This window comes from Pongo pygmaeus, chromosome 18, assembly GCF_028885625.2.
Source record: "Pongo pygmaeus isolate AG05252 chromosome 18, NHGRI_mPonPyg2-v2.0_pri, whole genome shotgun sequence".
In the NCBI taxonomy this organism is placed as follows: domain Eukaryota; kingdom Metazoa; phylum Chordata; class Mammalia; order Primates; family Hominidae; genus Pongo; species Pongo pygmaeus.
The window spans coordinates 77,727,070-77,871,248 of record NC_072391.2 but is presented as its reverse complement, the minus strand read 5'-3'; the positions used below and the strand labels follow the sequence as shown (position 1 = coordinate 77,871,248).

General features: G+C 41.5%; 1 protein-coding gene and 2 long non-coding RNA genes across 4 annotated transcripts; 2 read left to right on the top strand and 1 right to left on the bottom strand.

The window, feature by feature from the left end:
• Nucleotides 1-8,703: 8,703 nt before the first annotated feature.
• On the top strand, nt 8,704-10,734 carry LOC129015354 (uncharacterized). Its single transcript, XR_008494541.1, has 3 exons — nt 8,704-9,001; nt 10,180-10,346; nt 10,535-10,734. It is a non-coding gene; the product is annotated as an uncharacterized LOC129015354 (long non-coding RNA).
• Nucleotides 10,735-27,573: 16,839 nt separating this feature from the next.
• Nucleotides 27,574-37,557, bottom strand: DYNLRB2 (dynein light chain roadblock-type 2). 2 transcript variants are annotated; one of them, XM_054453178.2, is made up of 4 exons: nt 37,376-37,557; nt 34,871-34,946; nt 28,563-28,730; nt 27,574-27,703 (listed from the first exon to the last, which is right to left on the bottom strand). In XM_054453178.2, exons 1-4 carry the CDS (start codon nt 37,463-37,465, stop codon nt 27,660-27,662), a joined length of 378 nt encoding a protein of 125 aa, XP_054309153.1. In that variant the 5' UTR covers nt 37,466-37,557; the 3' UTR covers nt 27,574-27,659. The 2 variants fall into 2 exon arrangements, with proteins under 2 accessions (XP_054309153.1, XP_054309156.1); XM_054453181.2 differs by lacking the exon at nt 37,376-37,557 and adding an exon at nt 37,151-37,285.
• On the top strand, nt 37,281-137,848 carry LOC134738517 (uncharacterized). Its single transcript, XR_010124248.1, has 3 exons — nt 37,281-37,380; nt 49,422-49,566; nt 137,674-137,848. It is a non-coding gene; the product is annotated as an uncharacterized LOC134738517 (long non-coding RNA).
• Nucleotides 137,849-144,179: the final 6,331 nt, after the last annotated feature.

The window sequence follows — 144,179 nt, the reverse complement described above, 5'->3', positions numbered from 1 at the left end:
AACTTATCTGAGCCTCTCTAACTTATCCAAGGTAGAGTCAATGTGAAGACTAATTGAGATTAAGACATTGAGAAATAGTATGCCCCGAATAAATAGTAGTGAATAATAATAATAAAGCTAATATTTATTCATTCCTTCATGTGTCAGGTTATGCTTTACATGTTTTATTTAATGATCTTAGCCATCTTGGGCAGACATGCTTTTATTAATTTTATTTTTCAAAAGAGAAATCTGAGGGTCAAAGAGGGTAAATGACTTGCCCATGGCTTCATAGCTAGTAAGTGGTGGAATGTGGATTTGAATCCAGAGAGTGATTCCAAGTCCCTGTTCTTATTTCATCGATAGTGCTTTTATCATCAACACTATCATTGTTCATCATTAGCTGCATCATTGTCTGTCATCATCACCATCACCATCATCACCACCATCACCATTGTTATTATCACCATCATCATCACCACTGTTACCATCATCAACATCATCACCATCACTATAGTCATCACCATCTTCATCACCATTATCATCACCATCATCATCATCACCATCACTATAGTCATCACTGTCTTCATCACCATCATCACCATCACTATAGTCATCACCATCTTCATCACCATCATCATCACCACTACAGTCATCTCCATCTTCATCACCATTATCATCACCATCATCAACATCATCACCATCATCATCATCACCATCACTATAGTCATCACCATCTTCATCACCATCATCACCATCACTTTAGTCATCACCGTCTTCATCACCATCTTCGTCACCATCATCACCATCACTATAGTTATCACCATCTTCATCACCATCATCACCATCACTATAGTCATCACCATCTTCATCACCATCATCATCATCACTATAGTCATCACCATCTTCATCACCATCATCATCATCACTATAGTCATCACCATCTTCATCACCATCATCACCATCACTATAGTCATCACCATCTTCATCACCATCACTATAGTCATCACCATCTTCATCACCATCACTATAGTCATCACCACCACTATAGTCATCACCATCTTCAGCACTATCATCATCATCACCATCATCAACATCATCACCATCTTTATCATTACTACCACCATGTTTATCACTATCATCACCACCACCATCACTACTGTCATTATTGCCATTTTCACTATCTTCATCATCACTGGCACCACCACCATCACTATCATCATCATCATTGCTATCATTATATGATTATTGCTATTCTTTAACTTGCCCTATTAGCCCAGGACCTCCTCCAGGGTAGGGATGGTGCCCACACCTGGCTTGGGCTTGGCTCACAATAGGGTCTCAGCATATGTCTGTGGGTGGGCTGACTGACCTGTGACTGACTGGAAACAAGAAAGCGGGATCCTCTGTGAACTCAGCTCATCCAAGAGGCTTCCTCACCCCTTAGCCCAGAGAAATAGAGGGCTGCTTGACCTGAAGGAATCATTGCAAAGACATGGTTAGCAAAAAGCCCACAGACTGAGTCCTATGTTTTCTCTGCATTGTCCAATGTGGAAGCCACTAGCCACATGTGACTTTAAATATATAAATTCAATTGATTAAAATTAAATAAAATTGAACATCCTGTTCTGAAATAGTACTAGCTCACACCTCTAGTGGCCACTATATTGGATAGCATGAATACAGAACATTTGCATTGTCCAAAAGTTCTGTGGGACAGTGCTGTTCTAGGAGGTCCTGATTTTAGTCCCATTGTGCCTGCTGAGTACACTCAATCTTTTCAGACCAAGAGGCTGGTCTGGGGCTTGGGACATATGCTTACTGTGGCCAACAGTCCCTAGTGGGGTAGAGAAAGGAGGCAGAGAGAAGCCCCCAGTGGGCCCACCAGTCTTAGCACCATATTGCTGTCACACTGGGCCTGAGGTGAAGTGGTTAAAGGCATCAGCACTGAATCAGGGCTCAGAGCTGCCATTTCCCAGCTGTACAACTGTGACCACATTAACAAACCTCCCTGGGCCTCAATTTTCCCAGTTGTGAGATGGGTGTAATATGACTTTGCAGGGATTTCTGGGAAAATTGGATGAGCTGTATATAAAGTACCTTTGCAGAACAGGTGGTGAAGATATGTCAATTCTCCTCCCTTCATATGGGAAGAAGCCTGGGTATGTGTGTTGTGTGGGGGTGATCCTAGCCCCTGCCCCACCTCCAACAGGCTCAAAGACAGAGTGGCCCTATGCTCTGCAGTGGAATCCCCCTACCCTCCCTGCAGCCCACTCTTTTATGTTTACAGGTTTGATTATTTCTGTGAGACAGAGGATCATGGGCCTTCACCAGCAAACCAAACACAGCACTTTCCCCAAAGGAGAGAGGACAAAGGGACATTGGGTGCAACAGTTCTGGCAGCTACAGGAATGGATTGCCTCCTGTCCCTCTCCCCTTCTTGCCCCCCACCCTCAGTCTTCCTTGCTTGTGCTATATGGCCGTTTCCCTAATAAAAATCAGCACCTCTGTGGCTCTAAATTTCAAACTCAGTAGTAACAATCACAGTCATAGCTACTGTTCACTGAGGTCAGTGTGTAGGCCCTGTTGGAAGGCATTTACATACAATACTGCATAAACCCTTTGGCGGGTCACACTATTGGCCCATTTCACAGATAAAGAAACAAGAGAGTTTCACTGACATGCCCAAGATTTCGTGGCAAATAAAAATGGCAGAGCAGGTCATAGAATTCATGTCCATAGGAAGCCAAAGGCTGTGTTTTCCTGACCATTCCACATTTCCCATGGAGTCTAGAAGGTGGTATATGTGAGTGACTGGCACAAAGTAAGAGCTTTATAACTGTGAGCACTGGTTATGCTTGGGGCCAAAAGCCAGGCTTTGGGGTTAATTTGGCTTCGAAGGCTGGCTGTGTGTGGACTAGCAGTGCGATCTTGAAGAAGTTGCTTAACATCTTCTAGAAGCTCCTTTGCATTTCAGTTTCATTCATTATCTGTGAAACGAAGGTGGTAATTAAACCTCATAATGCTGTTATGAGGATTCAGTGATGGAGCCTTATGTTTGACAGTGTTTGGCCCATGGTGGGTGTTCCGAGTCAATTAGCAACTTCTGCCTTTGTAGATGTTTAGGAAGCTCCTCTCTCTAAACCAGGGCTTCTCAACTGCAGCACTGCAGATAACTTTGGGCTGTACAATTCTCTATTGTGGGAGCTTATCCTGGGCATTGCAGGGCATTTAGCAGCATCTTTGGCCTCCACCCATTAAATGCCAGATGGAGCAACAAAAATTGTTTCCAGACATTGCCAAACTTACCTTGGGGACTAAAATCACCCACCCCTGTGAGAACCCCTGCCTTGGCCACACTCACTGCCAGATTCACTGAACATGGTGCCCGCACTGTTCATACTCTGGGTGTCCCTTCACTGAGCAGCAGACAAAAGCAGGGAGGCTTGCATGGCTGGGGGTGCTGCAATCAGCCTGTGGTGGCCAGTGTTGTTGCCTTTGGAGGATTGGCACCCAGCTCACCATCTCAACCGGCAATTATCTGAACAGAAGTGCTCTAATTGCCTGAGGATCGGGTTTCCTCTGGGGGTCATTTTTTCATGTCTCCTGTTGTTGTTTATTTATACTCATCCCAATAAAAAGCATGTGCTCAGCTGCATAGAGTGTTAATGATGGGAGGGTCACTCCAGACAGCGCCTTGGGAGGCATCTGCAAATTCATCCTCCAGTTTCTCATCTGCTGGATCTGTCTGGCAGGGCCCTGGTGGGTCTGAGGTGGGGTGTGTGTGTGTGTGTGTGTGTGTGTGTGTGTGTGCGCATACACTGAGAAATAGGCATTTGTTGCCTCTCTAAGTTTGCACTTGTAATAACACAAGCGTCTCCTCCAAGGAAGTTTCTTTCTTCTTGTCTGGTCACTAGACTGGGTCTCTGCCAGCTCAGGCTTCCTGCAACCCATGCCAGGCCCCTGAGTCTTTGAACTTGATTCTTGGGGTGCTGAGACCCAAGGCAGTCCCAGCTGGCTCTCCCCGAGCAGGGGAGCTAACACAGTTAATGAGGAAGCCACACATGTGTGTAGGACTTCATGGTGAGCAAGCCGCTTTCTCATTGGTGATCATCATGATAAGGATATTAAATAAGTCATATTTATTCAACACTGACTCTGCATCAGCCACTATACAGGGCTGCGTTCCTCCTTTCATTCATTCATGCATGCATGCATTCCTTCATCCAAACTGATAAATATCGAGTGCTGCCATAGCCCAGCCATCATTCAAGTGCTGGGGGACTGAGAAACAATTGCCTAACTCCCTGCATCGACTACACAATTGTAGGCAAATAAATAAATAAATGAATAAGATCATTTCAGTTACTGATAAATGGTAGAGATTAAATAAAGCAGGGGAACATGATAGAGATTTGCCAAGGAGAGAGAGGCTTTTTTTTTTTAACATGCAGATGTCATCAGAGAAGACCTCAGACCAAGCCCTTAAAGACAAATGACAAGAAAATTCCTAGAAGAGAAACAGCCCAGAAAAATGCCTGGAGGTGGCAACATGGGTGAATTTCTCAAGGAACAGAAAGGCATCCAGGGTGTCTAGAGTCTAGAGAAGCAGGGGCAAGAGGGGGACATCAGAAGGAGGGTATACTCAGAGAGACCAGGAACTGGACTTCTTCAGCCATGTTGAAGAGTTGGAATTTTGTTCTAAGGACGATAGAAGCCATTGGAAGGTTTTCTTTGCCAAAGTGATGTGATCTGATAGAAGCTTTTATGAAGCCCACGTTGTCTACTGTGCAGAGAATGGAGTAACAGGCCGAGAGGAACCCTAGGGAGACCAGTTAAGAGGCAGAGACAGTGAAGAGGTGGGTGAGTTTCCCATTGCTGCTGTAACAAGCTTACCACAAATCTCATGTGGCTTAAAAAAAACACACACACACACATTTATTATCCCATGGTTTTGTAGGTCAGAAATCTGACATGGGTCTCACTGGGTTAAAATCAAGGTGTCAGCAGGACTGTGTTCCTTCTGGAAGCTCCAAGGGAGAATCCATTCCTTGCCTTTCCCAGCTTCTAGAGGCTGCCTGCAGATGCAGTTTGTGGCTTCTCACCCATCTTAAAAAACAGAAATATAGCATTTTCAAATCTCCCTCCTCCTTCTCTCTCTGTCTCTCCCTCATCATCACCTCTCCAGTAACTCTGACCCTCCTGCCTCCCTTTGCTAAGGACCCCTCTGATTACATTGGACTTAATATAGTTTGGATCTGTGAGCCTGCCCAAATCTCATATTGAAATGTAGTCCTGAGTGTTGGAGGTGGGGCCTAGTGGGAGGTGACTGGATCATGGGGGTGGATTTCTCATGAATGGGGACAGTACCCTCCCCCTTGGTACTGTCCTCTTGATAGTGAGTGAATTCTCATGAGATCAGGTCATTTAAAAATAGGGAGCGTCTCCCCCTGCCTCTCTTGCTCCTGCTTTCGCCATGTGGGGCGCCTGCTCTCGATTTGCCTTCCACCATGAAGAGAAGCTTCCAGAAGCCTCCCCAGAAAGAGATGCTACCATGCTTCATGTACAGCCTGCAGAACTGTGAGCCGATTAAACCTCTTTTTTTACAAATGACCCAGTCTCAGATGTTTCTTTATAGCAGTTCAAGAATGGACTACCACCGGGCTCATCTAGACAACAAGGATAATCTCACTCTCTCAAGGTCCTTAGCTTAATCACATCTCGAAAGTCCCTGTTGCCATGTGAGGTCACCCAGTCACAAGTTTTGGAGATTTGGGGTAGTGGGCACCTTTGGGGCCTATTATTCTGCCGATCCTGGGAAATGAGCCACGATGGAGGCTTGGATGGTGCCAGTGGGACTGGAGAGCGTCCATTGGGGATTTATTTTGAGGTAGAACCACAAAGACTTGCTGATGGAGGATGTGGGGCTGTGAAGGAAAGCCCAGAATGAAGAAGGTGCCCTTTACTGAGATGGGGAGAGAGGGCAGGCTTGAGTGGGGAGGAGAGGCTGGTCAAGGGGTTTTGTGGCCATGATCATTTTGAGTTGCCCGCTGGAGAGTTGAGGGGACATGTCCAGCAGGCAGCTGGATGAACGAGCCTGGAGTCAAGGACAGAAGCTGGGCTAGTGATATGAGTGTGGGGGTCTCCAGCCCAGAGGCGGGATGTAGCCACGGGATAGGACGAGAGCACCCATGACGTCAGGAAGAACAGAAGGTCATGGGCTTTCAAAGATGGAACCAAAGAGCAGAAGCCAGCAAAAGTATACACCACTCCTAAAACACAGATCTGACCTCATCACCCAATGCCTAGACACTTCTCTCCTCTCAGCAATTAGTTTCAACATCAGCACTTGGGGATAGAGATGGTCCCCACCTTGAGTGAGTGCTCACTCTATGCCAAAAATAGTGCTAAATTCCTTACATACATTATTGCATTTCAGACCCCCTTTCTTCCCTTCCTCCTTCCCCATTTTGGGGGAAGTGTGGGAGTGATGGAAGTAGGTTGAGTGTGGAGGGTGGGAGTGGTGGGGGTGGGGTTGAGTGTGGAGGGAGGGAGAGGTGGGGTGGGGTTGAATGGGGAGAGTGGGAGTGGTGAGGGTGGGGTTGAGTGTGGAGGGTGGAAGTGGTGAGGGTGGGATTGAGTGTGGAGGGTCGGAGTGGTGGGGGTGGGGTTGAGTGTGGAGGGTGGGAGTGGTGGGAGTGGGGTTGAGTGGGGAGGGTGGGAGTGGTAGGGGTGGGGTTGAATGTGGAAGATGGAGTGGTGGGGGTGAGACTGAGTGGGGTGGGTGGGAGTGATGGGGTGCAGTTGAGTGGGGAGGATGGAGTGGTGGGGGTGAGAATGAGTGGGGAGGGTGGGAGTGGTGGGGGTGAGATTGAGGGTGGGAGTGTTGGGGGTGAGATTGAGTGTGGAGGGTGGGAATGGTGGGGTGGAGTTGAGTGTGGAGGGTGGAAGTGGTGAGGGTGGGGTTGAATGGGGAGGGTGGAGTCATGGGGGTGGGGTTGAGTGGGGAGGGTGGAGTCATGGGGGTGAGGTTGAGTGTGGAGGATGGGAGTGGTAGGGGTGGGGTTGAGTGTGGAGGATGGAGTGGTGGAGTGGGGCTGAGTGTGGAGGATGGAAGTGGTGAGGGTGAGGTTGAGTGGGGAGGGTGGGAGTGGTGAGGGTGGGGTTGCGTGTGGAGGGTGGAGTCGTGGGGTGGGGTTGAGTGGGGAGGGTGGAGTGGTGGGGTGGGGTTGAGTAGGGGGGCGGGAGTGGTGGTGGTGGTGTTGAGTTGGGAGGGTGGGAGGGTGGAGTAGTGGGGGTGGACTTGAGTGGGGAGAGTGGGAAACCACTTAGCCTTTGTTGATTTTTCCAGCCAAGGCAGGAACTTTGTCTTTTTATTAAGATCAAAAGGAATGCATGAGGGGTGTGGACAAGGGCTGGTGGGCTGCAGGTGGAAAGTGCATGCAGTGGGAATGTGCAGCCACGAGGTCCAGGGTGCATTTTAGAGAGGACGGGTTGGAGGTCATGGTATGGTCCAGAAGAAAGGTCAGGAACTGGAATCATGGTGTTAGTGGTTTAGAAAAGTGGTCCGATGCCAGAGACTAAGTTACTTGGCTTGGTTCACACATCAGCAAGTTCAAACCGAGTTCAGTTGTGCTGCAAAGCCAATATGATAAGTCACCATAATTTAACAACAGGTTTCCCCTCAAGGTATCATGACATTATTTTTTTGGGTCTCAACCAACCAGCATTTGTCAAAGAGAGATGGAGAGAGAGAGAGAACAGAAAGAAGGAAGGAAGGAAGGAAGGAAAGAAGGAAGGAAGGAAGGAAGGAAGGAAGGAAGGAAGGAAATAGAATAGAATAAAATCACAGTTTATTTCACGGAGTGAAGGAAGGGTTGCTGCTGCAAATGTGTTTCTGTGCTGTATGCTTATCTGCAGTGGATGTACCAGGCTGTGATATGAAACCTATTTTTATGGCTGGTTGTGGCTCCTCTGAGCTGCTATTGGGTTTGCCCTCCACCCCCTCTCACGCTGACTCTGGGCCCTTCAAAATGAGTCATAGAGAGTCATTACCACTCCCCCCAACCCAACCCAGACTCTGCTGTACACCTCTTGGTTTCTGATAATACAGCATTGTGAAGTCGGGGGAAGGCTGGCAGAGGGGCCCAGTCTAGTCTGTGACCTGAGCCATCATGGCAGGGTGTCCAGGGTGAGGGGAGGGTGGTGTGAATCCCCAGTAATGCAGGTCCTTTCCAGGCCAGGCCCCTGGTCCCCAGGAGTGCGGGGCTGCCCGAGGTCTACTGCTGCCTTATCCAGAGCTGCCACCCCCCGGCGATGACTCAGAGTACCTGTGGCCCCAGCATCATCCCTCCATCCCTGGCTTCGAGGCAGGAGCAGAGTTGCAGACCTGAGAGGCCTTTAATTTGTTTGATATAAGACTTTGCCGCCAGACAAAGTGCTTTGCCTGTGAGGTCTGGCTTGGCCTGGCCTCTGAGAAAGAACAAACACAGACCTCACTGGAAGGAACCTGGAGAACGGGAGAGGAGAGGCTGCTGCTGTCTGCTCTCCCAGCAGCTGGTATAAAGACAATGGGCTTCTAAGTCCCCTAGAGTCCCAGCTGTGTAATTTAAGGCAAGTTCATCTCTCACAGCCTCAGTTTCCTCATTTGCTGGCACCTGTCTTTCTCCTTCATAGCCATTGTCACTCTTGCAATGATATCAACAATGCTTACATTTCAGATAGATCCCCAGCTGGGTTGAAAGGAACGTCAAGACCCTTCCTTTCTTACGACCTATGTATCAACTCCCTTCTACCTTGCCTCCCTCCACTTGGAGCCAGTTCTAGCTGGTGAAATGTAGCCAGAGGTTCCTGGAAAGCCTTTCCTTCTCAAGTAAAGCCTGGCTCAGAGAAAACCACTGGTCTCTTTCCTTTTCTTCCTCCTGACATGAACATGCGGCAGGAAGGAGCATGGAGAAGACGAGAACAAGGCTCTCAGAAGGAACTGGTGTGGCTGGAGCCATAAGAACTCGTTGTGGAGGAGGTGAGGAGGGTGGGAGAGATGGGGGTGTGGTTGAGTGGGGAGGGTGGGAGAGGTGGGGGTGTGGTTGAGTGGGGAGGGTGGGAATGGTGGGGGTGTGTTTGAGTGGGGAGTGTGGGAGAGGTGGGGGTGTGGTTGAGTGGGGAGGGTGGGAATGGTGGGGATGTGGTTGAGTGGGGAGGGTGGGAATGGTGGGGGTGTGTTTGAGTGGGGAGGGTGGGAATGGTGGGGGTGTGGTTGAGTGGGGAGGGTGGGAGAGGTGGGGGTGTGGTTGAGTGGGGAGAATGGGAGAGGTCAGGGTGTGGTTGAGTGGGGAGGGTGGGAGTGGTGGGGATGTGGTTGAGTGGGGAGGGTGGGAATGGTGGGGGTGTGTTTGAGTGGGGAGGGTGGGAATGGTGGGGGTGTGTTTGAGTGGGGAGGGTGGGAATGGTGGGGGTGTGGTTGAGTGGGGAGGGTGGGAGAGGTGGGGGTGTGGTTGAGTGGGGAGAATGGGAGAGGTGGGGGTGTGGTTGAGTGGGGAGGGTGGGAGTGGTGGGGATGTGGTTGAGTGGGGAGGGTGGGAATGGTGGGGGTGTGTTTGAGTGGGGAGGGTGGGAATGGTGGGGGTGTGGTTGAGTGGGGAGGGTGGGAGAGGTGGGGGTGTGGTTGAGTGGGGAGGGTGGGAATGGTGGGGATGTGGTTGAGTGGGGAGGGTGGGAATGGTGGGGGTGTGTTTGAGTGGGGAGGGTGGGAATGGTGGGGGTGTGGTTGAGTGGGGAGGGTGGGAGAGGTGGGGGTGTGGTTGAGTGGGGAGAATAGGAGAGGTGGGGGTGTGGTTGAGTGGGGAGGATGGGAGTGGTGGGGATGTGGTTGAGTGGGGAGAATGGGAGTGGTGGGGGTGTGTTTGAGTAGGGAGGGTGGGAGAAGTTGGGGTGTGGTTGAGTGGGGAGAACAAGAGCGGTGGGGGTGTGGTTGAGTGGGGAGGGTGGGAGAGGTGGGGATGTGGTTGAGTGGGGAGGGTGGGAGTGGTGGGGTGTGGCCTGGAGACACAGCAGCCACTTTGGGATCATGAGGATATTTGAAAGACATGAAGAACACAATGATAGAAGCACATTTGTGACATTGTGACATACAGCAGAATTTATGCTCACCTTTCGATTTCTTACCTGTTTAAACACTGAAATCTGGTCTTTTACTTGTAGGCAAATACAATTTCTGACTTACATAATGATGTATGCACAAGAAGCCTCTCCTTGAATGTATTAATTCAGCAAACAGTTATGGAGTCCTTACAATGTGCTAGTGGAACTTTGAAGATGAACCCAAATTTGGATCCTGGCCTGAAAAGGCTCAAAGCCTAATATGGGGGGTAAGAAATGCAGAATCCATATAACGATGCGGTCTCCCCACCCCTTAAGATCTAGTTATGAGTAGCTGCAATTCCTGTGAATTCCAAGGTGGTTTTACCACCTCAAGTTCACCTTTAGATCTGACTTCTGGCTTCTTTTAGGAAGTTCCCATCTCTAAATCTCATCTCTGTTCCTTTGTTTCTGCCAGCCTGGATCCAAATGTGAAACTTATCTTCTTTTATTAACCAGTCAACCACCTCCTGCCAAAACAACAACAGCAACAACAACAGAAAAAACAAAAACAAAAACAAAAAAAAAACTCTGCATACACAAGACCTTTGTTTCTACAAGAGACTTGGCTAAAGGTTTGGGCACGCATAGCCCCAAAATTAAAAATGGAAAATTGAACACTTCTGTCCTTCAAAGTTATTCGGTCTCTTCTACAGGGTCTCGCCCTTATCTCCGTTCTTCTCCCTGCACTCCCACCACCTTACTTACTCCCATGGCATGCTACATCCTTGCATAAATATGCCCAAGGCAGATGTGGTAATGAAGATTGGTTGAGAATTCTGAAGGCAGACATCCCAGACACCAATGACACCATTTCTCTGTGGCTCACTTTTCTTATCTGTGAAAAGGGAGCTAGTTACCACCAGCCCCAACCCCAATCCTCTCCCCACCTCACAGAATGGGGAGAGGATTCAGTGGGCAGTCCCTGGCATAGGGGCCACAGGCTCTACGACACCAAATATCGTTCATATTCTAGTTCTGTATTCTGTGTCCCCTATTGCCCCAATATAAGTTCATTTAAAACAAAAAGCTTCTATCTCAGGTAGAAAACCCATCATCACTGGGCATTCTCTTCCAGTGATTCTGAGCAGAAACAACGGGGAACGTTTGTCTTCATTGTGACTCAGCGAGCAAAGAGATGGAGTCTTTTCCAAGAAGAAAGTGGGAGATTTGGGACCACTGACGTATTTGGCCCACTGATTCCATTCCTCTAGACCAACACATGTTCATCAAATTGAATCACTCTTATGGGGAACTTAACGGAACTCCGGTGCCCATTGCATTAGTTTTTGATGATGGAATTCTGTTTCTTTGCGAACTTGAACTTGAGGGGTCTGGCTACCCCTCTGAAACTTTTTTTTTGAGGTAAAATCATATAACATAAAATTCACCCTTTTAATGTGTACAATTCAGTGGTTTTTAGTATATTTACAATGTCATGCCGCCATCACCACAATCTAATTCCAGAACATTTTTATCTCCTTAAAAAGCAGCCACTCCCCATTCCCCCATCTGCAGCCCAGGGCAATCCCTAATCTATGTTCTGTCTCTGTGGCCTCTCAGAGACTTCTGGCACCAATCTCTCCAGTCCATGAGCTGTGAACTCCCTTTTTAGCAGATTTGGCCCTGACACCTGCCATCTTACCTTTGCTCCTGGACACCCAGATTGAATCTTCCCTAAAAACCAACTTTGCATTGTTTGCCCAACATTTGAACCTCCTTCCTATATTTGTGTAACTGCTCAGGGTATGACTCATTGTAGGAGGAGTCAGTGGCCATCTTTCTCTATTAAGGCTCAAGAAGATAAATTCATGCTTTCCCAGACTTCCTTGCAACAAGTCCTTAGATGGGTGTGCTAGGATCAAGCTCATCCAATGACTATGAGTCTGGAGCCAGTGGCCTAAAAAGTCAGGGGTAGTGAAGAATCTTTGCTGTTAGTGTGGTGGTAGCAGTGGTAATGTCAAAGGCCTACCGGCAGCAGGGCTGTGGGCCCATGGCAGCGGGACCATGCTCAGTGGCACTAATGTCTGCATTGGGCTGGCTGGTTCTGATTTTGGCTGTCTCTTAGACTCCCTTGCTCCTGGCCACTGTTTAAGTTGGTCCTCCAGCCTTCTTGGCTATTGAGTGAGCTAGATCCTATCTTTAAAATAGATTTCCTTTCCATTAAAATCATCCAGAGTTGGTTTCCATGCTTGCAGTCAAGGACCCCATCTGGAAGAAGTATTTTATGAGTAGAGTCTTAACTAGAACGGGTCATAGGGTTTTGCCCCAGAATACTGCAATTAAGAGGGCACCATATTATGAAGCTTGAACTCCCTCCCCCATGCTCTTCCTTTTTCCTGTTGCAGTGCTGAGCTGGCCTCTTCTTCTGAGACCAGTACCTCAGCAGCAGGTGAACAAAGACAGAGATGGAGACTTAAGATCAAAGGCGCTGAGTGCCTGACCAGGGGTCCCTCTGTGAGGGAAGAGAAAAAGCCCTTCCTCTGTTTCTTTGAATTTCCTTGTTTAGAAACTGAATTTCTGGGCCAGGTGTGGTGGCTTATGCCTGTAACCCCAGCACTTTGGGAAGCTGAGGCGGGTGGATCACCTGAGGTCAGGTGTTTGAGACCAGCCTGGCCAACATGGCAAAACCCCATCTTTAATAAAAATAGAAAAAGCAGCTGGGCATGGTGGTGGGCGCCTGTAATCCCAGCTACTCAGGAGGCTGAGACAGGATAATCGCTTGAACTTGGGAGGTGGAGGTTGCAGTGAGCTGAGGAGCTGAGATCGCACTGTTGCATTCCAGCCTGGGCGACAAGAGCAAAACTCCATCAAAAAAAAAAAAAAAGAAAGAAAGAAAGAGAAAGAAGGAAGGAAGGCAGGAAGGAAGAAAGAAAGAAAGAAAAGGAAAGAAAGAAAGAAGGAAGGAAAGAAAGAAAGAAAGAAAGAAATTGAGTTTCTGGCTGCTTGTTGTGAGTTGAATCATGTCTCCACAAAAGACATGCTGAAGTCACAACCCCAGTATCTAAGAATCTGACCTTCTTTGGAAATAGGGTTGGTGCAGATGTAATTAGTTAGAATGAGGTCACACTGGAGTAGGGTGGGCTCTTAATCCAATAGGGCTGGTGTCCTAGTAAGAAGAAGGAGGATGACACAAAGACAGACACACAGGGATAATGCCTTGTGACCATAAGAGCGGAAGTTGGAGTGGTGCCGCTACAAGCCTGGAATTGCCGGCCACCACCAGAGCTAGAAAGATACAAGGAGGGATTTTAGCTTCAGGAACTATGAGGAGCATTTATGTTATTTTAAGCCACCCAGTTTGCAGTAAAACTAAAGGAAACTAAAACATCTTTTGAATCCAAATTCCTGGCCATAGCTCTGCTTAACAAGACAGCCTTGGAAGCAGACAGAATGGGGTTTGAGTCTCAGCTCTGTTACCACCTGCTGCACGGGTTCAGAGGTAAGCTGTTTACCTCCTTGACATCTCCATTTCCTCATCTGCAAATCAAAGATGAACATAGCTTCTTCAAAGACTGTTAAACATTTAGAGGAGTGCACGGCACATAAACGGCAACTATTAATATGAAAGAACTGCTTCCTGTCGGTATCTGGCCCCGATGGTCGCTTCCTGTTGAGGGAAACAAGTCTAAAGCCTGCTCTTAGAATACAGATCAGTGCCACGGATTATTCAGATACAATGAATTTTCTTTTTTTAAGAAAAGAGATAATTCCGCGTTTGCTATGTTTTTCCTTCCTATTTTTAACATCTTTCTGTACTTTTAGATTATGGTGCAGGTAGCCCTCTTTCCCAGGAAAAGTGGGTGCTTCACAAAGGGTGCCCACTGTTGCCCAGGGACAGAGCCTCCTGCAGCCAGCTGGGGTAGAATGGAGAGGGTGCAGGTGCTGCCCAGGCCAGTAATCTAGCTGCCAATCTGGGGACACTCAGAGCAGCCGGTGGCTTTAATATCCGCTCTTCACAGCTTCATCTCCACTCGAGATGGCTGTGCTGATTGTAATGCAATAAAGCTGGAGTTTTGTGGGGAGACTGCTCTCCCTGGTTATTTCATTTAGAAGCCATCGTAATACTCTTCAGGGAGAGATAAGAGTGATTTAAGTAATTCAGGACTCCAGGAGTCCAGGACATTTATGGTTCCTTCTAACCCTGGGGAATTTTATGATTTGAGGCCTATGGCCACAGAGCAAAGCCAGCCTGCTGTTGATATGGGGAACAGATTTAACAGGTGCGAGCACCTGTCGGTGCCAGGTGATTTATACACAACTATCCATGTTTACCTTGCAACAACCTTTAGGGAACATCAGGCCAGGTTCCTGTGGACCACATATAAAGATTCCTGTGGCCGGGCGTGGTGGCTCATGCCTGTAATCCCAGCACTTTGGGAGGCTGAGGCGGGCGGATCACCTGAAGTCAGGAGTTTGAGACCAGCCTGGCCAACCTGGTGAAACCCTGTCTCTACTAAAAATACAAAAAGTAGCTGGGCACGGTGGCAGGTGTCTGTAATCCCAGCTACTTGGGAGGCTGAGATAGGAGAATTGCTTGAACCTGGGAAGTGGAGGTTGCCATGAGCCGAGATCACGCCACTGCATTCCAGCCTGGGCAACAGAGACAGACGCTGTCTCAAAAAAACAAAAAACAAAACAAAACAAAACAAAAAAATCCTGTGCACGTGACTTATTAAGGAGGAACTCCCAGGGAAAACTGGCAGAGGAGAAGGGGAGAGGGGTGAAAAGAGAGAGAAGCCCAGGAAGAGTGTGATTTCAGGCCGATGCCTGTGGAGGGGAGCTTGAGTTTGCTCCTGCAGGGGAACCCTGGAGTGTATAGTGCACCTGTCCTAGATGCCAGAAAGCTGGAGTTCCATACCCCTGCACCCACATATGCTGGGTGTTGAGGCTCAGCATAAATAAACTCCCAGGCACCTGTGGTTCCCATCTGTGCCTATAAAAGGCTTTAGCAACCCAAGGGCAGTTGGATACAAAAATACCCAAGGCCAGCAGATGAACATTGAGCAGGAATAAACAGAATGCAAGGACGTCTGGGTGGAAGTCACCAGTGCCTGCACATGGAACTGTGACGATTACCATTTTTCAGATTAAGAAACTGAGGCTCACATTGTGAAATAACAGTCTCTGGAAAGGTGAGTGGCCAGGTCTGGATTTGAACCTATGATTCCAGAGTGTTTGTTCTTTCCACTGAGATTGCTGGATTGCTAGTGTCTGGGGACCAGTGGCTGAAAGCATTGACTTCTCTTGTTTCTTTTTTCTGTTAAAAATATTTATGTTACAGTTTTCATGCCTAAAAAAGTAATAAATAGCTATGAGAACAAGTGATTTATGGCTCACGCATAATACGGACAAATCTCACTAGAGTTCTGATGATTGAAAGAAGCCAGACACAAAAGAGTGAGATTCTCTTTATACAAAGTACACACAGAGAGATAGAAAACATTCTTCTCTGGTGATAAAAGTCAGGCTCTTGGTGACTCTTGGGGGTGGGCATTAGGGACTGAAAGGGAGCCCCAAATGTACCTTTTGGGAGCTGGTCATGTGTGGGGTCTTGATTTGGGTGTTGGGTTCACGAATAGGTTCAGTTTGTTAAAATTACTCAAGCTAGGTACTTAAGTGATGTGTGCTCTTTATATGCATGTCATGCCTCAATACAAATTTAAATTGAAGAAAAAAAGTGTAAAGGTGGAAAGGGAGAAAATAAAATTGGGCATAATCCCACTCACTCAGAAATCACTGTGATTAGCCGGGCTTGATGGTGGGTGTCTGTAATCCCAGCTACTTGGGAGGCTGAGGCGGGAGAATCGCTTAAACCTGGGAGGTGGAGATTGCAGTGAGCTGAGATCGTGCCATTGCACTCACTTCAGCCTGGGTGACAGAGCGAGACTCTGCCTACCCCCCCACCCCCCCAAAAAAGAAATCACTATGATTAATGTTGTCTTGATGTATATCTTGTAAAATGTTTTCATGTGCACACACACACACAAAGACGCCCGCAAACACACACAAACACACCCACAAACACACGTGAGGGAGTTTCTGGCTGTGCTGGAGGTGATTATCCTAACCTTGAGGGTGGGCCATCTTGTCCTCTGTATTGACAGGAATAGAAAGTACACCAGGGTCAGTGGTCTGGGAAGAGCTGGAAAGGGATAGGTCCAAGAGAACCCAGATGTCCCAAGGATCTGGAAGGTGGAGCTCCCAGTGATGAGTGTTTTCATTTAAAGCATGTGTCCCTATTTGCATCCCCACCACTGCTGACGTGGATTGTGCCCACATTAACAATTCATTTACTCTTTTATTCAACAGACATTTGCGAGCACAGACGAAGTGCAGATACTGAACAATGCACAGGATCTGGGGAGACAGATACTGAGAAATAAGACGTAGTTTCTGAACTCAAGAAGCTTTGAGTAAAACAGTGTAGCTCTGAGCAAGATACTGCCCTCATAGGAACCTCGTTTTCCTTATCAGAAACATGGGATTAATAAGGCCTGCCAGGCTAGGTAATTTTGAAATCAAGTGGGGTGACATTCGTAAATAACTAGAACAAAGCATGGACTCCTTTACTCTACACTGCATTGCACGCATGCTCTAGGAACCTGGTTTGAGCCCAGGTTGTGTTCACACTGGGATCCAGGCACATCTAACCGATGAATAAGCTGGCTCTATCAGAAATATGTTTGCATGCATGTTTAGGAGCTCCCAGGAAAGAACTCACCCTAAGTGAAGAGGAAGTCACGACAAGCAGGCATAACTCGGTAAGGCTAACTTCTCTGAGTGAAAGAATCATTCTGATTAGATGAATGAGGTCTATACCTAGGAAAGTTTCTGGAATGTGAAAACTCAAAGAGTAGACTTCCTAAGGTGCCCAAACAGGACTCCCGTCTTCTAATTCCAGACGGACCTTGCAGGTGGCAATCGTGCTTGGGAGGACATGGTGGTGGCAGGTGAGTGGGGTTGTATCCTCTACTTCAGTGGTTCCTGTAGGAAGTGTCTGTGATGTTCGGAACTCAGTAGTTCTGGGAGGAATGGCATTGTCCTGTGGACATGTGAGTGCCAAGGGAAGAGGGTTGGAGGAGGTGTAGGGGAAGGTCATGGAGATGCCACATGGAAAATGGCTGCACTGGCTCACTGGCAGCCTGAGGCTCCCCTGGGAACTCACAAATGCTTGGGACATGAAACCTGGCTGGGGAATCAGGATTCCCTACTTTGGGTGGATTTTGCAGGGGTCTGCTTTCTCTTTCTTTTAGTCAGGATGGGGGCGTACCTTGACTTATATACAATAGTCCTTTTCTTCTCTCAGGGTTCCTGACTGTGGCTGTGGGTGGCCTGGACTTGGCCCTGGAGGGAGATTCATTCAGAGAAGAGGGATGGAGCTGCTATGTTCACCCACTTTCCCAATTATTGCCCCTCTCCTCCAGGGCATTTGCTGGGGGTGGGGGGTGGCGGAATAAAGTTCCCTGACTTGGAGTAGTGCTTCTCAAACTTTAATGGGAATGAGAAAATCCTGGGAATCTGGTTAAATGCAGATTCTGACTCAGTAGGTCTGGGATAGGGCCTAGGATTCTGCATTTCTGACAAGCTCCCAAGTGGTGCTGGTGCTGCTCTTGCCTGACCACGCTTGGAAAAGAAAGACACGAGAAGTGATCATCAGAATCCTGCGAATCTGGATTCTTAAGTACCAGCATTTTTAAGTATCATAACTTGCTGTTATGATCAGGCAAGTGTGGAAAATCCTGGAATAGATCATCTTGAAAAATAAGCTGAGATTTGAAAGGGTGTTTTTAATTCATGTTTTGATGAAGTATCTACTTGGTGCTGGTTAGATCTGGGAGGGGCTTGGAACACTGTCCAGGTATATTGAGTGCTATGTGACTTTTCATTAAATAAAATTTGTGGGTTTTGGTGGGAGAAAATGCAGGGAGAAGATAGATCCTTGTTTGTAAGTCATTTCCAGACGTGAAGAGAGATGGGAACCCACACACCTAACTGATTTTGCAGGAGGTGACCATGGTGGTAATTTCAGACACCTCCAAAGAAAGAATGGAGTCATCAGACTTGATGAGGGGAGTAAAGCTGGAAGGATCTAGGGTGGCCTGACAGTATCAAAACTTTCAAAAGGCCATCCGAGTTCTACTTGAACCATTGCAAATGCAGAATTTGTATTGCTTAGTTCAGTGGTTTCCTAAGTCTGCTTGTATAGCCCTGGGGTTCCATGCGACTCTGGTGAGGACCATGAAGTGTGGAGTGGCCAAGGCAGGATGAGAGAATGGCATGGAAAAGGAGCCCCGTCCTGCTTCATGGAGAGTAGCTTTGCTGGCCTTTGATCAAGGTTCTGTGTTAGCAAAGGCTACTCTTTCCTAAAGCAAGGTTTGAAAAACCATTTGCCTAGAGTGTGCCCTCCTTTGGGGTTCCTTATGTCCAGATAGTGCTTTCTCTCTTCTTTCCACCGTAAACTCCTATTCCCCCTTTATAGTCCAGCTCAGGTGTGTCTGTCCTAATGCAGCTTTCCTCAAACACCATGCACACCAGCAGTCCTTTTTCTGCGTTTCCACTGTCCCTCACTCATACTTCATGTGCTGCTATTAACTTACTGTATTAAACATGTATGTCTCTGCATGCCTATTTCCCTTATTACACCAGGAGCTCCTTTAGGCAGACATGATGTCACCCATCTCTGTTCATGGGCATAAACTGTGCCTGGCTTAAAGTAATTATGGTTAAATGCTTGCAGAATGGGATGCCACCTGGTTAATAGTTCCCTGATTAAGAAGCACACCTTCTTTCCGTTAGAGCCTTAGATGAAGCCAGCGTTTTTATTAATTCAAGATTTCATAAATGGTTAATAATCTCTCTTTGCCTCTCCTGGAATTTGCCAGGTTTGGCAAGAACAGGTAAACATGTCCGATAATATCCCCTTTCCTGTCCTCCTGCCCTCACTGACGGTGTTGTGCTTTTAAATTTTTTTCTTGGAGAGACTAGACGTTTACTTTCCTCCACTTCCCCTGAGATATGATCGAATGCCCAATGCAAAGGTTCAGAGTTGGTGAACAACTTAAAGCTCATATTGAATAAAAGATCTGGCTGCCGTCACCATTTGGGGCATTGCAGTCTGATGATTCTTTTCCCAGAGATGTGGGACTTGCTGATACAGGCCTCCCATTTACGCTCCACAAAGGGTGCAGCTGAGATGGCTGGAGCTTATTCTAAGAAGCTGGGCCTTCTGCTCTCCTGGCATTGATCAGGAGGCTCCAGATATTTCCTTGAGGCTATTCAAGAAGCAGAAAGTTGTGCAGGAGCAGATACAGAAGGAGGCCTGTGAGAGTCAGTGACCTGCCTTGATTCATTTTGCAGTGTGAATTGAGAACTTCAAGTTTTGAAGCTGCTAATTAATTGGTCAGGATCCTGTCTTGAGAATTTTTAGGAGATTTTGCTAACTCTGTCTTCTTCAAAGGCACTGATTACCTTGGTGGACCTTTTTTGCAAACAATCTTGTGATCCAGGGAGCAGTGTTTCTAAAATAGGAAAACAGGATGCGGATAAACATTGATCATTTAACCCTCAGACACTGGGAACCCACCGTGTGCTAGATTTTTCTGCCAGGTACTGGAGTAAGAATAAGGCAATGCAGAAGATTAATGGACTGTCAAAAGCACAACCAGGCCGGGCGTGGTCGCTCACGCCTGTAATCCCAGCACTTTGGGAGGCCCAGGCAGGTGGATCACGAGGTCAGGAGATCGAGACCATCTTGGCTAACACGGTGAAACCCCATCTCTACTAAAAATACAAAAAATTGGCTGAGTGTGGTGGTGGGCGCCTGTAGTCCCAGCTACTCAGAAGGCTGAGGCAAGAGAATGGCGTGAACCCGGGAGGCGGAGCTTGCAGTGAGCTGAGATCGCGCCACTGCACTCCAGCCTGGGTGGCAGAGCGAGACTCCGTCTCAAAAAAAAAAAAAAAAAAAAAAAAGCACGACCAATTCACCTTCTCTTGATTGTTGAGTCAATGTAGTTAGTCAATATAGACCAGAAAATCAGTCTGATGGATTGAATTGGCCAACTAATCTAGACAAAATAGAAAAGCTGGCTATATGTGTAGGCAGAATGGGGACAGGGTAAGAAGGAATGTTTCAAACTGGTTATAAGTTTAGACAGTGGAAGGAGGATAAATCATAGAACAAACTAGTTTTATGTGTAGACATAATGGGATAAAGTGTAGGTTTGATGAACACACAAAACAGTAGATGTGTTCTCCATGGGAAAGTTAATCCTTTTGGCAATTCCAGATATGACGATGTTCCATGAATGGAATGGTGATCTGAAATCCTGTTGATCCATATGGATGGTTGGTTGCCAGAGATCTGAGGGGCTTTGAAGAAAAGATTAGGAGTAACTTCTCTATCAGGTGAACCCCATCAGATATTGTTAAGTGTCAAAATTATGATATTGATTGCATTTACAGTGATAACATAACTGCTATGGTGGTCATCTCTCAGCACTTGTTGGTTCTCCACATAGTATTGATGATGGCGATGATAATAGCAATAATTGTTGAACATCTACAAAATGTGAGATGCTTTCTATGATTTTTTTTAGTCTCCTAACAACCTACAATGCAGGATTTACAGCAAGTATTTTACAGGTAAGGATTCTGAGGTCAGAGATGTTAATTTCCTTGCCAAATGTCTGGTGAATACGCCATGTAAAGGAGTGGCTGCCAGTGTGTGCTGGAGTCAAGTATTGGGGTTTGGGTGCCTCCTTTGACATTTAAGAGCTTGATTGACCTTGGGCAATCTGTGAAACTTTTCTATGCCTTGGTGTTCTTATCTGTAAAATGAGACTGTTGTGAGGATTTAATGTGCCTGTCACATACTAAATGATCAACAAATGTTAGCTGTTGCCGCTGCTGTTCTTCTTGTTATTTTTACTATTGATGGCGGGGCTGTGAGCCAAAGACAGACTTGGCTATAAAACAGTGTCCTTTCTTCTGTACCTCACTGCCTTCTGGAAACAGGGGAGAGTAGGAAGTCAGGTTATTCCATACTGTACTTTATCCCTTTTTTCTAGTGTGTGGATCTCCACCACTCCAGACGCTCTCGGACACCTGGAGTGCTGCTTCGGAAATGCACCTGCCCGGAGTCCAGGTGGCCCATTCTTTTTGTAGCCAATGACAAAGGCAGAGGCCACTCACCAGGTGGAAATAGACTAAAGTCCCTGCTCCCCAGTGAGAGTGACACCTCAGTGTCTCTCTGTCCCCGAGTCCACCTCCTGACAGGCCCATTAGTGCCCTGTCCTCCTGACTGGCCATATTGGAAGCTAGGGAGGGAGTGACCATGACCCCATTGTTCAGAGCCTCTGATTAATGCTCACCTCCCGAGCTGGCTCCACTTCCTCCACTGTGTCTGATTAAAACAGCCAGGGGCGACCCAAATATAGCCCAAAATTGTTGGTTAAAATCTTTTTGGTTTCAGGCAACAGAAACCTACTCTGGCAGTGTATACAAAATGGAAGACTTATTGTAAGACCTCAGGGCTGCCACATAGAATCCAAGTGCCAAAATGCAGCTGAGGACCCAGAAAACTGCAGGGAGCCCCTGGAATGAACACTGTACCTCTCGTTCCATGTCACAATGCAGCATCCTTTTCTTCTCAGAACTGGCTTTCTCTGCTACTCCCATGTGGAACGCACGGCTACCCCAACACCTGTGTTTTCGTGCATAGGTCAAGTCACATGGAAATTTCCACATCTAAATACTAAGGAAACATCTCTCATTGGCCTCACCTGGACCACGTCTTTACCACTGACCAACCTGATGAAACTGCATTTGGATATTAAACATCAATATGAGTTCTAGTTGGGAATGTGGAAATGCTAACCAAATGAAAAGGAAAGGGATTACACAACATTGTGCACCACAGGCTCACCACTGTATAAACTTATTAATATTTACAATTAAAGATGAGAAGACGCTGCAGTGAGATGCATTAAATGGCTTGTATTTTGCCGCTATTGCTATTATTAATAACAGTAATTGGCATCTATGCTGTCCTGTATAGTTCAGAATTCAAGGCTGCTGTGGGTGGACATTCTTCACTTTTGTAGACAGGAAAACTGAGGTTCAAAGTTGTTGACTCTGCTAGTAAGTCATAGAGTCAGACCCCAGATGTCATGTTTTCTCAGCTGTATCATATTGTGTCTCAAGTTGTAAAGTTGACCAAAGAGAGAGAATTTTAAAATCGATTCTGTTTGTGAGGAGTGTTCTAGGCTGGTGACATCTATAGAGGGAGTCCTGAAACCATATATGCTGAAGGGAAATACAGAATGGAGGTTTCCTGGGGTAAGAAGCCAGGAGGAAGTAAGAAGATTCAGTGTTCTTTTCTATGGGTTCAAGGAATGGCTGGGTGCATGGCTAACCCTCTATGTCAAATCTTGCATAAGAAACATACCAGAAAAGACTTATGAACCTTATGTAGTCCAAACTGCTCAGGGAATGCCTGAGTTTCCATTATTAGAGATGCTTTTGGGTTACGGGAGCCTTCTAGCCCTATGATTCTCAGGATTTGAGAGACCAACTTATCTTTGTAAATCCTCCATTAGAAGACATTATACCTCTCTGAAAACTGTTATGCCCCACATATGATCCATGTTTTCCTGTCTTTTTGTTTGTTTGTTTTGTTTTGAGACAGAGTTTCGCTCTTGTTGCCCAGGCTGGAGTGCAGTGGTTCACTGCAACCTCTGCCTCTTCGGTTCAAGCAATTCTCCAGCCTCAGCCTCCCTAGTAGCTGGGATTATAGTCGCCTGCCACCACACCCAGCTAATTTTTGTATTTTTAGTAGAAACGGGGCTTTACCATGTTGGCAGGGCTGGTAATTCCTGACCTCAGGTGATCCATCTGCCTCGGCCTCCCAAAGTGCTGGGATTACAGGCGTGAGACACTGCGCCCGGCCTTTCTTGTCTTTTTTTTCAACAAAGAATATAAGACCAAATATTGGTTGAATGAATATATATAGGCATTTCACCTACACATGTGATAGTTTCCATTTCAAGGACATTACATTATTTTCTAACATGAAAAGAGTGGAGATATTTTGCCCCATATCAAACACAAATTGGGGATAATTGTAATTTTTCAAAGACCAAGAGGGGAGACAAAGTGTCCAGCCTTAGTCTGTAGTAATTTTGGCTTTAGAAGAGAATAGGTAATTTATTTCAAAAGCCAGAACATACCCAGTAAAAGGGTCTGCAGGAGGCATCACTCTGGAGGTCTAGGTGGGTTCCCGCTCATCCTCTACTGGGATAGTCCAGCTGTTCAGAGATGAAGATTTGGGAGCTCATAATGCTAATGATGTATAAATTCATTTTCAGCTATTTTATTAAGCTGGTCTTTCCAGGTTCATTATCATTAATATTTATGGTTGGAATATGTTCCTCCAGAGACTCTGCAAATAGCTCTTCTATTGTTCAGGCAAAATTTATAGCAAGTTAGACTAAGAGGGAGCACTATATGAACCCAGGCTTGCACTTCCCATAGGAATTGAAAGCTTTGCTGATGGTTTTGGATAGGTGTGAATCTTCAGTCTATAGGTCCAGCCATCTTTTAGATATAGGTCATTAACTATGCTGTTATGAATCCAAGAGGGAATATGAAGTTGTATGTGCCAGAAGGGAGAGAGGTGTGGTGCAAACTTCCCGAGATCACATCCTCCTTTGTTGTAACTGGCTCTGGCAAATTCTTCCTTTTGCTGCCACAGTCTCTGCCCCAAAAAAGCCTCACAATTTCCTCTGGATGCAAAGGTACAGGCAGGACTGTAATGCAACTACTGTGAATTTCCTGCCCAGTGGGATGCAAGTGTCTTCCTCCCCTGAAGAGCCCACATAGAGTTCTGGCACTTGCAGCCGTGCCATCTGCACCTTCCAGAGATTTCACACTGCTATGTTGCAAATAGGGCTTGAAATTTCTGGCTGTGTCAGGAGGAAGGAAATGGCTTTACCACTTAGCCATGCATCTGATGACAAGCTCTGGGTGGGCAGGAAACTATGGGAAGAAGACAGATTTGGGTATTAGAATCAAATGTTACCTCTGGTACACTTTAAAACGATGAGATATTCTGTGCCTCCTAAAAACAATTTTTGGGGATGGTATGGAGGGTTCTCACAAGGGCATGAGCCCCTGATAATGTCATAAGCGCCAGTTCGATAAGCACGGCCAGACCAATACAAGTTCACATACCTGATGTCTTAAAGACACCTGACACCAGGCTCAAGTGAAATCCTCGCCTGTAAAACCAAAGGGTCAGATAGAGGATCTCTATGGTTCTTTCCAGGTGTGACGATTTGAGACTCTAAAAAGAATGGATTTCCCTTCACTAGCGTATTTCCTTGTCATTTAGATTCTAGCAAGACCTTGTTTATGTTGGAAACTGTTAGCAGATGCCGAAGCTGTCCAGGGCTGAATGAGTACCATGTTACTCAGGCTTCACTGCGCTGAAGGAAGAGGTTGAGATGAGGGCAGTCACTCACTTGTGATGAAGACCCACTCTGCAGCTTCATTTCCTGTCATTACAGACAGTGTCTGGGCCCAATCAGGAGGGGCTCATGGAGAATGGGGGTCAGGTGGCACTGCGGTCTCTAGGGAGAGCAAATACAAATTGGATACCACCTATAGGTCGCAAAATGGAGAATAAGTTTCTAAGAACAGCTAAAAAACAAAAGAGACGTGACAACCAAATGTAACATGTGACCCCTTGATAGGCCCTTAGATTTTTTTTAAAAAAAAAGCTATAAAGAACATTATTGGGACCACTGTGTCAATTTGAATATGATTGCATGTTATATGATATTATTGCATTAATATTAAACTTCTTAAGTATGAAATTGGTGTGGTGGTTATGTAAGAGGATTCTTTAATTTTGGAATCCTCTTATATGCTATGTGTGTGTGCATCTATATCTATATCTATATATAATATGTACTTACAGAGAGATGAAGCAAATGTCATAAAATATTAACAGTTGGTGAATGTAGGTGAAACTTGTATGGTGTTCCTTGTGTTATTCTTTCTAATCTTCTATAAGTCTGAAGTCTTTGAAAATAAAAAGTATAGGAAAATGGCCCCAAAGTCAGCTATGTGCCATGGTGTAGCTTCCCTATCCTACAATCCTTCTGGTTTTATTCATCCCACAGGTTAAGGCAGACACACTCCTGTTATACTTTGGGCTCATTTCCTTATTTGCTGTGTTCTCTCTGCAGACAGAGTCAGCAACCTCCTTATAATTGTGTGGCTTGATGATGTGAGGAATATCAGACTTGTCCCTAAAACTCATTTATATGTGTCTTGGGCTACTCCTCCTCAGCACCCAAGTAAGAGCCATTTTTAAGTGACGGCAACAGTGTCGGCAAAAGCAAACATTTGTTGAATATTCACTGTGTGCCAGATATTTTATCTGTATCAGTTCACCTGATTCTCATAAACAAACCTCTGTTAGGTTCTTTTATCACCCTGTTTTATAGATGAGGTGATGAGGCTCCTACTGCTGACAAGCAGTGGAGCCAGAATTTGAAGAATCTAGGGCCAATGACTCTAAAACCTGCATTCCTGACCACGATTGAGCATGTCTCGGCCTGCAACTGCATTGCAACTACCTAGAGAACATTTGCAAAATTTACATGTGCAGGCCCTGCTCCCAGGAGTACTGAGTTATGCAGTGGGGCTCAGACATCTGTTGCATGTAAAGGTTTGGCTGTTCGGCTTCAGTCTCCCTTGTCTCCCTCAGCCTTGGGTAAGTTCCATCCATGACCTGTCTCCTCTCCCATCACCACTTGGGAGAGTAAATCCCTTTAACCTTAGGGATTTGGTGTGGCTCTTCTTTTCTGCTGATACTACCATCTGTCTGGGTTGGCTCTGATAGCCTCACAGCGTGCAAGTTGGGGCCAGTGGTGTGGCCGAACTAATAAACTTACCAGGCATCATTCTCATACTTGGCTTCATGTGGAGCTGTGGCAGAAACTTAGGTGAAAGTGCCTGTGGACCCTTGCATTGGGTAACCTGTGCCTCCTGACAAGAGTCTTCTGGGGAAGGAGGACAGAGGCACAAGGAGGAGGAGCAGGCTTCAGCTGTATCTGTAATGTTTCATTTCTTATTTTTTGGATGAATCTCAAGAGAATGATGCAGAGGGAAAAAGTCAGTCCCTAAAGGTTACATACTGTATTATTCTGCTTACTTTTTTTTTTTTGAGACAGAATCTAACTCTGTTGTTGCTCAGGCTGGAGTGAAGTGGTGCGATCTCAGCTCACTGCAACCTCCACCTCCCAGGTTCAAACGATTCTCCTGCCTCAGCCTCCCGAGTAGCTGGGATTACAGGCACACACCACCATGCCTGGCTAGTTTTTGTATTTTTAGTTGAGATGGGGTTTCACCATGTTGGCCAGGCTGGTCTTGAACTCCTGATCTCAGGTGATCTGCTTGCCTCGGCCTCCCAAAATGCTGAGATTACAAGCGGGAGCCACCGTGCCTGGCCTACATAACATTTTTGATATTAAAAAATTATATAAACAGAGGACAGCTTAGTGGCTGTCAGGGGTCAAGTGTTGGAGGGAGGTGCTACCAAAGGGCATCTGAGGAATCCTGCCAAGATATTCTGTATCTTGATTGAGTCACTGTCAATTTCCTGGTTGTGATACTACCCTAGTGTTTTGGAGGATGTTGCAACAGGGGGAAACTGTATAAAGGGCACACAGAATCACTATATTATTTCTGAAAATTTCACATGGAACTTCAGTTACCTCAAAATGCAAAGTTTAGTTGGAAAAAAAGAGGATATAAAGCAAATGTGGCAAAATATTAACATCTCTTCTCTATGGGTTTGGGGTGCATGGAAATCTGTTAGATTTGTTATATTATTTTCATGATTTTCTGAATGTTTGCAACATCCAGTAAAAATAAAACCCTCTGGAGTTATCTACTCAGCCTTATATATATGAAACCTTGCCTAAGACTCATTCCTGGTCCCCTCAGACTGGTGTGCTAGAAGCACAAGTCCGAGGGATGGAGGAGCTGCTTAGGTTGGCGCTGACCCCAGTGGGAACCATGATTCTGACTCCCTACTGTCCTTATTTAACCTGGGAAACCACTGAACACTCTTTGAGTATTGGGACTTTCTACTCTCCTTATAGCTCCCACAATGCTCTACTGAATCTCCTTGGTATACCATAGAAATGGGCGAAATTCTACTTCTGTACTTGATGACAGCTACTTCTAGACTGAAAGAATTATCACAAGGAGCACTGTCTTACTAGAATCCTTGGTTTTGTGGATTATAAGACAATAGAGACATATATACCAGAATTCACTTATTGTATCACTAAAGTACAACTTCACAATATAATCAAAAGGGACTAAATGAGACATACAGAACAGTTTAGGTGTAGAAATAGAAAAGAATGTTTGAAGGGTCAGTTAGATTGAAATAGAATTTTAATACTCATGAGAGAGCCAAGTGTTTCCAACCCAGTGTCGCTTAGACAGCCTTGGCCATCGCAGGTCTATTCACATGGATTCTGAATGACGATCAGAAGATATTCCTTATCTATGAAGAGATGGATAAAATCAATTCACCCTTAATTTAAATTTAATCAAGGAATATTTCAACTAGTCTGCTTTTCTCTTCAAAACATCACAGGGACCTTGTGCAGACAGATGGTTTCCCACCCTGGCTGCACATCCGAATTACCTGTTCAGTCTTTAGAAAATACCCATTTCCTAGGGCCTCAGAGATTCTAATTTCATTGGTTTGGGGTGGAGTCCCAGGAATGGAAAAAATGTTAAAAAGTCCTCCAAGTGATTTAATGTGTAGCCAGGGTGAGGACACTGGTGTAGCAAAAAACTTTATTCAGTTTATAGGCAATTCTGATTTGATGGATTTGCTGTTACAGAGGTTTGTTCTAGATTAGTTTAGTGGCATAGGTCCCCATTGTACAGTGATTTTGTAACATTGTGAACCTAATTCCTTCAGGGAAAGGAGTGTTTCTGTGGCTGCTGTCTTCTGGTAGGCCTGGGGGATGTACTTTCCTCACAGGCATGGTTTAAGAACCTACAGGCCTTGGGTTCACTGCCTACTTTGTCCCCAGGACAGGGAACATTTCTCCCATTCTGCAGAGTCTGTATGCTAAGTTTGCTGAAAATGAGACCTACATTTTCTAAATTTTTTCATTACTAATAATAAATGCAAGTGGGCAAAATTCAACCTGTTCAAAAGTCATGGGTCATATTAACCGCTAATTTCATACAATTTTTTGGTTGGGATTTTTACATTCAAACATCATTTTGTAATAGAATATTATGTTTTATATTGTATACTAAAATCTATACTTCCCATTCATAGAAATAAGGCTTTTTATCAGCAAAGTAGAAAGATGATTTAACTAGGAAATGAAATGCCAAATTACCTGGAGCTACCATGATTTCGTGTTTCTTTGATCTGATCCTAAGAAAAGTCAGGTCGTTCTGAGGATCAATATCGCGAACTGTGCTTTTGGCTTTCATTGTCAGGTGATGAAGAAGGCCTGCATACTGAACAGTTGTTGAGTTGTCCAAGGTTGTTCGGATGGGAATACCTATTATGAAATTTAATTTTGGTTAATATTTTTTCTGATTAGAAAAGTAATAAGTACATTGTGGAAGTATTGGAAAACACTGATAATTGTAAAGAGGAGAAAAAAGTGATGGCTTATCCCTCTCTGGTAACAATTTTAGTTTATTTCCCTCAAATCCTTTTGTCTCTATGTAGATTTTTAAGTATAGTTGTGTGAAACTATATTTGCAAACTTGACTGTTGCTTTTTTCTTCATTAAAATTGTAACATACAAGTTGTCCTTGTTGACAATGTAATCAACATTATTTTTAATAACTGCATACTTCACTATTTTATGGACATATAATCAATCTCCTGTTGTTTGGTCATTTGGTACCTTATATTTTTTTACAGCTAATGGGGTGATGATGAATGTTTTTGTGCATAAATCCTTCAGAAGCTGTTAACTGACTACTTGAGTACTAAGTTAACATATTTTTATATGAAATGCACTCCCCCGAACATCTTGTCTATAGTGAGTCTGCTCTGAAGGGCTTGATCTGTGACATGGTGTTAGTCTTCTTCCCTGAGGCCAGAAACATAAAGGGATATCACTGCACATGCTAGAGGGTACATCAAAAGGGACTCCTCACACAGTATTTCATAAATCCTAAATTTTATGTTAGAAAATGTGGTAATAAGGATATTGTAGTTTTGCTGTGCATTCCCTGGTTTGCACTCATTTTTGGCTTTGTCACTATTAAATTTGGCTACTTGTGTGATTTTTTTTTTTTTGAGATGGAGTTTTGCTATTGTAGGCCCAGGCTGGAGTATGACGGCGTGATCTCGGCTCATTGCAACCTCCGCCTCCTGGGTTCCAGCAATTCTCCTGCCTCAGCTTCCCGAGTAGCTGAGATTACAGGCACCCACCACCACGCCCAGCTAATTGTTGTATTTTTAGTAGAGACAGGGTTTCACCATGTGGGTTAGGCTGAACTCCTGACCTCAGGTCATCCACCCGCCTCATGCCTCCCACAGTGCTGGGTTTACAGGCGTGAGCCACCATGCCCAGTCTGCTCTATTGTTATGTTACATGAGTTTAAAACAGAAACTATTAAGTGGAAAATTCTAGCCAGAAGAATATGCAAGTGTAATTCAATTCAGTTGAAATCAATCTAACTCAACCTGGAACACCCAGCATTAATTCCTATTATGTACCAGACACTGTGGTAGGTATTCTACATAAATCGTATCTAATCAGAGATAGCCTTCATATTATTTTGAGAACTACTAAATAGCCAGAGAATTCCAGGGATTTGATTTGCAAATGGGCTTTTATTTTAGGAGGAGATATGAAGGTGAATTTGGGATTGCTATCAAATTCCTTAGGTATCTGTATTAAGGGCACTCAAGAGATGAGCCTAACATGGCTCCTGGTTTCCTTCAGAGAATGTAGGTCCAGAAACGATTAAACAAGATGAGCGCTTTCAAGAGTGGAAGAGTGTTACAAACTTAGGATTTTACCAGGTTTTCATAAAAATCTTGAAGACCATCAATTTTGACTTTGAAAAGACTGATTTCTCTTTCTTTTAAGATAACTGCTGTGTCCAGAATGTTTTGCTAAACAGTATGAGGATAATATTTACAGGAAAACCTATTCAATAAATAAAGCATCATAAAAACCTTGCTAATCTTTTATTATGATTTGTTGGCCACTTTTTCTCTGGAAGGCAGTCAGCTGTCTTGCACACCTGAAGGTCACAAAGCATGGATCTTTAACAAGCAGGAAATGGAAATGTAGCAAGCATGCAACCTTTGATGGGAACTTGTTGACGAGCAGTTTTATTTCGCATCCTAAGTAGTGACTACCTACTAAGGGTGCAATGCTCAGTAGCAAAACAAGAAATACAACCAGAATAAATTATTTAAAATGTAGATGACAGGATTATGAATCAGATGCTCAGGTCTACTTAGTCTGTTCATGATCCAAGTCAATAAATAAAACAGCTAGCCTTTTTGAATAATAAGTGTGCATGGTGGAAACACATGGAGTTTTTCATATCCGCCATACACACTTGGAAAAAATCAATCAACAAATATTTATTGAACTCTTGCTTGGCACCATGTGAGGTAATTAAAAAAATTCATTGAGAAGTAATCTTAGCACATGGTATAAAATTTACCCACTTCCCTTCTGAGAAACAACCACTGGTTTTTTAGAAGCCTTCTAGAGACATTCTAGGTCTATTCAAGAATGTATGTGTTTGTGTTTGTAATCTTCATTTTAATGATACCATTGTCTATTCTGTACCTTGATTTTTAAATTTAATACTCTTTGGAAATTGTTTGATTCAGTACACATAAGTCACTCATTAGTGACTGAATAAGTTTGTTGAATTGATGTTTTGTAATATACTTAATATGTCCTATTGATAAACATTTAGGCTGTTCCTAATCTTTTACTTTTGTAAACAAGGCTACAGAATATGTCCTTGGTCATCTCATTTCACATTTATACATTTTTATATATGTGTAGGATAAATTCCTAAAATGAAGCTCCTAGAACAAAGAGCAGGTGCATTCTAAAATCTGATGGCACTACTTTACACTATGACTCCCTGTGATCCTAGTAAGCCGGCACCCATTATTTCAATTTGTCATCTTCAACTGCACATTTGTGCTTTGGTTGATAGATTGTATTTCAAAATAAAAGGAATTGGCTGGATGGCTGTTACAATCTAATGAAACTCAAATGATAGATTGTTCGAAATGTCAGGAATATTTAAAATTAAGAGCCTGTAGAAATCAGACTTACATACATAAGAAAATACGACAGATCTGACTGCCTGGGTGACAAATATACATATTTGCCAGTATCTAATTCAATGATCGGTGTTGCAATATTGTAAACAATGAATGGTTTTATAAATGAGAAACCAATGCTAACAAAAATCTACTCTAATAAAAACATGTAGCATTGGCCTAAATTGGGAAGACTACTTTACGGTCATCAATAGGAAGTCTGTGTTTCAGTAACAGTGAAACTGAAGGACTATATATAACATGGCATATGATGATATCTAAATGAATAAGCATGGTAGAAGTCTGACCTAACCACAAATACAATCTGAAAATGCTAAAATGATTTGCCTAGATTTAGTAGACCAAAACCGCTAGTAGAAAACAAGAATACATAAAACACCATTTTAGCTAAATATTTTGGTATTAAATTTCATGGGACTTCCCAAAGCTGAAAAGCTACAAAGCTGCACTGAAATAAATGATGCTTTCATCTAAAATTGAGTAGGTTGTTGAAATTGAGTATTTTGTTACATTCTGTTCACATAGCTTACACCATATGCCATTAATAAACATCCTTGTCATATACTCTGGTTATTAATAATCCAACCATAAAAATAAGCCCTTCATTTATACTTTAGGGAAAAAAGGTTAATTTGGCTTTCAGGTAAAAACTCTTAAGTACCCAGAAACCTTGAAAAGTGTCCTGAATCCTAATACAAACTTATCCTAGTAGAGGTTAATTAGAAGTTAATGGGTATTGAAGGCTGGGCGCGGTGGCTCACGCCTGTAATCCCAGCACTTTGGGAGGCTGAGGCGGGTGGATCACGAGGTCAGGAGATCAAGACCATGGTGAAACCCTGTCTCTACTAAAAAAGCCCAAAAAATTAGCCAGGTGTGGTGGCGGGCGCCTGTAGTCCCAGCTACTTGGGAGGCTGAGGCAGGAGAATGGCGTGAACCAGGGAGGCAGAGCTTGCAGTGAGCTGAGATCGTGCCATTGCACTCCAGCCTGGATGACAGAGAGAGACTCTGTCTCAACAAAAAAAAAAAAAAAAAAAAAAAAAAGAAGCTAATGGGTATTGAAAATAATATTTTGTTGCCTTCGGATAAGAGAAGTGTTAATTGAGGAACCTCAGGAAAATAAAGTGAAAATCACTTTTCGTCTCACTACTCAGGGTGATCACTATAACATATCCCTACTCTTGCTTCCCTATTTATTTGAAGTGTATGTGTGCACCTGGCCATAGATAGGATTAGAACACGCCGGTGGCCACTTTGTTCTCTGCTGTTTTCATCTAATACTGTGAGTAGTTTCCCAAGACACTAGCCTTTAACCTTTTAAATAGACTAGTGTTCATCAAGTAAATATTACATAGTTACTTTAAAAATTCCCCTACTGTTAGGATACATTTATTTACTTATTTGTTCTGTTTATTTATTTATTGCTATTATATATGATGCCTCAGTGAGTATCCTTATACCTAAATATTTTCTTCATCACTCTTGAGGATAAATTGCTAGGAGTAAAATTGTAGATCAAGGGGGTGAATATTTTTCAGACCTTTGATGCATATCACCAGGATTACCTACTTTAGACCAAGATCTTCCAAAGAATCACATTAGATGAGTGGTTCTGGGTGTCACAGGTGAATGCACCTGTACAGGGTTGAAGAGTATCCCCCTAGACCCCCCAGATCCCCAAATTCAAGTCCAATATAAACCTCAGAAGGTGGCCTTATTTGGAAACAGGGTCTTTGCAGATGTAATTAGTTAAGATGAGGTCACACTGGATTCGGGTAGGTCCTAATCCAATAACTGGGGTTCTTATAATGAAACATAAACAGACACAAAGATGAGAATGCCACGTGATGATGGAGGCAGAGATTGGAGTGATATGTCTATAGGCCAAGGAACACTAAAGATTGACAACTACCAGAAGCTAGGAAGAGGTAAGGAATGATCCTCCCACAGAGTCTTCAGAGACAGCATGAGCCTTCGGACATCTTGATTTCAACTTCTAACCTCCAGAACTGGAGGAGAATACGTTTCTGTTGTTTTAAGTTAACAGGTGTGTTGTAGTTTGTTACTGTAGCCAAAGGAGACTAACACACCACCTCTATGAAATCACATGGACGGCTCATCTTCGGAGCCGTGGCAGAGTGTATGCAAATACCTGGAAATAAAATCAATGCAACCAGATCCACGTACTAGGGCTGGAATGCTTCCTGGAAATATTCTGCATAGTTTGTGACTTACCTGCAAGGCAGATCTTAAATCCTCTCTTCCCCCTGATTATTCAAGCTCGAAAATTTATTATGTTCTATTATCTCTCTCATTCATTTGGCCTTGAGTTACTGGTTATAAAACAAATCAAATGTTTTATCTGTATAAATGAATTAAAAATCCCTACATTCTCATAACTATTTAATTACTCTCAAGTATTGAGTATTATGCCAAGCATTCAACAATTATTGTCTCATTTAATGATAAAAACCACCAGTAAAATAGGTTATTGTCCATTCTTAGTGGTAAGGAGTTGTAGTTCAGAATTTAAGCAGACTTTCAGTTGGTAGTTGCTCAATAAATATTTACTGATGGATTTTTCCAAGGCACTGAGTTGGTAATAGGCCAATTCCATGGTTGCACCACAAATTATGTAAAGTAGCTACTCTTATTTTAACTAATGCTCTGGAATTTCTGGCACCCCTTGCCCTTACAAATGTCTGAATTAGCGATGAAACCAGCAGGAACTCTTAAGAGGTTGCCACCATAGCTGAGCGTGGAGCAATGTGCCAAAGTAAATGTGATGTGGATTCTTAACAAGGATTGTGCAGCAAGAGCAAGTTTCTGGTAAGTCTACAGATTTCACAGTTGGAAATGTATAGGACCTTTTCATGCTATATCCAGAAAGACTACATTATAAATTATACCATTAATTCTCAAAGATTTTTAAATAAAATATGTTCAAGGAACAAGTTCCATTTAAAATAAAGACTGAAATTCTGTACGGTTCATAATGTTGAAACACAAACGAACTACCAACAATGATATTCTCCCTGTCTTCTATATGACAGTTTTATTGGCACTTCTGAAATGTTGGAAGAGAATTACCAAAGCTTTAAAAAGTAAACAATGTGTAGTGCTTCTTAGGAGTATATAGACATTTTTAGACATGTCTTATTCATATTTATGTCCCCAGATCTTAGCAGAGCATTTGGCATATAACAGATACTCAATAGATGTTTGGTAAGTGAATGCCAGAGCTAAAATATATAAATATATTTTTGATGTCAAATTTGTAGATGTTTGTCTTAAGGACTAACACGGCAAACAGGTTCCTGGTTGGCTTCTGTATGTCAAGAAGACAGCCTGTGATATATTTACCTTCTGCATTTACAACCATAGTTCCAATAACCCCTTTATGACTCTGGATCCTCTTTAAGGTTTCCTCCACCTCTGCCTGAAAGAGACCAGGAAGATAATTAACCAAAAGGGCCCTGTGCTAGCTCAAACCCTAAGGAGAATAATGTTTAGAAAGATACCTACTATCTCCTTAACCTAAGGTGCCAGGTGTGATAATCTCAGATTTTTAAATGACAGCTTTGAAATTGTCAAGTCCCACATAAATACCTACATAAGACCTCCTGGATACAATCCTGACAAATCTCTTGGCTTGAACCCTTGTAGAGACAGAGAGCTTACTGCCTCACAGGAGTTCACTCCATTTTTATGTTTCCATTTACTAGAAAAGTATTCTTTACATTGCATGGAAATTCGTCCCAGATTATCTTTCATTCATTGACCCTGCTGTATTCAAACGAAAATTCCTTTTCTACATTATAGTGCTTTAAATATTTATAGAGCTATATCATGGCCTGCCTCTGTTTAAAAGTAGTCCTTATTGAGAAATCTTATTTTCATTAATGTGACCTAATCAGTTCAGATAATTAAATTTAAAGGATAGTCTATAAAAACAAAGTATTCCAGGATTCTAGGATTTTCTTGATAACTATAGCTTGCATCTCAGTGCAAGCTGAATGTTCAACTATGAATGATTATTCTGGAATCTATTACTGTGTTTTAAACTCATTCGGAATCTTATGTGTAGAGTGTATTGTATGTTTTCTTCCCCTCTAGAAAACTCAAAGACAAGAACGATCTTCTCCAAACCTGCAAATTGTTCATGACTGAGCAATCACTGGATATTCTGAATTCAAACAGTATTCTGCAAATTCTCTTGATGAGGGTTTGCTATATTCTTTTTTCCTCAATATTGCACAGGTGAACATTATGTTACTTCAAGATAGTTTTCCTCTGCACTTGGTATGGGCAGGAGCACTGATTTTCTCTATTTCAGCATCAGAGCCATTGTTTTCTTAACTTTAGGCATTTGTGTACTAGATTCATGATTCTTGCCATTATGAATGCCATGTATATTATTTATCTAGGTGTTCTTTAAATTAGCTCACTGCTAAAAGCTTAAATAAATGCATTGTAAGAGGAAACCATATGTCACTACCACAAATGGAAACCTGATGTTATTCCTCATAAATAGAAATAACTGTAAAACAAACAAAATGAACAAAATGAAGAGATAGCATATCATTAAATTCTACCGCAACGAAAGCTCTGAGCCTGAGGCCTGCTCTTCGGATGAAAAAATGGAAATTTCCAAATGACAGTGGTATTAAGGACCTAATAGTAACAGAAATTTTCTCCTGTATGTAGACTGAAGATTGAACAAAATGGAAGAGGAATAACTTTCTCACGATGTGATTCACTCTTATTCAGCATTTCTGGGCCATCTTATGTAGCAACGAATGTTTGCATCTCATTTTGAGAAACACTGCACTAAACCGTAAGCGATGAACAGGAGATCAATAATTTACTGCATTTTGGGCAATCTTTAAGACGATGTCCACAGCTTCTTACAGCCACTGTGTCCTCATTTATCTTTCTCCCTTTACTTATCTCCCAAACTCCTTTCTTTTCTTTCCCTGGCCTTGCCATTTCTCCACCCAGCTGTTTCTCTTCTCATGATTTCTGAGTGCTCCTAGTATAATTTCTTAATCCCCATCTCCAATTCCCATTTCATTCTTCTCTTAACGCCCTTTGCTTTCCACAGTCTCTACTTTTTTTTTTCTTACCTCTTTTTCTGGGGGGGGGGGGGGGGGGCGGGTCTCCCATCACTTCTTTCCTTTTTCTTTATTTCCCTTTCTTCTTTCTCAGTATCTTCCCTTCTCACCCTTCCGTTCCCTTGCTTTCCCTGTCCCACCTCTTCCTTCTCTCTAAGGGTCTGATTTTTTTTCCTCTTCATCTCGGCCTCCCGCCCCCTCTTTGGAAACTTTCCTGGCTCCCCGGATTTCTCACTCCCCTGAGCATTCTTCATCCTCCCGATCTCTCTCTTCCCTTTCTTAACATCACCCCTCCCTATGTACCACCCCCGCGAAATCAATTCCCAAGACAGCTTCCACTCATCTAGACATCTTCTTCCCCCTTTCCAAGGTCTCCCTCTCGCCCCTCCAGGAAGATCCTGGAGCCACCAGCCTCCGCCGCGGCCCCTGGACCGCCCGTGCCTGGGTGGGCCCCAGAAGCTGGGTGCGAAGGTCCTTGCCGATCGGCATCCTTGGAACGGCGGGGCGTGGACTGAGACCCCAGATTTACCATCGCGGAGGCCGCGAAACTCTGGGCTCAGGCCGGCGGCACAGCCTCCCACGATGTCAACAACGCTACCCGCCGTTGCTAGGAGACAAAGAAGGAAGTGCCCCCCCGGAAGCGTCAGGGCTGCGCCTGCGCGTTCGCGAGTCGGCTTTTCCGCCCTGACCGCACCCCTGATGCCTCCCGGCCGCCGTAGGCGAAGGTTCGCGGAAGAGGGGAGCCGGCGCTCACCTGAGGTTCGCCCAATCCTGGGGCGGTGGGTCCCGCGAGGGAAGAGGGAAGTGGGTCAGGCTCCCGGCCTGTGTTCGTCCATTCATTCATTCATTGAGGCACGAATTAATATAATAACCACTCATTCGTTCAAAAACGGCTGATTCACCACCCACCAGGTGCCAGGGAGACGGACAAAATGCACCAAACAAAATGCACGAAACAGTACCGGAAGCAGTAATGTCCACGTGTGATACTTGCCCTGGAGCAAGTAAACAGGGGACAGGGCCATCTGACTTCGGGGTTGGGCTGCTCTAGGGGTTTGGTGATAGTCTTAGCTGCCTGTGACTGTCCATTAGTACTGCCCTGTGCAGGGCAGATAATGTTCACTTGCCTCCCAATAGTTTTTATATTGAAGAAAAATATATCAGAGCATCAAATAGTACAACCTTATGTACTTAAAAAAATTACTTTATATCTGTCTACTCCAAGATCAGTAGAGTAAGCACAGTTGCACATTTTATGTTCTCACCTAGTTATAGCACCCTCTTCCTGTTCTCAACTCCATCGAAGAGTTGCTACTTGTCAGTATTTCTGTTGGTTGTCAGTATCTATTAGGATCTGTATTTTTGCCATTTTAAAAATCAACAGTTCTGAGTTACTAAAAAATTGCAAGTGGTAGTTCCGGAGGTTCTATACATTGCCATAGAAGAGCATTCCATTGGGTGTTTAAGGAACTGTTGGAGGAAACACGTTGAAGATCAGTTAGGGATGGTTGGAAGTCACTTGACCTTTTGAGGGACATTGATAATATCCTTATAGCCTAGGAGGAAAAGAGCCACTATTGTATGAAGAAGCACAGCAGGAAAATTTTATGGCTGGAGTCGTGTTATGACTTCCTGAGGTTAGAGGAGGACAAATATTGATTACAAAATACAAGCTGTAAGTTGGGAATGCATCTTCATAGGGATCATGCCATAACAACTTCCTGTGATACCGATTCTGTTTGTGCATCCATTTCCAGAAAGTAGTCACACACTAAACAAGGCATGCATCATGCTAGGAATGTCAACTGGATTCTGAATGGGCCATGTTAGGGATGCTCTGGGACAGTTTTGAACTCATTGGCAGGTTTGGACTTGATGATCAATTTCAACTCCACATCTGTCATTTTATTATATTAACTATCAGAAATACTCTGAGAAACTGTAGTTCTGCTCTAATTTTTGTTGAGGTGTGGGTGATTCTGATCACTGTAGTTCTCTCCTTTTTTTCCCTCCAAGAAATTTGTATATCTCAGAAAGCCAGTTCACTATTAATAGCCAAAGAATCCCGCTTGACTCTCAACACCTGGTACTCCAACAAAGTTGCTTTGGAAAGGACTGCTATAGCCGTGGGGAAGGAGTCTGAGTCTGGTGTGTGCGTGTGCATGTGCATTTGTGTGCTTGTGTGTGTATGCATGCATGTGTGTACAGATCTGGCTCTTACCTGATTGACTATAGCTACCATTTTGCAGTAATACAAATATAGGTCTTTACAGAAATACTGGCTGAGTTGAATGAAGACTGATTCTTGGGTTCTCTGGGTGTTCTGATCAAGGAGATTCCACTTGATTGTGTAGCCATTTATTTTTCTTACAAAAATCAGTGACAGTGCACCATGTCTGATATGTCAATCAGCTTTAATGAAGGAACCAACTGCATATGCATGGAGTGTTAATTTCCTTGTTTCTGGAGTCAGGATGTCAAGCTCATTCAATAGCTGACAGCTGTAATTAGAGCAAAGAACGATTCTAGCATAAAACGCACTGACAGGAGAACCCAACTGCTGAAAAAGAAATAAGAAGTAGCCAAACTGACTTCCAACCAACAGTCAAGTTTGACTCTGTGCACAGAAAATCAATGAGGAGAACTTGAGCCATTTCCCCTTTATCAATTTTTCACTTCTAATTATTCCTTGGAGGTAGCTCGGTTTAATTTTCATGCCTTTTTTGGACCTGTAATGAATATCCAGAGCTGTGCTATATAAAGTGTCTTTACAATGTCTTACATGTTTCCTACCCCATCCCCAATATATGTGAATTCCCCTTTTACCCTCTCCTCTTTCTCCCATCCCCTCAGCCTTTCTTTTTGACTCACAGTAAGTGCTAAATAACTTTGAACATAAGTGAAAATATTAATGAATAATACTTTTTGCAAGTACTCTGACTTAATCCCGAAAGTGATACATGCAGAGACCAAGTCCATTTTTCACATATAATTTTGTTAGAAGGAGATGATTTTCTTCTGGGAGTCTCTCTTGCTCTTTGATACTTTGCTGCTGCTCTCTGGTTAGCTTGAAGAAATCCAGATAACTTAATGATCTTGAGTTTTTTCTTGGTGTTTTCTTTACCAACCCATATAGCTATCTTTGACATTCTTGGCAGTTGGCAAATATTATGAACTTGGCCGTGGAATAAATTTTGTGCCCATTTTCTCATAAGGTAAGGCATTGTTTGTCACTTACCAGAACTCCTGGTATTCTTCTGGTTTCCCTCCAGAAAATAGACACTACATTCTTCTAACATGTTCACAGGCCAGTTGTGGTGGCTTACATTTGTAACACCAGTGTTTTGGGAGCTGAGGCAGGAGGATTGCTTAAGGCCAGTAGTTTGAGAACAGCCTGGGCAACAAAGCAAGACATCATTTCTACTAAAAATTAAAAAAGAAAAAAAAGGCTGGGCATGGTGGTCCCAGCTACTTGGAAGGCTGAGGCAAGAGAATCACTTGAGGCTGGGAGTTTGAGGTTGCAGTGAGCCACAATCACACCACTCTCACCAGCCTGGGTGACAGAGTGAGACTTGTCTCAAATAAAAAAAGTACAACAAAATAATAAAATAAAATACTCCTTAATACTAGGGCATAATTAGAAGATGCCAGTAATGTCAATAAGTATTTCCTAAAACTGACCCAATGTCATAGAATGGCAGTATTATAGATTTTAAGTTTCAGAAAATCAGTCATTTTCTTCTTCTTAGGACAAAGGCACCCGCTGGGGTGACTCCTTTCAAGACCTAAGTGTAATAGAAGTATTTGCTTTCCATAAGGGAATCCTTCCTGTTGGAATTAAGTGTTTTCCTAGAGCACAGCATTTGGAGTTGTGTGCATGTGGGGTTGACATTTCTAGGCATATTTCCTTGAATAAAATAAACAGAGCATCAGTTTCTTCATTTATAAAGTAAGAAAGGTAGTATCTACCTTAGAACGTTGAGATGCGAGGTTTAAATATTATGTGGGTGAAATGTCTGGCTCATACCAGGTGACCAGTGTGGATCATTTAACCATGTTTCTTTCTTCTGTCTTTTCCTTTCTTTGGTCCATCTTTCCTTCTTCCCTGCATTCCTTCCCTCCTCTTTCCCTCCTCATCTTTTCTCTAACCTTTCCTCCCCATTTCCTTCCCCCATTTCCTTCTTGTCTCCCTTCTTCACTATCCTCTCCTCAACCTCTCTTCCTTCTTACCCTCCCTAGGAAAAATCTCTGTAATTCATATTGTTGACGTTCTCACTAAAGAACATCTTTCCCTTTCTCTTTGTAGACAACCCGTTATTAATTTAGAACCTTCATCTGTTTCATCTACCTCTAATCCCATTTTAACATAATTCCCATTTTTGTATGTCTAGCTCCAGCAAGCAGTTCCCATCTTGGTGTACTGCACATCATAGCTATTCTCAGTATCTTATGGTTGAGGGTAAACCGTAAATATTTCCTGGTCGATTAACTTTGTTCAAAGAAGAAGAAAGGAAGGGCTGAGGGGAGCAATAAAATGTCATGCTCTTTATGTACCTCTCCTTTTCTGAGATAATCCAGTCTTGAGGTCTCTGATCTATTTAGTTTCAAAATTACTTTGATTGGGAAGTATAACACATAAAAAAGTAAGGTGCACAAAACAAATGTACAGGGGGTGAGTTACCATGAAGTGAACACGTAAGCCCCCAAACCAGGTTAAAATGAATAGAACACTTCACACCCAAGAAACTGCTACTTGGCCAGTCCCAATCATTATTCCTGCTCTGCTTGCAAATTTAGTTATCTGACTTCTAACAGTATAATTTAGTTTGCCTCATTTAAAATTACATAAGTGGAATTACCTGGTATGTAATCTTTTGTTTTGGGCACAATTTTACTCAGCATTGTGTGTATGATAGTCATCTATATTGTGTGCAGTTGTGGTTTCTTCATTTTTATTGCTGTGTAGTGCTCACTTTTAGAAAACACTACAATTTGTACTTTTACTGCTGAGAGATATTTTCGTTGTTTCTAGGTTTTGACTATTATGAATAATGCTGCCAAAGCATTCTTTCACATGTCATTTGGTGCACGTAGGCATGCGTTTGTTTCAGGTATATATATATATATGCAGGAGTGGAATTGCTGAGTCATAGAGTATGATCCATTATCACACATTGTCAAACTGTTTTCCACTGTGGTTGTGCCAGTGTGCCAATGTACCTAACACTATAGTGCAAGATAATTTCTTTTGGTCTACAGCCTTGCCAATAATTAATATTGTCATACTTTTAGATTTTAGCCATTTTGGTATGTGTAGTGTCTCATGTGGTTTTAATTTGCATCTCCTTCATTACTGATAAGATTGATCACTTTTTCCCCCACATAATTATTGACTTATATTTTTTGGATTTTTTTTTTGTGTGTGTGTGCACGTGCACGTGTGTGTGCCCGGTGGTACATGATTTTTGATGATTATTTGTATATGTCTACATTTACATGAATACCTACAGCTACACCTATATCTATCTATTACAAATCTGTTCTACTCTGTAGCTTACATTTTATTCTCTTAATTGTGTCTCTCAATTGTGCATACCTATATGGACGCTCGGTGTGTAGCAAAAGTGGCGCTGTAGTCCAGTGGGGGAAACGTGTTTTTTTTCAATATGTGACACTGTGTCAGTTTGATATCCATGAGAAAATAAATGAAACATCTCCATTACCTTGGGCTAGGGAAAGCTTTCTTAAACAAGATACCAAAGTACTAATCCCATAAAAAAATTAATTACTGGAATATATAACAATTAAGAAATTAGAGGTGCCTTTGTTCTAATAAGAAGAAAATGATTGATTTTCTGAAACTTTATAATACTGCAGTTCTATGACATTGGGTCAGTTGTGGGAAATACTTATTGATATCACTGGCACTCTCTAATTATACCCTAAAAATTACCCAACTTTAGGTATTCCTTTATAGCAACACAAACCAGACTAATACAGGGACCTTATTCTCTGACCAGAGGGGCTTTGGTTTCAAGAGTGTGTGGTAGACTTCACTGTTTTTTTCTGTGTTCTCTTACCACTGGACCTCGACACAGATACAATTGCAGAGTGTGGCAGAGTTGGGTAAAGTCTCAGCATTCTGGCCTGAGGACTAACAAGAAAAACCCCAGAGAATTTGAAACTATCAGGGGATTCACAGTGAGGGAATTTCTCAGGAAGGCAACCCCATGAAGTTGTTTTTGGACTCCCAGGCTTACCCCTGACTGAGCATATGTGTTTCTGATCCCAGACAATATATCAAAGACTTTGAGAATAGAACTGTGGTATAGACCACTGCACAAGTCCAAGACTGCTGACTGGGTAGAATAAACATGGATCAGATCCAAATATTTCTTCAAATTCTTGGAAAGTGGAACCTACATTGAAACCATAAACCACAGAAGGCTGGTCAGAGCTTGGAGCCAGAACCAAATTGGATTGATTTCTGGCAAAAACAAAAATACCAGCATTCTTTATGGGATTTAAATAAAACTCAGCATTTCATTACCTAATATTCAAAGTGTTCAGTATACAACCCCAAATCACTTGACTTACAAAAGTCCAGAAAAAAACTTTTTTAAGAAAAGAGAATCAATAGACTCTCTTGTGATGGGAGATGACACAGATTTTAGAATTATCTGGCAAAGACTTTAAAATAACTATAATCAAAGTAGTCCAGGAAGTAAGGACAAAGGTTCTTGAAACAAATGGAAAGATAGAAAATCTCAGGTAGGAAATAGATGATGTAAATATATGCTGTAAAGAAGGAGCAAATGAAGATTTTAGAACTGACAAAATTACAAACAAAAACCTCACTGGGTGAGCTAAACAGCAGACTGGAGATGTTAGAGGAAAGAGTCAATGAACTTGAAAATAGATCAAAAGAAACTATCCAATATGAGCCAAAGAGAGAGAAAGCAAACCCTCAAGGAACTGTGAAACATCTCCAAAATCTAAGATTTGTCATCAGTGTCTCAGAGGGAGAAGAGAAACGGGGTAGTGCAGAAAAAAATTTGAATAAGTAATAGTTAAATTTTAAAAATATATCTTAAAAGATACAAATCTATAGATTCAAGGAGCTCAGTGAATCCCAAAGAGGATAAGCAAAAATGAATTTATATCCAAATACATCATAATCAAAATGCTAAAATCTGAAGATAAAGTTTGAAAGCAGTCAGAGAAAAATGAAGTATTATTTATAGAGAAATGATTTTGATTTATACAGGAATGATTCCTGGTCATAAACCTTGGAGGGGAACTATCTGTTTAAAGAGCTGAGAGAAAATATTGTCGACCCAATTTTCTATATAGAGCAAAAATACCCTTCAGTAATAAAGGGAGAAATAAAGACTTTTTGTTTTGTTTTGTTTTGTTTTTGAGTCACAGTCTCGCTGTGTCGCCCAGGCTGGAGTGCAGTGGCGCGATCTCGGCTTGCTGCAAGCTCCGCCTCCTGGGTTCACCCCATTCTCCTGCCTTAGCCTCCTGAGTAGCTGGGACTAAAGGCGCCCGCCACCACGCCTGGCTCATTTTTTGTATTTTTAGTAGAGATGGGGTTTCACCGTGTTAGCCAGGATGGTCTCCATCTCCTGAGCTCATGATCTGCCTGCCTTGGCCTCCCAAAGTGCTGGGATTAAAGGCATGAGCCACCGTGCTCGGCCAAGACATTCTTGGATGAAGGAAAATTTAGTGCCAGCAAACATGCACTTAAAAAAACATTAAATGAAGTTCTTAAGACAGAAGTGAAATGATATGAGAGGGAAACATACAACATTAGAAATGAAGGAAGAAGAAACTAAAAATATAACTATAATACACTATAATACACTAGGGGTCAGCAAACTATAGCCCACGTACCAAATTCAGCTCACCATCTATTTTGATTAATATGATTTAAATGGAACACAGTTATGCTCATTTGGCTATGTGTTGTTTTTGGCTGTTTTCATTCTATAAGCACAGAGTTGAATAGTTGTGACAGACACTGTATGGTCTGCAAAGCCTAAAATATTTATTATCTGGCCCTCAGCAGAAAAAGTTTGCTGAATCCTGTAATAGACTGTTACTCGCTTGAATTCTTTAAAATATGTTTGATGGTTGAAAAAGATTATAGCATTTTTTGGGGTTTTGAAAGAATGTAAATGTAATATGTAAGGTAACTACAAAGTAAAGGGAGGGTAAAGAGACTAATCTAAGGGTAAGTTTCCTACATTTCAATTGAAGTGGTCAGGTGTTGGTTCTAAGTAGATTGTGAAAATGAGCTATATAATCTCTTGGGCAACCAATAAGAAAAATTACAAACTGATATAGTAAAAAGGCGAAGTAGATAAATTATCGTATGAAAAATTGTTTGGGCAACCCAAAAGGGAAAAGGGCAAACAGTAGAATGGTAAATAGATGGAACAATCAAATCCTGATACATCAATAATTACATATACATCACATAAGCAGACTCATTAAAAGATAGAGGTTGTCAGAATGAATTAAGAAACCAAAAATTATCAGTGATTTCTGTTTCTGTAAAGATGAAGTAGACATGCTTCTCCCTATTGTTTCCCCTAATTATACCTAATAACTCTGAAGATTATATATACAAACAGAAGAGATTGAGATAACCAGACAGATTGGCTAGGGACCTTGGGATCCAAGGAATGACATGCTCATAAGTTACTTGAGATTTCTTTTTGTCACATATATCCTAGACTAGGATATCTTGCACAAGGAGCTGGCAGCCCAGAAATGTCAACAGGCACAGAAAAGTTTTAAAAGTCCCAATGAAAGCCTACCTTTTCTACCCAAAGGATCAACAAATGTCCAGCCTAAAAAGATGGAAACTCTCAGAAAAAAACCACTCTACTCCAGCCAAACACCACAGAAAAAAACCATGAAAGCCCAAGAAGAGAATATAGATTTCCACTCTCATATTGCCATAATTCCCTCCATCCTCTGTCATAGTATTGCCAGAGAAGAATGAGTAGGGAGTTGGGACTTTTGTCCCTGCTGGGTGTTAACTAGTTGTCCTCTGCCCCCAGCAGCTTCAGTAAAGATAATGTGGGAACCCAGTCTGCCGCTTCCACCACACCCTAGCCTATTAACAATAACATTAAGTATAAATAGTCTAGATACACCAATACAAAGACAGAGGTCATCAGAGAGCATTAGAACAAACATGACTGAACTATATATCATCTACAAGAAACTGATTTAAAAATATAATAATATTGGCAGGCAGAAAATAACAAGATGAAAAAAATGTTGTGTAAACATTAATCCAAAGAAAGTGAGTGACTACATAAATACCAGATAAATAGACTTCAGAGGAAAGAAAATTACCAGAGACAGAACCATTATATAATGATAAGATGATCAGTCCACCAAGAATACATAGCAAACCTAAAAATTAAAATGTATGCACAAAACGATAGAGCTGCAAAATATTTAAAGCAAATGGTAATAGAGTTGAAAGAAGAAACAGACACTTCCTCAATGATAGTTGAAGAATTCAACATCCCTCTGTCAACAATTGATAGAAAAACCAGAAAGAAGAATCACCAAGGATAGAGAACTTAATATCATCAACCAACAGAATTTAATTGACATTTATAGAACACTCTCACCAACGTCAGTAGAAGACGTATCCTTTTTAAGTGCCCAAAGAACATATACAACAAGATAGGCCACACCCTGGACTGTAAGATAAACCTTAACAAATTTAAAAGAATGGATATTATACAGAGTGTGTTCTCAGACTACAGTGGATTCAAGATAGAAATCAATAACAGAAAGATAATAGGAATATCTGCAAACACCTGAAAACTAACCAACACATTTCTAAATAATTCTAGTTGAAAGAGGCGGTCTCAAGAGAAATTTTTTAAATACAATGAGCTGAAAGACAATGAAATAAGATGTATCAAATTTGTGGAACCCAACTAAAGCAGTTAGAGGGAAAAATTATACGTGCTCTCATTAGAAAAAATGAAAAGTCTTAATCTGAACTCTCACTTCAAGAAACTTGGAAAAGAAAAACAAAATGAGTTCATATTTAAAAGTTCCCTGTATTAGTCAGGGTTCTCTAGAGGGACAGAACTGATAGGTTAGATGTATATATAAAGGGGAGTTTATTAAGGAGTATTGAGTCACATCATGCCAAGTTGAGGTCCCACAATAGGCCGTCTGCAAGCTGAGGAGTAAGGAAGCCAGTTGGAGTCCCAAAGCTGAAGAACTGGAGTCTGAAGTTTGAGGGCAGGAAGCATCCAGCATGGGAGAAAGACGTAGGCCAGAAGACTAAACCAGTCTTGTCTTTCGACGTTCTTCTGCCTGCTTTTATTCTGGTGACACTGGCAGCTGATTAGATTGTGCCCACCCAGATTGAGAGTGGGTCTACTTTTGCCAGTCCACTGACTCAAATGTTAATCTCCTTTGGCAACACCCTCACAGACACACCCAGGAACAATACTTTGCATCCTTCAATCCAATCAAGTTGACACTCAATATTAACCGTTACAAATCCACCCACTGTCAACTTGAACCCATATACATCTCCTAGAATCATACATAATCTTCAAATAAAGACAGAAATAAGGTCATAATTATGCCTAACATAATCATAAATATGCCTAACAGCTATCCTTTGTACAACTGGAAATGCATCAATCCCCAACTCAAATGCTATTACATAAAGTTAACAATACTTAAATGCTGATATGAAGTCAATAAATCTTATATCACATGATAAAGGAAAAAGAAAGGAAATAAAATGAGTATGAAGAAAGGTATTTTCTTAGTACAAGTATATACATGCACAAACATGTTCTTAACAAAATAAGAAGGAAATACTCATGACAATTACAGTCCTCGTTTTTAGCAACTGGTCACATGGTCATAGCTGGTATTGGTGACTAACGGACTAAAACATTCCCCAAAAGAAATCTCCACTGGGGACTCACTAAATAATTCCACCAAATATTTGAAGAAGAATTAACATCGTTTCTATACAATCTCTTTCAGAAAATAGAAGAAGGGGGATAACTTCCCAATTCATTTCATGATTTTATAAAGTTAGCATTACCCTGGTCTTCAAATCAGATAAAGACAGTACACACACTGAAAAAGAAAGAAAAAGAAAAGAAAAGTGTGGTGGTGAGAGTTTGAGAGTTCTTAGACTTGGCACCAAAAATACAATTCATAAAAGGAAAAATTTATAAATTAGACTTTATCAAAGTTAAAACTGTTGCTCTTCAAGAGACCATCTTAAGAGAATAGTAGACAAGCTGCAGACTGGGAGCAAATATTTGCACATCATGTGTCTAAGGACTACTATCTGGGATAATTAAGGAACTCTCAAAACTCAACAGTAAAAACAACAAAAAACAGCAGCAACAACAACAACAACATGATCCAGTTCGAAAATGGGCAAAAGACAGATAGAAACTTTCCACTGAAGTAGATATACAGATGGTAAATAAGCACTGCAAAAGATACTCAGCATCGTTAGCCATTGGGGAAATGCCAATTAAAATGGTGGGAGTGTTCCGTAAATGTCAATTAAATTCTGTTGATTGATGATATTGTTAAGTTCTCTATCGTTGGTGATTCTTCTGTCTGATTTTTCTATCAATTGTTGAGAAAGGGATGTTGAATTCTTCAACTATCATCAAGGATGTGTCTGTTTCTTCTTTCAGTTCTATCACTTTTTGCTTTAAATATTTTGCAGCTCTATCTTTTCGTGCATACATTGCAGTTTTATTATGCGTGGTTTTCTTTGTATTTATCCTGCTTGGGGTTTGCTGTGTCTCTTGAAAAATGTGACGATGTCTTTTGTCTGGGAAAATTCTCATGCTGTGTGTTGCCAGTTTCCAGTAATTAAAAACATGCTTTTATGAATGAATAAAGGCTACGAGTCTTTTCTAAGAGAGTCGACTGAGACGTGTTTACTTACCATGTTCTGCATGTATATTTTCATCTACACAATTGTAAGTATGAAAACAAAACAGAGCAACTGTATATGCCATTTTCCTTGTATTTCACTCTAAATGATCACTAACTGGTTCTCATGCTCAGGATCCACTGATTATCATTTAATATATGCTGGGCCAATTTTTCTCTAAATTTTATTTCCTAATTGAAGTAAACATTTGTCAGGGTGAAGACAGTGAAACATTGTCCTCCAACCTTTAAAACCTAAAGATATGGATAGTGGATAGTATGGCAGTCTGCTGCTCTTCTATAAACACTAATCTCTTATTTTTTGTTTCCTGGGCATAGTTTTCCAAGCACTTCCATGTGCTGTGTCTCACTTGCCTTATAATGTCCCTTTGAATTTGTCAAGCTTGGCTCCATTTTACATATGTTGTGTCTGAGGCAAAGAAACCAAATGATGGAATAAGGATCCAGAGTGGTAAATCTCATTTCACCCCATTCTGGAACTTTCCCCATGATAGTTCTGCTTCTGTCTTGGAGTGCCTATTGTATATCCTCCAAGTTATCTGGATGGCTCTATGCTATTCTCATTCCAAAATATAGCCTGTCATGGACACAATAAGTGGCCGAGCAAGAAACAAGGCTGAGCTCCCTTGTCCTCCTTCTGTGTTGTTCTGCCAACTGCATACAACAGAGAAGAGGACATTGTTACATGACTGGCAAAAGGAAGGAGTTACATCTTCTTCCCAGGAGGATGCTGCCTTGTAATGTCACACCAGATATTCCAGCATGATCCGATCCCTTTTGTAAATCTATTTGGTTGACTTCTTCTCTTGCAGCTGACTCAGAAATTGGAATGAGTTGTCTGTGGATCCTCTAAGGAGCCTGGACATGGTGAAGAGAATGTCTTGACCATCAGGAGACAGCTTACCTTGTTGAATCTTGATCACTTCTTCTGACCACTTTGGATCTTAAAAGAACAAGGTAAGAGTGGGAGCAAAATGGTGGATGCTGAGGCACATGCTTAGAAGGCAAATAAATGGAGACTATGAATAGAACATTAGAGTCCCTCCCGAGATAAAGCAGACTTATATGGGACAGTCATTCCTTCAACTATATATATATATATATTTGAGACGGAGTCTCGCTCTGTTGCCCAGGCTGGAGTGCAGTGGCATGATCTCGGCTCACTGCAACCTCTGCCTCCTGGGTTCATGCCATTCTCCTGCCTCAGCCTCCCAAGTAGCTGGGACTACAGGCGCCCACCACCATGCCCGGCTATTTTTTTGTATTTTTAGTAGAGATGGGGTTTCACCGTGTTAGCTAGGATGGTCTCGATCTCCTGACCTCGTGATCCCCCTGTCTTGGCCTCCCAAAGTGCTGGGATTACAGGCGTGAGCCACCGCACCCGGCCTCCTTCAACAATATTGTTGGAATATTTGAGGCAGAATTGTGGGGGTGAAGGGAATACAACCATAAATAAGATAAAAATATCCCCTGCTTGCACAGTGCCTACAGTCTTGTGGGGGATACGGTTAATGAACAAACAGTTGCAAAACTGCACACCAAGTTTCCCAATAGGAGAAGTTAAGGTTGCAAATGGTGCACACAGAAGGTCATCCTAACCCAGCGTGAGGAGATCCTAGAAGGAATCCTGGACTAGTGCTATCTAAGCTGAGATCTAAAGGAGGCTCGGACACTAGTTAGGTGAGTAGGTGTAGGGGTGGAACAGAGGGAAAAGCAGGTGCAAGAAAAGCTTGATGTTTCAAAAAACTAAAGTTACTGCAGTTTGATGTGATTTCAGCTATGACTTTAGCATACAGGTTGGGGAAAAAACTTCTCTAGGCAAAACCTAGTATTATTTTGGTAAACTGTGCTCAAGTGTATTACCTGAAATTCAGAGCATGTGCATGAATGGACCTGCCGCCTTTCCTTTACTAGTGTGCTCAGGTAGGAACCCCGGCTTCATATATGGAGGCCAGAAAGTACAGGTTAAGGCAGACTTCTGCATTTGCTACACAGACTGGCAAAATACTGACTCAGCACCCCCGCCTCACTGAGGCAGACAGCGCCCTCAAGTGGTAATGGAGATGAGCAGTACTTTTGTGCCTCACTAGCCCCAACTTGTATGTGCAGTACATGTGCTGTTTTGTTTTGTTATGTTTTGTTTTTGTTTTTGTTTTTGCCATTCCCCTGTGAAGCTGCAGTCAGCTGATAATCAGCAAAGTCTGCTGAAATTATGGAACCAAATAATATAAGGAGTGTTCTCATTTCTATGAAGAACTGATTTGTTTTGTTATCTAAATTTTAATCCAAGGAAATTTTCAGGTTGAGAGGTTGAGAAAAATTATAAAAGACAACAGAAGAGAGGGTGGGAAATAATAAAAAAGAAAAATTTTTTGTCATTTCTCTTTCAATTCCACCTCCAGAACATTAGTTCAGCTTTGGCTAGTGGAAGGGAACTAGTAAGTGGATCTTCTGATATAAACAATGTTAACAATGGAAAGTTAATTTCTTCTCAACATCTCTAACTGCACTTTGGGCAGTAGCTCAGGAACATAACTTTGAAGTGCTATCAAATGTGCAGTCGGCCTGGGCGCTCATGTGTTTGGGATCAAGACAGAATAAGGGGGTGTGTGTTAGAGAGAGGATGCCTGTGTCTCACGTTGTAATGTCCCAAGACCTGGGCTGGTTCCGTATTTGCCCAGTTTCATCTCCTATGCCAGGGGGAAAATTGGCATCTTTTGCAAAAATACATTGTGATTTTGAGGTTATTCAATTTCATTTAGCTATTTTATAAATATTTCAAGATTTAGGAATATGCTGAATAGAATTAAAATGCTTTCGGTGACACAAGGTGCCGAAATGGAGTAGCTACTGCTCTTTGTCTCTTAAGAAGGCAAGTTTGGGGAAATGACCTGTGTTACTCCTCACAGGCCTCTAGGTGGTGCTGCTGTGACAGCTATTGGCTAAACCGTTTTTTTAGCGCTTAACTATCAAACCAAATATTTAACTTATTAAATGTCTTACACTTATGGTTAATTGCTAATATAATACTATTGATAATTTATACCATCACATTTACATTAGATTCTCCTAATAATGAGCCTATATTCATAAATTGCACAACAGTAATTTTAAGGATTGGAATAAATGTAGGTCTCTGGTTATTATTTAATGAAGTCAAAAACTTTTATGTGTGGCTGAATTTTTCCACATACATTAAAACTAACTACATAATTAGCTTTTCCTTACCTCTACTTGCATTGGGTAAAATGGTACTTCTTACACAGTAGGAGCCAAATTAATGTTTATTAAAGGACTTAATTCTTTTTTGAGTTTCCCTTTCTACTATTCATTGAGGATGAGATAACTACTGGATTAAGTTTTTTAAAACGCTAGTCAGACATTGCTGCTTATCTCGGCTAATAACAACAATGGGAGGCCATTTTTTCTTTATTTCTGAAAATGGCCTGAAGAATATATATAAAATCACTTCTTTATTTTAAAAGCAAATTGGTTTTTGAGGTTGGTTCTATTGAAATGCAAGAATGGTATGAAAAAGAGTGTTTGATAATTGCTCAAATCTTAATCAAGATTTTATTAAAATCAATATTTGATGGGCTGCTCAATTTAATTAAATTAAACCACAGAGAAATGAGGAATAAATGAACTTGAAAATCAATCACAGGATGAGGTATGTTTCTTTTTGTTAGTTTATCATATGAAATGTTGGGTTAAGCAATTGCTGACTATGGGAGAAGCAAACAAAATCACCACTTCGCTTTACACAATATGAGCCCACATTTTGTGCCAGGCACTGTGCTAAACACAGTCTATATGTGTCTTAATTAATTTTGAAACAAAATCCCGTGAGGTCGATCTCCTCCATTTATGATTCAGGCCCAGGTGTGAACCAGTGTGGCTGTTCCAGGTCATTCCATTGATAAACGGCAGAGTTAGCTGTAAATATAACGACCAAGCCTTTCCTACTACCTCAAATTGTTCACAAACAGGAAGAAAAAGCGCAGTTTATGATTAAGTTTAGAGGAGGGCATTGGTGATGATTTTCTTCCTTAAAAAAGTGTAGCTTTATAGGTAAGTAATTAGAGGGGGCAGGGGACCCAAATTAAAAAGCATGAGTGTTGACTTAGAAGCTCTGAGTCCCAAGATGGCAAAAAACAGGAGGGGGGTGGGAGGTGTTATTTTTCTGGATAGACATAGAATATAGATATTTGCCATATAATTTATGCTTATTGAGAGTGGCAGAGATTTATGGTGTTAGTAACAAAGTGTTTTAATTGGGATTAGCTAATGAAAAAGTGGCAGAATTGGCAAGGGAGAAGGTAGGAAAATGTGATTTGAGTTGAGGTGTTTCTTCTCATGGGATGCTAACAAAAGAGTTAGTGTTATGTACCGGGGCAAGAATCATAGTTTTAATTAGGCCTTCAGAGTTTGTGCCTGCATTCTTGGTTCTAAGGAGTCTTAGTCACCCAAAGAATCAACTCTAGGAAAGTAACGATATTCTCATTACATATCACTGGCAATGAGAATGAAATTGCAGCTTCCTAAAAAAAAGAAAAGCTCTCTCATTTTTATTCACTGCTTCTTTGGTGCGATGGAAATTAAAGATCAACAACAATCACACCCACACAATTGTGCAGCTTCCCCACACTCCAGGCTGAGAAGAATTTGTTTCTCAAGCCACTGCTTCCTAAACTTTAGTCATTCATGTTTCATGTTTATAATTTTTGCTATCTCCCTGCACCTCTTATATTACTTAAAATTTTCATTAAAAATGGCTCATTAAAAAATTAAAATTAAGTACATTTATTTTAGAAAAAATACGTAAGTGGGAAGCTAGAGTCACTTGCCCCAAGAAGGGTATTTGTAAAAAGAAACAATGAAATCAAAACAGTGTTATTGAATTTTAACTTCAGGAAAGTGTCCAGAGGTCTTAAAGACATACTTTCACCACACTGAGACTTCTTCTTTGATCATAACTGAGCCATAAAAAAAAGACTTGAAAAGGGAATAATTGTCTCATTATGTGAATCACTTTTTATCCAACAATGTATCTATTTGCCATCTAAAATTACTTTTTCTAATCAAAACTTCATCCTCCAAACTTGTTTGCTGGTCATAGGAATCTCTCACCCCTCACCTTTTTAACTCTCCAACTTCCACCTTCTCCCAATGATACTTAAATCTCGCCTTCTACCTATCTAATTCCATTTACCTTATGTCTAAACATTTAGAGAATCCTGTTAAGCAAACACATTGGAGATGGAGGCCGATTACAAAATGAGCTTCTATTGTTGGTTAATACAACTTTTCTTCATATATGCTGTTTGAGATCATGTTTTCTCTAATAAGGTATGATACATTTCCAACTGTAATAAAAGTGTGTCTCTTTACTACTCCTGACCTTCAGACACCCCCTTACCCTTCTTGAGGCAACAACCGCTGGCTGTCATCATCTTTCATATATTCTTCCAGAGGTAGTTTGTGTATGTGCAAGTCTACTTGAATCTATACGACTCTCCTGAAATTTCACACACGGAAGCACACTCTGCATTTCATGCTACACTTCATTTTTTTAAACGCAACAGTTTTTTTAGTATGTAGTTTCATATTAGTATATACAGCACTAGTCTCTTCTTTTGAATACTGTATAGAGGTATTTTATGCATGTACCCAATTCCCCTTTGATGGACACTTGGTTATTACTCTTTCTTCCACAAACAATGCTGCAATATCCTTGTATAATTATCTTTGGGCCCATAATGACCATTAAGAAATAAATACATCTAATGCTGAGCAGTACTCACTGAAATGGATGGAATTCTAATTATTAGAATTGGAGAGGGCAGACACAATTGTATTTCTTTCATGAGTACTGGTTTTCTCTTCATTTTTTTCACCCATAATATAAATTTGTATTTGTTGTGGTGCCCTGCACATTACCAAGCATCCTGATTTCCACATGAAGTTTTAGGCTCTGAATTATGCTTGTTGCATTTGTCTAATACTATTGATTCTTCCTCCTCATGATCACTTTTGAAATTAATTGTATAATTTCGTGCTAATTCCTATCTCTAGAAGTGGATGAAAAGCTCCATGAGGCTGGAAAAGGACTATAGCTGTCTTGGGCACTGCTGTGTCTCTGTCACCTAGTGAGCATCTGATATACCGTAGTTCTTCGGTAAACATTCACAGATGAAGGAATGAAAAACATATGCATTAAATTTAGTTTGTTTGCTTGTTATGGACTGAATTTATCTCCCCACCCCTGAACCCATACGTTGAAGCTCAAACCCCCAGTGTTACTGGATTTGGAGAGAGAGCCTTTAAGGAAATAATAAAGGTTAAACGAGATCATATGGGTGGGGCTTTAATCCAATAGGACTGGCATCCTTATAAAAAGGGGGAGAGATACTAGAGATCTGTCTCCCTCCACCATATGAGGACGCAGTGAGTAGGTGGCCATCTACAGGCTGAGAAGAGAGGCCTCACCAGAAACTAACTTGCCAGCAACTGGATGTTGAACTTCTAGCGTCCAGAACTATGAGAAAATAAATATCTGTTATTTAAGCTACCCAATCTGTGGTATTCTGCTATAGCAGCATTAGCAGACTAATATACTACTAAATACCCCAAATGGCTAACATAGATATTGAACAACTAAATGGATAAAATGCACATTACAAGTAGAAAAAATTAGCTTTCACCTTATACTCACTGGACTCATTGACTAAGGTTATTGTGGAGCTGAGAATGGCTTTGTGTTCTTTGCATTTTTTTCTCCACATTTTTTCCCGCATTTCTGGTGACAGAGATGCTGGCATCGAACCTATCCTCACAATTAAGCATCGTTGCATATAATATTTTGAAAACCAGGCATCTGACTTCTTAATTCAGAACAACTGCTGGAAATATGGGGGTCATTTTTTTTCTTAACTTCTATTTTAGGCTCAGGGGTACATGTGCAGGATGTGCAGGTTGGTTATGTAGGTAAATGTGTGTCATGGAGGTTGATTGTACAGATTATTTCATCACCCGGGTTATAAGCCTTATATCCATTAATTATTTTTCCTGCTTCTCTCCCTCCTCCCAACCTCCACCCTCTGACAGGCCCCAGTGTGTGTTGTTCCCCTCTATGTGGGGGACCACTCTTAGTATGGAAAGTTGACAACACAATCCTTTTGCAGATAGGGAACTTTATTTTGAGTGGGATGTGCTGGAGGGTTGCCTTTCTCCTGGTTTTGTTGGTGGTTTTAGCATTTGGTATGAATGGCTCTCCTAGCTACTTGTCATGGTCGGGAGATAGCCTTATTGATTGACAAGTCTTCTCATAGTATTATGGCAATATCCTGACTTCCTCTAGTTTATTCTTCATGTATTCATTCATTCATTTATCTACTTTCTCAAGATATGCTTGTAAGGTGCCTCATTCTTGTAACTGCTGGAGATATGATGATGATGACACAGATTCTGTCTTCAAGAAGTCCATAAAAAAGTGGGAAAAAGATGTGACTGCAGATAAAGACCATGCGAAGGACTCTCGACACAAGGCATTTGCTTAAGTGCTGAAGGGCCTAGAAGAGTGACCAGTGTCCAAAACCCTTTGTGAATTGAATTCACGTACAGTGCCTGATTTGATTCTCAGAGCACCCAGTTGGCTGCTTTTTGGTGGTTTTTTAAAGTATGGTAAGACAAATGCCCCAATTGCCAGCAAGTTCTACTTCATCATGCTATTATAGGCTTCTGTGAATAGGAAAAATACACCACCATCAAGAAGCAAGCAGCTTGCTTGTGTTTCAGAGGAACCACCTGTGGAAGAATGTCTTCTTGTATTAAAACTGGTATTGCCATGTTCCATTCTAGAATGTCCAAGTGCCACCCTTCTCAAGATGTTTAGTTCAAGAATTTCCATTTTCATATTAAGTTTCTATGTCCATACTTAGCGGGATGAAGATGGTGGTGTATGGATTTTCTCTCTTACAACAATAGCAAGATTTGAAGTTGTTAAAAAATCCTAAACTTCTCCGATTGTAGGAAAGATAACTGGAATATTATTTTAAGAGCAAATACATGTACATTCCTGATGTTGCTTGAATGGGAATTATCAAGAAGAAGAAGAAGAATAAAAAAAAAAAGGAAAACAAACCCATGAGAGTTTGGGTTGCTATTTCTGACCAAGTTGGAATTGGGAAATACCAGGAGTCCCATAGGAAATCTTATCTCACCGGAAGACGATCATGGTCTCTTGGCCAAAGAACGGGTATGCATTTTTGTGTAAATAAAACATGCAGACTCAGACAGAGGGCTGGGCTACCTTGCAGCTTAGCCTGCCATTTATTATCATTCACAAGGTGGTGTTAGATGCTCAGCTTTAAAAAGAACTGACTTTTCAGCAGGATTTTTACCCTTGAGAGTATATAGAGAGAGCTCTGTGTTGTATATTAATCAGAGCTTTCACAACTTACTTTGAATGGTATTTGAAATGTGTCTGGAAGAATAGTGAATGAACTATGCACAAAGTATGCTCTATTATTTATTACTCAGGAGCCTTTCCATCTGAGACATAAGCTGAAGTTAAAGGCACCAAGTACCTGTCTTTACTAACTCAATGTTCTTACAATTTCCGCTCCCTGTGTACTCACCCCACCTGCAAAGGATTCCAGGATTTGATGCTTCATAAGACTCAGTTTTTTTTTTTTTTTTGAGACGGAGTCTCACTCTGTCGCCCAGGCTGGAGTGCAGTGGCGTGATCTCGGCTCACTACAAGCTCCGCCTCCCGGGTTCACGCCATTCTCCTGCCTCAGCCTCCCGAGTAGCTGAGGCTGCAGGTGCCCTCCACCACGCCCGGCTAAGTTTTTGTATTTTTAGTAGAGACGGGGTTTCACCGTGTTAGCCAGGATGGTCTTGATCTCCTGAGCTCGTGATCTGCCCGCCTCGGCCTCCCAAAGTGCTGGGATTACAGGCGTGAGTCACCGCGCCTGGCCAAGCATCAGTTTTTTAATGAAAATTTTATTTTAATATCTGTATTTTAAAATGCCTCACTCCTTCTGTGGATGTACAGGTCTCAGAGCACACCATGCTTTGCAAACACTTAGCAAACACGCATGGGAGCTGTTCCTCCTAAACTCATTTCTCTCCCTTTTCTCAGATGGGAAACTCTTACTTATCCTACAAAACCTAGTTCAAATGTCACTTCCTCATGTGCCCTCCCTGACTGTCCCAGGCGGTTAGTTGACTAACTGTGCCCCGTTATCCTTTCCATATACCTTTATCACATGCATTCTCAATGCAGGTAATATTGCCCCCAAGGGGCATGAACTGGTTATTTGGGGAGGGGGACAAAAAGATTATTTTTATGTATAAAATGTAGATATACATAACACATAAACAGATACACAGTATATAAAATTTCATGGTCGGTAGAGATTAGGGAAAAGATATCTAAAATGGCTCTTCTTGTGGTAATAATGAAAAAAGGTTGGGAAATACCTGCTTTATCATAATATTTGCCTCTTGTATGGCAGTCAACACTGTGTATTAGACTGTGTATCTCTTACAAGTTAGAAAACCATGGTTTTGAAGCCCCAGCCCCAGCACAGTAGTTGGCATGTGTATTAGCATTCACTAGTTATTAATATCTACTTGAAGGACATAATGATTGAGATGTTTGCTTCCGAGCATGATTGCTGCACACCAGAAACTCCTGCAAAAATTGTTTTTAATGTCACTTGCTGGAATCTAACTCCAGAAATTCTCCCTCAGTGGATCTGGAGTAGGGACTGGTTCTATGTATTTTTAAATACTACCCAGGTGATGGGATTTGGAAACTGTTGCTCCAGCCCAATAATTTTTTTTCTTTTCTTTTGAAAATGTCTCCATTTATAAAAACCAAAACCAAAATAAAAATAGGTGTTATATTCATGTGTTGGTATTTCCTGTGCTGGGCAGACCACAGAACACCGGTTTCCATTCAGGACACCATTTTCTAAAGGAACATCAGCAGGCTTAGGCATTTCCAGAAAAGCTCAATGACATGAGCTTCTCTATTTGGTGAGAATTTTAGACCAGAGGATTATGTGAACGTGGCAAGCAGCATGGTCTGGCTTCGTGGTCTGGCTTAAGCCCAGGAAGTTCCTGGGCAGGGTTTCTTTTGCTAACCTTCTGGGCAAAATGGACAGATATGAAAGATGAGGTCGTTTTGTGATTGAGTGAATGTCTAGGGGCTGGTTAATGGATGCATGAGAGGGCGATTTCTACTGGCAAGACCTGAATTCTTTCTTTAGTCCTGTCCTGGAAAAAAAAATCATTTTGGTGATTTGAATGGCTCTGTGAGAGACACATTTATTAAATCTATGGATTGCATGTACCAAAGAGGAGTAACAAATGCATAGAAATGGAATTCTTTAGCAACTACTCAGTAGGTTGGATCAGAGGTTCTCAACCCTTTTAGACCCAACACCCTCTTTATATGAAATATTTTTAAGTTCCACTTTCATTATTGTGAACTGAATGTCTCAGCCACCTAGACATGTAATTTCCAAACTTTAATATAAAGCCCTAAATGTAGTATAAAGGAGAAATAAAGGGCATTAAAAAATAAAATCACACTAGGAAATAATGACACACGGTTGGTTCTGCCATAATACTTGTTTTGGAAATGCAGATTAATTATAGCACGACTGATACAGGAAGGAACAAATAAACATTTCCGTTTGCATATGCGTGATTTCTTTCATGATAAACATGAGGTAAACAGAGGAAACTGCAGCCAGCTGAGTCCACTTGCATACGACTCAAACATCTTCCAGCAACGTTAGTTTTTTGCATGTGGTGAGCCGTACCCATCTACAGCTGGTGTTACACCCTTTCTTCTCATTCAGACAACTCTTCTTTCCACAGAAAGGTGCAGCTTCTGAGTGACTCTCCACAGTAACTCACAAGCTGTACGTTTCCATGGCCCATAGGTACACAAGCAAACTTTCGGTCTTTTTCAAGGTAAAGTACCGTGTGCGTTGTAGTACTTATATATTTCTTAACCATTTAACATCTGTAAAACCGTGCAACCATTTTTATTTGTTTCTTTAAATGTGTCAATATTGAAGTTTTTGAATGTTATGCTGCGTGATTTTGCATAATGAAGTGATTTGTAGGAATGCATATATTATATTATATCAGAACTGATTGTACTTAGATGCTTGCCTCTGATGTAATGAATTAGTTTGAATTTAAGAGAAAACAATATTCAACTGAATATTGTTGACACTTTTTCTTTATATTTGACAGTTTGAAATAAAAATTTAACAGGTGTATTATTAATGGTAAAAACTGCAATTACTTTTGTACTAACCTAATAGTACCTATGCATAGAATTATCTTAGTGGAGCAGCTCAAATGTGGATCAAAGCAGTTGAGCTACTCTGGTGATTCATATACCAGTAGTGCCACTGTTGTAAATGTGTGATTTTTCTAAATGATGAATAACTTCTGAAGTTCTGAGCAAAACAAAGTATACTTTTCACTTCATTTACAAAGCAGTCGCTTTCCTGGAGAATTCATTTACATTAGCCCCATGTAAAAAATACCTATATTTATAAGTAAAATGAAATCAGCTTCTGGTCAGTTTTATACATAGGTATAGGGATTGGCATGTGGGAATGGGAAGTGAGACAGTTCTCTTATCCACTATGCAATATCCAAGCCCCTGCTCACTAAATGCCACAGTGTCCCCTTCCCCTTATGTGACAACCCAAACTGCCCCCACACATTTCCAGCATGTCCTCTGGTGAACCATTGGCCTGTAGCAATGGACTCATAAGCTATTATTAGGATCAACATAATTTTCTTAGCTTAAGAAAATAACTGCAGAAAACAGAATGGAGAGAATGATTAAGCATAAGAAAGGCTAAGAAGAGTTCAGAGACTCTTGTGGACAGTAAATGAAGTATTAGTAAATAATTTTAAGAGACCTAATGTCCTCAGGCTGATTGGAAGAAGTACAATAACTGGATCAGTGCTGTCTAATAGAAATACAATGTGAATACATAAGTAATATTAAATTTTCTAGTAAGCAAATTAAAAAAGATAAGAAATAGGCAAATTGACTTGAATATATTTTATTTAAAACAACATACAGAAAATATTATTGTTTTAAGATATAATCGACATAAAAAGTGTATTAATCAGATCCTTAATTTTTTTTTTTCTTCACTAAGTCTTTCAAAATCTGGGAGTATTTTGCACTTACAGTATAGCTCACATTTCAAGTACCCAAGAGTTCTGTCTTGCTCCTGGGAAAGTCTTATTTGGTTATCACAGCACTTAAAAATGGAATTCTGTGTTTTCTAGGATGCTGCTGAGGGTGAGATGAGAAGTCCCAACTCAAACTGTCTTAAAAAATGAAAACATTTGTTCTCATACAGAAATTAAAGTTAGGGTACGCTCTAGGACTGGTTGGTTCAGTGATTCGTGGCGTCATCAAGGATGCAGGTGCCTTCCATGTTTCCATCCTGATTTTCTCAATGCGGGGCCTGCTCCTCAGGGTTGTAAGGTGGTGGCCAGTGGCAAGATGGCGGCTCATGCTTCTTTGTTTGTGTCCAACAGCAGGGATGAAAACATTTTTCCCTAAAATATGAAATATCCGTTCTTTCTTTCACTCATATTGGGCAAAAATGCCATGTCTCAACTGACTTACACAAATCTTCTGGGTCAGAATATTGGATCCCTTCTCGTGATTGATGCAAGAATGGCTTTGGCTGGGCATTTTCTTTTCATTTACTCACCATAAGGCACGCTATTTCTTGTTGTCTTGTACTTGCTTTCTTTATTCAGTTACTCTACGTTTCTGTCCCTGGAACAGAGTTTGTGGCTGCCTCTTAAACACAGGCTCCAATCATTGTTGACGGAGCCACACATGCAACATTGCATTAAATTTTGATGTGAGAGGATTTAAGAGAATGAGAGGAGGTTTAAAGGAGAGAGCTAAAGTGAAAAGGGAATTGATATCATGTCGTATGAGGAAAGTTGAAGGGAATGGCCTTGTAAACCTATGAGAAATGGAGGGCTTGTGGGTGGGATAGAATACCCTTATCTTATCGATGAGGGTATGTCTACTTGTAGCAGTTCTGTGCTCCCATCAGATTAGCTGCTTCAGCTGGGCGTGGTGGCTCATGCCTGTAATCCCAGCCCTTTGGGAGGCTCAGGCAGGCGAATCACTTGAGGTCAGGAGTCCGAGACCAGTCTGGCCAACATGGTGAACCCCCTCTCTACTAAAAATACAAAATTAGCTGGGAGTGGTGGCGAGCGCCTGTAATTCCAGTTACTCAGGAGGCTGAGGCAGGAGAATTGCTGAACTTGGGAGGTGGAGGTTGCAGTGAGCTGACATGGTGCCACTACATTCCAGCCTGGTCGACAGAGCAAGACTCTGTCTCCAAAAAAAAAAAAAAAAAAAAAAACAGAAAAGAAAAAGATTAGCAAATTACCTGTCTCTAATTTGTTCTGGATTTGGAAGCCAGATAATGAAACTTGTTAGAATAACAAATGGGCTGTGAATGAGAGGCTGAAGTGCTGTCCCATGAATAAAGTATTTACATATTAATTCATGAACTGGATTACCCCTTGCCCACCTCTCTCAACTCACTCCTTTTTGAGATATATATTTGAGGCCTTAAGCTTAGTTCTGGGTAGGCTTCTAACCCATCACCTTGTTTCTGTCTCAAGACCTTTTCGTTTTCTCTTCCCTCTGTCTAGAATGCTGAATAACAAGAAAGGTCATCAAAGACATGATGAAATATTTTTAGATATTTTTAAGACAAGCCTCAAAAGTGTCTCTCTTACTCACATCATATTGGCCACATGGTTCTAATCTAACTCCAAGGGAATCTGGGAAATGTAGTTTTTTGTGTACCCCGAAAGAAGAAACACATAGCACCACCTCTGCCATGTGATCCTTGGTGGCCAGTCTCACAAGGGTTCATTTTTGACCAAGGCCAAAAAGTTCAAGAAAATCTCTTCCTTGAAGGAATAGTTCTCTATCATCTCCAAGTTTCAGCGCCACCCACACAACACTATAGCCACCCACATGAAGGGAATATGTTCCGAAAAGGAGCTAAATCAACTAGCTGGTGGATCTTCACCCTTTGATGTGGGAGACTCGTGCTCATTTCCCTAGGGCACCCTTAACCTCTTGCGCCACTACCTGTAACCCCTACAGAATGCAGACATTAATAGTTCTTTGGGCAATTCACAATCAAATGAATAGCCAAGTTGTAGTAAATAGGGAAGAAGTAGAAATCCTTCTAAGTCAAAGGGAGTGTAGGCCATTACTATGTTATAGAAGGAAATTCAGGACAGAGGGATGAACTATTCCTCAACCCCAGAGCAGTTATAATAGTTGACTCTGGCCATGTGCTCACTGTGAGCCATGCCTTGTGTGAACATATTCCACAAATTACTTTACAATTCCTACAACAAACATCTGAGGGAGTATTCTTATTCCCATTCTACAGATGAATACATTGAGACCTCCAGAGGTCAAGTGACATTCTGAAGTCACGTGATAGTGAATGGTGGTGTGTAATTCCAACCCAGTTGTCTGAGTCCAGAGCCAATATGTTACACTCTAATGACTCTGGACCCTGTGAAGTTAAATTCAGAAACCTGAGATTGTCTTGCTCCTCAAACTGTGATTGATGTCATCCTATGAAATAAAGAGCAAGTTTAGGACTCCTGCCTAATGACCCTGTGGAACTGATCAGTGTCATATGATCCTAATCACGTACAGCAGAGACACACATGTACATATCTAATCTCAATGCTCTAAAGTCAGGTGTGGCATTGGGCAGTACACAATCAATTGTTAAACACATGGCACTAGCAATTGAGTTTTAAGCTGTCTCTACAAGGTATAAATAAGAACGTGGAAAGAAAGAAGTTTGCTAGATACAGGATGCCAGCTGTAATTTCAAGAAAATGTTGATTGCATGTTTTAGGAACTATTCCACAAAGCCTTGCTCCAGTACAGATTTTCCTTGTAAGGTAGCATGAAAAAAAGAGAGAGAAATTTTTATTTTTATTTGGTGTTTATTGTTTCTTCGTCAGCAGCTGTGCCGATGTGGTGTTGATTATGCAGAGAAGAATTATTTTGATTATTGACAGTTGGCATTCTTCTCATAATTTGGAGTTCTTCATCTCAGAATTGTTTCCTCACCTCCTCTCCTGTCTGCACATGAATAAAAATTTAAAAGCACTTGCCAGGATTCTTACCCAAGGCAGCTGTTAGGAGGAATGTAGTTGAAAGTTCAGATGCAATTTGATGTAAACCTCTCCCTGCCGTTTGTTCCTTTCTGTGAGCCTGACTTCAGAGCAGTGGAGCTTGTGTGGTTCATCACCAGCATCTGAAAGACCTCCCCACAAGGAAAAAGCTGTGCTCTGTGTTATGGCTTCATTCCCCTGCAACCTTATCTGCTGACTGTGTGCCCCTCTCTCCCGGCAGCGTTCATTCGGAAATGTACTTCAACGGGTTACCAGTCAGGGTTGGCTCACACGAATATTCTGTGCTACTTTCTGTATTTTTTTCTTAGAAAAAAGACTGCTTAGAAAAACAAAAGTGATCTGTAGATCCCCTTTCAGATGATTTCCTTTTGCCTTTTTTTCTTTTCTTTTTCTTTTAAGACAGGGTTTCACTCTGTCGCCCAGGCTGGAGTGTAGTGGCACAATCACGGCTCACTGCAGCCTCGAGCTCCTGGGCTCAAGTGATCCTTCAGGTGATTTTTTAAGTGGTATGTGTAACAGAGTTCTTTGGCTCCTTGTCTTGCGTCTCCTTGATCTAATTCTCTTTCAACTTCAGGTGAGACGCACCTCAAATGACAGAATCCCACCTCAAGCTTTCTCTCCTGGGGAGTTAGCCCCCCTGGGGCTAGCCCTCCACAAAGGGGGGATGGAAGCCAGTGGAAAGCTACCCATCTTTTCCTCCTTTACCTACTGCTCAGATATCCCAGAAGAATCAAACCCTGGTGTCTGCAGCAGTGAGCCTGTATGTTTCCTTATCTCGGCTTTTCCTACTTCTCTGGATCATCTCCCAAACAAGCAAAGCATGCATCTAAGTCCTTGTACTTAGGCTCTGCTTCTGGGGAGACGCAAAATAAAACAGTTAAAAAAAAATTTCCCCCTAGTTAATTTGCTTTTGCTTCCTCCTTTCCCAGATCTTATCTATTTTTATTGTTTTGGAGTAAGTATGAAAATGTATTCTTTTGGCTGGGCGCAGTGGCTCACGCCTGTAATCCCAGCACTTTGGGAGGCTGAGGTGGGTGGATCAAGTGAGGATGGGAGTTTGAGACCAGCTTGGCCAATGTGGTGAAACCCTATCTCTACTAAAAATACAAAAATAAGCCAGGCGTGGTGGTGCATGCCTGTAATCTCAGCTACTCGGGAGGCTGGGGCAGGAGAATTGCTTGAGCTCAGGAGGCGGAAGTTGCAGGGAGCCAAGATCGCGCCACTGTGCTCCAGCCTGGGTGACAGAATGAGACTCTGTCTCAAAAAAAAAAAAAGAAAAAAAAAAAGAAAATGTATCTTTAAAAAAATAGGGGTAATATAGGTACATCAACTATAAACATATATACATACATATATATTCTATGTTAAAGAATAAAATATATAATGAATATATTTATTTTTAACATGAAAACTGTCTCTTTGTAGAGACAGTACATCATGAGCATTTCTCTGTCGTGGGTCAGACAGACCTGGGATGGAGGAGTGGCTCTGTGGTATCCTAAGCTAGTGAACTTGGGACAGTTATTGACCCTCCCTAGGCCTTAGTTCTGTGTCCCCTGTAAGACAGAGGAAGCATTTTTATGGGATTGTGATGCATATTAATTGACAGCGTGCATGTAGCTTGCTAGCCTGGTGCTGAGCATTTAGCAAGTACTTAGCACATTTCAGTGATTTACATAAAAAAAAGAAAGTCTCCAGTAAGGCACAAATACCCCGTACTCTGTGTGGGAGGAGGAGGGGATAGAAAACCACTGAGTCTGCTGCGTATCCTTCTAGAATTTTTCTGTGTTTATACACACATTCTTTAAAAATGCATATGTATATGTTGTTTCATATAGTTTACTTTCTCTTTTATGCATGTGGGACCATAGTATACATACTCTTCTGCAAGTTGACGTTTGTTTTAAACAAATAACACATTGTGGACATTCTCCTGGATCAGAATATATGCATTTATTGCATTAAAAAAATGGCTGCATGGTCTTCCTCTGCGTGAATGAATCCATTTGTGATGGTTAATTGTATGTGTCAACTTAATTGGGCCACGGGGTTTGACATTTGGTCAGCATTATTCTGGATGCTTCCGGGAGGCTGTTTTTGGATGAGTTTAACATTTACATTGATAGACTGAGTAAAGCAGATTGCCCCAATGTGGGTGGGCCTCATCCAATCAGTTGAAGGCCTGAATAGAACAAAACAGCTGAGAAAATGTCCTCCTGCCTGACTGCATGAAGCTGGGACATCAGTGTTTTCCTGCCTTTGGCATGAATGGAAACCTGGGCTCTTGAACTGAAACATTGGGTTTTGAGCCTGCTGGTGTTTGGACTGGAAATACACTATCAGCTCCTCGTTCTTAGGCCTTAGGATTGGGACTGGAACTAAACCATTGGCTCTCCTGGTTCTCTAGTGTGATAACTGCAGATCTTGGGACTTGTCAGCCTCTATAATTGCATGAACCAATTGCTTATAATAAATACTTCCCACCCTATATGCACACACACACACTATATATATATATATATGCATATTGTATGTATACAAATATAAATATATACTATATATGTATATCTATATATACACACACACATATATATTTTGTGCATACATATATACACACAATATATATAGGTTCTATTGGTTCTATTTCTCTGATGAACTCTCATTAATACACCACTGCTTTACCCTTTCCCCTGTTCATGTACATCTAGGTTGTCTCCAAGCTTTCAGTATTTCTAAAATACCAATGACATTTTTTCATATTTCTCTTCTTGGCCTCTGGGATGAACCTGGAAGTGGCATTATTCATTTTAAAATACAATTCTGGGCTGGGCGCGGTGGCTCACGCCTGTAATCCCAGCAATTTGGGAGGCCGAGGCGGGCGGATCACGAGGTCAGGAGATCGAGACTGTCCTGGCTAACATGGTGAAATCCCGTCTCTACTAAAAATACAGAAAAATTAGCTGGGCATGGTAGCAGGTGCCTGTAGTCCCAGCTACTCGGGAGGCTGAGGCAGGCGAATGGCATGAACCAGGGAGGCGGAGGTTGCAGTGAGCCGAGATCGCGCCACTGCACTCCAGCCTGGGTGAGAGCGAGACTCCGTCTCAAAATAAATAAATAAATAAAAAAAAATAAAATACAATTCTGGACATTTCTTCCTTCATGAGACTTTCCTGGACTGTTCTAATGGGAGTACACACCAACCTTCCCATTTCCTGAAGTTCTTCTATTATCTGTAAATGGCACTTGCTTAGCAGCCAAGCACACAGCTTCTGTCACCACTGTTTCTGTACCTTTGCCTTTGGTTTAAATTCTGAAATGTTACTTAAACTTTTACAAATTTATGCCTTTTTCTCCCAAATTAGTTCACTAGGTCTCAGGAAACAAAATGCTCTGCTTCTCTGCATTTTAATCTAGACCAGTGGTCTTCAACTGGTGGTGATGTTGCCTCCTGGGGACATTTGGCAATATCTGGAGACATTTTTGATTGTTACCACTGGAAGTGCTCGTTGTCTAGTGGGTCAAGGCCAAGGATGCTGCAAAACATCCTACAATGCACAGAACAGAATTATTATTGAGAATAATTATTCTTAATAATGAAAGAACTATCATTATAGAACTGTGAGTTTATCCTTTCTATCCTGTTAATTTTTTTCAGCTTTACTGAGGTATAATTAAGAAATAAGTTACATATGTTTAATAATAATAAATAATAATAAAAGAAGAAAAAAAAAAATAAAAATTGTACATATTCAAGGTTTTAAAAAAAAAAGCTATCTGACCCCAAACGTCAGTAGCGTTGAGGTTGTGAAACCCTGATTTAGAGTACAAAAAGCAGGTTTATTAAACTGTGTTCTAGAGTGTTCTAGGGCACTTTTGGGGCTGCTACAGGCAGGTAGGCATGTGGAGTTTGGGTCCTTTGGTAAAGAGAAATGCTAAGATAGCCACCCAAGATTTCCATCCCCTGTCTATTCGATCCAACACTGATCTAGTTAGTGCTGTGAAGGGAATTGGCAGATGTAATTCAAATCCCAAGTCAGGTGACCATAAGATACCAACATTATGCACATGATCCTGCCCCACTAAGGGGAACACTTTGAAAGCAGAGAGTTTTCTTTGGCTGGTAGCAGAAGAGGAAGTCAGAGACGTTAGGAACATGAGAAGGATTTGACACACCATTGCTGCTTTGGAGTTTGGGGAAGCCACGTGAGAAGGAAGGTGGGTGGTTTCTAGGAGCAGAGAGTGACCACATGCTGACAGCCAGCAAGGAAATGGAGACACCATTCTTGTAATCATAAGGTACTGAATTCTACCTACAGCCTGAATAAGTGTGGAAGGGGACCCTTCTCCAGAGTCTCCAGATAAGTGCCCAGCCTGGCCAACAACTTGATTTTGGCTTTTGAGACCCAAAGCAGAGACTCTATCCAAGTCCCCCTGGGACTGTGACTTACAGAACTGTGAGCTAGTTAATGGGTGTTGGTTTAATCAGCTAAATTAGTGTCAACTTTTTATACACAACAGTAAACTAATGTGGAGCCCAACCCCTGGTTTATCCACAGAAGTTCCTTTTTATATTATTATCTGTTTCATATATCGGGTTAAAAATGGGGCTCTTTTTGCTTTTGGCATTAGATAGAGGTAGGTTTGGACTCTGTCTTGCCACATACTATTATGTGACCCTTCTGTGAGTCTCAGTTTTCCCATCTGTAAAATGGGGCAAAAACTCCCTGTCCCATAGAGTTGTGATCTGAATCATAAATTGATGTAAAATGCTTAGCAGCAAGCTTGGCTTATATAAAATGCTCACTAAAAGCAACATATTAGTGTGAATCAGGGTTACCAGCACGAGTTCTGCTGGGAGAGTGAGCTGAATAACAGAATAAGTAGCAGAGTCCTGGAGTTTAATATCTTACAAAGATATTCTGAACATCTTGCTTTTGGTCATTGCCCTCTGTCTTTCAAATGTTGAATGCATGACTATGAAACATTGCTGGCTTACTGGAAAATGAAGTAAATATACAAAAAAAAAAAGAGGACGTACCTCTGAAGGAATTTTCTTACCATCTGCATTTCCTTCTTTCCTTCACAGACATTGTTAATCTTTTTTGATATGCCAGTAGTTTTCCAAAATCATCCATGATGAATTGAAAGTCCATAGGACTTCAGGACTAGGGTAATATTAAGCATTTCATTTGTAGTTTGGTCCCATTCTTAGAGACGTAATCCTCACACCAACTCTGTGAGGTAGGTCCTGCCATCCCTGTTACACAGATAAGACAGGGTAGGTAACTCATGGAATGTAATACAGATAATAACTGGCAGGGCCAAGATTCACACGGAGGCAGTCTGACTCCTGGACCTGTCACCTTAAACCACTGTGCATTAATATCATGGAGAAGGATGTTTAGGGGAGGCATTGTGCTGAGAACAGCTGGTGTGAGAGGAATTCTGGCCATTGTAGCAAGGAGAAGGAGGGGTCTTGGGTAGTCAAATGGTGATTGAACCCATGAAGAGAAGCCTATTTTCCAGGATGTCCAAGACAAGTAGCAGGAGGTACCGCACTGTCCCCAAGCAATCCAGCTGGAAGATCCAAGACACGGTCCCAGCCCTGCTAATTACCAACTGCATAGATATGGGCAAGACATTAAACCCCTCTGGACATTAGAAACTTCATCTGAAAGGCTGGGCATGATGGCTCATGCCTGTTATCCCAGCACTTTGGAAGGCTGAGGTGGGTGGATCACTTGAGCTCAGTTGAGGAGTTCAAGACTAGCCTGGGCAATGTGGTAAAACCCTGTATCTGCAAAAAATACAAAAAATTAGCCAGGTGTGGTGGTGCACACCTGTAGTCCCAGCTGCTTGGGAGGCTAAGGTGGGAGGATTGCTTGAGCCCAGGAGGTTGAGGCTACAGTGAGCTGAGATCATGCCACTGCACTCCAGCCTGGGTAACAGAGTAAAACCCTGTCTCAAAAAACAGGAAACTTCATCTGAAAAATGGGAATAATCAGATTCTCCCAGCCTCTTTCACAGACTTACTGTGAGTATCACATAGTAACGCATGCCAACATGTTTCAGAACACACAAAATACACACGTGCTGTAATAATCACATTAACAAAATTCTATCAGCTGAAATTCTGGGCTCTGGGTTTTATCTGGTCCTTAGCATACTCCTTTGATAAATTTGGACTTTCTGTGGGTCTTGAGAAGGGTAAACTCAAGGCCAGGGGAGTTGGTGAGATGTCTGTGGTCCTGTCATGAAGACTCTTTGACTCTCTTAATCCACCAGGGACTTTCCTATTCCCACCAGCACCTTTAAATAGACTGGTCTGCTTGGGCTTCATCTCCCTTTTTGGTTTCCAGGCTCACAGACTACCATTTAAGGACATGGTCTCCAAGGACGTCGTGGTGATGCAGGATCAAGTCCCTCATGGGAGGATGACAATCCTGGCTGTAAAGCTGACCCCGGGGGAGCTCTCGGCAGCATGTTCTTTGGAACTGTTTGTGCCTCCTCCAAAGATACTAGACAACTATGAGTCAAATTTACATGCTTCCTTTGCAACATCCAAGTCTTTCAACATAGTGTTTCTGAAGTTTATAGACAGATTAGCCAAAGCCAAAAGTCTGCATGTGATTTTACTTCAAAATCACTTTGTCCTGTAGATGTCTCATATCGAGCATTAGGAAGAGGCTTGAGCATGAGTTATCCAAGGAAGAGATAACTTAAAAGGGAACCATCTACAGTGTGGAATTTCCCAGCTCCTCTCCCACCTGGAAATAAAAGAAGATTCCTAGTGCTGGATATTCTGAACAGAGGGTCTTCAGGATTGAGGGGCCTCTTCCTCTATTTTGATCTGCAAAACTCAGCCTGAGCTACTATGGTTCTTGGGGAGCAGTTATTCAAACCCATCCTCTGTGAATTTCACAAGTATAAAGAAATGACAACGCACTGAAACAAACTAGATGTCAGGCATCTGTTCTATTTCATTCCCCTCTTTTCCATTTTCTTCTCCTCCATCCCATTCTATGCCATTCTGTGCAATTATATTTTATTACTAGCCATTCTATTCTATGCCATCCCATTACATTTGAACTTCTGACCTTTTTATTCTGTATTGTTCTGGCCTATTCTATTCCATTTTGCAGCCAAGAAAATTTATTTATTTTTGCTAAATTTTTTAGCATAAATATGCCAAAATTTTGCATGGGATATACCCATACCAAAAAAATTGTTGTTCCTCTGAAATTCAAATTTAACTGGGCATCCTATATTATTTCTGGCAGAATTAAAGCAAAAGAGCCTTTATTCTGGACCTGCAGTATGTGTAGTATTTCCAGGACTAGGAAGCTGACCTTAGCCTTATGCAGATTCTCAGTAAACACTACAATGTGCCTGAATTGTTTTTCACATGTTACTTGCACCTGACAGGCAGCCAAGCCTAAAACTAGAGTACTATGAAGAGTCAAACAGGAGATGGGGAGATAGAGAGAGGAGGTACAAGGAGGTCTTAAAACTGATTTGACTGAATGGTAAAGGGAAAATTATTGAGAAAAAAATCAGACCCACTAATCAACAGTGTTGAAATTAGCTGTGCTGTGTAGGGTCAGAAACTTCCTTTATTTAAATTTTTGATATTTTGTTCATCATGGATGTTTTGCAGTAATTTTTACTTTAAAAATATTGCATTAACATCCTGGGAAACATGTGAAACCCTGTCTCTAAAAAACAAATACAGAAAATAGCTGGGTGCAATGGTGCACGCCTATAGTCCCAGCTACTTAGCAGGCTGAGCCGGGAGGATCGCTTAAGCCCAGGAGGCAGAGGTAGGTTGTATTGTGAGTGGTGATTGCCACTGCACTCTGGCCTGGGTGACAGAATGAGACCCTGTCTCAAAAAAAAAAAAAAAAAAAAAAAGCATTAAATGTTGTTCATCTTGATTATTAAGCTTTTTGGTGTCTCTTTAAACTTTGCATCCTTGTCCTAGTTATGCTTGTTGCACTTAACAGAATGTAGATTCTGCCGGGGGCGGGTGATAATACCCTTTGGTGTATGTCCTATGGAGAGCATTATTATCTGGGTGACATACCTTTTATTGCAGCATTCTGTGTTAGATCTTTCCTTGTTGAAGTCTCTGAAAATTTCTTTAATCTTAGTCATCACCTTTTCTAATTGTGTCTGTTGGCATCTTTCTAACAATCCCATCTCTGTCCCATTGTGACTACTGTGTACTTCCTGACTTCACTTTCCCCTATGGGTACCGTAAGGAGAAAAATAGTTCCTACCTCATGGAGTTATTTTGTTTTTTATTTTTTATCTTCTTTTAGTAGAGAGAGGGTTTCACCATGTTGGCCAGGCTGGTCTCGAACTCCTCACCTCAGGTGATCCACCCATCTCCACCCTCCAAAATGCTGGGATTACAGGCATGAGCCACCGCACCTGGCCTCATGAAGTTATTTTAATGGTTTAATGGGATTACTACCTAAAGCACATAATCCTCATATGTGGTAAATGGGAAACAACCAATAAATATTATAATAGTAATAATTAACATTTGTCTAATTTGATGCTCCAAGCAACTGTGTGATATGGACACAATGTTTATCCTCATTTCACAGATGAGAAAGTAGGGTACAGAGTGGGAGGGTGGTTCGTGCAATGTAACTCAACTAGTGCATGGGAGTAGAAGCCAAACTTTCTGAGTCCAAGTCCATTTCCCCTTCCAATATACCACACCAGGATCATTAGCAGCCTAAAAGACCAAATGTGGAGAGGTGGAAGCTTCTAGAAGGTTCTGGAATTTAAGGTAACATTCTTCTTCCTGGCCCCACACTGAAATATTATATGTAGAATAGTTCTAATTGTCTTGGGTTTATAGCACATCACTATGCCAATAGCTTTTGATTGAGCTTTCAGACTTGATGTGTGTGTTTAAAGATCTAATGTCAACCTCAACTAAGCATTAACTTAATGAATTTATTAAACATTGTGTATAGAATATAATCATGGTGAAAAAAATTCTCATATTGCTGCATTTTAGAAGCAATACATTTTTCTGTAGGGAAAAAGTGATTGAAATTTATAGAGACCCCACCTTTAAATAAAATTTGGGGAGCGGAGCAGTGAGACTCATCAGAATCTTCTAGCTGGCAAGAGATCACTTCCTGGAAGGTGTATGGTTATACGTAAAGTGCTTGGCAGTTTACTTAGAAAACACTGGTATCAGCAATGAGCTAAGGAAAATTTAAGGGTTAAAGCCTTGTTTTTCTTTGTAGTGATTTATTAGACTGTATTTATTAACAGTACAAATCCCATAGTAAATTAAGAAAAATTGCAGTCTATATTTGAAAACTCAAAGCCACCAACTATCCAAAAAGACTGAAAAGTGAATAAAGGCAGTATCTGCTTTCAGATTTATTTCCCAACAGTCCCTCTTTAATGTTGGCTGTGATGTGTGCCTTGACATCTTTTTGTTTGTTTTTCCTTTGAGAGTCAGTTATCCTGGGAATAAAATATGTTCGTGAGAGGCAGTCTAGTGGCATGCTTTAGGCTATGGGCTTTATAATGAACTGAGTTTCAGTGTCAACTCTACTAATTCCAGCTATATGAGCCTGGGCATGTTCCTTAAGCACTTAGAGTCTAAGCACTTGGATAATAGTGGTATCTCCTTCATGATGTTCTTAAAAAATTAAATGAGATAATGCATGTAAAGTGCTTAGGGCCATGCCTTACCAACATTAAGTGGTCAATAAATGTTAGTTATTGGTTGGGAAATAGGAATAATGTAATCCTCTTAAGGATATTTTGAGGATTCATTGAGATGCTTATAAAGCATTTAGGTCACTACCTGACCCACAGTCAGCACTACTCAATAAATGTTCATCATTGACATGGTTGTTTTTGTTTTTACATGTTATTTGTAAAATGTGGATAATGTAATTAAGTTAGTGTCGTTCTGAAGACTAATAGAGATAATGTGTGTGAAGTATTCAGCTCTGTGCCTATCACAGAGTAAGAACCAAATTAATGTTAATCTCCTTAAGGACAAGAATTGTGTTTTTATGTCATTTTTTTCCCCAGCACCCTGGTTCAATGCTTGACACATAGAAAGTATCCAATAAATATTTTATAAATAATTGAATGAATAGCTGTGTTATTAATTATATTCTCTTCCATCCCAAATGAAATAGGAGGTCTTGGAAAAAAGTCCTGTTCTCCTTTAGAATCTGTTGACCCCTGGAAAATGGATAATAAAATAAACCTGAGAAGACAGGATGTTCCCAAACTCTGAGATCATCGTCATAATCCCCTACATTAGAAAGGTCTTTATGGTTCACAAAGAACTTTCACATCCATTATGTCATTCAACATAAAAAAAAAAATGGGCGAGAAATATCCTTAGGGTCAGCCTGGACATGGAGCTCAGTCTCTTACGAATGATTTAAAATCCACTCTGTCTTGTTGCAGATATTGCTTATGGAAAACTTCAGGCACAGAAATGCTACCCAGCTTGATTTAGCTTAAAGAAACCTTTTGTGACCTTATAAACAAACATGGTCCAGCGGGAACACAAGTGGAATTTCAGAATTTTGAAGATGAGCTGAGAGAATTTGCTCAGAAATAGGACATATTAAAACAATCTCTACCAAAGGAGTGAAAACAATAAAGAGATTGACTCAGAAGAGAACAAAAAGGACAGTGCCACTTACTGGCGAGCAATGAGTGCCTTACTCATTATAACTGTTGACTGTGTAACAATGTTTGGGAACATTGCAATCCCTAGAGCAGGCTTATAATGATGCTCATCTACTCATATGGATAGAAGGCCTGACATAAACTCTGATTGCTCATGGAAAGAGCTTCTTATCCTTAAAATATGCTCTCAAAATGGGCCTGGGCAAGGCTGATAATAGACATTTTTATGAATATAAATATCAGCTTTTAAATATCTGTCCTCTGATATAATGCTGTGTGTTCATGCAAGTGTTGGGTGAATGTGTTTTGACCTTATGTCCAGAGTGAGTGGGTTAGGCCAGTTGATTAATTAAATGAGTTATAGAAAGACAGAGACAAGGGCTGTATTGGTCAAAGTCCCAGCAAGGAACTGATGGTCCAAATGGAGGTTCAGATGGTTCAAGGGCAGGGAGTTTATTGACTGAGATATGGGCAGCCTTACAAAAATGAACAATGGATGATGAGTGAAGTCCCTAGAGATGGGCAATGATAAGAAGCCATTTCAATGCCTCGGTGTACATAGTGTTATGGAAACGCAGAGATAACTGGAAATGTGGGAGAGGAGCATCCGGAAGGACCTGTGATCATGGTGAGACACAGATACTCTCAGAGATATGGTGAAGCAGGGAAGAAACACTCTGGCCTCTCTCTTTGCCCACTTTCTGATCTCCTACAGGTAACTCTCATTGTTCAAACCCAACTGTCTGCCAGCAGGCAAGGTGACATGGTTTGGCTGTGTCCCCAACTAAATCTCATCTTGAGATTTATGTCATGGGAGGGACCAGGTGGAGATAATTGAATCATGGGGGTGGGGGTTCTCCCATTCTGTTCCTGTGATAGTGAGTTAGTTCTCACGAGATCTGATGGTTTTATAAGGGGCTTCCCCCTTCACTGGACACTCATTCTTCTCCTTCCTGCTGCCATGTAAAGAAGCACGTGTTTGCTTTCCCTTCTACCATGGTTGTAAGTTTCTTGAGGCCTCCCCAGCCCTGCGGAACTGGGAGTCAATTAAACCTCTTTTCTTTATAAATTACCCAGTCTTGGGCAATTCTTTGTAGCAGCATTAAGAATGGACTAATACACAAGGGAACATGGGAGATGTAGTGTTCTGGGGCGTCCAGGGCACAGAACATAGCAGAAAATGTTGAGGATGGATCCAGGTGGGGGAAGAACAAGGACTACATAATTTGCTCACTGACTTCCTCCCTGAAGCCTTGCCTGCAATCTTACTTCTTTGTTCTTTGCTTGTATCACCCTGTGTGTATGATGTTTTCCTTTCTCTTTTCTGATGGCCTAGGAGCTTTTTGAGGGTAAGAATGCCATCTTATTTCTACCTGGATGCTCAGCCTGGCACCTAAGGAAAGTGTCAGGATATTAATCAAACGACAGGATAACTTGGGGCATCCATTCATTAGAGTTCATGGAGAAGCTAAGCAGGGCTCAACAAACTTTTTCTGTAGAAAACTAGGTAGCAAATATTTTAGTCTTTGCAGGCCATACCATCTTCACTGCAACCTCTCAACTCTGCCTTTGCAGAGTAAAAGCAACCATAGACAAAATGCAAATGAATAAGTGTTTCTGTGTGCCAATGAAACTTTATTTACAAAATAAGCTGTGGGCCAGATCCATAGGTCATAGTTTGCTGACCCCTGGAAAAAAGTCTCAAAACCATCAGAAAATGGTTTGTGTGTTGAGTCCATCATAAACATAGCCTTCTAGCTGTAGACACCACCATAAGCAGTGGTGTCTTCGTTAAATCTTTTTGGTGAGGATCTGCCTCCACTTGATTTCTGCCCTAGGTATGATGTAAGTTGAAGCAAATGTCCCAATTTAGGGTTAGCATACACCAGGGTAAACTTTGGTGGAGGCCTTTAACACACTTAAAATGAGAAAATAAATAATTCAGTGTTGTACATAAATGATTCAAGCCAATCCCAGTAGTACATGTGCACGTGCACAAGTGTGTGTGTTGTGTTGTTTGTCTTGAGTGAAAGGGCAACATGAGAATTATGTGTGGACCATATGGGCACAGCCTGAAGGCATGCAATCTATCTCACAGTTCAGCCACCAGACTTTGAAGTGCATGTGAGCCCTGGTCAAAACTTTAGACAATTTCAGATAGGAGCGAGATGAGGGGCCATCTTCTTTGTGGAAACAAAGCCTGCCTGAATGAAGACAGAGGCCATATATTCAGAGCTTGCTATAGAAAGGAGTCAGCTGCTATCACTTACAGTTGGCAGAGATTCAAAGGCAGGCAGGGAAGTGGGAAAGCTTTATAGTAAAAAAAAAAAAAAAAAAAAGTGAAAACTTTGGGTGTAGCCTGATTGGAGGCTGTGGCATGGGGAAGCTGGAGGCGGCTAACTAGAAGCAAGGCATACTATATGATTGATTTGGGGAACATATTTTTAGCTTTCTTTGGTTGGTTCTGAGTTGGAAGCAGAGCCAAAAATTAGGGAAGCTTTGTGTTACTGACCAAGCTTTTGTTTTGGGTTGATTGCTGCAGAGTTTGGGATTTGGCTTCCTGGGATGCTGCAGAGGTTGTGGATCAGAGTTCTATTGTCATATATGGTTTGGTCATTGTCTGTTTGTACGTTCATTCTCTCACATTATACTGGTTACTGCTGACTCTTTCCTGGCTCTGCCACCTCCTGGTTGATGTTAAAACAGGAAGAGCATCTTTGGGTCTGCATCAATTTACACAGGCCATGGTGACCTTTCCTAGTCCAGGCTCCATGCATGCAGCTGTGCCAGTGAGGAGAGCAGGTGACTCAAAATGAATCTGTAGCTACCTGTTTATCACAACACTCAATGTCACCCGGAGAAGCTATGGCCCGATTCTCTGTAAAACCCAGCCTTTTCTATAAATCCCAAATTATTCCCTTAATGACTGATTTGGCTGTGTTCTCACCCAAATCTCATCTCGAATATCTCCCATAATTCCCATTGTTGTGGGAGGGACTGGTGGGAGATAATTGAATCGTGGTGGCAGTTTCCCCCTTACTGTTTTTGTGGTAGTGAATAAGTCTCATGAGACCTGATGGTTTTACAAGGGGAAACCCCTTTCACTTGGCTCTCACTCATCTGTTGTGTGCCACCATGTGAGATGTGCCTTTCACCTTCCTCCATGATTGTGAGGCCACATGGAACTGTTAGTCCATTAAACTTCTTTCTTTTGTAAATTGCCCAGTCTCCAGGTACATCTTTATCAGTGGCATGCAAATGGGCTAATACAATGACCTCATCCTTAGCATCCTTTAATCTCCTTTCACATCCTTTCCAGGTCATCCTGTGAGGTGGACGCACCCAGATCACATGTGGATTCTTCTCTGGTTTCTGTTTATTTCCTTTGCTGATGATTTTTCTCATTATAGTTTTATCATCCTAAGGGGCAGCCTAAAGCCAGGATGCCCCATTGTAGAGTGCACCCGATGAACACAGGGATACCACCCAGGCTGAAACAGACATAGGCAGGTTCCTTCTGTGTTCCAAATGTTTCTCTCATGAGTAGTTAAAAGATTGCAAACCTTTTCACAGGTCTGTCTGTTTTGTCTTCTTGCTTCAGTTCTTCTTTTTCTACAATGTTTATCTTTCTTCAACATTTAGCTGGATTTTCCAGTTTGTCATAAATTTGCCAAATTACTGGATGCCTTTCTCTTCTTCTAAAATAAAATATACAACCCTCTGAATTTTATTTCTATCACCCCTTCTCTCTCAACGGACACTACCTTCTTGCCTGTGAAGCAAATAAGCCCTGCAGGCAGTTCATTTTTTGTGTCTGTGCATTTGCTCACCTGAGTAAAATGATACAATTCTTTTTCATAGACTTGCAGATCTCTGGAGCAGAAAGGGATCTCTGAGGTCAGGGATGCTAATATTCTCCAAATGTGGTACATAGTCCCCTGGGAGTATGCAAGATGCTGTTATCTAAGCATTTCAAATAATTCTAGTTGTTTTATATTTACTTTAATCTTATTAGTAAAAATATATAATGGGTACATTAAACTGCATGAGTTCATAAATATTATCTAGGATGAGGCGGAAGCAGATGGTGCCTTGGAAACTGATTGCACTCAGTACATATGAATTAGAAGTGTTGTCAGGTAATACCCGGATATGACACCTATCATGAAAATAGAGTTTGTAGACATACAGATCTGCTCCAATATCCTCAGTGTGACACATGAAGAAACTGAGGCTCTGGACACGGAAATGGTTTTTCCAAGACATCAGCTTTACGCAAGCAGGACTAGGGTTATATCATCACTGCCCAGATTCCCAGTGTTCTTTTATTCAGTTTTCAAAGATCTCTTCTTGGCAACTGTGAGTTCAACTCAAGAATGGATACCATGATCAAGCCCTCAGAAGGCCCCTTTGGGATGAATTTTCAAAAGCACAAGAAATTGGACAAAAGCGTATTCTAACTACATGGCGAATTACCTGAAAAAGTTTCATTTTCAAAGACAAAAACTGGCCATTTACTTGATCTAGAACAACTGAAACTTCACTGGATAACAAGGTAAATGAATGCATCGCACTGTTCATCAAAGTGGAGGCCTACAAGCTGCTTGTTGCTCCCGGTAATGGGAGATTCGGAAGGCAGTTAATGGGTTAGTATAGTTTTTATTGTAAAAGCAAACTAAATTAAACTGATAGTTTTAATTAAATTTGAATTGGCTGTGATTTTACTCAGTTTCAAAGGCCACTTGAGACACTAGCATTGCACTTAAAATCTAGTGTTGTAATTAGTGACATCTACATTTATTATAACGGTTATGGCACTTTATTGAATTTATTCAGGAGTAAACAAAATCTCAGCATCTAAACAGCTTGTATTCCAGGATAGGTTGGCTTTGGAAGCCTGTTTTGTCTCTGTTAGAACATCAGGTGATGATGCTGATCTTGAAACGGGGGGTTTATGGTTTGGCCATCTAGTCACAGGCTCAGACCTTGGGCTACCTCAAGGCTGAGCCATCCCCAAACATTGTAATTATGCTTTTGCTGTGATCTTTGTCTGGAAAATCCAAATTTGGTGCGTGTTACGCATCCCCCACTATCCCAATACCTCTGAATTTCAAGGTCCATGTAATGGACTGAATGTTTTTGTTCCCTCCAAATTCATATGTTGGAACCCTACCTCCTCATGGGTTGTTGGAACCCTAACTCCCAATGGAATATTGGAACCCTACCTCCCAATGGGATGTTGGAACCCTGCCTCCTGGTAGGATGGTATTAGGAGGAAGGGCCTTTGGGAGGTGATTGGGTTTAGATGAAGTCATGAGACAAAGCCCCCATAATGGGATTAGTGTCTTTCTAAGAAGAGAAAGAGACTAGAGCTAGTTCTCTGCCATGACAGGGTACAGCAAAGCGTCATCTGCAAGCCAGGAAGAGGGCCTACACCAGGAACCCAATTGGCTGTCACCTTGATCCTGCACTTCCCAGTCTTCAGAACTGTGAGAAATAAATTTCTGTTGTCTAAGCCACCTAGTATTTCTTGTTATAGCTTCTCAAACTGGAATAGTCCACCACAAGTCTAGATTTGGAGATAGTCAAGCAACCATTAATTTGATCTGGAAATCTGAAGAGCTGCAAGGTAGTCCCAGAAAATGTTTGCAAGGGAAGCTGTTGGTTTCCCTGGGAGGGCAGTGTCTTGGTGGCTCCATTTTTATCAGTTCCAGGCAAAATTAGAATCTGAAACAATGGTTCTCTTCACTTTGGTGTGTGCAGCGTCACCTGAGAGAGGGGCTTGTTAAAAAGAATCTCCAGGGCCTCATTTTGAGAAATTCTCATTTAGTATGTGGAAGGTAGGAAAAAGACAAATTAACTGCTTTTTCCTACTATACCCTCGCTCTCAACACAGAAAAGTTCTGACACTAGATGTGTAGTTCTTTTTTCCTATACATCAATTCAATTCTCCAGCAGACATCAACTGGATGTCCTACAATTCAATTTAATTTGGGCACTCTCTACCTGGAGTTTGAGTCAGATACCACAGGTTAAGGGCTGAATCCCACAAAACTGTCCCTCACTTCAGGGGCCTCTTCATCTTCTGACCAACTGGCTGTCAATTTGGGGTTCCCTTGATTCTCTTGTCAGGTTTGATCATTTGTTAGAGTGACTCACAGAACTCAGTAAAGTGCTTTGCTTACCTTTACTGATTTATTACAAAGCATCTGGATGAACAGTCAGATGAAAGAGATGGCATAGGGGAAGGTATGTGGCAAGGGCTGCAGAGCTTTAATGCCCTCTCCTGGCATGCCACCCTCCTATCACTGTGACGTGTTCAGCAGCCTGGGATTTCTGAAGCTTGTAGCTCAGGGATTTTTATGGAGGTTTCATCACTTAGACATGATTACTTATTAACTCAATCTCCAGCCTCTCTCCTCCTCCAGGGGGATGGAGAATGGGGCTGGAAGCTCTGAGTCTGTTATCATGGGTTGGTCTTTCTGGTGACCAGTCCCCACTCAGACACTTACCAAGAGTCACCTCATTAGAACAAAAGACTCTCCTATCACCCAGGAATTTCCAAGGGATTTAGGAGGTATGTGTTAGAAACCAGGTCAAAGACCAAATATCAGAACAAAAGATTCTCCTAGCACCCTGATTGCTCAGGAAATTACGGGGCTTTAGGGGCTCTGTGCCAGGAACCGGGGGCAGAGACCAAATATATATTTTGTATTATATCACAATATCAAAGTAAGTGCAAGGGCAAAACTTCTTTTTGCAAAACTCTAGTCTGAAGCATTAATTCAGTCTAGTGGAATCCTCAAAAATTTCAGCTGAGAAACAGGGATAGGAGTACTTTCTCAAAACAGGAATAGGAATACCTTCTCAGAGGGTCACCATATTCTATACTTTGTTGGGAGGTCCATATGAGGACAGTCTCTTAAAAATTATTTGATGAGAGTGAGATTAAAGCAGGAACTATATTTTAATCACACATGAATAAATACTTATAAAAAAATACAGGAATATATAATGTAAAAAATGAATTACACTTAGTCCATTTAATCCCCCTTCCCAGAGGCAGCAGTTCACTGTCTGGTATGTTATTCGTCCAGATCTTTCCCCTCTTTGTTTATAAGCATAGATGCCTCCCTAGTAGGTTTTCCCTCATTTTGTTCTGAGTTCTGAGGGATTTCTTCTACTTTGTCTTTTTATGGTCTTGGGTTATTCCTTTGACGTAACGTCCCATTCTTATTTTATGGATATAAATACTTTCCCAATATCTTTAAAATAGTGTTTAGTTTTTTCCCCCTTTTTTGGGGTCACTATCTCTGGTTTTCTCTGTCAGCACATTTCTTGCTTATCTTGATCTTTCTCTGGCAAGCTGCAGCCATTTCTCAAATGCCTGTTGATTCTCACTCATTCATATGTAAGAACAGGCAATAGGAAGCTTAGGGATGGTTGACGAATGAGTTTCTCTGTAGGTACAATGGGCTAGAATCTGGACATTTTGCTTTGGGTCCCCTACTGCCAGCATGCAGAGTGATTTCCTCAGGGATGTCCACATTTACACTCACCCTAGCTACCCTGACTTTCTCCATTTATTCAATTTCTGTGTAAGAAGACTCCATGTTGCTCTTGTTTTTTTCTTGCGATTGTCTTTATTGCAGGCAAACACCGGCTTTTAGGACATTCTGAACATGCAGGGAGGGAAGCTACTCCTCCACAGGCAGAACTCAATTAATTCCACTTTCCTCCTTCCTGTTCTCATTTCCATCCTAGTGTTTAGGAGTTCCAAGCCTCATTGGAGTTTTCTTCTTTTGAGATTGAATGGTCAAAACTCAGAATTTTTCAAGAGAGTAACACATGTACTTACTAAAATTAAAAGAAGTTGAATGCTAACAAACAACAAATACTAGGGAAACAAACCTGGGTACTTCAGTAGTGACCAAGACTTGGGACATTGGTCAAAACTCAGAATTTTTCAAGAGAGTGACACATGTACTTACTAAAATTAAAAGAAGTTGAATGCTAACAAACAACAAATACTAGGGAAACAAACCTGGGTACTTCAGTAGTGACCAAGACTTGGGACACTACCACATTATTCAGATGAATTTCAGCCTTGAATCTGTGTCTGTAAAGAAGAGTGAGCTTTGATTAAAGCTGACACAAATCTGAGTTGTTTCCACCTGAGTCCTTCAATTCAAACCCATAGTCTTGAAATCTATGGAACCTGAGATTACTTAATAAGAATCAACAAAACAATCAAATTACAAAGAAAAATTCCAAACACAATGAACATGGACACAACAGGAAAAAGTTAGATGTAATTTCTTTTTAATCAATACAAATAAAATTACTCTTATTCTTATTGTCAGTGTAGATCTGTGGAGCATTGAACACCAATTTCTGAATTCCACTATTTTGTTCACAAAAGCTATAATAGTAAAAAAAATTTAGATCTTGATAGGGCCTTGTAGATTAGTTGGAACACACTCGTAATTGTATAGAGAGGGAAATGAAGGAAACCATATTGGGAAGAGGTTAAAAATTTGGGCTTTAGGCTGGGTGTGGTGGCTCAAACCTGTAATCCTAGCACTTTAGGAAGCCGAGGCGGGTGGATCACCTGAGGTCAAGAGTTTGAGACCAGCCTGACCAACATGGTGAAACCCCATCTCTACTAAAAAAAAAAGACAAAAATTAGCCGGGCACGGTGGCAGATGCCTGTAATCCCAGCTACTCGGGAGGCTGAGGCAGGAGAATCGCTTGAACTCAGAGGCAGAGGTTGCAGTAAGCTGAGATTGCAACACTGCACTCCAGCCTGGGTAACAGAACGAGACTCTGTCTCAATTAAAAAAAAAAAAAACTGGGCTTTGAATTTAGGTAGACCTGGTTTCTCATCAGCTTTGGCTTGGAGGTGACACCATTCCTTCTGCTCAGAGTCTACTGGTCAGAACTGATCACATGACCGTATCCTAACTGCAGGACAGTTTGGAAAATGTGGGACTGTACACAGACTATTTGGTGAACACTAGCTCTCTTTGCAGAATCACCACCATTATCAGATTCAAAGAGATGAGTACCTTTTGTTTAGGTTTATGGTAACTTTTGTTTAGACCTACAGTTATTGGTAGAATTAGGACTAGAAGCAAGATAAGAGGTTTGAGCCACAGTTGAGGGCCCTATTTGTAAAAGCCTTTCCGTTTACATGTGGTGAAACTTAGGTTCCCAGAGACTGAGCAAGTTTTTCAAGATGTGGGATGAATTTTAGGAGCAGAACTGAATCTTGCCCTTTTTGCTCTTTTTACTTTACCACCCTACCTCTTTCTCCTCTCCTGAAGATTTCTGTACTACCGTTTCACAATTATTTCTGTGATGTTTTTCCTCCAAATTACTGAATTGTTTATTATCACCTAGAAAGAATAAGTCTTTCAATGAAATGTATGAGCATGTAAATTTTATGATAATGAGAAACATTTCCTCCTAAAACTAGGAATGAGCATCTGGAAACATAAAACACACATTAAAATGACTGAAGAGACCCCCTCCCCCAAGTCAAAGTGATTAAAGTTTCGTTGCAAAGATTTGTGTGAAGATCGGGAAATGCTTAAATTCCGTAATAGTGAAGTCTTGTCTTAATGACAAAAGGGTCTTCTAACATGGAAATGCCATTGATACTTCATTGTGGAAGAGCGTTCTTCTAGAAATGTGATTGTGAACTATGAGGTATCCATAAAATTATGTGAAGTAGGTAGGCACTATCTCCAAATTGTGTTGGACTTCCATTTTGGTGGACTAAAAATGGCCACAGATTTTTGGACATATTTCCCATTGAGGGGTGGGGTCCCATTGAGAGGACTGGCCCCATGGCTTCTTTGACCAACAAAATAAGGTAGAGGTGACACTCTGCCAGTTTCCAGGCCCAGGCTTAGGTAACCTCCACTTCCTGTCTTTCAAAATACTTGTTCTAGGAAACTTAAGCCTTCACATTGACAGGCTCAAGAGTATGTGGAGAGAGAGGGGTTCGGCTATGACCAGCTTTCCAGTCATTCCCACCAAGGCACCAGATGTGCCCCGGAAGAAATCATCTTGGAATTAGATGGAGATGGAGTAGATGGAGACATAACGGTTATCCTACCTAAGTCCAGAGGATCAGAGACAAACTGCCTGGCTATGCTGTTTTTGAATTCCTAGCCACCAAAACTGTGAGCAAAATAAAATGATTGTTTAAGCTGGGACCTGCTGGGGTGCTTTGTTACACAGCAATTGGTAACTGGTACAGCTGTCCCATATGGTTCCTACCTGGTTATGAGGGTAAGCTCTGGAACCAGACTGCTTGGTTTTGAATCTCACCTCCATGACTTAGAATCCATGTGACCTCAGCCTGATTACTTAAATTCTCCCTGTCTCAGTTTCTTCCTCTATAAAATTAGGATACTGAGATTTACCTCATAAGGTAGTTGTGAGGACTAAATGCATGAATTACTGTAAAGTTCTTAGAACAGTATTCAATAAATATTTATTCAATAAGTTTTATTTTTTTTCTGAGGGACTACTGTGTGCCAGGTACTGTTCTAGGCTCTAGAGGTTTGTGTCAAAGAAATAGGCAAAAGTGATCCCCCCGCCATCTTGAAATTTACTTTCCAGTTAAATGTTATTATTCTATGTACATTTAAAATAAACAGATAAGTAAAATCCAGAACACACAGAATCCAGGGCCTTTCTACATCTATAGAACTCAACATACATCAGTCAAATGTGTGTTTCCTTACCACATTTCTGCACAGCCCCACCCCACTTTTTTATGTGAATAATCTCTGATTGTAGGGATTATGGTGACTTATGGTGACAACCAAGAACAGGCTTCAGGAAGAAAGCAGCTGTGTAGCTGTGGCCAAATTGAACTTCTAGAGTCAGTGTCCTCACTTGTAAAATGGACATTTCTATTGAAGGAAATCGAAGGTCTTATCAACTCCATCCAAGGAATTGACAAGAGATCCCCAGGAAGTTTGCATAGAGTGAGGTAAGAGCTCATTTTCTGTTGATGAAGCTGAGGGGTTTAGAGCTCTGGGGTTGGTATTTTCTAAACTTCATATTTGTATCTGTGGCCTGATATGGCCAAGTTCAGGTTCAGGGGCAATAGGAAAGTGTGTTTAAAATGTGACTTGGAAAAGATAAGGCAAGTGGCTGCCATGTTGCTGAGTTATTTGTATGTAGAAGACAATGTTCCCATCAGTGGGAGGCTTCTCCATCACTCTCACACTCACACATCCAGCAAACATCACCCTCTCTCCATCTGTTTTTCAAACCCACATTCCTTTTCTACCATGACAGCCACTCTGATTGACTGTGGTCACTGATACTTCTCCTTGGAGCTTCATGAAATGGTATTCTCATTTCTTCATGCACTTATCCATGAATATTTACTGTGCAACTGTGGAGTGCTGCACGTACCCAGGTGACAGTAATGCACCAAGAGAGGCTTAATTGCACCAACGGAGGTTTTTCCAGGATTATGTGAGAGCTTGGGAAAGAGGATCTTCACCCAGACGAGGAGGCTCTGAACAGGGTTCAAGGACAACTGTTGTTTCTGTCTCTCCAGTACCCCTTTCTTCTCTTTGCCGATAATGAAACTCTTTCTTGTGAAGAATAAATCCTGCACGTTCTGAGTGGAGCTGACTCAGAAACCCCTGGGAACAACAGTAGGCATGTGACCCACACCAATAAGTGTCTCCCTGGGAATTTTATGACGTAGCCATTGGCAGAGACTCATTTAGCCAGGGTTGCTAATGGGATGGAGTGTAAATTTGGGGTGGCCCTGGCCATCTTTTTTATCATTTGGAGAAAGTCTGCCTATGAATGGAACATATACTAGAAAAGATGGAGAGACAGTCCCCCACATCAATCTAAGGTCGTTAAAATTCTGTTGCAAAGATTTATGTCAAAATCAAAAAATATACTCTTAGATTTTAGGGTGGATTTTAATAGCGTAGTGGTGTAATAGTGTAATAGACTAGCATTGCTCTTCTGTTACAGTGAGAACACTGTCTTGAACTGCTGGGGCATCTGCCTAAGAATGAAACCAAAGAACAGAGGAAAGCAGACCTAGGAGGAGGGAAAGACAATGTCCCAATAATAGCATTCAAGCTTCTGGATCCAACCATGTCTGCTGCTGGACATTAGTCCTGGTACTTCTTGTTACATGATCCAGTGAATGGCTCCTCATGCCCTCTTCTCCTCATACATTTCCTCCTTTTTTTGCGTAAGGTAGTTTGAGATAGATTTCCATTGTCTGCAAGTACAGAAAGATTTCTGGAGTAGATGGCACCTCAGCTGCATCTTGAAGGATGAATAGGAAATTCTCAGGTGAAACAGGGATGGAACTGAGGTGAGTAAGACTTTTTGGGCAGAAGGAACATATAAACAGCTTAGGGAGAAATATTCTAAGTAAAATATTTATATAAAATAACTATACAATGGTCATTTCCATGGGCTCAGGCTTCTCACTTATAAAAATAGTCTTGGCTGTCTATAGCCGTGGGTTCCATGTCTGTGGATTCAAACAACTGAGGATCGAAATATTGGGGGAAAAAGGATGGTTGTGTATGTACTGAATATTTGTGGAATTTTTGTCCATGTCATTGTCCCCAAACAATACAGTATAGCAACTATTTACATAGCATTGACACTGCAATGGGTATAAGTAATTTAGAGATGATTTAAAGTATACAGGAGGATGTGCACAGGTTATATGCAAATCTATGCTTTTTTAAATTATACTTAAGTTCTTGGGCACAAGTGCAGAACGTGCAGGTTTGTTACATAGGTATACATGTGCTGTGGTGGTTTGCTGCACCCGTCAACCTGTCATCTACCTTGGTATTTCTCCTAATGCTCTCCCTCCCCTAGCTCCCCACCCCCCGACAGGCCCCGGTGTGTGATGTTCCCCTCCCTGTGTCCATGTGTTCTCATTGTTCATCTCCCACTTATGAGTGAGAACATGCAGTGTTTGGTTTTCTGTTCTTGTGTTAGTTTGCTGAGAATGATGGTTTCCAGCTCCATCCATCTCCCTGCAAAGGACATGAACTCATTCTTTTTTATGGCTGCATAATACTATGCTATTTTATATCAGGGACTTGGACAGCTGTGGAGTCTGGTATCTATGGCAGGGTTCTGGAATGAATCCCCTATGGATACTGAGGGATGACTGTACAGCTATAGAGTGGCCAACATTCATTTGTAAACAGTACCTACAAGCCTGTGTCTTTCTGAGTGAAATCTGTGAAGCAATAATGAATTGGGAAAACACTAGCTCATTATGTAGATTCAGTTGCTTTCTGCTTCTACGAAGTTCTAAGTGTAGTAGTCACAGGAGCAGCGACAGAAATGCTACCTTTAAGAAGAATTTCAATGTAATCTATTGGGGCACGCTCACAGAAATTGGGAAATCAATCATGTTTACTTTATGCTCTTATTTGTTTAGAATGGCTGATAAATAAGCTTTTTCTGTGTAATTGCTTATGAATAATGGAACTATTTTCAGTGGATCCCTGCTATTTTACAAAAAAAAAAAAAACCCAAAAACAAATACTAATCTTTTTTTTTTTTTTTTTTTTTTTACCAATACTAATACTAAATTTAATGCACCTGAAATTAAAATGACTTATTTACATGGCTTGATCAGTGATGACTAAAGCTATAAGCAATTTGAATACATCATTCTCCTTCCTTCAAGTGAATCCTTTTTTCCTCTTCTCTCCTACTGAGTAGATTTACCCATCCTTTAATGCTCATTTCCAATTCTACTTGCTCCAAATAGTTGCTTCTGAATACTACAATGGAATCAAGCCCCAGAACGTATTCTCTTCTGAAAACATGCTTAAGTTTACAAAACACCCTAGGTACTACCTGTTGGGCCTTTATGAAATTAATTTGAATTACAGCTGAAGTTGGGTTCAAGGTCTACTTGGATGCAGTGTGTGGGGCTTGGGAAGTTTAATCCCCATGTCTCACCTTTTGATTGCAGATCAGATTCTGTATATAACTCCCTAGGAATCCCATCAGTATTCTTCAGCCCTTTATGAAAGGTGTCTCCAGGCATTGTAGTTTCTTGAGATGTTAATAAGTAATATGCAAAAATGGCTTTTTGATGAAATACAAATATGTTTGTGGGAAATTTTGCATTCAGTGGGTCTCCATAATGCAGGACTTATCAGAGCCTTTAATATACTTTTATTTCTTTCGAAAAGGGAGATATGGTACAAAGCCATATTATCTACTGACCCATTTCCCATAGGAATACTGAATTCCTTGGTTTTCTAGGCAAAACTGTGTTTTTTTTTTTCTGTCTTTGCTCACTAAGTGACTTCTAGAAATGTCTTTCCATTGCAGATACCCACTTCACTTGGGAGGCAGAGTATCTCAGGCATCTAATTTTACAATAATAAATGATCTTGACCCAAGAGACCATGCAGGTCTGCTGTGACCTTCCAGTTCTCCCTCTTTCTTTAAGATGTGTCAGCAATTAACATTGAAGGAATTTATTTCACTAAGTACTGTATGTTACAACTTCATCTACTAGAAAGGTCCTTTTTTCCTCCTCAAATCTTAGTCCAAAAGGAGGCCAACTGTTTTTGCCTGCTGAATACTTCCAGTCATATTTGAATATAAGAATAGTTTTTAAATATATAATTCACCACGCCTACCTCTACGTCTATGTATGCTAAGAGTTGTGCTCATTTTAAGGTGATTTCATGAAAACTGATTTCTGTCCCTGTATTTTGAGATGCCTAGAAAGACTGTTCATATCCTCTTTCATCCTTAGAACTGGAAGCTCTGGGAGTCATGATGTAGAAAGGCTTTGAGCTTTGGAGCAAACCCAACTTGAATTTGAATACCTGCTCTGTTTCTTACTAACCTTATGGGTTTGGGATAGTCTTCTACCTTTCTGAATCTCATTCTCTTCATCTACAAGATTAGAATGTTAGTACTGGCAACAAAAAACATAGAGATGAATCTCCAAGCAAAGGATTTATTTTGGAATAATATATGAGAAGTAGAATTGCAATTTGAGATATATAAACCAGAGCAGCCCCTAGATGTGTCTGAAGAACTAAAGGAAAGGCTGGGGTTGTATTGGAGGAAAGGAAGAAGGTTATGTAAATTATTTTGAAAGGAAATTCATTGGTGGCTTACAGGAGCTGGCGGGTTCTGACTGGTGAGTGGTAGCAGTTACTAGGTAAAATTTGCAGTCATAAAGTTGTAGCTGGCTGTTGTGGTTTTGGATTGGGCTGGTGAGATAATTCCTGGAGTAGGTGTTTGTGACCTGAGTGTTTTTCCCTATGGCTCCCAGACTCTATTTTAGTTGGGTGTGACCAAAGTGACTCCATTTTGCATAATCAGTTTTCACAGCATCCACCTACCTCATCATAAAGTTGTGGTCTTCCTATGCACTCATCTTTGCAAGCTGAAGTACAAGGTGATTGATATGGTTTGGCTCTATGTCCCCACCCAAATCTCAGGTTGAATTGTTACCCACATGTGTTGGGGGCGGGACCTGGTAAGAGGTAATTGGACACATGGGGGTGGTTTACCCCATGCTCTTCTCATGAGAGTGAGTGGGTTCTCACGAGATCTGATGGTTTAAAAGTGTGTGGCAGTTCCCCATTCTCTCTCTCTCTCTCTCCTGCTACCATGTATGATGTGCGTTGTTCTTCCTTTGCCTTTCACCATGATTGTAAGTTTTCTGAGGCCTCCCCAGCCATGTGGAACTGTGAGTCAATTAAACCTATTTTTTTAAATAAATTACCCAGTCTTAGGTAGTTCTTTATAGCAGTGTGAAAACGAACGAATACAATCATCCAGTGCCAAGTTATTACCCCGAGTCCACCTGTTCCTGACATTGTTTGAAATTGTGCTTCCTTCTGCACAGGAAACTTCTTTTTTCCATACGAGTGTGTCCTCTCTGTTCAATTCAGTACACAGACCTTTCGTGGCTCTCTTATTGCCAGTTTTTCTGTACACATGATGTCCACAAGCTGTAGATATCATATAGATATTTCAGAATCTCTCAGGTCAATTATGGCCTGAGATAAAATCTTGTATTGTTTTGTTGAAGTGAGTTAACACTGTCTGAAGCTGCGTCATATATTCTTTTCTAAGATGCACTTTGGAACAGCCTTAACTACAAAAAAAAAAAAACAACAAAACAATTGAAATGTATTAGTCTTTATCCAAAGTGACACAAACCAATTCCTAATCTGATCCATTTTTTTTGTTTTGAGAAATTTATTATAGCTTTTCATTATGGAAAAATTCAAACACACAAAATAGAGCTAATGTAATAAAGTCTTATGTGCCCAGCACCCAGCCTCAACAATGGCCGATTTGTAAGCAATCTTGTTTCATTTAGATCTTCTACTTCTTCCTCACCATTAAATTATTTTGGGACAAAGCTGAGACATCTCATCATTTTGTCTTTGACTATTTTAATATGTACGTTTCTAAATGATAAAGGCATCTTGTAAACATGTAATTACAATGCAAGCATCACAACTAAAGATTAAAAAGAATTTTGTAATATGTGAACCATTTTGAATGGAGGAAAAAGACAAAAAAATGTATAGAAGTTGAGGTTCATTACCGAGACTCTGTGGACTGATAAAATAATGACCTGAAAGCCTTGAACAATGTATGATCTTGATCTTCACCCCATCTGCAGATTAGAAGAATCTGGAAAATTCTAAATCTTGAAAAGAAAAGAAGTAACGTCTATGGAGGGATCACGTAGTATTTCCGAGCCTGTGGATGGGGGTCGTGGTTTGTGCCCACCGTGCCCCCAGCAAAGGTTACAGGAAGCTGAACATTCTGGAGACTTACAGACATACTTGCTGGGTTCCCCTGAGCTGCAGTTATTTTTTTTAAATGGGGTCTTGCTCTGTTGCCCAGGCTGGGGTGCAGTGACATGTTCACAGCTCACTGAAGCCTTGACATTCCTGACTCAAGTGATCCTCCTGTCTCAGCCTCCTGAGTAGCTGGGATCACAGGCAAGCACTACCACACCTGGCTAATTTTATTTATTTTTTATAGATATAGGGGTCTCACTATGTTGCCCAGGCTGGCCTTGAACTCCTGGGCTCAAGCAATCCTCTCGCCTTGGCCTCACAGAGTGCTGGGACTACAGGTGTGAGCCACCACACCCAGCCTGAGCTGCAACTTTTGACCCTCTCGCCAACGTTAGTAATCACTGTATCATTAATAGAAGGTGATTTCTTCTATTTTAGAATCAATAGGGTTGCTGCAGTATGGATTTCAGACTCAAATGGGGTAACTGGTATGTTTATGATATTATTATTCCTCCAGGAACTAGCAACACGGTAAAAAGGAAGCTCTTCAAAATATGTCCTAAGTGTGCTACTGAGGACCAGTAAGTATACCCAAGTGGCAACATTTCCTATCAAAACGTGGCAGAATTTCTTTTTTTAGAAAAGTGCTAAGTTAATTAGCACCTTATAGGACCTTGTTATGGCTCAGAACGACTTTACATCTGTTGATAATTTAATCATTATAAATGTGACACAAGGAAATTGAGCTTCACGTTCTGTTACATAATGTAAATTGACAGTCAGTGAATACTGCTCAATAGCTTGATGTCATTAATAAGGTTGTTTCTTAAGCTCATAACACATATCAAGTTGTTTTCTCAGTAGGTTAAGAAAATAGATTCAACACTTGACAGTTTTGAGATGTGACATTGCCCAGGGCATGTCTGTTATGCTTTCAGAATTTGTAGGCTGCTGATAGAGATCATATGGGCGCTGATCTCTGTTCGAGGTCAAGAAGGTTCTAGAAGCACATCCTATAGGGCAGGACAAAGAGCCCTCCAGCCACTGCTCTCCCAGACTGTCTTTAGCTATTGACAAGGGGTGAGGGAAGGGTCCTGTTCTGTTCAAAAGGACTTCTGCCTGGGAAGTGTGGGGATGCATCTGAGGTCTCACCATGTGGTGTGAAAGAAGGAGTGCTTTGTGAACAAAGCCACAGGCTGGCCTCCTCCTGTGCATCCACAGCCTTTCATAATCAGGTTCTGGGATCCTCTCTGATCAGAACATTTTGAGAGACACCCCTGGGCCTGGTGTCCCAGCAGAGCAGCACAGGGAGGGAAGGAACGTACAATGCCAAAACAGCATGAACCACATCCCCACTCTGAGCGCCAGCTCAAGCAACTGCAAACTCACGGAGTCAGCCTGCATGGCCAGCTCTGTGCTGCCTTGGGAGGGCACCTTGTCTCTTTCTCTTCCCACAATGTTGTCCTTAATCCTCAGTGTTGCGTGGAGCCATTGGCTTCTCTCGATCCATCATTATATTTTTTTCCATTCAGATATCCCATTGTAGGTAAATGAGGCAAGGCTCCCCACCTCTTCTAGGTGGGGTAGAAGTGTGCTCAGAGTTAGTACAAAACCAAAATTGACAAACAAGTGAAAACCAAAAACAAGTCAACAACAAAAACACAGAGAAGGCAAGGGCTTTAGGTTAGCAGCAAGGATCATAACAGCAAAAGATTTGGGTTGGATGGAACAGAAAGATTGTCAGGTTTTGCAGGCCTCTCAGGGGACTCAGGCATGGAGACTGAAGGAGTCTTAGGGAAAGGATCTGACATCAGGAGGACTGGACCTGCAGAGGGGGTGTCTGAGCCCAGAGCCCTCCTTTTTTGGAGAGTGGGGATTGGAGCACCTGCCCTGGTGGATGGGGGTTCTCAACTGAGATGCTAGGGACAGAAAGCCTTAGGGAGGTGACAGGCAAACCTCTAAGAGGCCAGCGTGGGGCTGACTCTGGCAGCCCAAGGAAAGGGACAGAAGCTGGCGATTCTCAGGTCAGCAGCCCGAGGGGGTCCTGGACACTGATTAACATGGAAGCAAATGTGTCCACAGCTTGGTCATAAGGTGGGAAGAGTAAGCCAATCCCGAAGCACATGTGAGGTGTGGCTGCTAAGTGATCAAATGATAGAAAATGGACTCCAAATCTAGCTTGTTTTGTGTTCTCGAATAAGAAATTGCCTAGTTTGAACTATATGTTTTTTTTCTTCTTAGTACATAAATACATGGTAATGATAGAAAACCAGAAACTTTCATGATAAAAATAAAATATAAACAAAATCCCCCTCAAATTTACAGATAAATCACAATTGTAACTTGATACAGGTTCTTTGTCTCCCTCCTTCTTTCTTCCTTCCCTTTTTCATCTCCTTCCCTTTTTCATCTCCTCTCATTGGGCATGTGTGTAAATATATACATATATATAATATAAACATATACTACATTTCATTTTGTATCTTAATTTTCCTCCTTAATATTGAAGACACCTTTTTACGTATCTGCACATTATTTTTGATAGCTGAATAGTATTCACTGTATTAGTGTATTCAATCTTCATTGTCTAACAATTGACATGATGCCCTAATATTTTCTTTTGCTCAGGACAGCAGGACATTGGGGGATTATATTCCCTGAGCTGTACCTCCAATTGTGAGCCTCTGAGGTCTATTGGGGAAGAAATGAGGAAGGCTTCCAGAGACATAAAGTCGGAGTGGGAGGGAAACGTGGTTGAGGTTTTGGAATATTTTGATCTAGTTTCATTTTGTGTCATTTATAACCACCTCACCCTTGGGTGGCCCAGCCTCTATGTGACAATGGCTAGGAATCTTCTGTGTCTGAAAGCCACTGATGAGCTTATGAAATATCCATCTGATATGGTTTGACTGTGTCCCCACCCAAATTTCATCTTGAATTGCAGCTCCCATTATCCCCATGCATCACGGGAGGAACCAGGTGGGAGGTAATTGAATCATGGGGATGGTCACCGCCATGCTGCTCTTCTTGTGACAGTGAGTGAGTCTCACAAGATATGAAGGTTTCATCAAGGGCAGTTCCTCTGCACATGCTCTCTTGCCTGCCGCCATGTAAGCCTTGACTTTGTTCTTCTTTCACTTTCTGCCATGGTTGTGAGGCCTCCCCAGCCATGCTGAACGGAGTCAGTTAAACCTCTTCCCTTTGTAAATTACCCAGTCTTGGGTATGTCTTTATTAGCAGCATGAGAACAGACTAATACACCGTCGTAAAATATTTTTCTATGCAATGATCCAGAACCTGCTTTAGAACATGAGATCTGGAGTCTGACAGACTGAGTCTACAGTCCTGGACAAATGTCCTAACCTTTCAGGCCCTCAGTTTTCCACATCTGTAAAATAGATATGATAAAAGAATGTGCCTCAGACAGTTGCTAGGAATATTAAACAAGATAAGGCATGTGAAGCATGGGACAGAGCTCAATAAAACTCAGCCATGATCACAATAATGGCTGTATGTTATCACAACACAGCATATATTTGGCCCCTGCTATGTGATAGCCCTGTGGCACATAAAGGTGCTGCCTGTGTCATAGCCTCTATCTCAGTCTACTCTTGTTGACCCTAATTCCCTTGTTTTTCAGAGGATAGCAGTTCATGTCCTTCACCCCACCCAGCTCTCTTCCCTCCATTTTTACCCATTTTGAATGGCGTTAAGATCTTCTCTTCATCTTCTGCATCCCCTCTGCAGTTCCCCAAAGACCTACTTTAGTGATGTGATGCCCAGTAGGTTCCCCATTGAGTATACAGGGGTCTTCCCTTCCTAGAGCCTCTATTCCATTTCAGCCTCAGGAGACATAGGTGGAGGAACATCTCTGTGCAGATGAATTCTGTTTAAAAAGAAGCAAATGTGAAACATAAGATGTTTTGATGTTCAATATCACTTGCTTCCTGCTTCCCTCTTACGGACACATTTTGATGGAATTATCAGTATAAGAACATTGTGAAAGTGGAAATTACACACTGAACTTCTTGAGGGCAGAGACTGTACCTTGCTCTTTTTTTTTTTTGCCTCTCTAGCTCATGGAAGGCATTATTATATTTACTGTGTATCAACCTCTTACTAGGTGCCAGTTGCCCTACAAAGTACCTTAAATGCACTTTAAATCTTCCAACAACCCCATGAAGGAAGTTATTTCACCATTACCACTTGAACTGTTGGGGAAACTTGGAACTCAGAGAGATTAGGCAAAATATCCAAAGTTACACAGTTGTTAAGATTTGGGATTTTAGCAGGCCAATAAATAAGGATATTTTCCTGTTATTACAAATTCAAAATTAATTGACAGATAGATATAGGAGTCAAACAGATAAAGTCTGAAATATTGCCTTTAGTATTTTAAAGCTGGCTAGAAAATATGGTCATAGATTTATGGCCAGCGGGGCTTGTTGATGCCTTCTTCTCCTTTCTTTCCTTCTCATGAGTTAAGATTTTATGAGAGGCCAACCAAGGTACAAAAGAAAGTTACAGATTGAAGAGCAGTTGACTGTCCCACATTGATTTGGGTAAGGGGTGGGACATGGGGAGTAGGAAAGAGGGGGGTCAGCTGTGGAGACAAAAGGATATGAATTATTATCCGTATTTCCAATAAAAGTTAATAATTTACATGATTTCCCCTTAAATAAATAGATCATCTTATTCCATTATGAGCTTATTTCCATTAAGTAGATTGGCTTTACCTAAGTAGATTGGCTTTACCTAATCACCAAGCACGGACCAATGAGCCCCCCACATTCCGAACTCAATCCTTTATGGGCAGCACAAGAAGCTGAGACCCTCATCCACAGAAGATTCAGTTCCAGGGGAAGGAGGGTCCTCCACCCGTCCTCTGTGCAGACTTGAACCCAGACCCTTGTGACTTCAGGGTGTTTGTATTTTTCAAAAGGCTTCTCTGTTTCTCAATAGTTTGTTTACTGAATGATTTTGATTTCCTCTTCAGAATATCTTAGAAATGAAATTACAAAAAAAAAAATCTTCTTTGGAGACTTTTTCACACATCAAGGCTTTTAAGAAAATGTAAATACTTCGTCTATCTTTGCTTGGCAGAATTCCTGCTCTTCACACAATGTGTGACTGTGCCAGCAATGCAAACTGTTTTGACAGTGCATGTAACTGGAGCTATTTGCTAAAAACTATTAAGTGATCAACAAGGTTAACAGATTTTCTAGATTTTCCTTTTCTGACCAGCTATCTTGTCCAGCTTGCTTTCTTTCTCTCATTGGAATAGATCAGACAGAATGGTGTCTCATCTCTAATTAAATTCTCATCTTTGCCCAACTGTTTCAAAGGGCAACTGTCTTAAACCTTTGAACTTTATTTGTAATACAAAACTTCAATTAGATAAAGGACAATAATTAGCAGATCTTTTATCTTTGGGTATAATTAAATCTTTAAGAAGGGACATTTTAATCAATGAAATGTAATAACAAGTTCATAAATTAATTAATCCCACCAATGGAGACTTGGCAGTAATCAATGGATCTTTAAAGAGGGCCAGGATGAGGGGACATAGCTGTGGGAATAGGGATGCTCAGTTCAGTTTGGTGTAAAGATTCTCATTTATTAAGGATTAGCTGGCTCAAAGGATGATCTATTTATTTGAGAGGAAATCATGTAAAATATTAACTTTTAATGGGAGGGAAAATTTCTTCTTGCAAGTTTTTGCTTTTGAAACTTTCTTGTTAAAGATCTCAACTAAGATTAGAGCTGCCAATGTATAAGCATACCCTCCTGAAACTGCTTGTCCATGTACTGATTGGGTAGCTAGACTGAATTAGAGAGAAAGTGAAACCGAAGTTGACCACCAGTAGATGCTTCAAGTATTTTCGTCTAAAACAGGAGTTAGAAAACTTTGATCTGCTTGCCAAATCTGGCCCATTGCCTGTTTCTGTAAATAAAGTTTTATTGGAACACAGCCACACCCATTTGTTTCTGTGTTGTCCATCACCATTTCATATTTCACAGGCAGAGTCAAATAAGTACCCAGAGAGACTACATGATCCACAGAGGCTCAAATATATACTATCTGACCCTTTTTTTGAAAATATTTGTCAGTCCCTGCTCTAAAATATTGAGGAGTTTGGTAAAATCTAAATTCAATATAGCGCTACGTAGACAGTGTTTATGGTAAGACTATGAGCTAAGTACTTAAAATATGACATTCTGTGGCTGTAATAGCCTCCTAATCAGATTCCTGGTATTCATGTTTGCCCCATCTATCTGGGCAAAAAGCAAGGAAAGACTGATTTGGATGGCAGTGGAGTGGGGAAAACTGGAACATGCAAAGGCCCTGTGGCAGAAGGGCATGCAGCTCATTAAAGGGGTAGATGGAAGGTCCCAGTAGCTTAGATAGCAGAGTGAGAGGGACAGGCTGGGTGTAGAGGCCAGAGGTTCAGCAGATCGTCTAGTACCCAAAAGCCCATTACATTAGTTTCACTGCATAAATCCAACTACTTCTCCTTTCCTCAATTTACAACCCTTCAAGAACTTCACATCTCTCTAAGACAAAATCCCATAGCCTTAGCTGGGAGCCAGAGCAAGCTTGTTTGGGGCAGGGGAGGGAGTTTTGGAGGTTGGAGGGTGATGGGAAAGAGGAGCTTGGAGATGGGGGAGCTGGTAGAGTTTGCAGGGATCCCTCCCGTCTCTGCCTCTGTCTTCACATGGCTTCTCCTCTGTCTGTGTCCAATCTCCCTCTTCCTTTTCTGTGAAGAACACCAATCATTGGATTGAGGGCCCATCCTAAATCCAGAATCATTTCATATTGAGATCCTTAATTATAGCTGCAGAGACCCTTATTTTCAAATAAGATCCCATTCATAGGCACTGGAGGGTTAGGATATGGACATATATTTCTGGGGGTCATAATTCAACCCTCTACCAGACAGAGGATACATGATCTGCTTTTTCATTGAAGACCAATGCATGCTTTCTTCGGGTAAAAGATTGGACCCAAAACGCACAAGTATGCAACCAGGGGAGTCCGCTGAGAGGTTGCGGCAACCTTCAGATGCAAAATGACAAATACTGCTTCAACACAGTGGCTGTGTGGCAGGCAGGGTTTGGGGTAGGTAGGAGTCACTGCTTAGTTGGGATCTATCTATGGCCTGTGAGAAATTAACTAAGGTGGGTCCTTTGCAGATTTGGATGATTTTTTTCTATCCTCCCACCTCCTTTGAAAGGGTATGCAAAGAGAAGGGCTCAGAAGATCAAGGAGACACTAGCTTAGGGAAGGATTAGACCCAGCACATGGAGGATGCTCGATATATGCTCAACATAGCTGGTAGAATAAACGCAAGCAGGGGAATTATTCAGCAGAGTTCTTCTCTGACTGTGTTTGCTTTGGGGCAAGGTTGCAGGTCTCCCTTTTCCAAGATGTTTTGAAAAATAATAATACCCATTTGAATGGGGCTTAGAGTTCCTTGGCAGGAAGACACTGAACTCTTGCAAATATTACTATTATTTCTGGAGCCAAATTTAGCAAGGACGGCTCTGCCTTTAATTACTGGTTGATGCTGAGTTGTACAGGCAAATGATTACATGCGCAATTAGTTGTTCCCACAAGTAGCCAATTATGGGAACGATTATTTAAGAAAATTGTGGCTCCTGCTAAAGGGACTTTACATCGTAGCCCCAAAATACATTTCTGTATAAAAATTCTTTTATCGCTTGTATTATTATTTTTTCCTATCTCCTGGGCTGCAAGAGAAACAGCCCTTGTGGTCTCATTTGTGGGGAGAGAGAACTGTAGAAAACCAGGCCTTTGGGGTACTGTGAGACTCGACAAAGAGTGGGGTTTGGAGTTGGAAACTCTCCTAGGTCTCACTCCAGAGACCATGTCTTAACCTCAAAGATGGAATCTGGAAAAAAACTTAGGACTCTGAATGGTTGATAAGGGAATCGCCTGGAGGCATGTAGTGACCGACAACTCAGCCATATGTGACTGTTAATTCAATTTTTGCTTGTGCCCATCAATACGGTTTTCTCTGCCTCTCGGTAACTGCACTTCTTACCTAGACCACCTCTCATACCTGAGCATTGCTGACTCCTCCATGCATCCAAGTTGGCATAAAATCTTAAGCTTGCAGAATCAGATGGGTCATAGACATTGCCTGGTCTGTCTGACTCATTTCAGAGATGGTACAGTTGAGACCCAGAGAAGCAAAGGACTCACCTGATGGTCCAGCTGAACTATGACCGCCTCTTGCCTGTCTCCAAAGCCCTGGCTCTTTGCACAAGGTCTTGCTGGCTGCTGAGGGCACCAGCTATGGGACAGTGCAACTGTCAGCCTGTTGTGACTGTTACCATCTAGGGGCAGGCTGATGTCTTCCTCTACATCTGATACATGCTAGGAACCATGCGGAGACAGAGTTGGAAGGAACTCCAGAGAACCTTCTAGTTTAGACCTCTTTTTCTATCTAAGTGTAATTTGGAAATATATTTACCTAAGATTACTCTTTCCCTTTGAACATTTCTCATGACGTAGACCTTAAAACCTCTAAGATTCAACCTGACCTCACTCAAGTAGGAAAACCATATATTCAAATGCCACTGTTTGGGTTGGTCCATATATACCCTGTTTCCTGCCTCTAAATAGAAAGCATGCTTTTGAGTTATTGTGTTAACTAGTATTCTAGTATTGCTCAATAGTCAGTTTTTTTTTAATTGTATACACAGTGCCATCTACTATTCTACCTTAATGTGTTATCTTACATGATTGGCCTCGATTGTTCAATACTCTGTACTAGTGTTTTACATTCACATCCTTACCAAGGCCACATGATGGGGGAAATTTACTTTCTGGTGCCTTGAATTTGGCAATGTGATTTGCTTTGGCTGAAGGGTTGCTAGCATAAGTGCTGTGAGCAGAGCTTTGGAAAATGCTTGCACACTTGGGCATGCCCTTTTGTGATCCAGCGACCCAGCAGGAAAAGAACATGCCAAGGGCTGTTGCTAGGCCTTCATCCCTGAGCCTGAGAACGAGGCTGTGGAACACAGCCACTCCCTCGAATAAAATACCTGTGAATTAGACTTCGACTACCTCTGCAGCCCGGCTCCCACATCCTGGAGTGTAGCCCAGCCCAGATGAGTTGAAGCTGATTTGTGTATCTGTGAAAATAAGAATAGGGCTGGTGTGGTGACTTATGCCTGTAATTCAAGCCCTTTGGGAGGCTGAGGTGGGTGGATCACCTGAGGTCAGGAGTTTGAGACCAACCTGGCCAACATGGTAAAACCTCGTGTCTACTAAAAATACAAAAATTAGCTGGGCATGGTGGCACGCACCCATAATCCCAGTTTCTTGGGAGGCTGAGGCAGGAGAATAGCTTGAACCTGGGAGGCGGAGGTTGCCGTTTGCTCAGATTGCACCACTGCATTCTAGCCTGGGCAACAGAGTGAGACTCTGTCTCAAAAAAAAAAAAAAAAAAAAGCCCCTGAGTGCTAGGTTGGTTTGTTACGTAGAATTGTTTTGGCAATAGCTGACTGATGTATTCCGTATTGCATTTTGATTAACATTGAAGGGGATTAACATTTAGACGATTAACATTTAGTCTAAAAGAGACTAGGAGAATAGGAATTAACAGCATAGATGGGGTGGGCAACGTTTGAAAAAAATGTATCAAGTATATTTGGAACTAGGCAGCCAAAATGCTATGGATCTACAATTTACTCAATTTTAGGATATTCTAGGGGTTTTCCACAAAAGTAAATTTAAGACAATATTTTTGAAAATAAAGGCCTCATGGAATAAACCAAGGAATGCATGCATCAGAATTTTCCAGCCTGTGTGAGAGATTGTAATACATGGACTATATCCTTAGTCACCCCATTCCTTGGCCACCCTCCGAGCATCCAGAATGAAGGAATGGATGGATAATTGGGACGTGGCCATTCTTTCATGTTAGCTTCATTGCAAATATCTCTCTGCACAAGAAAAGTACTCTTTGAGCTGTTTTGGGAGAGTAAAAATACAATAGGTAGTTAAAATCCAGCTGTCATTTGTTTTTCTCAAAAATGAAAGAAACAGCTAGCCACATTTTATACTTCTCAACTGGCCATCTGAAAAACTTACGTCTGGCAAGGTTCTACAGCATTTTTGTGTTACCTTTTAAAGGCCACCTAGTGATCTTTGCTAAGTAAGGTGACTGTGACACATGGCTCCACTAACTGCTCCCATTGGCTGTGTAGGGTTCTATGTTTTTTTCTGGAATCATGGGGTCATATAAATCAAGAGAAGATAAGCTCTTCTCTTTATCAGAATGAAAATGCAGTTTGTTCTTCTGAGAATCATAGCTCAAGCCCTCCTTTTCCTACGACATGAAAACCTTTTGGTTCTGGAGATGATGGAGTTAAAAGATGTGGTTTCTTTCTCGCTAGCTGTTTTATTGGTTCTCTGCATTGTGACTGATAAAAGCACATTTTGTGGTGGCTGTAAGGTCCTGGGGTCCTTTGTAGGCTGAACTAAGCTCCAGGATGGGTGCTATGACAAAACACAGAAAATGAGCATTGATTTTTTTTTTTCCCTTCTGGAAACAAGAAACTTGGATTTCAAGTGAGAACAGAATTCCTGAAAGACTCCAAAATGAGGTAGAACACCACTGGCTTCAGAGTCCAGGTCTTTACTCTGCCGCTAGCTTCCTGAATAACCTTGGCCAAGTCACTCACCTCCTAGAGGATTCAGTTTCCTCCTCTGCATAATGACAACAATGATCTCTCCCTCGGCAAGACTGGACTCCAAGTCTGAACTATGTGTATGGAAAGCTCTCTATACATTTTTTTTTCTTTTTTTTTTTGAGACAGAGTCTCACTCTGTCACCCAGGCTGGAGTGCAGTAGTGCGATCTTGGCTCACTGTAATCTCTGTTGCCTGGGTTCAAGTGATTATTGTGCCTCAGCCTCTTGAACAGCTGGAATTACAGGCATGCACCATCACACCTGGCTAATCTTTGTGTTTTTAGTAAAGATGAGGTTTCACCATGTTGGCCAGGCTGGTCTCGAACTCCTGTTTTCCAGTGATCCACCTTTCCTGGCCTCCCAAAGTGCTAGGATTACAGGCTTGAGCCGTTGCACAATGCCGAGAATTTTTTTTTTCGTTTCTCTTTTTTGAGACAGGGTCTTGCTCCATCACCCAGCTGGAGTGCAGTGGTGCAGTCACAGCTCACTTCAGCCTCAAACTCCTGGACTCAGGTGATCCTCCTGCCTCAGCTTCCCCAGTAGCTGGGACTACAGGCATGCATCACCACATCCAGCTAATCAAAAAAAAAAATGTTTGTAGAGTCGAGGTCTTGCCATGTTGCCCAGGCTGGTCTTGAGTTCCTGGCCTCAAGCCAGCCTCACGCTGTGGCCTCCCAAAGTGCTGGGATCATGGGTGTGAGCCAGCATAGCCCACCAAGAAAATGTTTGAGTTGACTGGAAGGACTCTGAGGCTGCTGCTTTAAACCTGAGCTTCCTCTTCTATAAAGTGGATTAATTATATTTCTAACTCATGAAAATTAAATGGAGATGAAATGAGCTAGTTAATTAAATGAGGATTATTGCACTACGAGGACAAACAGAATAATGGTCCCCCAAAGATGTTCTCATCTTAATCTCCAGAACCTATGAAAATGTTAGCTTACATAACAAAGGGAAATAGAGATTTCAGGTGGAATTAAGGTTGCTAATCAGCTGACCTTGAGATAGAAGATTATCCTGGGCCATCCAGGTGGGCTCAATGTAACAGATGGCAGATTATTCTGGAGTATCCGAGTGAGTCCAGTGTGAGAGATAGGAGATTATCCTGGACCATCCAGGTGGGCCCAATGTAATAAGAGTCTTTATAAGTGGAAGAAGGAAGGGAAAGAGCTTGCGAGATCTTACTGTGTGAGGTCTTGGCTCAGTGTTGCTGGCTTTAAAGATGGATGGAGGGTCACGAGAAGGAATGCAGGTAACTTCTAGAATTGAAAAGGAAAGGCATTGATTCTCCCTTAGAGTCTCCAGAGTGAATGCAGTCCTGCCCATACCTTGATTTTATCCTGGTAAGATTCATTTTTGATTTCTGACCTGTAGAACTGTAAGATAATAAGTGTGTGTTGTTTTTAGCTACCATAATTAGAAAACTAATATGCCTTGTCAGCCCTCAGGGAGTGTCCGTCATTATTGCAGTGACCAATGCAGTACCTTTTATAACTAAAAGTGATTTTTATACTAATAGTCTCATCGAGTTTTGAATTACATTTCTGTTGGCCAGATGTATTTTTCAATTGGTTGTTTTGAAGCAGTTTTGAAGGAGAATGCATGGATGATATTGTTTCTGAGATGAAATGGCTTCTGAGAATTTCTTCTTGTGGTTAACCCAATAAAATAATTGAGTTATAACCATTCCCCTGTCAAAGCTATAGATATTTCTTCATTGTTTTTTGGTATTTCGTATACAGCAGAGGAAAAGTCTGATACCTGCCTTAATTTTGGTTTCATCATAGTCGCTTTTTTCCCTTTGCTTGGATTTTTATAGAACTCATTTTATAATTTTTGTTATTGAAACATTTGCTAAGATCAGTCTGATTGAAGAAATTTTCATAGATATTACTCGGAGTTCATACTAATCTCATCGGCATCATCAGTATCTACCTCCCCATCCCCACCAGCCAAGTAAACTCTATGACTTAGATAATGTCTTTTAGTCCAGTTGTTCTTGTTGCTTTTTCAGGAAACCCTAATTCCTGGGTTGGATTCCTGGTTGTTGTCTTGAAATTGTCCTCTAGTTCCAGTTCTGACATTTTAGATGGAAATTAAATAATTGACATGAACAGTCCCTGCTTTCAGGGACACAGTCATCATTTCTAGTTTGTGGAGACTACACCTGCAGGAAACCATGAGTCACCTCTAGACCTCCTGGCACTTAACGTCCTCTGATGTTGTTTTCTGGGTCTCCAAACATCCAGTCAATAGTAGGAGGTGAGTCTGGTCCGGGAGAGCCTCCTTGGATGTCTTAAACAGCAGTATGGACACAAGAGAAAGATGTTATTTTTGTTTGCTTTTTGGTATAGACTTTGCTTTTCTGAACGACGGGGGCCCATAGTGAGAGAAGTTTCTATCCACACTCAGAAGAGAAGCTTTGCACTGTTGCCTACAGCATGGGATACCTATCAAATGTGCTTTTCCTTTTCTATTCCTTTAGCCTTGTAGATAGGGGAAATTTATCAGAGTTATTATCACTTGGCTGACTTCATTTTGCAGGATTTAAAATTTTCATGTTTTCTCCATAAATATTTTGGTGGGAAGTTGGGAGAAGCTGGATCAAGAGTTCCCAGGAGGATATTCTGAGGAACATTTACCATGTTTGTTACCTGAATCAGGCATTATTCCAAATGCAATACATTTGGAATTGGAGATACTATTTCAATTTTAAAACTGAAGAACCCAAAATTCAGAGAAATAAAACAAGTTGCCTAGGCTCGCAGAGCAAATAACATGGCTCAGCTGGGGTTTGAACCCAAGTATTTTTGACTCCTAGATCTTTTCTTTGCCCCACAATGTGATTTTTTTTTTCATGGAATGAAGCCTTTGGCCTTTTCTCACCTTCATGAATAAACATATGAATATTGAGAATGAAGTACAAAATGGCATTTGCAGCTGCTTTTGGGGAATGTGAGCATTATTCATACTTGCTGATGCCTCCCATTAACTCATCAATCAATCTTTTGAACAGCTATCCCCTGTCATATCCATAGTGTAAAATTCAATTGAAATTCTACTTATAGATAGATACCTAGCAGATAAACATCCATATATGTGTCAAAAGGTATATACAAAATATTCACAGCAGCACTAATGGTAATAACCCTGAAGTGGAAACAGCCCAAATGCCATCAGCAATAGAATGGATAAACAGATCATGCTATATTCATATAATGGAATACAATGCAGGAATGAAAATGAACTATCATGATACGAAACAACATGGACAAATCTCACACAGTACTGAGTGATAAAACCAGACCAGTAAGTTTCCGTTCATATCAATTATTTATTTATTTATTTATTTTTTTAGATGGAGTTTCACTCTTGTTGCCCAGGCTGGTGTGCAGTGGTGCTATCTTCGTTCACCGCAACCTCTGCCTCTTGGGTTCAAGTGATTTTCCTGCCTCAGCCTCCCAAGTAGCTAGGATTACATGCATGCACCACCATGCCCAGCTAATTTTGTGTGTGTGTGTTTTTTTTTCTTTCTTTTTTTTTTTTTTTAGTAGAGATGGGGTTTCACCATATTGGCCAGGCTAGTCTTGAACTCCTGACCTCAGGTGATCTGTCTGTCTCAGCCTCCCAAATTGCTGGGATTACAGGTGTGAGCCACTGTGCCTGCCTGGCCCATTTATATCAATTTTTCTTTTTTTTTTTTTTTTGACGCAGTCTTGCTCTGTCACCCAGGCTGTAGGGCAGTGGCATGAACTCTACGCACTGCAACCTCCGCCTCCCGGGTTCAAGCGATTCTCTTGCCTCAGCCCCCCAGAATAGCTGGGATTACAGGTGTGTACCACCACTCCCAGCTAGTTTTTGTATTTTTTAGTAGAGATAGGGTTTCACCATGTTGGCCAGGCTGGTCTTGAACTCCTGATTTCAGGGGATCCTCCAGCCTCAGCCTCCCAAAGTGCTGGGATTATAGGCATGAGCCACCATGCCCGGCCCTATATCCATTTTTTAAAAAGAGGCAAAACTAACCCATGGCGGCAGAAGTCACAACAGCCATTACGTATGTAGAAAGGAAGGACAATAACAGCTAGTACAGAAATGGCTTTTTGGTGTTGTTAATGTTCTGTATCTTGAATTGGCTGTTTTTATACATAGGTGTTCCCTTGTGATTTGTGAACTTTTCTTTTTTGATATTAAGCCTCAATAAAAAGTATACAGAAAAGGAGATACAATCCAAGAGACTCATTTAAATTTTTATTTGACTTCAAGCAACATTTAACTTTATCGAATACCCATTTTTTTTCTTAATATGGCTCTTTGCTTGGCTTCCTCAATGTCATCCCCATCTTCCTCTCTGATCACTATTTTTGTCTCTCGCTGGGTCCTCCTTCTCTACCTATATTTTAAAAACTCTTTATTTTGACTTACAAGAAAGTTGCAAAAGTTTTACAGGGGAATTCCTATCTGCCCTTCATCTATCTTCCTGGAATGTTAGCATTCTACATAGCCATAGTATAATTTTTAAAACCAGGAAATTAGTATTGACACTCATAACTGATCGGCAGATCTTATTCAGATTTCTCCAGTTGGTTCACTCATGTCTTTTGCCTGGTTCAGCCTTCATTCCAGGATTACACATTGCATTTAGTCATCATGTCATCTTATTATTCTCCAATCTGGGACAAGTCTTCTGTCTTTCTTTGTATTTCATGATATTGACAGACTTGAAGAGTACTCACTTGTTATTTTGTAGTGTGTCCTTTATTTTGGGTTTTGCTGATGTTTGCTTTTGTTTAGACTGAGGTTATGCACTTTTGGCAAGAAAATCACAGAAGTGATGCTGTGTCCTTCTCAGTGCATCAAATCAGGAGGCACATGATGTTACTGTGTCTCATTGTTGTGAGATTAATTTTGATTACTTGGTTAAGGTAGCATCGACTTTAAAATGACTGTTCCTCCTTTGTAATTATTAATTACCTCAGGGGAAGATTCTTTGAGATTATGCAAATATCCTGTTTTGAATCATACTTTTACCCCCTAATTTCAGTGTCTGCTGTTGATTCTACCTGACTTTTAAATATGAGAGTCCCTTAGGGCTTGGTCCCAGACCCTCTTGTGGTTCTCCTTCCTCCATAGGAAAGCTCATGCACTCCACAGCTTCAGGTAGGATCTAAATGCTGCTAACACCTGCAGCTGCATCTCCAGGCCAGTCTCCATGTTTGAGAACTCCACGTGGATGCACCCTAGGCACCCCTTTTCTCCCTCACTGCCAAGCTCATCTTGTGATCCCAGACACATGGTTCCTCCCACCTGACTCCTCTGCCTGGTTATTCCCACCCTGCTCCTTCTGGAGGCTTCTCCATTTCATCAGCTGTAATGACCTGCACCCAGTTACTCGTGTTAGAAAGCTGGGAGTTACCTTTGACAAACTTCTCATCTTCATTCCCTACGTTCAGTTCACCACCAATAACTGTTGGCTCTATCTTTTTAATCTTCACATTTCTTTCCATGTCCACAGCCAATGCCTAGTCTGAGTCATAGTCGTGTCCGCCCTGGACTATTGCTTTACCTTGTAACTGGTCCCTTGGTTCTTAGTATTTTCCTTCTAAGATGCTTTTTATGAGGCATCAAATGCAGTTCTATTTATACCTTTTTTTTTTTGAGATGGAGTTTCGCTCTTGTTGCTCAGGCTGGAGTGCAGTGGCGTGATCTCAGCTCACTGCAACCTTCGCCTCCTGGGTTCAAGCGATTCTGCTGCCTCAGCCTCCCAAGTAGTTGGGATTACAGGCACCCGCCACTATGCCCGGCTAAATTTTGTATTTTTAGTAAAGATGGGGTTTCACCATGTTGGCCAGGCTGGTCTTGAACTCCTGACCTCAGGTGATCCGCCCACCTCGGCCTCCCAAAGCTCTGGAATTACAGGCGTGAGCCACCATGCCGGGCCTATTCCTCATTTTTATTATGTAGGAAATGTCATGGAAATTATGGTGACCCATACTTTGAGTTGTTATACAGCTATTGCAAACAGTAAGCTGGTTATATACTAGGGGTACTTGGGAAAATTGAATGACTGACTGAATGAATGAATGAATGAGAAGGAAGCAAAAGAACTTTGTTTCCTGGTATTCATGGCTCCAGGGGTACCTTGCCCAGGACTGGGACTAAGGGAGGCAAGTAAAGCACTTCGTTCAAATGCAAAATTTAAGGGGTCATGAAACACAATCAATAGTGAAGATAATATTTTAATGCAATATTTAAAAAATTTAATGCCAAAAAAATCCATGTTCAACAAAACATCAACATTTAAATAAAGACAGGGTCTTAAGATCATCACTCACCTAACCCTAACCCTGGCCCTCTCATTGTTAATGGAAGAATTCAGCTCATCAAATTGGGATCACTTAGAACAGGACTTCACTAGGAGAGGGAGTGACTTTGCCCTTAAGGGGATGGTTGGCAATGTCTGGAGATATTTTGGGGTGTCATAACTGAGGGGGAGGGATATGCTATTGACATTTACTGGGTTGAGTCCAAGGATGCTACTAACACTCCACAATATACCACACAGCCTCCCACAGCAAAGAATGATCTGGCCAAGGTTGAGAAGCCCTGCCTTACACATACTTATAAAATATTGCATCCTTGTCTTTAAAAGCTTTGCGTAACTAGAAAGAATATATCAAGAAAAGTTTGACAGAGTAGTAAACAATCTATGAGCAATAGGGATATTCTTTTTAATTTTTTTTCTGTTGAAATAGAGTCTGGGGAGTCTATAAAGAACTATCATGTTATGTCTACTTCTCAGGTGTTGAACTTCCCACTTCACCCAAGTGTGCTGGGCTGAAGGAAGACAAGGGACTCATTAGTCCAGGAGATCTGTCCCTGCACCTTACTGAAGAGTGACCACCCAGTACCCACTCCCAGCATGACTGAGGTTGAGAAATAGGCTTCCTTGGAAAGACCCATTCAAAGGCCACTGGTTGACTTGTTTCTTAGAAAACAGGCCTCCCACTCAAGTGAATATGGGGTGACTGGTTTTTGGAGAAATGGTTCTCTAGAAGCAGAGCCTGTCTTTTGGTGTCCTTGTTTTGGCTTATTTATTTTACTCCCTGTCTATCTTCTTAGTTCATAACACCATCTCTTCCTCTTCTTGCTATTTTAGTCTTAGGAGAGGGAACAGTTTTCCCCTGTTGCTGATCCCAAGGGGCACCCCATTCCGTGTTTGTTCCCTGATCCCTGCCCATGCCTTGTACGTCATCTTGTTATTGAGGCCTCTTGTTTGTCATTTGAGCATCTGGGTTGAATTTTCTTGCTGCAAACATCCTGATAGACAAACCCCTCTTTCAAGCTATGGCGACTCCTCTAATTTTATTTCCTGATCAGCCCATGTTTTTCTGTTATCTTACTTGCACTTCCAACTAGGCTGAGTTCTCCATGCCATTAGTGGGTGACCATGGGCAGGGCTCTGCGATTCCATATGCCTTTGCTTTATAATCTGGTAAACCAAGGTCATAATTATATGGCCTCTCTACCTCACAGGGAAAAGTCCAGCTATCTAAAGAAATCACGTGTGCCAGAGAGCTTTGTAAACTGTAAGGCACTACACAAAGCAAAGCTCCTATTACTTTTCCCATTTCTGCACATTTACACCAGATTATCACATCCGCTTTTGGAATCCCTCCCCCGTGAATCTTTAGTGATGTAGGAAGGAGGCCGTTCTTCTTACATTTGGAAGACAGATTCCAAGGCAATGTCACCTTGAGGTAGGTTGGAAAAGAGGCTAAATCCTGGAAATAGTACACATGTGTCCTTGGCACAGTTCTTCCAAGGGCCAGAGTGTTGAAATCTCTTGGTTATTCATTAATATAACAGGCATATTTATTGATGAGCTCGCATGACCTGGCCCACGGATATGTATCCTGGTGCATTAATCCACTCGGGCTGCCATGACAAAATACCATAGACTGGGTGGCTTAAACAACAAAAATTTATTTCTCACAGTTCTAGAAGTCCAAGATCAAGGTCCAGCATGGCTGGTTTTCAGAGAAGTCCCTCTTCTTGGCTGGCAGACAGTTGCTTTCTTGGTATGTCTTTGCACGGTAGAAAGAGAAAGAGTTCTGGTCATTTCTTCTTTCTTTTTTTTTTTTTTTTTTGATGGAGTCTTGTTCTGTCGCTCAGGCTGGAGTGCAGTGGCGCAATCTTGGCTCACTGCAGGCTCTGCCTCCCGGGTTCATGCCATTCTCCTGCCTTAGCCTCCCGAGTAGCTGGGACTACAGATGCCCACCACCACGCCTGACTTTTTTTTTTTTTTTTTTTTTTTTTTGTATTTTTAGTAGAGACACAGTTTCACCTTGTTAGCCAGAATGGTCTGGATCTCCTGACCTCATGATCCGCCCGCCTTGGCCTCTCAAAGTGCTGGGGTTACAGGAGTGAGCCACCACGCCCAGCCGGTCATTTCTTCTTCTAAGGGTGCGAATCCCATCATGTGGGCACCAGCACCGTAACCTCATCCAAAAGAAGTAGTTCCAAAAGGCCCCATCTCCAAATACCATCATACTGGTGATTAGGGCTTCAACATACAAACTTTGGGGGACACAGTTTAGCCAGGGCACCTGTGGGCTGGGTATCTCATCACCTGGGGAACTTGCTAAAGTGCCAATTCTCACACCCACCCAGAGATTCTGACTCGGTATGTTTAGGGTAGGGTGAGATATTTTTGTATCTCAATATACATGCTGTGTGTATCCAGTGTAGCTGGTTTCTGGAGCATCATGTAAGAAACTGTAGAAGTAACTTAAGGGCATGAGACTCGAGTTAGGCTTGCGTTTCAATTTTGGCTGTCATCCTAGGTACTTGGGTAACCTAGCTCAGGGTACCCTGCATTGTTTCCGAGGGACTTAGTTTGTTCATCTGAAAAATGGAGACAGTACTAGCACCTTACCTCCTCTGGGGTTGCTATGAAGGTTAATTTTAAGCAACTGTTTAATTATTCATTAAGTATTAGCTCATTAATTATTATTCATTAATGCATACCAAGCGCCTCGCAAATCTTAAGTGCTTTTTATTTGCAGCCATTGTCACCAACATCCAGAGCGTAATCCATGACCTCTATCTTGGTCCTCTTTTTGCACCCGAAAGGACCTGTGCTTGGGTCAAGGACCGGTCCCTCCTAATGCCAAGTGAGGGAATGCTTTGCTGTACCCAGGAGCGCCTACATTTGGTGGTGACGACTGTTAACACACTGCTATTTCTCTCCCTTAGCCACAGATCAGACAAAATGGGACTGGGCCACGTTTTGCCTTCCATGCTGTCCATAAAGGCACGGTTGACTTTTGTTTTCCAAATTTCAAATTTCTTCTTGGTAAGTTAACTTCCTGCCCTCCTGAGACAATGGGCGGGAAGTGTAGCTCATCTCTCCTGGAGCCACAAGATGGCGCTGTTTCCTTTGTCATGGCCCGGCGTGCACCCGCATCCCTGCGGTTTCAGGGCCCGGGCGCCCTGCTCTCACGGCCAGGTCTCCCCGACAGGCAGAGGGTTCTGTCAGATCACAGAGTCCCCAACTTTGGGATGAGGGTAGGACAGTACAGTTTCTCAGTGGTAACCTAATGCCCCTGTAGAGCATAATCAGGGTTGACCGAAGGAAAGGCTTTCCTTACTTCTAAACAGCCAAGCTGTCCTTTGCCCACAGTTCGGTCTGTTTTTGGACAACTGTGCCTTGGGGCGCACAGAAGTCAAACAACTGAGACTTGGGCTTTGGTTGACTTTCATTTCACTCTTTCTTATCTAAATGCACCCATTAGTGGCTTTTTGATAGATGAACTCACAACAATTACCCTCCACAACATGAATGCAAAACCCCTTCCCCACGATATTTGAAGAGCAAAGAGAATGGCCTGAGAGCAGAAACAGGCTGTAGGCAGCATCTTCTGATTCCTTACAGAGACGGGATACCAGGATTCAACCCTAGCCACCTCCGAGGTAATTCCCCACAACTTACCTGATACTGACAGCTGCAGGGTGCACGCCTTTAGAACCGCTCACTTCTCAGTGCTGTTTACGTCCACCTTTGCTCGTGCTATATGGACAGGGACTATTTGTTCAGAAACCCCAAGTTAGGTCTTCATCTCTTCTCTATTGCACTGACTGCCATGCATTTTTGTGCAGGTGTCTTCTGTAATTAACTGCAGAGGATAGCACAATAGTTAGCATAACGTTAGGCATCAGGCCGGGGATGGTGGCTCACGCCAGTAATGCCAGCACTTTGGGAGGTTGAGATAGGAGGATCACTTGAGTCCAGGAGTTCAAGACCAGCCTGGGCAACATGGTGAAACCCCATCTCTAGAAAAAATAGGAAAATTAGCCAGGCGTTGTGGACTGTGGCTGTAGTCCCAGTTACTTGGGAGGCTGAGGTAGGAGGATCGCTTCAGCCCAGGAGGTCGAGGCTCCATTGAGCTGTGATTGTGCCACTGTACTCCAGCCTGTGTGATAGAGACTGCATCTCAAAACAAAAACAAAAAACCAAATACCCCTATTTGGCATCAGCTGGTGTGGGTTTGAGGCCTGGCCTCCTCATTTCTTTCCTCTGTGTTCTGGTTAAGCGACTTAATCACTCTGACCCCAAGTTGCCCTGTCTATAAAATGATAATAATAACTATGTGCATGTTAGATTTTTGTGATATATAAATGAGATAATATAGGTGAGGCACTAGAAATGATGTCTGGCACACTTAGTAGAAAATTTTATTATGTGACTTAGCTTTGTCAAATGGTCCCTAGAAGAGGGCAACTCAAGGAAGGGATGGAGGAAGAAGAGACAAGAGGTCTAAGTGGCACCCTTGGAATGGATCTCAAGATCCATCGAGATATAGACACTATTTAGAGTAAAGCAATAATACTGAGCTTCATGAGGGCATCTGGACTGGAACCATGAGGCTGGGGCAGCCAGCCACTCAATCTCATTTTAGATATTGCTGGTGAGCATACAAGTTGACCCTTTAATGAAAATGCTGTCTTTAAGGCATGTGCATGTATGACTGTGTGTGTGCAAGTATTCATATATGTGTTTTTCTTTCTCCTTCTCACCCCACATTCTCTGTCCTTGGCATTCATAATTACTCATCATCCTCCATTGTACTTCCCCGCCTTTCCCCCATGCTGCTCTCTCTGCCAAATCATCTCCTCTCCCAGGATTATCTCTCTTTCTCCCAATTTGCAAGGCCCAGCTCCAACGTGGCCGTGTCCTGAGGTCTTTCCCAAGCTCACACGGTTCCTTGCTCTCTTCTCTGTGCTCCTTTAGCCAGCCCTACACCTCTATCCTTCCAGGAGCAAATGCCGCCTTGAATTTTTTCCCCTAGGTGCTGTTACCCTTCTCCTGCCTCAACTGCAATGAGAGGATTTTAGAATTAAATTACATGGTAGTAGAAATAATACCACTAAGTATAATGCATTTTTAATGCAAAACCAAAACACCCAGACATGACATACCTTCCACCTCTTTCTTCATCTAATCCACATTCCCACACCCTTTTTTGGAATGGGAAGGGGGCATTTACCATTATCTATTTCCAATCCTTCCTTGCAGCCTTTTTGGTATTGCATTTTTGTGTGTGCCTGTGTCTGTTTATCCTTGGATCTTTCGTACTCTTTACATACCCTGACGACAACATGATTGCATGATGTTGAGTGTTCTATGTCCATATCTGTCTTACCCAATAGGCTACAAGCTATTAAAGGTCACCAACTGCATTTTATTAATCTTTTTATCTCCAGGAACCAACACCGAGACAGGCACAAAAAGAGTGTGTTTCCATAGGTAGCTGCGTAGAAAACAAGTGTGGTTGAATGTGTGCACATGGGTGTGAGGTGGGAAGAAACAGAAAATCACAGAGGAAGGTTTAATTGGAGTGTCATTTCCCCTTGTTTGCTGAAATTCCCGGAAGACATCTTGGATCTCTGCAGAAGCTGCAAGAAAGGGCAAGGTTGGAGTGAGCAGCTGAGCAGAACATTGAGTTAAGTGCAGGCACTGATCCTTGAAAGGCCTGGCTCATCCAGGGAGAGAGGGCGACTCAGAGGGTGCAGGATGTGCATCTGCAAAACCTACCGGCTGGAGCTGTGCGTTAAGATTTGCTTGGTCATTAAGATTCAAGGGGAGAAGCAGGGTCTCCCTGCCTTTCAGGTGCCTGTTGAGAATAGGCTGTGTCAGTACAGATCTGAACACTATGAAGGACTTAGGAGCTACATCTCAAAACCTAGTGGGGAAAATAGTGCAAAACGGCTTTTGTTATTAGAGGTGTATTTTATTGCCTGAGTTTGGAAGGCTGTTTGCAGATGGGAAGTGTGTTCTCCAGGATCTTCCCCACAGGTGGAGCAGGTCTTCTGTATTTCCAGCCTGTCTCCTTCCCTATTAATCATTCTGATTCGCTCATCCTGTGCAGATGTCATGGGCCTCTCTCTTTGAAGACTTTATCGGTGTTTATCTTGTAGCTTTTAATAAATCATTTGCTGATGGTGTGTGATCCAGGGTGTTTTACATGAGTAAACGCCACCCTGGCCTCACCTTGCTGCATTCCTGTGACATGTCAGCGTGACTTCTGTTCTGGCTCCCTCCCTGAAACTGGAGCTAGAAAAAGGGAGTTAAATTGGCTGTCTCAAAAAGCTTGTTTTGGGACAAGGGTGAACTTCACTTAATCTAATTATCTATAGTCATTATTTTATCAGAGGATGCACATTAAAACAGAAACATTTGCTGCAACAGACTAGCACAGACCACGGAAAAGAAATTTGCTCTTCAGTGAGGGATGCACTTCAATCTGTCTCCCGTCCTCTTGACTCTTTCTGGTTTATGGTATGTTCTAAACCAGGGAGTGGCAAACTATTCTTGGGCCACCAGCCCGCCTCCTGCTCTGTAAATAAAGCTTTATTGGAACAGAACCACAGCTACTTTCTCACATATTATCGGTGGTTGCTTTTCCAGGTATAATAGCAGCGTTGAGTAGTTGTGACCCTCTGGCCTGCAAAGCCTAAAATAATTATCATCTGCCTTTTTACAGAAAACCTGTGTGGGCCCCTGTTCTAGACATTTCACAGTTATCATCAGTGGGTGGTGGTGCCTTGCCTCTGTCCCAGGGGTCCTCCAATCTGTGCCAGAATTCTGAAGAAAAAAGTGTCAAGGACAATAGTACCTATATCCATGTGAATGTCTGCATGCACACATATGTGTATACGTGTTTATGATGTATAGGTGTGTGCCTGGGTGCAGGGGGGAAATGTTGAAGGGTGTACACCAAGCATGTGAACAGCAGCCATCTGGGTGGCAGGATTCTGTGTTATCTTTCTCACGGGTGTATATTTTTGAGGTTTTCTGCAATTACTGTATATTTTGTATACGGCAGCAGCAACAACAATGACACAATCCTTCCTTCTTGTGTTACCTGATTTTCCTTGTGTGGTTGGTGACAGTGAAGTTATGTTCCCATAATGAAATGGAGCAGGGAAAATGTCCTTTGTAGTTGAGAACTTAAGAAGCATTTGGTGGCATCTGAGCACATGATCCCTGCTCCCCTGACACAAGGAGAATGAGCAATTATAGTTGTTTTGACATTAAATTTGAAAACAAAATGAATTTATATATGTATATACACACATCTACACGCATTTGTACATATATATATAATTTCCTTTTTATTTCCCCTTTCCTGTGCAACATTTCTCTAGTTTCTCTTCATTTATTATAATTACTTTTGGTAGGCTACAGATGCCAGTTGTAAGTCGATGGCTTTGGAAAAAATAAGAAAACCTTTACAAAATATTTTTTGAAGAGCATGCATTCCTTCATAAGTTAGCAGCTACAGAAAGTAAAGACCACGTTTGCTTGCTCCTGGGAAATTTGCATCTGGGAATTCTTTGGAAACCAGACAAGGTCCCTTAAACTGTCTGTTCCTTGCTGCATGAACACTACATCAGGCACAACTGAAAATGGAAACCTAACTGCCTTTCCATGTTTTCTTTCTTTTTTTCTTAAATGCAATATTTGAAGGATCAAAGTCATGAGGACCAGCCAGGATTTGGGCTTGTTCCTGCCTCCCGAGTCAGCGTAGCTGGGTGCAGAGATGGGTCAGGTGGTTCTTAAAACAGGTGCCTGAGTGCTGCCCTGGGACACTTGTACATTTAGGGGTGGGCAAGAGTACTGCTTGTATTAGTCTGTTTTCGCACTGCTATGCAGAACCGCTTGAGATGGGGTAATTTGTAAAGGAAAGAGGTTTGGCTCACAGTTCTGCATGGCTGGGGAGGCCTCAGGAAACTTACGATCACGGTGGAAGGTGAAGGGGAAGCAAGCACCTTATTCACCTGGTGGCAGGAGAGAGAGAGTGAAGAAGTGTCTCACTTTTAAACCATCAGATCTTGTGAGAACTCACTCTATATCATGAGAACAGCATGGGGGAAACTGCCCCGCATGAGCCAATCACTTCCCACCAGGTCCCTCCCTTGATAAGTGGGGATTACAATTTGGGGTGAGATTTGGGCGGAGACACAGAGGCAAACCCTATCACTGCTCATACTCCTTAATCTTTATTCAATTTATTCTCCCTTTGTAAGACCCTAAAGAGAGTCCTGACTCCACAGCTACAGGTATGGCCAAGTGGTGGTGGCTGGTTGTTCAGAGGAGCTTGGTTTGATTCAGAATCTGCTTTCCTAAACCATTTGGGTCTGTGAGGGTCCTGAGATGAGGTGTGCCTCTCTCTCAGTGCAAATGAATAGGTACACATTGGCAACTCTGCATCCCAGGACATCATTCCACAGCAGGGAGACTCACCTGGCAGAGGCCCTGGTTTAACAGACATACTGGCAGGAAACAGAGCTAGGGTGTCCTCTCTGTCTATCTGGATTCTGGCAGGACTTGAAGAGGATCAGAGTAATGGATGTAGAAGGTTTTAAGCAACCCAACTGATGCCCTTTTAGATTGATTAGTTCATTTTCTAATAGATTCCCTTTTGTTTGAGCGCCCTCTCTATGCCAGCTTTGGTGATAGATGGGACCTTTTTATCCCTCACCACTTCCTAACCCCACATTTGGGTCCCCAGGTTTATTCTGTTCCTCTACACTTTTGTCAAATAATCCCCTTTCCTCTACCTGAGGATGCCATCCCTTCTCTGACCTTATTTCTAATTATTCAAAACCAAGTTCTAGGTTTGGGTGTCATGTCTTTGTCTTCCAGGAATCTTCCCTAAAGCCACCTGTTCTGGGGTCAAAGCCAGATACCAGTTGTAAGTCAATAGCTTTGGAAAAAATGAAACCTTTAAAAAGTACTTTTTGAAGAGCATGCATTCATTCATAAGTCAGCAGCTACAGAAAGTACAGACCAGGTTTGCTTTCTCCTGGGAATTTCCTGGAGACCAGACAAGGACCCTTAAACACTCTGTTCTTTGCTGCATGAACACTGAGTCAGGCACAGTTGAAAATGGAAATCATGATTTCCCTCCATGACGTGCTCTCATGGGTTCCTCTCCATGCCACGCCAGAGTTCTGGGCTGTAATTATAGTCTTTCCACAGAAACTGTGTGTCTGGAAGAGGTGGGAGAACAAGAAAGAAGAAAGAGACAGAACAACTTGTGATTGCCATATATTAGACTCTTGTCATACTTTTTTTTTTTTCCATTTAACCAACCAAAGAAGCCTGTGATGAAGTCTTTATTCCTCTATCTTACTGACGAAGAAGTCATAGTGATGTAAAACCATTTAGTCCAGAGTGATTCACAGTATGGCTGAGGTTAGAACCATCTCTACCTGACTTCCAGGCTCATGGCCTTCCTTTTAGGTCACATTTGCTTCTGGTGCCTAACAGAGGGAGGGAGGAATAAGGAGAGCTGAAGGAGAATAATTCAGGAGGAATCAGGCACATGAAGACACGCCAATTTATGTGATCATGTGTCGTGCTAGGAGGATGTGATAGGGATGGTGTTGGTGACATAGAGAAGTGTTCAGCTCTGCCCAGCAGGGCCCCGAGTGGGGTGTCATAGTGCTCAGAGATGGGGAAGAGCAGGAAAACCTTCAAAGAAGGAGTAATACAAACATGGAGGAATTTCTTATAGTTTTAATTTCCAATTGAAAATGAAAAAGCAGAGTATGTTTTGTTACTTTTTTTCACCTGGAAGTTTACTGAGAAATAAAAATAGTCTTGGTGTCTTCTGATTCCAAATTCTGAGTTTCAGAGGCAGGGAGAATGTTCCCTTGTGTTGGCAGTGGGGATGGTGACAGTCCCAGATATTGGTGTGAGCCCCAAGGCCCTAATAAAGATTTGCTCTCTGGTTTTCCTGGCAGGACTGATAGGCTTCCATTTCCCAATTGAAAACATACTTAATTGCTACAGGCTTTTGGCAGGGATGAGGTATTCACCAGGTTCAAATCATCACACTGGAAACAGAAGAGTCAATATTCCAGTTTAAAGAGTTGAGCTCAACCTCTCTTGGAAGAGCCCTCCCTGGTCCTCCACCCACCTTTCCCTGAGGACTCGATTCTCTCAACTGGAATAGTCATCTCTTTATCACACCAGGGCGCTTGTGAGGCCATTATGTGGGATTTCTGGAATGAAGTTCTTATTGGAAGCAGCAGCTTCCTCCCCTATCCTCCTCCTCCAGGAACCTGTGGAATGTGATTTTCCATTTGAGAATCTAATCTGCATTTGGCTGGAGTGTTTCTCTTTACTGGGGACTGTATTCTGCAGGTCTCCATTCAACTTAAGAAAGCCCATTGCTTCTGTTGTTTTGGCTGTGTGTATGGGCAGAATTGTGAATTGAGCTGATTATCTGAAAAATGTAGGCTCCAAAGCTTTTGGCTCTGTGTGTCTAGAAAACTGAGCCAATGATGAAGTGTTCGAGCTAGAGGCTTGCAACCACTTTAATCAACCACCTTGTCATGTTACAGATGGGGATACTGAGGCTCTGAGGGAGGTAGGTATTTAATCAGCAGCTCACAGAAAATTGCTAGTCTATTCTATATTAGAAGCTTGGCCTCTATTTCCAAGTCTGTTCCTAGCCCCTTCCTTTCTCCATGGGTCCTTGTATCACTCTTGCAAACATTTTCCCTTCAGGTCTGTCTGTCTTGGTGAGTTGGGACTCCAGGGTACAAGTATTCTGGGGGATTTTGTCCTTTTCTGGCTAATTTTTGTGTCAGGGCATGGAATGAAACAACCCAAGCCAGACTCCAAGTTCCAGGTACATCGCAAGAGGCTGCGTGAAAGAGTCTGGAGTTTGGACCAGAGAAGACTTGGGCATGAGCAACAACGAGGACTATGAGGCTAGGGTCAGGTCACTTCCCTTTTCTGACATCTTGGTTTTCTCATCAGTACCTTGGTTTTCTCATCAGTACCTTCCTGGTGGAAGAGTTGTAAGGCATAAATGAGAGTTTGGGAAATGCTTGGCACCATTGTGCTTGCTCCATACATGTTGGCTGCCTCTCTTCCAATTTCGAGATTTCTGAAACCTTGGGAGTGTAATAATGAAACTGCCTTTGCAAAAATGATGGCAGTAAGAGAAATCTGACATAGCAGACTCTGTCTTGCTTCTAACCTCACAAGCTAACTGCTTTTGCCCACCCCTAGGCATGGGCCAACTTAACTATGGGAGAAATTTAGTTTATAGTTTAACCTTAAGGATGATAATAGCTCTTGTCAAAACTACCCCCTTCTTGTTTGTGGACCCACTTTTGTAAAACCAATGGAAGGCCACAAGATTAGAATTATGGGATGGGCCTGAATTCGGCTAAGACATCTGCATAGTTAAATGATAACTAGTCATTGCTTCCTACTTGTTGACTTCTCAGGTGTCACATGGCTGGTGGTCACAAGATTTGTAAGTTCCCTAATTGCCCCTATAGATAACATTGCTATTGTAAAATCAAAGACTCTTGCTTGAGGTATTTTTCAGACCTTGCCTTCTGGTAGAAAAAGCAATGTCACCCTGACCAGTGACCCCTACCCAGGAACGGAGTCAGCACACAAAGACATCTCTGACACTCCTATGATTCCATCCTCAACCAACCAGAAGCACCCATTCCCTACTTTCCCGCCCATGAAATTATCGTTAAAAAACCCTAGCCTCTGAGCTCTTGGGGAGGTGGATCTGAGAAACATCTCTCATCCTGTTGCTCAGCTGCCTTGCAACAATAAACTCTTTCTTGACTGCAACACTATTATCCCAGTGAATTGGCTTTGTTTGTGTGGCAGGCAAGAATCCATGGGGTGGTTACAATAAGACAGAGAAAAAGGGGAAAGGGGATATATGTTGAGCATCTACTGTGTGCTGTATTGTATGCTTTTGGAATCATCTTGTAATTAACCCTAGGGTGTTCTTCAGAGGAGAAGGAAGGAGTGATAAAATCTTTCTCTAATAGCTTTTATGTTTGGCTAATCATGTATACAAATAGGGTCCGTGAGAATGTTAAAACAGGTCTTGAAGTTGGTCCAAATTATGTATTCCAATCCTAACCAAGTCCAAGACAGTGAAGATGAAAGACTGGCTGCTCAACTGGCTGTCTCATCCCTCCACTGGAGCTTGGAGAGACTTAGGTTTCCCTGTGTGCTTTAACCCCTTTGCTCATGTCCACCTGGCTCCCAATTTAGCTCAGCCTTTGGCACGGGTAGCCAGTGAGGCACTAGTTGGCTGTTGGGTGGGCAAGATAGGAGGAGTGTGCCGCAATTAACCTCCTCTTAGCACACTTGGCATAAGTGCTTGTGTTCAAAGAACCTTTCTCTCTCTTTCAACCTTGAGCTTCAATGCCAAAGACTATGATAGGGGAGGGAAGGGAGAGAAAACAAAACCTGTGGTCCATTCTCCGTGTCACTACACGTGACTCCATTTAGAACCCATGAGAGATTTATAGATGAGGAAAGTGGGATTCAGTGAGCTTACACAACATGCTCAAGGCCGCATGGATAGCAGAATTGAATTTTGAATGTACTTTTTTTTTTTTACTTCTGATTTTAAAGGCTGCATCTTTGTCTTAGCAACCTAGCCTTAGCTTTGGATTTCCATAGACCTGTGTTTGAATGTTATGTCATTTTGAACAAGCTGAGTTTGTATTTGGAAAATCAAATCCAGTGAGAATGCCTGTATGCTTTACCTCTTTGTGTTAGTTGGCTTGGGCTGCTATAATAAAATACCACAGAGTAGGTGGTTTAAACAACAGAAATATATTTTCTTGCAGTCCTGGAGGCTGGAAAGTCCAAGATGAAGGTTTTGGCAGAGTTCAGTTTCTGGTGAGGACTTTCTTCCTGGCTTATAGAGAGCCCCCTTCTTGCTGCATCCTCATATGGCAAAGAGAGAGAGCCCTAGTGTTTCTTTCCCTTTTATAGTGCACCACTTCTATCAGAGCAGGGGTTCCCCCTTATGACCTCACTTAACTTTTTTTTTTTTTTTGGAGATAGAACTTCACTCTTGTCACCCAAGCTGGAGTGCAGTGGCACGATCTTGGCTCACTGCAATCACTGCAACCACTGTCTCCCAGGTTTAAGCAATTCTTCTGCCTCAGCCTCTGGAGTAGCTGGCATTACAGGTGCAGCCAGCACGCCTGGCTAAATTTTGTATTTTTAGTAGAGATGGGGTTTCACCATGTTGGCCAGGCTGGTATTGAACTCCTGACCTCAGGTGATCCGCCCGCCTCAGCCTCCCAAAGTGCTGGGATTACAGGTGTGAGCTACCACGTCCTGTCGACCTCACTTAACTTTAATCACTTATTTAAAGGCTCTATCTCCAGTATAGACCTGGTGGGGGGGTCAGGGCTTCAACATATGAATTTTAGCGGGACACAAACATTTAGTCCATACAATCTTTATGTTGGGAGTTCAGAGAATTAGACATGACGTTAGATTATAGATTTTGATCACAGCCTTCTTAAGGGTTATGAAGCCCAGCTACAAAAAGGGGATGGCAGGGAGAGAGAGTTGGTGAAAGCGTTTTCAGGAAAAGCAAGTTTTATCTGAGGCATTTTCCCCCTGATTTTGTTTTACCATCGGGAAGCCCAGATCCATTGTCTTGCTCCATTCACTTCTGGCTCTGTTTTTATTCTCCTGACTTGATTTTGCAATTTGTAAGTAAAGGAGTTAGCACTACTTTGGAATATGCTAAATGATGTGAATGTTGCCTATTATTCTCCTATCTTGTTATAATGCAGTTATTAGTGCAGTTAACTAAACTAGTGCACTTATTAGTGCAGATCTCCCCCAACCCCATTCTAGAAGCCAGGTAGCTAGCACTTCTAGCCCACCATGAGTTATGTGTCGTTATGTAACTTGCTTTGGCCAATGAGATAGGAATGGAGTTGATGCACATCATTGCAGGTAGAAGCTTTAAGAGTCAGTACGCAATCTAGCCACCTAACTTTCCCCTCACTCATTACAACCAGCAAAGCTCCAGACGGTCCTACAGGAAGAACAGAGTCCCCAGCCATAGACACGTAGCATGAGCAGGAAATAAATCTTATTGTTTCAGTCCACTGAGACTCTGGGCTGGTTTGTTACTGCAGCATAACCTAGTTTACCCTGGCCAGTTCTCTGCTGCAGACTCAACATGTCCTCCTGTCTACACTGTGAGCCTCAAATCATTCAGCACCTGGGGATTATGTGCCGCCTGGTTTATCAGAGTTATCTTAATGAGGCTATCTACCAGTTATTGAGAACTCCTTATTTATAAGTTGTGGGGTTTGGGCTTTGACTTCCATTATCTCATTGAAGGCATAGGATAACTGTGTTAAGTAGGTGCTACTCCTCCACTTTGCATAAGAGGATACTAAGAATCTTAGTGATGAAAGTATCTTGCAACAACAGACACAACTAGGAAGTGAGTTAGGTCTCAAGCTCAGATTCTTCCAACTCAAAAGCTTGTAGGGTTCTCATGATGGTACACTGCTTTTTTCCTCTTCTCAGGTGTGTGCTGGTGCTTAGACCTCTGCAACAGGGGTTGAACTATCAGCTAATCAAAGACTATAAATCATCTAGTCCAAGGGTTGGCAATCTATGACCTGTGGCCCAAATCTGGTCTGCTGCCTGCATTTATAAATAAAGTTTTATTGGCACATAGCCATTCATTTCCCTGTTGTCTATGGCTGCTTTTGCGCTCCAACAGAGGAGTTGAACAGTTGCAGCAGAGACTCTCTGGCCCACAAAACCCAAGGTATTTGCTATCTGACCCTTGGCAGAAAAGGTTTGCTGACCCCTGATTTAGACTATGCTTCATTTGAAAAATTAGGAAACTGAGACTGAGAGAAGTGCACATGTATTAAAATAGAGAATTACTTTAATGCAAATATATGGATAATGAACCATTAGGCGTAAAAAAATTCAGGGTTTATGTGAATAGTCACTCTAAAAGTATATAATTTTAACTTCTCTCTGCATGAAGAAAGTGTGCTTTTCTCAAAGTTAATATATTATTTTTCAATAACCCTAACAGAGATTAAAATTTTTAAAAAATCCACTTCTGAATTGGTTTGCAATGAGTTCTACTAATATTAGTTGGGACCATATGCCATTTATGGTATCGTCCCTATTTCAGTTTGTTTGTCCTTATATCATGAGCATTTCCCATGTCATTAACATTTTTCATAAATGTAATTACTGATGGTTGCATAACATTCTGCTCTATAAAAATGCCATGATTTATATAATCATTATAATATTTTTAGATTTTTGTTTTACATTATACTGAATCTTTATATATAAATCTGTCTACATTTCTATATTTTTTTCTTGGCATAGATTCCTAGAAGTAGAATTCCTGGCCAAAGCATAGAATGTTTTAATGGTCTTGATTTATTTTATAAATTTCTTTTCAAAAGGATTGTCTAACTTATATTCTGCCTTGAGAAGGAAGATGTTTGTCTTACTATACTCTCTGAAGCGTATTGTTATATTTTAAGTCTTTCCTATGACAGTATGTAAATATTTTATTTTTGTTTTAATCAGCATTTATCACCATTCAAGATGAATTTTTTTCATATGAGATGATTTGTATTTTATTTTCTGAAAAGACTCCATTCTAATTATATGCCCTTTTGTTGAGAATTCAAAATACTGTTAGAACTTCCCTTGATCTACTTATTAAGTAGTTTTGTTGATCAGTTATACTATTTTCATTTGTTAATTTTTTTTTTTTTTTGAGATGGCGTCTTGCTTTGTTTCCCAGGCTGGAATGCAGTGGCATGATCCCGCTTCACTGCAATCTCCACCTCCTGGGTTCAGGCGATTCTCCCACCTCAGCCTACCAAGTAGCTGGGATTACAGGCATGCACCACCACACTTGGTTAATTTTTGTATTTTTTGTAGAGACAGGGTTTCATCATGTTGGCCAGGCCAGTTTCAAGCTCCTGACCTCAGGCAATCCGCCTGCCTTGGCCTCCCAAGGCGCTGGGATTACAGGCATGAGCCACTGAGCTCTGCCTGTTAATGTTTTAAATTGGGTTGAAATGGTCCTTTCTGACCATAACCCTCAACTCCATCCCATCCTGTTCCTTCACCCTCCTATAAGTGTGATTTTGCCATTGTAATGATCTGATTTCCTTACCTCAATCCTGCTCCCTCAGGCTAGTAAGTTCCTACGCAAACTGCAAAGCACTGCGTATATGGATGTTGTTATTGCTTAACCATGACTCTGTGTGTAGCCACTTCAGCATCACCTTAACAGTCTTATTGCCTTGACCTTTCATTGCTTCCCTCTGGCCAATCTCAAATCTCCAATAAACCCATCTAATGTTTTTGGTGTCAGAACACTTGTAGAAAGAGTCTTGAAAATGCAATCATTCAATGCACTTATTTGACACATACTCTTTGAGCATCTACTATGTGGCTGGCACCATTCCAAGAGTTTGGTTTATGCCCATAAAAAAGACCACTACTCTCATAGAGCTTGCATTCTATGGAGAGACACAGTAATCAGTAAACATAATAAATCAGTACATTAATTAGAAGTGCTGTAAAAAAAGAAAAAGCAAAGAAAAAGTAGAGCAAAAGGTAGTGGAACAGTGTTTGCAGTATTCAGTGGCCCAGTCAGGTTAGCTTTCAGTGAAAAAGTGAAATTTGAGCAAAGACTTAAGGCTGATAAAGGGAATAGCTGTGTGATATCTACAGGAAGAGCATTTCAGTTGAAGAAAATGGCCCTATGCTGGCCTTAAGGTGGGCATATCTGGTGTGTCCAAGGGTCAGGGGAGACGTGATCAGATTGTAGATACATTTTGAACGTATAGCCAACTGGATCTGCTGCTAGACTGGATATAAGTTCTTAGAGAAAGGGAGAAATCAAGAATGACTCCAAGGTTTTTGACATGAACAACTGGTAGAATGAGGCTGTCATCAACTGAGATGGAGAAGATTATGGGAGTAGCAGGCTTTGGGGTTAAAGTTTGGGAGTTGCTTTTGGACACATTGTATGTGAGATGTCTAGTTAGGGTTTTAGGCATGGATGTTGAGTAAGCAGTGTAGGGTGGGTTTCAAGAGGAAGGTCTGAGCTAGAAATGTAAAGTTGGGAGGACACCAGGATAGATAACATTTAAAGACATTGAAGTGTCTGAGATCCCAAGGGAGTGAGTGCAGCTAGAGAATGACCAGCTCCTCTACAATTTACTGTACTCTGGTATCAGTTGGATTCTGTATGCAGATTACTAATTCTTTTGCCTGTTCCTCGACTTGTTAGCTCTGTGCTGTTTAATCTGGGTTTTGACTCCTGCCAAGAGTTACAGGGAAGATTATATGATGCTGCATGCTCTTTATCTTTCTGAAGCTTGTATATGATTTTAAGAACTCAGAAAAAAACGTTTATTTGAAAATTAATTCTCATAGAGTAGCATGCACATCCATTTTTTTTTAAAGGAAAAGACAATCTTTTAAAGAAAATTTATGCTCTTTCTAGGATTCCTGTAACCTCTCTAAGTTGGTCAAAGCTTGTAGGTTAGGAGTACTAAGGTGGAACATTAGGGACGTGAACTCATTCATTCCCCATAGCAGAAGAAAGCTGTGCGTTAACACTTTTCATTTTTTCATCTCACTTTACTGTAGAACTTTTGATTGTTTCTCAAATCAAATCTTTCTCCCTTATGACATTTCTAACACAACATAGACTCTGAAAGAATATTCCAAGGAATGAATTAACATGGTATGGGCCATGGCAGTACCCTTATAATAAATGTGTGGTTCCCTATGGTGACAGTGCTCCTTGGATGTGTGATTTTTGGGATTCATTGGTTAAAAATACAGTTTCAGGACTTCATACTTACATATAGTATAACTTGATTTATTTTTGCAATTTTCACAGTCATATATGCATTAAAATTTTAGCCTCTCATATAGAATACCCATCAGCAAAAGAGGGCAGAAGCCAAGAGATCCAGGAAATAATGTATCCCACTTAGAAGAGTAATGATGAGAAGTCCCGAGATGGAGCTGGGTTATGTTACTACCACACCATTTGCTTACATGGAAACAGAAGGATGAAAACTTCCCATAGGGAGATAATCTGGGGAGAAAGGCTCTGATACATTTTTGAGACACTAGAAATACTTAAGGATTTTATAAAGACAAATAGTTGGAGGAGAATAGAAAGGCAATTAAAAACTCCATGAAAAAGAAAAAGCTATACAGGCAAAGCAATGTTATTATTATGCTCTACTTAGCTTGATAAATCACTCTCACAGAGGAAGCCTTGTTTTTAATCATACAGCAAGATCCTTTTAGAGCAAAGTATGTTCTCCGGGTGAACCAACATTTTTTGAGCATCCATTGTGTGTCAATGCCTTCTTGAACATAATCACCTTTTATAAAATACTAACAGCTTCCCTCTGTGATAACTATTTTCCATTTTACAGTGGCAAAATGGAAATATTTTCTGTTTTACAGTGATAACAATTCAAACATAGAGAAGATAAGAAACTGGACCCAAATTGTGCAGCCACTTAGTAGCACATCTGGATTCAAACACAATCTGCATGCTTTGACAGCCCCTATTTTCTTCTACCTGTGTTGTGCTCTTTCCCAAGGTTTGGGCAGAACTGTTACAGAAATGACTGTCAACCACTTAAGCAGTATAGGAATAGTCAGCATTTTAGTAATAAATATTGATTAACAATGATATAAATAGAAACCAAAGCTACCCAAAATGAATGCACAATTCACATCCCTAGCTGATGTATATAAATTAATGATTAGCCAATTATTCTACTATAGTAATATTGAAGATAGCATTTATTACCGTCTTGAGACCAATGTTTCTCAATTGGGGGAGATTTTGCCCCAACAGAACATTTGGCAGTGACTGGAGGAGGACTCCTGGCACCTAGTGGATGGAGATCAGGGATGCTGTCAAGCATCATGCAGTGCATGAGACAGCCCCCATCCCCACACAAAAAACTGTCTAGCCTAGAGTGTCAGTAACACTGAGGTCAAGAAGTCCTCCCCTAAATAAAGAGTATATGGAGAGAAAGGCAACAAATGCAACTTGATTAATATGTGGACTCTTTATTCTTTTTTCCTCCAAAAGATGATTGAGTTTTTTGAGTGAATATATGTTTTCTGATCTTATTTAGCCGTGCTTTGATATGAAAACTAGCTATTTATAGTAATCTGGATAAATTAACTACTTACTGATCTCCTGTCAAGGCTCAGTTATTTATAAAATGTGTTGGCAAGAGGTCTGTGTATCCTCAGCATGTGGTAAGTAGTATATACATATAGGCTGCTGCTGTCTGTGTGTGCACATGTGTGTGTGCGTGTGTGTGCATATGTGTGTGCTCTTGCTGGTTTTGATGGAAGTATAACCTGGGTTTTGGAAAAAGATGCCCTCCCACTACTTCCAACCTTAAGCATTAACTTCTTCCCATTAAGATTTCCCTTGCAACTTGGCCTCTTTTAAACTCCCATCTTGTGCATTCTCTCTTCTAATCTAATACCTCTGCGTACATCTCTAAACATGATCAGTGACAGTTTTCGCTGCGGGGTGAGGCTTTTACTGACAAGGCCAGTGAGCGCTGATTTGAGACCAGCCATTGTGAGTGACTTCAGCTGTCTCTTCAAGTGACATCCAGCTACTTGAGAAAGGAGTGATGACGAAAGTTCTTTGGACAGAAAACTTTCGCTGACAAGAAGGTGACAGGTCCTCGCACAGCTGGTCTCTGATATGCCTCGGAAGGGGCCCACAGAGTGACTAATTTGAGCTTTGCAGTAGCTGGGAGGAAGTACAGGGCCCATGCATGCTGAGAGCTTGAAGAAGTCTGTAAGACAGGCTGGCAGTGGACACGGGCTGGAGGAACCCATTGTTGGTGGGCAAAGGCCAGGAAACTTCGTTTGTTTAGAACATGAGAACATTGAACATGTTCGTGGTGAGTGGATATTTTGCCTGTCCAGAAACAATTCTTTTCCTGGAAATGGTACCTTTTCTTTCTTTAGCAATTCACCCCATCTCTCTTCTCATTTGGTTGGGACGGTCCCTGGCTTCCTGGTTCCAGGGATCAGCCAATAAACCCCATCCCCTTCATCACAGCAATTGGTTCAGGGAGCGGTAGGTGACCCAAGCGACTCAATGAGACTAAATTGTGACTTGTGCCACAATTAGTGGGTAAGAGGTGCCCTTTTTTCCTGCAGTCACCAAGCTGTGGCTATAAATGTGGAATTTCTAGCAACCGCTGTGTGAAACAAGTTAGGGAATGAACCAACTGGGAGAGAAATATAGAGGTAAGAAATGGAGAGAAGAAGCATTCCAGTCCTAACGAAATTACTGGAGCCTCCAATCAGCTATGTTTGAACACTCATCTTTCTGGACTTTTCCATGACACAAATGAATACATTCCTGTTTTCCCTATAGCTGATTTAAATAGATTTTGCAACACAATGATTCCTGATCAATACAAATAGCTCCATTTTTGAGTGCCTGCTATGTGCTAGAAACTGTATATCCATGAGGCCATTTACCCTCACAACAACTTTGTAAAGTAGACACTTCTCATGTCCTCATTTAGATTTGAGAAAACCTGACACTTGGGGAGATTAGGTGATAATACCCAAGGGCAGGCAGTTAGTAAGGTTGACACTATAAAGCAAGTTCTGTCTTATAAACGTTGCAGGTCCATTTTCTGTGGAAAGAAAGTGAAGCATTGAAGTCAGACTGTCTGGCCTTCAATCTTTTTCTTTTTTGAGATGGAGTCTTGCTCTGTCACCCAGGCTGGAGTGCAGTGACGCGCTCTCGGCTCACTGCAAGCTCTGCCTCCCAGGTTCACGCCATTCTCCTGCCTCAGCCTCCTGAGTAGCTGGGACTACAGGCGCCCGCCACCGCGCCCGGCTAATTTTTTGTATTTTTACAGATGGGGTTTCACCGTGTTAGTCAGGATGGTCTCGATCTCCTGACCTCATGATCCACCCGTCTCGGCCTCCCAAAGTGCTGGGATTAGAGGTGTGAGCCACTGCACCCGGCCTGAATCTTTTTCTTAACACTTCTTTGCTATGTGCCATTTATAGGAAACGAACTTTCCTGTACGTGGACTTTTTCATCTGCACAATGGAGATTATAAGTAATTTGTCTATCTAAGGATAGATGTGAGGATGTGAGAAGATGCATATAAGGTATTCGAAACAATGACTGAAACTCAATAAACACTCAACGCACATTATCTATCATTGTTTTCTGTGTCCAGGAAAAAGCTAAGGTGGCTCTTTTGGGGTTAAGACCTATCAGGCTGTGCTCACTTAGAAAGGGCACCCCAAGATCGCTGAACACTTACGCTGATTTACTAGACCTAAAATTAACTATCCTGTTGATATTGGAGAAGTCCTAAAAATAATGAGTGTTTTAACTATGTAACACATCATGTTTCATTTATTCATTTGTTCCATAAGTGTTTATGGAGTGACTACTCAATGCCAGATGTTGAGTTGGATCCAGACATGAATAGATCAGAGCCTTCCCTGCAAGAAGGGAAGAAATTAAAGCACAAATAATGTTGATAGAATAGGGAAAGTGTTGTGTACTGTAAGAGAGATGAAGTAAAATACTGTAGAGGCTCAGAGGGGAGAGAGGGGTTTAAAAAGAAGGACAAAATGAATGGTTTTAGGAAACAGATGTTGAACAGGCAAGATTTCCATGTGTGCAGTTATAGTGTTGTAAGAAAGAGAAAAGCATGAGCCAAGCCACCAGGAAGTATTAGTCATACTTCTGTGTCCTCTTCCAAGGGCAAGGGGGTTGTATACAACTCATTGCCCCGATACCATGAGCAGGCTCTGTATTGGTAGCAATAAGTCCGGTAACGAGGTCATAGTGATGTGCTGAAGGATTAGGTAATCATTAGAGTTCACTTAGAGTTTACTGCATTTAATGGTCTGTTCATCAGCTCATCGAGACATGGGAACAAAGCCCGTCTAAGCTAGCTTGGCCCAATACAAAGGAACAGAAAGCTGGCTATATGTACTGATTTCTTTCATTGACATCCCTTTAATTTGTATGGGAGCCTTACATTCTAACAATCTCTGGTGTGCCCATATAATGGGCCTTGCCTTGTATTTTCTTTCTCAGTAGGATTAGAAAGTTGTCTTGGCTCATTCACATGTGCTTTTTCCTAGCATTATTCACTCTTCCTAGGAATGTAAGACTGTCTCTGTTCATTCATCCTCCATTCTCACTACTTTCCCTCCTTACCACTGAGGACCCATCATTTCCTCTTCCTGGACCAGAGCATCTTTTCTGTTTCCGTGGTGAAGCCAGTATGCTCTCTATGCTACAACCAAAGTCTCACCAATTGTATTTAAAAGGGCTGGCTGGGGCAGGGGGAATAAATGAGGGTTGGGGCCCTTGGAGAACCAGGGACTCCATAGTAGTCAGCAGTTGAATGTGGTTTAAATGTTGGAGCATGTTGAGTAATGGTTAAGAGATAAGATTGAAAGATAGTGGCCAGATGGCAGAGGGCCTTGAATGTTAGACAAGGGAATTTCAATGATATGTTCCCAGTGCCTGAATCCTTTGAATATTTTGAGCATCAGAGTACCATGTTCATCTATCCATTTGGAAAAGATGATTGTGGCAGTAGTGTGGCAGGCAGGGTGATGAAGGTATGAAACTAGAGGTAGGACAATCAGCTGGAAGGCAGTCACAATTGTCTTGGTGTTGAGAAGACATTGATGATGTGTTCTCAAGGGATGGAAAGGAAGGAAAGTTGTGGGAGATACTGTGATGAAGAGGAGCCCCGCCAGAGCGCCCTCTTCTGCTGGGTGTCTTTCTGATCAATGTGGGAATATCCATAATGGTTAAAAGGTGGTAGATTTTGAATATTCAGAGAAAGAAGTCATGTTGGACCTAGCCCTGTCTCAACAGAGCAACTCATTTTTCCATGATACAAGAACCAGAAACATTATCCCCTTCTGGCGAGAGGGGTGAAGCGTGCAGCCATTTTATTATGTTTGTTGGGATTCCTCATCCCTGATTCTACTCCATGTGCAGGTTGGTTGAACTCAGGCCATTTGACCTAGAAATGTCTCTTCCTTGTGAGTTCCTCTGTGTGTGCAGCTCTGGATGATCTTAGGTGATTTATTTAGTATCTCTGTTGCTTTGTTTATTCTTCTAAAAAGTGAGCAATTGAACTTGATTTGTAGGATTTTTGAGGAGTAAATAAAAGCATCCATATGAAAGCATTTAACAGAGTGCCTGGCTTATAGTAGATACTTACTAATAAGAAATTGTTTTTTCTCTTGTAATCATGGGAAGGGAGCAAAAGGGAAATAAGCCATTATTCTTGACCTCTAAGGGCTCATGATCTAATAAGAAAAATAAGGGAAAGCAATATGGAACAAGACAAGATGGTGTCTTATTTAAGGGCAGGGTTTTCTAAGATGGGCCATATGTCCTTGTGGGCCAAGAGGCTGGTAGAAAATGAAAACTTCAAAGAGAAAGAAGGATCAAGTTAGGCCTTGAAGCATGGTGAGGGTCTGGAAATACAGAAGAGATGGAAGATAGTTCCCGTCCAGAGGATGCAAATGAATGTGAGGTCTGATTCTGACTCTCCTGACTTGGGTGGAGGGAGCTAGGAGGTGAGCATGGTTTCAGGATGTGGAAGAGCACTGGGCTGGCCATCCAGAGTCCCAGGTTCAAGTCCCGCCTCGACCTTCAAATAGCTCTGTGATATTATTCAAGTGCCATTGCTTCTCTGGACTTTACGTGCCTCATCCAACAAAGGGGGCTACAAAGGAGGATAAAAGGAGATAAAAAATGTGAAAACAACAAGTAAAACACAGAATCCTGTGCACTTTTGAGTTGTGTGATTATATTTGACCACCAACTTTGCAGGAACACAAATAATTGGAAAGGATTCTTGTGCTCACCATGGGAAGGGACAGAATTTACTTCAGAGAACATTTATTTGCATCACTCTGACTTTCGTTATGCACGGTACTCCAGTGGTGTGAAGATAGAAAGATGAATAAGGTCAATCTTGGCCTCTGAGAAGCTCTCTGTCTAGTAGAAGAGACACACAGGCGACAATTAAATACAACACAGTGTGAACAGTGGCTATACTGGATCCATGTCAAGGGTCCATATCTAGGATGGAGGAGGGAATAATTGATCCTGTTGGCAGGAGATAGAAAATAATCAGAGAAAGTTTCACAGAAGATAGCTGTGAAATCAGCTGGATTTTGAAGGATGAATAGTATTTCATGAAGCTGAAAAAAAGGATTCAGAATATTCTGCATTGTCCAATACATTAGCACTAGCCACCTGTGATTACTGAAGTAGCCACTTCAAATGTGGCTAGCAGTCTGAATAGAGATATGCTCTAAGTATAAAATACACACTAGATTTTAATGACTTAGTGTCAGAAAAAGGAATATAAAGTGTTTCCTTAATAATGCTTTTATGTTGATTGATTATATGTTGAAATGCTAATATTTTGGGTATGTTGGGTTAACTAAAATATACCATTGAGGTTGATTTTTTTGATGTGACTATTAGAACATTTAAAATTACATGTGTCTCTTCTATTTGTGGCTCATTTCAGTTATGTTTCTCTGGGACAGCCCTGCTCCAGGCAAATGGAACAGTATGAAAAGGGACAGGGGCAGGAAAAGCATTAGCAAGTGGAGGTAACTGGGTGACTCCATTGGAACGTGAAGGCTTGAAATGTGCGGGGTGGGGAAGGGGAGTGTCAGGAATTGTGGCCGAAAGTTTGGTGCAGATCATATCATCCAAAGACACTTGGGTGATGCCCTGACAGCACTGGGGAGCCATTGAAGAGTTCAAGTGTGGGGGCAGCACAGATGGGTTTGTGTTACTCATCTTCGGGGTGACTGGTAGAGGAGGTAGGAGAAGCCATGTTGGTAGAAGACATTGGGATGGTCATTGTCCAGGATGGTCTATTCGTTTCTCGTGGCCACAAACTTCTCAAGAAATTGCCACAAATTTCTCAAGAAATTGCCACAAACTTGGTAGCTTAGTAAACAACAGGACTTTATTCTTTTAGGGTTCTGGAGCCCAGAAGTTCAAAATCAAGGTGTCAGCAGGGCCGTGGTCTCTCTGGAGGCGCTAGAGGAGAATCCTTCTTTGCCTTTTCTTGTTTCTGGTGGCTCCAGACATTCATTGGCTTGGGGTTACATCAGTCCAGTCTTTGTCTCTGTCTTCACGTGGCCTTCTCCCTGTGTGGCTGTAAGTCTCAAGTCCCACTCTGCCTTTGTCTTATAAGGATACTTGGCACTGGATTTAAGGACAACCCCAAATCCAAGATGACCTCATCTTGAGTTCCTTAACTTAATTAGTTACATCTGTAAAGGCTCTTTTTCCAAATATAAGGATACCACATTCACAATTTCCAGGCATTAGGACTTGGATGTATCCTTTTGGGCATGACTATTTAACCCACTACAACAGGTAATAAGAGTCTAAAGAGGCCAGGCATGGTGGCTCACACCTGTAATCATAGCACTTTGGGAGGCCGGGGTGGGAGGATCACTTGAGGCCTAGAGTTTGAGACCAGCCTAGGCAACACAGTGAGACCCCATTTCTACGAAATGAAAAGAGTCTAAAGAAAGGATAGTGAGGAGGGAGACGAGATAACATATTCAAATAATATTTAGATGATAATTGAGATTTATGCATAAAATGATACAAATGTCTGATATTTGCTTCACACACAAAAAAGTGCGGAGGGTGTGGGTGGGGAGATATAAATGAAAAAAGATTTCCCTGAGTCAACAAATTATTGAAGCTGGTGGGTAATATGAATGTCATAATGCTACCCTCTTTACTTCTGTATGTGTTTGAAATTTTCTAAAAAAAAAAAAAAAGTCAAAAAGAAGAAAATTGAGAATATGTCATTTCCTTAGGTTAATGACTTACTAATTCAATTTCTATTTTGGTTAAGTGCTCATGATGTGCCTGGCATTTGCAGAAATGCCAAATGCCAAATGTTGATAAACTGTGGAGTAGCCACAGATTTTTTTTCCCCCCAGGGGTATGACACCCTTGTATCACCTGACAAATAGGCTGAAAGATTTACTTTGTGTGTAGGCGCACACATCTGTGACAAGATTTTGTCATAGGATAAATGCCCTTTCATCACAGGCAGGTGAGAAATTCATGTCACCTTGTCCAAACCCAGAGCAGTGAAAACCTATGACTAGCCAGGATCTTGTTAGAAGGAAACAGTTTGTTTTTCTTAATCATCCTGATGTCACTTACAAGAAGGCATGAGCGGCAGGGATCCCCTCTTGACTCCATAAACTAACTGTCACAGGGAAAGATGAGCCTATTTAACTGCAGGAAAATGCTGAAATAGTTTAATTGTCTTCCCTTGATGGCAGACGGTTGTTATCAGAGTGGAGGAGGGAATGCAGAACCCAATGAAATATTAAATGCAGACAAAAATGTGTGGGTGAATGTGATTGTGTAGTTTAATCCATGTGCTTTTTTTTCAAGTCGTTTCTAGTTTCATTGCGAAGTGTGGTATAAAAATGATGTCAGAGGAATGGTTTGCTGGGTTATTTAAAAGCTTGCATACACCATTTACAAGGTATGTTGTTGACGGTTAAAAATGACATATCTATTATTCATGTGGTCCCCCGACATAGAAGAGGCTGCTTGAAAAACGAAATATAGATGAAAAAAAAGGAAAAGTAATGAAGTTCGCAATGTAAACCTGTGGTTAAATGTGTCTGGGGCCATTTCGGGAGCTCAATATTGCAATTTTCCTATGAGACACAACCAGCTCAGGGACATCTGAATCTGATCTAAGCACCACTTAATGAAGTTTTCTTGTAGCTTTCAATCATTTGTCTTAGTTTCTTTGATATAATCTTCACTTTTGGTCTGCATTCTTCTGACTGAAGTGGTTAGGAACATGCACCCTGGGCTCAAATCTTGGTGATGCCACTTGCTAAGCTTGAAGCCTGAGTCTAGTTGCATAGCCCTTCTAAAGGCCAGTTAGACTTTCAAGTGAACAGAATAACTTTTCACTGTTTCAAAAGGTTGTTAAAAGTTAAACGATATAATGCATGTGACACCCTCAGCACAAGGTTTGCCCCGTGTGAGTCACTTCATAAATGTTAGTTATTAGTTTCAGAATAAAGATTTACTGGGGCTCGAAAGCAGTGAGAGAAAAAAATGAAATATACTTGCTAACGAGTGGTTTGCAGACCAGCAGCTGCACCACCACTGAGAAACTTGTGAGAATCTCAGGCTCCATCCTGGACCTGCTGAAAGTGGATTCACATTTAAACACAACACCCAGGTAATCCGTATGTACAGTAACAATGAAAAGCACTGGGAACACTCTTAGGACATTGCAAGGAGTCTGTAAGGGAGAGTTTCCCTGTTGCCTTGGAGTTAAAAACACCATTACTAAGGATCCCACCCATTTCAGAGAGAGGTCAATAGTTGGATTTGGTGCTTTCCTGGATCCCAACCCCACTCCAGCTTTCTGGGGGTTTGCACAACTGGCTCCCAATCTCATCCCAGTTAGAAGCATGGTAATGGGGGGAACTTATCAGTGTTGGGAATTATTGACTCCAAGTGCAGTGGAGTTTAAAATTTTTCTCTTCCTCTAAGCCATGTAAGGGAATAACTTCAGGGACATCACTTTTGAAGACTGGGGATGCTTTAAAGAATAAAAAAATAGGCATGTCATACCTAATTGGATGATAGCTGAGTTGGCAGCCTTCAGGCCCAGCCTGATGGTACCATTTGAGCATGGTGTATTGGTATATTCTTGGGAGATGTTGGCATGTGTCCCCTGGAACATGGGAGTGTATCTGAACTTAGGGACTAGGGGCTGATGCTTCTGCCTTAGAGATTTCTGAAGTCAGGATGTGCCTGGGAACAGAACTGAGAAGACTACCCCACCCTAGGTTTTTGTGACCCTCAGGGAGCACAGGAAAGGGACTTCAGCTCCTCAGCTCCAGGTGAAACAACATGGAGTTGGAGGAGAAGCAGTCTTTTGATGTTGCCTGTGCTTGGGTGTGCTGGATAGGGGCATGGGTCGTTAGTGTGGCTGAAGGGACAAAGCTTTCCCCATCTACAGAGTCCTCAATGATGGGCAGGATCTGGGGAAAGTTGTCTGCTGCCTCGGAAAGGATCCTTGGTGAAGAGACCACCTGCCATATTGGGAAAGGCAGTTGCCAGCCAACAGAATCCTCAGACAGTGACAAAGTGAGACTTGTGTGGCTTCCCCACTGCCAGTCAAGTCACTATTTTTCCTCCTAATCTTCAATGCCAGAGAAGAGGTTCCTTAGAGCCATCCACTGGGATTCTGTCCTTTGAAAGTTCTAGAAAGGGAGGAGAAGTGAAAATGAAAGCAAATCCCCTCCAGTTCTCTCAGCCGCAAGCCCAGCTGGTGATGAGGAAGGGGAGAGTTTCAAAGCGAATATGGGCTTGGAGTTTTAAGGTGGGCTGGGCTTTCAAACATCCGTTCATAACTGGACGTGACCATGATGCTTTGGAATCTATCCAAAAGTTTAGTAAGAGAATAGAGGTAGAAAATCAACAGACTATAGTCCAGGGTGGTGACTGGTGAATAACATAGATGCTTCTGATTTACACCTCACTAAGTTGTACACCTTGCTCAATACACAGGTTTGTCTTTCAGGTAGTTAACATCTGCAGTTTTGGCTATTGGACAGCAATCTTCAGCTTTCATTTGCAGGTCAGTTTTCTCAAGGATGGATTTGAAGTTTTTGCTTGGAGCTGAGACCTGAGAGTGAGACTTGTCTGGTCTGCAGTCTGCCCACCTCTATTTGGTCCTGCCTTGTCTTCTATTTGTTATAATGCATATGTTGACAGTGTGCTGTGTTGTCTACTTGCAAATACTGACACAGGACAGAAAACCAAGGCCTGATTTAGATGATAGCAGGGGAATGAAACTGAAGACATCTAATATCACATGATTCAGATCAAGAAAGCAGAAATTTGGGAAAACACAAAGAAGTGGATTTCTGTGCTGATGGTAGCTTACATCTACAATATGAACACATTGACCAGAAGTTCTGTGTTGAGACTGGAGGAAGTGTTTAACAGGTTACTGCCTCTTCATCTCACTGATGTAGATCTTTCCTGCACTAGATTTCACCTTCAGTGCTGTGATCATCGTTCAACTATCCAAAAGATTGTCGCTGAGAAGTGGGATTGACATGGTCTCAGGATGTGGACTCAAAACCAATGGAAGGAAAAAATTGAGCTCTGGAAATTTTTGTGGAAGAATAAAGGCTGCCTCACAGAGGAGTGAGCTTTCTGTCATGTGAGTCACAAAATCTCAGTGTTTTTAGAGCCACCCTGTTGTGCTATCATATACTAGGTCTTATTTATTATTTCTGGGTTTTTTTGCACCCACTAACCATCCCCTCCTTCCCTCCATTGTTGTCTTAATTCAGTAAAAACAATAGCTAAAGTTACCGAGCATTTGCTAAGCCAGTCATCTGTCTGTCCATCCATCTATCTGTCCATCTGTCTATCTATCCATCTATCTGTCTATCCATCCATCCATCCGTCCATCTATTCATCCATCCATCTGTCTGTCTGTCCATCCATCCGTCTGTCCATCTATCCACTTATCCATTCATCCATCCATCCACCCATCCATCATCTATTATCTACTTACTGTTTTTGAAAATCCTCAAGAAGACCCTGTGAGGTAACTATGTCAATTTTATAGATTGGGAATGGCTCCCAAGTACACAGGTTAGATCTGTAGCTGAGTGAGAATATTTTTAATACCCAAAGGTAAAATGAGTCTCTAGGATGGGGCTAGTCAGCTTTGAGAGGATAGAAAAGAGGAAACACAGAAGCAGAGTCTCAGAGGTCAAGGAATGCCAAGGCATCATTCAGAGGAGAAGGATTCTTGTCTATATATCCAGAGGCTTCATGATATCCTTCCTGGGCATGCCCACCCTTTAATGGGGAAGGGTGGCTGATTTGGGAAGTCCCTTTTCCTAACCTATTGCTGAAGTGGGCATCAATTTTAGACTGTAAATCCATCTTATGTACCTCAACTGAAGCTACAGGAAGGAAATGTAATCTGTAATCTGAACATAAGTGACGCTATGGATATGTGTGTATGTTTATATAAAATATGTCAAATTATAATCAATATATCTAAGCATACATTTCTTTTTTGTTTTGAGATGGAGTTTCGCTGTTGTTGCCCAGGCTGGAGTGCAATGGCGCGATCTCAGCTCACTGCAACCTCCACCTGCCGGGTTCAAGTTATTCTCCTGCCTCAGCCTTCCCGCGTAGCTGGGATTACAGGCATGTGCCACCACACCTGGCTAATTTTGTACATCTTTAGTATGGACAGGGTTTCTACATGCTGTTCAGGCTGGTCTCGAACTCCTGACCTCAGGTGATCCACCTGCCTCGGCCTCCCAAAGTGCTGGGATTACAGTCATGAGCCACCAAGCCTGGCTTAAACATATATTTCATATAAACTATATCTAATTATATAATCTTTTTTTCATAATTTGAATCTATATGTTTACATGTATATACTGTCCTAGATTATCTGAGACACTGCAGGGAATGGGAAGGCAGTTTTCTCTCCATGCTGGATGATATGGTTTGGCTCTGTGTCTCAAATGTCATCTTCAGTTGTAATCCCCACATGTCAAGGGAGGGACCTGTAATCCCCGCATGTGGAGGGAGGGAAGTGATTAGATTACGAGGGCAGTTCCTCCCATGCTGTTCTCCTAATAGTGAATTCTCACGAGATCTGATGGTTTTACAAATGGCAGTTTTTCCTGTGCACTCACACACTCCCTCTCCTGCTTTCCACCATGTAAGATGTGCCTGCTTCCCCTTCTGCCATGATTGTAAGTTTCTTGAGGCTTCCCCAGCTGTGCAGAACTGTGAGTCAATTAAACCTGTTTTCTTTATAAATTACCCAGTCTTGGACATTTCCTTATAGCAGTGTGAAAACAGACTAACACACTGAGAGCTAATATTTGCTGAGTCCCTATTATGTGTCAGTCTAATCCAGTGTGTATTAGAGCCAAAATTTGAACTCCACTCTGGCCACTTCCAGAATTGAAGCTCCTCCAATTCAGAGTTGCTGTATTTCCCCGCCTCCCTCCTTTTTTTTGAAATATTCAGTAATTCAGCAATCTGATCTCTATCTGAACCTCAGGTAGACAGATGTGCTCTTTAGCCATAGCTAAGAAATGCAGCTGGAAATAGAGTAATGCAGGGGCTGGGAGCCATGTCCTTTATTGGGGGCCTTTCTTCTGATCCTGTAATTGAAGGGCACGGCTCAGCCAGCCCAGCCCTGTCTTGTGGCTTTCAGAGGGATATGGAGTGACATGAGTTGAGGTGTCTGCAGTTCTGAGGTGTAAATAAATCCACAGAGATAAATCTTAACAGCGGAGGTGCAATTTCCCTTCATCCAGTGCTTCTTGGAGGCTTCGAACAGCAGCAGTTTGAGAGGGATGTTTGAGTCCATTGCACTGAGCTGGATTTCCAGGCTCTTGGCATATTGTAGGTGGCTTCATAAGATCGGACCAGCTGGGGATGGGGCTCAGCCAGGGATGGAGCTTGAGTTGAGAGCATTGGATTCATGTGTTGACTTTGAGCCAGAGCAGAATCCCAGAGGTAAGAAGAGATTTTCTTTTGGGAAATACTATCAGGCTTATCATCCTTTTTCTGTTGTTGTTGTTTTTTCTTTTTCTTTTTGTAAAGGGCAATCCTGTTTCCGTTTTTAAGAACCTAGAACCATGTCTTCAAAGTAGGTGACTGGGACATTACAACACTTCATTTGGTTTCTTTGGTAGGAGATTCACATGACAGAATGATTTTTACTTTACTTGAAAACTCTTCCTACCTTAGAATGCACCATAGATTGGTCAACAGCGATTCCCAAGGCAACAGGAAAGCCACAGTTTGGCCCACCCTCAAGGGATGTGGTAGTGGAATTACTGTTGCCTCTGAGTTCATCGTGCATATATTTAAAGGTGAACTGTCTAGAAAAATAAAATTTTTAAAATGAAATATATATTTTGCCAGCCCCAGCTTCTTGCTTTGTGTAGGGATTCCCTTTTTCTTCATGCATCAGGGCTCAATGTGTCACTGCCTTTCCTTGTCTGATTTCATTAACTTGAGCTTGTGTTCATCTTGTGGCAGCTTAATAACCTTTATTTGTGGAGTTCCTCAAAGAAAGCCTTGGTTATAAATCCTGTGTCACAGAAATGGAGTTATAAATGCCAATCTGTGTCACTGCATAATATTTATTATTTTAATTAAAGAAAATGGATGGTGACATTTATTTGGTCACAAGTTACTTGTTAATGGCAATGAGTGACAAAAAAATTACTAATTTTATGAGCAAATCTCAGAATGTTTTTCGGTGATAATTTTGTTTTGCTTTCAGTATGAATTGGACATGTTTTTGGAAGCCAGTGCTTGTATTTGGTGAGACACTCTTATCATACAGAAAAGCATCAGCTTACTGAGAGGGACAGTCAGAACTACGTGGTGAATTCAGTTGCCTTTGTCCTCAGCTCTCTGAGATAATTGTGTGTGTGTGTGTGTGTTACTATCAAAGTAGAATAACTACAGTTTCAAGATTCGAGGATGTGTGCTAGGATTTTGACCCATATTTAAGGCATTCTAACTGTAGTACCCATTCAGATTGGGGAATAAGTCAACTATGTATAATAGTCCAAAGGCTGGGGACTTGCAGGGTGTTTAAATATATGTTATTTAATGCTTAGATTACCACCATGAGGAACACACTTTTATAGCTCTATCCATTTATTTATTCATTCAGTCAACATACATCATTGGGAATTAGTTGTTTTAGGAAAAAGTTAATGGAAGAGGAAAACAGACTATTGTTTAGGAACTAGTGCAAAGTGCCATAGCCTGTGAATGGCCTTGCTGGCAGATGAACCAATCATTTGCGTGACTCCAAAGCCTGTGATCTTACCAACATTCTACTCGCCTTCTGAAACAGCATCTTCTAATGTTGGGAATTTGAACACAGCAGGGAAAAGTCAAGGAGCTCTGTGGCGCTGAGGAATTTGTTGCTGCTAAGGTTAATTTTTCTTTGTCAGAATATCTATAAAGTTCTGTTTGCTAGGGATTTTGCTCTTTTGGTTTTTGTTTGACTTGTTCCAGGAGTGAAAGGCTAAAGGATAGTGCTGAAAAACGGAAGGCAGATTTTATTTAATTGTAAAAATTGTTAGCTTGTACACAGTCATAATGAATGTGGATGTATATTTTACTTAAAATGGGAAATATTAAAATTAAAATAACTTTTAATTTTTATTTTAAAATTAAAGTAACTTTTAATTTTTATTTTAAAATTAAAGTAACTTTTAATTTTTATTTTAAAATTAAAGTAACTTTTAATTTTTATTTTAAAATTAAAGTAACTTTTAATTTTTATTTTAAAATTAAAGTAACTTTTAATTTTTATTTTAAAATTAAAGTAACTTAATTTTTATTTTAAAATTAAAGTAACTTTTAATTTTTATTTTAAAATTAAAGTAACTTAATTTTTATTTTAAAATTAAAGTAACTTAATTTTTATTTTAAAATTAAAGTAACTTTTAATTTTTATTTTAAAATTAAAGTAACTTTTAATTTTTATTTTAAAATTAAAGTAACTTTTAATTTTTATTTTAAAATTAAAGTAACTTTTAATTTTTATTTTAAAATTAAAGTAACTTTTAATTTTTATTTTAAAATTAAAGTAACTTTTAATTTTTATTTTAAAATTAAAGTAACTTTTAATTTTTATTTTAAAATTAAAGTAACTTTTAATTTTTATTTTAAAATTAAAGTAACTTTTAATTTTTATTTTAAAATTAAAGTAACTTTTAATTTTTATTTTAAAATTAAAGTAACTTTTAATTTTTATTTTAAAATTAAAGTAACTTTTAATTTTTATTTTAAAATTAAAGTAACTTTTAATTTTTATTTTAAAATTAAAGTAACTTTTAATTTTTATTTTAAAATTAAAGTAACTTTTAATTTTTATTTTAAAATTAAAGTAACTTTTAATTTTTATTTTAAAATTAAAGTAACTTAATTTTTATTTTAAAATTAAAGTAACTTTTAATTTTTATTTTAAAATTAAAGTAACTTTTAATTTTTATTTTAAAATTAAAGTAACTTAATTTTTATTTTAAAATTAAAATAACTTTTTGTTTTAAAATTAAAATAACTTTTAATTTTTATTTTAAAATTAAAATATTAAAATACAAGGAGTATATTGTTTTTACTACACTATGTTTGTAATTATTTTATCCCTTGAGTCCAATGACGTTAGGAACAATTTTGTTCTATAGAGATACAGTCCACATTTACAAGGTGGGCTTAAAGATGAGGGCACATAAGGTAAGAGAGAAACAAATATTTATTGAATGTGTACTTTGCACTAGCCATTATACTAGGCAGTTGGCATGCATTCTAGCATTTAATCTTCTAAGAGATGTACTATTATTTTCCCATCTTACAAGTTGGGAAACTTAAGCTCAAACCCTTTAGGCTATACAACCACAAGCTGCTAAGCCACTTGCACACAATTGGGGCGTATTCCTAGGAAGCACCTGATCATGGGTCACTTGCTGCCTGAATTGAGAGATAACATATGTGTATCAAAATGTATCATAAAGGTCTGATTCAATGAGTTTTGACAAATGCATACATCGATGTAACATGCCAATCAATATATAAAATATTAACATCACTCCAGACAGTTCCCTGGTACCCTTCCAGTCAATCTCCATTATCCAAAGGCACCCACTTTCTTGACTAGTTTTCTCTTGTTCTAGGGCATCCTATAAATGGAATCATCAGGCATATACTTTTTTTTTTGAGACAGAGTCTCTCGCTCTGTGGCCCAGGCTGGAGTGCAGTGGCGCAGTCTCGGCTCACTGCACGCTCTGCCTCCTGGGTTCATGCCATTCTCCTGCCTCAGCCTCCCAAGTAGCTGGGACTACAGGCGCCTGCCACCACACATATGGTGTATACTTTTAAAAATGGCTTCTTATATTTAGCATATTGCTTCTTAGATTCATCTAGTTTGCCATGTATTGATAGTTTCTTCCTTTTTTACTGTTGATAATAAAACATTGCATGAATATACTACCCTTTTTTTATTAGTTCACTTGTTACTGGATATTTAATTTGTTTCCAGTTTTTGGTGATTATGCATATAGCTATTATGAGCATTCTTTTACAACTCTCTGTGCAGACATATTTTCTTTTCTCTTGGGTGAATAGGTAGGATTGGAATTGCCAGGTGAAAGTCTAGGGGTACACTTACATGAAACTACCAAACTGTGGACCAAAGTGATTAGTAGCATTTTATGCTCTTGCCAGTAGTGTGTGAGAATTCTGGTTGAATCAGTGATGTGGTCTATGACTCCAGTGTCAATTAATCTCATTGACATTGCTTGGCTTCTGCCACTAAGCTGTGATTGCTGGCATAAAAGGACTCTAGTGAGGAGAGTTGGAGTTAGCAAAGACATGAGGAATTTAAATAATAGTTCTTGTCAAGCAGTCTCCATTCACATAGTAGGGCTTCTGACAGGAAGAAGCCTGACTAGCAGCATCAGGTTTGGGGGCCAGAGGCA

Excerpts from the sequence above, each read along its gene's own strand:
- DYNLRB2 (XM_054453178.2), bottom strand. The coding sequence starts at position 37,465 with ATGAATGAATGGACGAACACAGGCCGGGAGCCTGACCCACTTCCCTCT. Across the intron at positions 34,947-37,375 it reads CAGGATTGGGCGAACCTCAG|GCAGAGGTGGAGGAAACCTT; the intron begins GTGAGCGCCGGC and ends GGTCTCTTTCAG. Across the intron at positions 28,731-34,870 it reads TATGGTTGTAAATGCAGAAG|GTATTCCCATCCGAACAACC; the intron begins GTAAATATATCA and ends ATTTCATAATAG.